Source organism: Mustela nivalis (assembly GCF_964662115.1).
Source record: "Mustela nivalis genome assembly, chromosome: 18".
NCBI lineage: Eukaryota > Metazoa > Chordata > Mammalia > Carnivora > Mustelidae > Mustela > Mustela nivalis.
The window spans coordinates 4,407,335-4,545,040 of record NC_139037.1 but is presented as its reverse complement, the minus strand read 5'-3'; the positions used below and the strand labels follow the sequence as shown (position 1 = coordinate 4,545,040).

The 137,706-nt window shown below is 57.9% G+C and overlaps 4 protein-coding genes across 14 annotated transcripts; 3 read left to right on the top strand and 1 right to left on the bottom strand.

Annotated features, from left to right (window-relative positions):
- The first annotated feature begins 30,613 nt into the window (after positions 1-30,613).
- MLYCD (malonyl-CoA decarboxylase) lies at positions 30,614-45,637 on the top strand. The gene is made up of 5 exons (XM_082712006.1): positions 30,614-31,196; positions 38,301-38,413; positions 39,325-39,481; positions 42,279-42,428; positions 44,532-45,637. The coding sequence occupies exons 1-5, from the start codon at positions 30,654-30,656 to the stop codon at positions 45,063-45,065; spliced, it is 1,497 nt and encodes a 498-aa protein (XP_082568132.1). The 5' UTR covers positions 30,614-30,653; the 3' UTR covers positions 45,066-45,637.
- An 8,189-nt stretch (positions 45,638-53,826) lies between these two features.
- OSGIN1 (oxidative stress induced growth inhibitor 1) lies at positions 53,827-84,550 on the top strand. Of its 4 annotated transcripts, XM_082712005.1 has the most exons (7): positions 53,827-53,960; positions 71,994-72,095; positions 77,983-78,087; positions 79,482-79,618; positions 80,342-80,533; positions 80,790-80,881; positions 83,270-84,550. In XM_082712005.1, the coding sequence occupies exons 3-7, from the start codon at positions 78,021-78,023 to the stop codon at positions 84,216-84,218; spliced, it is 1,437 nt and encodes a 478-aa protein (XP_082568131.1). In that variant the 5' UTR covers positions 53,827-53,960; positions 71,994-72,095; positions 77,983-78,020; the 3' UTR covers positions 84,219-84,550. The 4 variants fall into 4 exon arrangements, with proteins under 4 accessions (XP_082568131.1, XP_082568128.1, XP_082568129.1 ...); XM_082712002.1 differs by lacking the exons at positions 53,827-53,960; positions 71,994-72,095 and adding an exon at positions 74,303-74,431 and having other exon boundaries at positions 77,969-78,087; XM_082712003.1 differs by lacking the exons at positions 53,827-53,960; positions 71,994-72,095 and adding an exon at positions 74,309-74,436.
- A 1,135-nt stretch (positions 84,551-85,685) lies between these two features.
- Positions 85,686-113,870, top strand: NECAB2 (N-terminal EF-hand calcium binding protein 2; the record flags this gene model as incomplete). 3 transcript variants are annotated; one of them, XR_014305886.1, is made up of 14 exons in its annotated part: positions 85,686-85,919; positions 88,354-88,378; positions 92,261-92,369; positions 94,188-94,213; positions 94,360-94,457; positions 105,652-105,788; positions 108,151-108,275; positions 108,413-108,492; positions 111,055-111,108; positions 111,687-111,799; positions 112,162-112,382; positions 112,558-112,635; positions 113,170-113,261; positions 113,429-113,870. XR_014305886.1 is itself a non-coding variant. In XM_082712073.1 (14 exons), the coding sequence occupies 14 exons, from the start codon at positions 85,686-85,688 to the stop codon at positions 113,455-113,457; spliced, it is 1,224 nt and encodes a 407-aa protein (XP_082568199.1). In that variant the 3' UTR covers positions 113,458-113,870. The 3 variants fall into 3 exon arrangements, 2 of the variants coding, with proteins under 2 accessions (XP_082568199.1, XP_082568200.1); XM_082712073.1 differs by having other exon boundaries at positions 112,359-112,382; XM_082712074.1 differs by lacking the exon at positions 112,162-112,382.
- SLC38A8 (solute carrier family 38 member 8) lies at positions 112,301-137,437 on the bottom strand. 6 transcript variants are annotated; one of them, XM_082712068.1, is made up of 18 exons: positions 137,354-137,437; positions 136,895-137,085; positions 134,601-134,799; positions 131,434-131,575; positions 130,762-130,863; positions 128,495-128,552; positions 124,611-124,725; positions 122,998-123,145; positions 122,397-122,605; positions 121,182-121,233; positions 118,019-119,103; positions 117,654-117,802; positions 116,992-117,104; positions 114,501-116,403; positions 114,252-114,327; positions 114,001-114,145; positions 113,174-113,289; positions 112,301-112,693 (listed from the first exon to the last, which is right to left on the bottom strand). In XM_082712068.1, the coding sequence occupies exons 1-11, from the start codon at positions 137,391-137,393 to the stop codon at positions 119,010-119,012; spliced, it is 1,350 nt and encodes a 449-aa protein (XP_082568194.1). In that variant the 5' UTR covers positions 137,394-137,437; the 3' UTR covers positions 112,301-112,693; positions 113,174-113,289; positions 114,001-114,145; positions 114,252-114,327; positions 114,501-116,403; positions 116,992-117,104; positions 117,654-117,802; positions 118,019-119,009. The 6 variants fall into 6 exon arrangements, with proteins under 6 accessions (XP_082568194.1, XP_082568195.1, XP_082568197.1 ...); XM_082712069.1 differs by lacking the exon at positions 116,992-117,104 and having other exon boundaries at positions 114,501-115,291; positions 116,030-116,403; XM_082712071.1 differs by lacking the exon at positions 116,992-117,104 and having other exon boundaries at positions 114,501-115,291; positions 116,256-116,403.
- Positions 137,438-137,706: the final 269 nt, after the last annotated feature.

Sequence of the window (137,706 nt, the reverse complement as noted above, 5' to 3'; positions counted from 1 at the left end):
GGGGCTTTTGTAATACCTAATTGGGATTGGTAACAAGACCCTCACTTTTCACTGTGTGGAATGTTTGAAGCATTCATCAAACCTAGATGAAAAGGAAAGAAGTAAAATCACTCTCGGTCTTAGAAATTCTGTGGAAGGGGCCTCGGGGTGCCGGGAGGCCGCCTGGTGCTCCGTGGTGAGCATGTCTTGGAGTCCTCACACCCGGTCAGCCCCTCCTCACAGGGCGCGGAACGGGGCTCAGAGAGGCGCTCTGCCTTGACCAGTGTCACTAAGCTCAACAGTGGTGGGACTGAGATTCCAGAGGGCAGCCGAAGAGCAAAACCGCCCCCCCCTTTACCAGTCTGTATCCCAGGATCTCTGTAGGATCTGACATTGTCGTGGTGTCAGCAAGATTCCTCTAGAGTAGGAGGAGCCAGGAGAATGGGGAAGGTGGGGGGGACTCAGCCAACAGTATGATTTGCAAGTCAAGGGTAACTGTCCCTTTAGCAGGATTGTCCCCTCCCTGCCTGTGGACCTAATATCTTGTTTAATATAACCAATGGGTTGCATTCACTTTGCTGGTCTGGAGGTACCTAAACCTCCTAGGATCCTTCGTACACATTTCTCTTAAGCTGAGTCTCCTTTGTCCTGTATTCATGGGGATTGGGGAGGAGAGGGTAAAAACCTAATTCTTGGGCGCCTGGGTGGCTCAGTGGGTTAAGCCGCTGCCTTCGGCTCAGGTCATGATCTCAGGATCCTGGGATCGAGTCCCGCATCGGGCTCTCTGCTTAGCGGGGAGCCTGCTTCCTTCTCTCTCTCTCTGCCTGCCTCTCAGTGTACTTGTGATTTCTCTCTGTCAAATAAATAAATAAAATCTTTAAAAAAAAAAAAAAAAACAATTCTTAGCATTCACCCACATGTGATTTACTCTAGTGGTTCTCCAACCGTCCTTTCAACCTGTTGAGATTTTTTCAAATCTTAATTCTGTGATCCGGGCTAAGAGCCAGAGGTCTAAGAGCCTTCTCTTTTTGTTCTCACACCCAAATCTGATAAATACGCCTTCCGTGTTGTCTGGGATGAGCAGACAGAGGCATGCACACAGGAAAACGAAATGCCAGGAGCATCTTCTGGGCCACGCACCAGCCCTCCACCAAAAGGTGCAGAGACCTTCCCAAATTCTGTAACTCCTCACAGCACGTTCTTTCTGTCCTGTCAAGCCCTAGTGGGGCCAAGCTCCTAGGTTAGCGTTTTCGGAGGGGGCCAGTGCTGTCGGGCTTCTAGAGTTGTGGCTCTTGGATGGGGGAGCTGTCACTCCCTAGGGGCTGCTCCAGAAGCTGGTGGGATTCTGACTGTCCCAGTGCCTAGCCTGGCCTTCAGGGGGAGGCTCGATGTCCTGCAGTGCCTAGGACCGTCAGTCCAAAAGGGACCCTGTTTATTCCACCGTAAAACTTAGAACCCAGAGAAGCTTTGGGAGAAGGGAAGTCACCGGGACTCGGGGCTGCTTCAGAGTGGGGTTGTTGGTCATCAGGCAAGCTTTCAGATACGAGGTGAGTAAGTTCTGGGGGATCTAAGACAGAGCGTGGTGGCTATAGCTAATAATACAGAATTGTATACTTTAAATTCGCTAAGAGAATGGGTTTTAGGTGGTCTCACCACACAAGCACATGCAAAGGAAACTTGGGAGGCAATAGATGCTAATTAGCTTGATTGTGGCAATCATTTCACAATGTATGGGCAGATCAAGCCGTAACATTGTGCACCCTAAATATGTAGGATTTGTGTCTGTTATACCCTAATAAAACTGAAGAAAGAAAAGTCCCTGTTCTTTCAGACCTTCTGTTCTGTTGACATATAAGTCCAAGGCATCTTTTATAGTTTTCATATACATAGAATATGCTAGTTCACACTCTTATGTGAATGAGTATAAAGGGAAGTGACAAAGATGTCACTGGGGCTTCAAGGAGCTTTTGGTCTGGTTAAGAATTGAGTGTAAAATGACAAAATGAGAGGAACTCTGACCTCTCCTAGGGGAAGGAAGTGATGGCAGAGCAGGAGGATGAGGAGGAGTTAACCAGGTGAAGAGGGAGAGAGTGAGGGTGCCTGGGTGGCTCAGTGGGTTAAACCGCTGCCCTCGGCTCAGGTCATGATCTCAGCGTCCTGGGATTGAGTCCCGCATCGGGCTCTCGGCTCGGCAGGGAGCCTGTTTCCCTCTCTCTCTCTCTCTCTGCTTGCCTCTTCATCTACTTGTGATTTCTCTCTGTCAAATAAATAAATAAAATCTTTAAAAAAAAAAAAAAAGAGGGAGAGAGTGAACCAGGCAGAGTAAACAGCATATACAAAGGCCCGGTGGTAAGTAGGACAAGACAGTTAAAAGCTAGCACTGTGGGGGGTTTTTTCCCTCTGTCTTACATGGTTGCTAATTTCTTTTTTTTTTTTTTTAAGATTTAAATATTTATTTGACAGAGAGAGATCACAAGTAGGCAGAGAAGCAAGCAGGGGGGCGGGGGCAGGCTCCCTGCTGAGCAGAGAGCTCAGCTGCTGCATCCCTGAGATGCGGGGCTCCATCCCAGGACCCTGGGATCATGACCTGAGCTGAAAGCAGAGGCTTTAACCCTCTGAGCCACCCAGGCGCCCCACATGGTTGCTAATTTCATATCTACTTCTCATATTGTACTGAAAGCTTCCTGAAGGCCGAGGCCATTTCTTACCCATCACTGTCTCCTCCACATCCTTTGCCCAATCCACAACCCCCCAAAATGTTAAATTTCATTGATCTGGAGGCAGTAGATACTCTAAAGCCCCGTGCATATCTGGGGAAGGTTCCCAGGCCCCGTTCCACAAACTATTTCTCTGCTTCCATGAATCACTTCCTTTCTTTGGGTCTCAGTTTCCAAAAGGAAACCGAAGGGCTTTCTCCGACTCCAAAGAAACCACTAAGGAACAAGGGAGATGTTCTGGGGGTACTTTGTGCCACCTCCACAGACTTTCAGGCGTCGCCACGATAGACCTAATCATAAAGAGAAAGCTTTCTGGAGCTCTGCATTAATTACCATCATTGGAGAGACATTATCTATATTTACATAATAGCTTCCCAGGTTTTGCTGGTTCCAAGTCAAGCTAACAAATTTGTAGCTATTAAGGAACACAAATTGCTGTGGTATGCTTTAAATTCTGCAAATGGAAAACTTTGTCTGTTTAGAGAAGTGGCTAGAACCCAGAGCAATTAGTGTCTAATAATTCGTTAATGTTGCAGACGCACAAAGATACGGTGTAAAATGTCTGCCTTAATATCTTAAGTGAAAAAAAAAGGCGTTTGAAGAAACCATCATCAGGTTAGGCATATTAATACAATAGCACTTTTCTTTTTTCTTTCTTTTTTTTTTTTTTCTTCAAAATGTGAAAGCCTCCTTGTGATGTCTTTAAAGGGGACAGCCGATGCCCGCATCCTGGTTTTTACCACTTAATTGTGCCATCTTGGATGCTGATCACAGTCTGATTGTGGAGGGGAAGTAGGGAGACAGCTGCCTTGGAAAGCAGGGGTCGGGGTTTGCAAGACTGGCTGGGAACGGCTGACCCAGCGGGTGAACCTGTCCTGGTGCGGTTATTATCTTCCACGGGCTAAGTGAGCTCCTGCAAACTCTCGGTGGCATAGTTTGATCAAAACCCTGCTCCTTCTCTGGAAAAGAACAGCATCTCTTCCTCCAAGACGGTGCTTCTCACGGGCTCCACATGCCTTGGAATCTCCTGGAGGCTCTTACCACGTTCTGACATGCTGTGCCCCTGCGCCTCTGCCGCAGGCCGGCTGTGAGGCCCAGTGTGGGGGGCTGACCCCGGACAGCGCCCCGCGGATGGCTTCCCGCCGGGGGGGGACCAGGAGGCCGGAGCAACCCGGATTCCTGCCCCAAAGCCGGGAGGCCCGTCCTTTCCCAGGTTTGACACCATCAGCTAATGAGCCTAACTAGTTTGTGTTGGCATTCTGTCGTGCCTACCCCCAGAAAATTCGGGGTACCATTCAGGACGCACAGCTCAATTTGAATTTCAGATAATGAATGATTTTTTTAGGATAAATGGGTGCCAAATATGGCATGAGATACACTGACCCCCCCCCCCAAAATTATTCATCTGAAATTCAAATTAAGTTACATATCCTATGGTTTTGTTCACTAAATCTGGCAACCTGAGCTTGGGAACAAAGCAGGCCTGGGTCGGGCTCTCTGCCCCATCGCTGACCGTGGCATTGGCAATATCCACAGTCGGTTTCCAGGCTCCTGGGCAAGTGGTCTGGCAGTAGAGCCCCTGCCAGTGATGGGGGCAGGGCGGTGGTGGGGAGGGAGGAGCAGGTGTTTCTGGCCCCAGCTGGCCCTGGAAAACCTGTGTTCTCATATTTAGACCATAGATTAGTTGATTCCTCTAGGAATCCCCATAATGGAAGTCATGCACTGTGTGCTTTCAGCAAAATGTCAGTCACGTCCCCTAACGAACAACCATTTCTTCTTCGTGGTGAGGACGTCAGCAGCTTGCGAGTGTATAATCCGGGATCATGAACTGAAATCCCCCCACGGCCCGTGAGATCTCCAGAAGTTACTCATCTCGGCGCTCGAAGTTTCTCCTCTTGACCCGCATCTCCCCCGTTCCCACATTCCCTCGTAACTGCCTCGACGTGTTTCTGTGAGTTTGGCTTTTTTAGATCGCCCCTCGGAGAATCGGACAGTACTTGTCGTTCCTTCATGCATTCCACTTAGCACGGTGGCCTCGTGGCTTATCCGTGCTGTGGCACGCGCCAGGGTTTCCTTCTTCCTCGGAATACATACACCGCATCTTTATCCATTCACCTGCCGATGCGCCGTCGGGTTGCTTCTGTGTCCGGGCTGTCACGAATAACACTGCGGTGAACCAGGTGTGCGAGTGTCTCTTGAGGGTCCTGTCTAATGTCTCGGGCCATGCTGCCCTGAACGCGCCCAGTCTCATCCGGTCTCACAAGATCCTGCTGTCATTTCCCAGACCCAGAAGTGGAACAGCTGGCGCGCAGGGGCTATTTCCGTTTCTAACTTTCTGAGGACCCTCCATCCCGTTTCGCACGGTGGCTGCCCAGGCTTGCCTTCCCACCAGCAGAGCACGGTGGTTCCCTTTTTTTCAACAGGCTCACCAGCTATTGCTCTCACGTGTCCTTTGACGGTGGTTGTTCTTTTTTTTTTTTTTTAAGATTTTATTTATTTATTTGACAGAAATCACAAGCAGGCGGAGAGGCAGGCAGAGAGAGAGAGGAGGAAGCAGGCTCCCCGCTGAGCAGAGAGCCCGATGCGGGGCTCCATCCCAGAACTCTGGGATCATGACCTGAGCCGAAGGTAGAGGCTTTAACCCGCTGAGCCACCCAGGCGCCCCAATGGTGGTTGTTCTGACAGGTGTGAGGGCACATCTCCAGGTGTTCTGACCCCTGTTTCCCGGGTGAGCAGGGATACTGAGCATCTTTTCAGGTACAAGCTGGCCATTCACCTGTCTTTGGGAAAAATGTCTCCTTCATTGCTTTGCCCACTTCTTAATCAGCTTATTGGGTAGTAATCCATTCGTATTCATTGCTGAGTGGGGCTCCGTCGTCTGAATATGCCACTTCTTAAAAAAGAAACCCTCATTCTCCTGTTGCTGGTTGATGAAGTTGTTTCCGGTCTGGGACTGTCGTGCATAAAGCTGTGAAGAACATTTGTGTACACATCTTTGTGTAAACACGTTTTCATTTCTCATGAGTAAAAACACAGGGGCGGAATGGCATGGTTGCAGGGTGAGCAGCGTTAATTTCAAAACAAATGTACAGACTTTGTCTAAGGCGTTTGCGTGAAGCTCTACTGGGGCTTGAACTTCTGTTAGGACGACACAAGTCATCTGATCATAAGGCTGCGAATCAGAATCTCTGAGATCGTGGCAAGTCTGGGATTCTCTGCTTCCCTGGTAGGGCCAGTGTCACTGTTTTCTAATACAAAACTCTCTGGGTAATTAGCTGCACAGAAGGTTGCTGAGTGGGCAGACCCTCCCTTTTCCCAGAACATCTGCAAAGATCAGAAATCAGAGGCAAGTACTCTTTGCACGGCATTGTATATTTTATCAGCTTTATTGGAGTAAAACTGACAACTGGAAATTATGCATATTTGAGGCGTATGCCTTGGTGTTTGATACACGTATACATCGTGACCTGATTGCCACAATCAAGCTAGTTAATGCCTCCGTCACGTCCCTGATTAACATCGTCTTTGGGGGGCACACAACACAGGACGGCTGTCGAGGTATCTAACATGGCTCGAGAGGTGGGCGCGAAGCTGGTGGTCCCTGGTTGATGCCGTCAGCTCCAGATCAGACAGCGGAGATACAAAGGGCCTTTCCATTCAGCAGCGCCCCCCCCCGTGCCACCCCAGGGCTGCAGGTAACGCATACCCACAATAAGGTGTGTGTTAGTCACTCTGCCCTGTGCCTCCACTACAGACCTTTGTAGTTAAGAAACAGCCTCAAGGGGGCTCCTGGGTGGCTCAGTCTGCCTTCAGCTCAGGTCGTGATCCCAGAGTCTTGGGATCGAGCTCTGCATCAGCGGGGAACCTGTTTCTCCCTCTGCCTGCTGCTCCCCCTCCTGGTCCATGCTTGTGCTCCCTCTCTCTCTCTCTCTCTCTCTGACAAATAAATAAATAGAATCTTTTTTTTAAATGACATTTAAATTTGTTTAAGTTGTCCATAATGAGGGATGCCTGGGTGGCTCAGTCAGTTAAGTGTCTGCCTTTGGCTCAGGTCATGATCCCAGGGTCCTGGGATGGAGCCCTGCAGCGAGCGGTAGCCTGCTTCTCCCTCTGTATGCTGCTCCCCCTGCTTGTGCTCGCTCTCTCTCTCTCTCTCTCTCGGATAGATAGATAGATCACTTTTTTAAAAAAAGTTTTCCATAATGAGTAGTTCTGAGGAATATGTAACCTCACAAATAATTTCGAGACCAAGCCTCTCAGTCTGTCACATAAGGAGTCCATCCTTCACGCAGACAGAAAACAGCTTGCTCGTCTGAAGAGACTCCTGCTACAGAGAGAGCATTTGGAGGAAGGTTTTCATTATTACATCACTTCTCTCCCCAAAATAAACCACTTTGGAATTTTGAAAGGTATCCTCTGTGAAAGTGTTCACAGCACTGTCCCCAACAGCCAAGCTATGGAAAGAGCCCAGATGTCTGTCATCAGATGAATGGAGAAAGAAGACACACACACACACACACACACACACACACACACACACTACTCAGCCATCAACAAGAATGAAATCTTGCCATTTGCAATGACATGGATGGAACTAGAGGGTATTATGCCAAGGGAAGTAAGTCAATCATCAGAGAAAGACAATTGCTTTATAATAGGCCTGCATCGGTACCCTGCGAACTTTCTTATTGCGGGATATGTTCAGTCAAAATGCTTGGAGACTGTATCAGTTTCCTGTGGCTGCTGAAACAAAGTAACCCTGAGTGGCAAAAAACAACCCATGGTTGATGTTTTACTGGAAGTCCCGAGTCCAGGATGGGGCCCACCAGGCTAAAATCAGGGTATCAGCAGGACTGAGATCCTTACAGAGGCTGTAAGGGTGAATCACTTCCTTGCCTTTCTGGCTGCTACAGGTCACCTATGTTCCTAAGCTCCCATGTCATACCTCTGACATACCTCTGACTTTCTCTCCTGCCTCGCTTTTTTTTTTTTTTAAGATTTTATTTATTTATTTGACAGAGATCACAAGTAGGCAGAGAGGCAGGCAGAGAGAGAGGAGGAAGGGAAGCAGGCTCCCCGCTGAGCAGAGAGCCCGATGTGGGGCTCGATCCCAGGACCCTGGGATCATGACCCGAGCCGAAGGCAGAGGCTTTAACCCACTGAGCCACCCAGGCGCCCCCGCTTTTTTTTTTAAGTTTTATTTATTTACTTTAGAGACAGAGAGTACAAGTGGGGAAAGGGCAGAGGGAGAGTATCTCAAGCAGACTCCCAGCTGAGCGTGGAGCCCAGCGCAGGTTTGCTCTCAAGACCCTGAGATCATGACGGGAGCTGAAACTAGAATCAGGAAAGGTATCCTCTGTGAAAGTGTTCACAGCACTATCTGAACTTCGGACCCTTATGATGATGACAAGGACCCTTATGATGATGAGGGGCCCACCTAGATAGTCTCCCCATCTCCAGGTCCTCAATTCAACTACATCTGCAAAGCCCCATTTGCTGCACAAGCTCACTGTCAAGGCTGTGCTTTGAGGGGAGCTGGACCTCATCTTTAGCTAATGCAGATGGTATTTCTTTTGTCACATTTCTTCCCTTTTGGCTAAAAGTAATAAACCTCCTCCTGTTTGAGTAACAGGAAATTGAGATGCTCTTTGGCCGTCTATGGGTCAGCTAGACCAAGATTCAGAGCTTGACTCAGGCACTTCTCCCTATATGATCTGGACACATTTCCTACCCTTTAGTTAGAAAAGAGAAGCTAATCGAGATGTTGCAGGATGGCAGGGAGGACAAAAGGCCATGATGTATAAATCGCTTGCACAGGAGGTCTGCTAAGAAATGTCAGTGTCTCTCCCCGGGTGGATTCAGAATTTCTACCTGCGCAATTCTGCATCCATGGAGAAAACCTCACCAGGAAGGATGCAGAAACAGGAGAGCAAGTCTCCAGTCCAAGAATAAACACCACTTTGCACCAATTTCACGGTTTCGTTTAGGGATTAACAGACAGACTGCTTCATTCACAGCTTCCTGAAAACAGTGCCAAGCATGACATTGATAAATCAACCAACTTAGAACCAAATGCATCCTTGACCTGGCAAGGGGCACCGACATAATTTCCTTGAAAACAACGATCTCCCTAATTGAGCAGCCGCATGCTTTGACAATTTCCCAGATTCACAGAACGTAAACACAATCAGCCATATTTGTTCTGCAAAGTGCCTTGATTCTCGTTGGAGCTCTCGAAGAGTGTGCGTGTTGGAGAAACCCATTCACAGGTGGACATCCTCCAAAGGAAACATCTTCATTTTCCTGCTCTGGAAAGTGGGGCTTGTCAAATCTCATTTCCCTGCCAAGACTTTTTCTTCCATGCAGTAACATTCCCCTCTGCTGGAACTTCTAGGTCTTGCTACTGTATTTACTAAGAAGTGTTTTAAAAGAAAGAAGCAAGTCCTAAATGGGGTCATTCCCCCCCAATCACCACCACCACCCACACAAAGACTAGATTATGGTTTCAGTCTCTCCAGGAATATGACCCGTTAACAGCCCATCTGAAATTTCCTGATCAGCGTTGGAGAGGTAATCCACGTGATAAAAATCCTTCCAGTCCCTTCCTCCCAAAAAGAAGTCCTTTCTTTTTCTTTGGCTAATCGCTTCCTTGCCTGACCCGCTTACCCATAAAAACCTTACATTTTGTCAAACTCCTCCGAACATCTCTCTACTTGCTAAGAGGGATGCTTCCCGATTCATGAATTGCTTAATAAAGCCCATTAGCTCTTCCATTTACTCGGTTGAATTTTGCTTATTTTATCTTAATTCCGGTATAATCAACATACAATACTAAATTAGCTTCGGATGTATAATACAGTAATTCATCAATTCTATATATTACTCAGTGCTCTTTATAAGTGTCTTTTTTTTAATAAGTAATCTCTCTGCTCAACATGGGGCTCTAACTCATGACCGCAGAGATCAAGACTCATATTGTCCATCGAGCCAGCCAGGAGCCCCGTGACAAGTGAACTCTTTTTTTTTTATTTATCCATTTGACAGACAAAGATCACAAATAGGCGGAGAGGCAGGCAGAGAGAGAGGAGGAAGCAGGGTCCCTGCTGAGCAGAGAGCCCCACATGGGACTCGATCCCAGGACCCTGGGATCATGACCTGAGCCGAAGGCAGAGGCTTTAACCCACTGAGCCACCCAGGTGCCCCAACAAGTGAACTCTTAATCCCATCCCCCACCCATCTCCCCTCTGGTAACCATCAGTTTTCTATAGTTAAGAGTCTGGTTTTTGGTCTCTTTTTTTTTTTTTCTCTCTCTCCTTTGTTCATTTTTTTTTTTATAATTCCACATATGAGTGAAATCAGATGGTATTTGTCTTTCTCTAACGGACTGATTTCATTTAGCATCGCGCCGTCAGGCTCCGTCCACGTCATTGCAAATAGCAGGACCGTGCCCTGTCTGATGGCTGAGTAGTTGTCCCTTGTCTGTCTACACATCATCTTTATCCATTCACCAGTCTGATGGACACGCGGGCTGCTTCTGTATCTTGGCTGTCGCAGGTAATGCTGCAGTAAACACAGGGGAGCATATGTCCTTCCTAATTCATTTTTGTATTCTTTGCATAAATACCCAGTAGTAGGATCACTGAATCAAATGATACTTCCATTTTTCATTTTTTGAGGAACCTCCATGCTGTTTCCCAGAGGGGCTGCCCTAGGTTTGTGTTCCCACCCACAGTGCACGGGGATTCCCTTTCCTCCAGGTCCTTGCCAGCAACTGCCGACAGTTTGTGGTTTTTTTGTTTGTTTGTTTTTTAGATTTTGTTTATTCATTTGACAGACAGAGACCACAAGTAGGCAGAGGGGCAGAGAGAGGGGAGGAAGCAGGCTCCCTGCCAAGCAGAGAGCTTGATGCAGGGCTTGATCCCAGGACCCTGAGATCCTGACCTGAGCTGAAGGCGGAGGCTTAACCCACTGAGCCACCCAGGCGCCCCTCTCTTTGTGTTTTTGACTTCAGCTGCCCGGACAGGTGTGAGGTGATAGCTCATTATTATTTGGATTTGCATTTCCCTGATGATGAGTGGTTGGATTTGGGGTTTTTAATAGAACCAAAAAAATGTTTGAATAGGAAATGCATTTTTGCATTCAAGGCAGTGGTTCTTAAAGTTGTGTGTGGGAGTCTTCCAGGGTACTGGTTTAAAAAAAAAAAAAAAGTGACCTTTCTACTCCATGCCCATCTCCTAGGAATTAGAAAGAGGGAGCCTGCAGTGGGGGCTGGTTAGAGCCCTCGCAAACGCACACCCCACCCCTGCCTGTCCCAGTGAGTCTGACACACGGGGTCTTCCCAGGAGAATTAGGCTGAATTCTGAATGAAGGAGGCAGGTGCTGGGCAGGTGCAGGCGTGGACATCCAGGGTGGCCCTTTAGGATGATTTGGCAGGAAAAGGGAGATATTCAAGCTCAAGAAATCTATCTTCCTCTATTTTCAGCTTTACGGTGGAAATACTCTTCCATTCTGGAAGCATCACCACGATCAAGTTCATAGACGTAACCCTCATCTCCCAACAGTTCTTTGCATCCCGCTTGCTGGTTTTCCTTCATTGTTTTTCGTGTGATAAAAACCCTTAACATGAGATCGACCTCTGGAGACATTCAGAGCACAATGCAGAATTGTCGACTACAGGCCCCGTGTTGTACAGCAGATCCCCAGAACTTAGCAGCGTTGGGTAGCTGAAACTTTATACAGTGGGAAAGGCACTTCCATGTCCCCTTCCTCTCTAGCCCCGACTCCCGTGCGTCTGCGCTCTGCTTCTCTGAGTTAAATTATTTTACTTTATTTGTTTTTTTAAGATTTTATGTATTTACTTGACAGAGATACAGGGAGAGAGGGAACACAAGCAGGGGGAGCGGGAGAGGGAGACGCAGGCTTCCCACGGAGCAGGGAGCCAGATGGGGGGCTCGATCTCTGGACTCTGGGATCATGTCCTGAGCCACCCAGGCACCCCGAGTCTAATTATTTTAGATACAGTATATAGTGGAGTCGCGCAGTATTTGCCTTTATGCAGATCTAAGTTATAGCATAATGTGCTCCAGGCCTATCCCTGTGGTTGGAAATGGCAGGATTTCCTTTCTTTTTTAAGGCTGTTCTGTTGTATGCATATACCGCATTTTCCTTATTCATCCATCTGTCTATGGATACTTGGATACCAGACACTGGCGTGGTTCCTGGGCCCCGCAACCTCCACCGCCAGCCTATGTCGGGTTCTGGACTTTGGACCAAGAAAGAATTCAAGGATGAGTCAGAGTAGAACAGAGCAGAGGGAACTTTATTGCAAGAGAACACACTGGACGGGGGAGTGGGGGCCCAGTCTGGGGTCTAAGTCCCACAGGGAGAGATGCGGGGTTCTGCTTTGCAGTCATAATAAAGGAGCAGAATATTCCTGTAGGGTCTGGGAATAGGCGGGGACTTGCAGGAACTGTGCGTGCCATCGCGCACGCTCTATGCCAGTTCTCTGCTGCCGCGGTCTCCGTCTCATTTTTCTCCTGTGGATGCTCCGGCGAGAGTTGAGATCCAGTAGGGGTCCTCCGGCCCCCAGGGAGGGATCGTTCTGGGACATCTGCGGGCTAACTGGGACTTCGTGCTGATGCACAATAGCGGGACGTGTGTGGACAAGAGAAATCGCGAAGCGGTGGCAGGGTTTACCCAATTGTGGCAAACGCTCTGTCAGGTGTCGCGCTGCGTCCCTGTATTTAGTTCCTCCTTCAGTTGCGCAGCATTTCCCTATTATGGGCCTCGATTCGGCTTCCTCCCACGCCTTGGCTATTACGAACAGCACTGCAGTGAGTGTGGGAATGCAGGTGTCTCTTCCTGATCTCAGCTTAGTTTGGGGGTCAGGGGGCACACCCAGAAGAGATCGCTGGACCATACGGGAATTCTACTTCTAATTTTTGGAAGAAGCTCCGTACCATTTCCCATAGTGTCTGCGTTCCCACCAGAAGCACAGAGGGGTTCCGGTTTCTCCCCATCCTCACCAACACTTACTATGTCTTCGCTTTTTTTTTTTTTTTTTAAGATTTTATTTATTTATTTATTTGACAGACAGAGATCACGAGTAGGCAGAGAGAGGAGGAAGCAGGCCTCCTGCTGAGCAGAGAGCCCAATTTGGGGCTCGATCCCAGGACCCTGAGATCATGACCTGAGCCGAAGGCAGAGGCTTAACCCACTGAGCCACCTATCTCTCGGTTTTTTGGTAGCAGCCCTTCTCACAGGTGTGCAGTCCCCCCTCCTCCTGGTGTTGATTGGCATCTCCCTGTCCGTGATGATGCTGAGCCCCGTCTCGAGTAGCCGCTGGCCATTGGTACGTCAGCTTTGGAGAACTGTCTGTGCAAAACCTTGGACCATTTTTTTAATTCAAGCTTTTAGTTTTTTGCTATTGAGTTGTAGGAGTTTCTCATATATTGGGGTAGCATCACACACCGATTGGATATATGGTCTGCAAATACTTTCTCCCGTCCCAGAAGCTGACTTTCCACTCTTCTGATTGTTTCCTGTGCTGGGCAGGTACGTTGTAGTCTGACGTAGTCCCGTTTGTCTGTTTTTGCTTTTGGTGCCTGGGCCATTCGTGTCATATCCGTGAAGGCGTCACCAAGATCGACATCAAGAAGCTTTCTCTGGGGACGCCTGGGTGGCTCAGTTGGTTAAGCAGCTGCCTTCGGCTCAGGTCATGATCCCAGTGTCCTGGGATCGAGTCCCACATCGGGCTCTCTGCTCGGCAGGGAGCCTGCTTCTCCCTCTGCCTCTGCTGCCATTCTGTCTGCCTGTGCTCGCTCTCTCTCTCTCTCTCTCTCTCTCTGATAAATAAATAAAATCTTTAAAAAAAAAAAAAAAAAAAAAGAAGCTTTCTCTGTGTGTTCATGTTCTTCTCCAGGAATACCACGATTTCAGCTCTTCCCTCCCGGTCTTTAACCCATTTTGAGTTGGTTTCTGCGGATGGGTATCTTGTTGAAGGCAGACAGAAGAAAGGGAAAGAGGGGACAGGGGGCATGATGACAATATTTTGAAAGCAGTAATTAGAATCCTCATGTTCGTTTCCCGTGGCCACTGGAACAAGTTATGGCAAGCGTAGTGGTGAGCAGTTTAAAACAACAGAAATGGATTCTTTTACAGTCAGGGGTAGGGGGGGAGTGATGGGGAGTGATGGTGTCAGGGGGTAAGGAGAGGCCACATCATAAAGCGTTCTGGGAAGGGTGTCGACCGCCCTCCCCCGCTTTCTCCAAACCCCAGGTTGCAATTGCGATTATTTAACAGGGGTTAAATTTAATTATTTAGCGGGGTTTCCCGTTGGAACAGCCTCAGGAGGCGCTCTGGCTCTCCGCTTCTGTGCGATTCCACACACAAACTCCGCCTCCTCCTGCTCACCCCACCCCAGGGCAGTTTCTCCAAAGGCAAGTGAGAGCGATGTGACAATTAACACGTGAATAACGTCAAAGCCCTGGTTTTGATTGGGTACATCCTAAGGGTACAGTTGTAGGACTGTCCCATAAATACGTGTCTCTGTCATCCCCTCAGTTAGAAATGCCGAACTTAGGGTGCCTGGGAGGCTCCGTGAGTCACCTGTCTGTCTTTGGTTCGGGTCCTGATCCTGGGATGGATCCCAGTGTTAGTCTTTCGCTCAGTGGAGAGCCGGCTGCTCCCCCTGCCTGCGGCTCCCCTTGCTTGTGCTCTTGCCTTCTCAAATCAATTTTTAAAAATCCTTTAAAAAAAGAAAGAAATGCAGAACTTTTCCGACATCCCCAAATGCTCCCTTCCCGGGGAGTGAATACACGTCTCCCAGAAAGGTAACCACTCCTCCGCCTTTTGTCACCGGGGATCAGCCCCTGCACGTCTCGTATGAAAAAGACCTACAACTCTTAGAAATTTCCAATTTAAAAGATGCTTCAGTGATCTGCCAACAGCTATATTTTAACTTTTCACAGTAAGTATCAAGTTACTTGGGACCTAACTCGCAACGCCTGCGAACCCCAAATGCTGTGGCTTTGAACCGCGGCCGAAAATCTGTTCCGAGTGAACAAGGGTGTTGGCACGCTTGGAGCAGGAGCGTGTAAAGCAGTAGTCGACGATTTGAAAACAGTCCCTCTGGCGGCCGCTCCCCACCATTTGTGACCCGAACCGATGCCCTCGTTTGGGGCAGCCCTGTGCGTTGGCAGCTGAAAGCGTAGAGGGCGTCATCAAGAAAAGAGAATGCCCTCTGAGCTGGGGGCTCCTTTTCCTTTTCGCTTCTGCCATTTGGGTACATCCCGGGATTAAATTTGAGCTCAAAGAGCAGATCTGGGGGCGCCTGGGTCAGCCTCTGCCTTCGGCTCAGGTCATGACCCCAGGGTCTTGGGATCGAGCCCCGCATCAGGTTCTCTGCTCAGCGGGGAGCCTGCTTCCCCCTCTCTCTCTGCCTGCCTCTCTGCTCACTTGTGATCTCGCTCTCTGTCAAATAAGTAAATAAAATCTTCAAAAAAAAAAAAAAAAGCAGATCTGTTTCTCTCGGCCTTATACCTGTCAGAAATCCCCACTCAGCCGACCTCAGTCCCATCCTGGGGTGACAGCACCTCGCCTCCGTCTCTGTCCAATGCTGTAGAGACCACGGAGCAGAGAGGTCTTGTGCACATGATGTCAGCCACTGTGTTGCCTCCCAGGAAGAGAAGACACAGGGACAGTGTCAGTTTCACCGAAGAAACCTGACCCGAACGGGTAGGCAAGGAGCGGGACAGGCAATGGGACGTTCTAGAGGTGTCCCCGGAGCCCTTCCTACATCCGCACTCCCCGCCTTCCGAAGGCAGAGGGACCTGCGCTCCCCTGGCCTTTGCTGACTGGATCAGAGCTGCATGTCTGCTTCTGATTCTGGAAATGGAGTTGAGATCGGCGAGCATCTAGGCTACCTCTCTCTCACAGGGCATGTGAGCCGGGAGTTGCTAGAGGGCTTCCCGAAACACCTGGTCTGGGCCCGGCTCTGCCCAGACCCCGGCAGACCTCAGCAGCCCACTGAGAGCAGGACACGCGGGGACCCTGCTGCCAGGGAGTCTCCGTCTTCGTGGGGAGGAGAGACAAAAATCAACCGAAAATAATAAGCACCTATTTGTGAGAGTGGGAAAAGAGAAAAGTGGAAAGAGAAAGTGGAAAGAGCCCTGCACGCGAGAGGGGCTGAGGGATGCCCGCTGTGGCTGTGGCCTCGGAGCAAGGCAGGGGCGGCCGGGGACGAAATGATGGAGCCAGATGGGTCAGAACCCGAAGAGCTGTGGAGGACGTTCCTATGAATGCAGGAGCAAACCACCGCCTACCATTAAGCAAGGGAAGAATTACATGACCCGTGAAGACTTGGAGAACTGAGTTCAAGGTGCCTTGGGGGAGCAGAGGGTGGGGGTTGGTGATGACGGTCCCTTTCCTGCCATCCCACCGCCACCCACGACTCCTCATGTCTACTTCTTCCGTCCGTTATTTTAAGATTCTGACGCCTGATATAAATTCAGAGAAACTTCCGTGATGAGTTACCGAGATCAGTAAGTGAACACAGCCCTGTAACCCCCATCCAGATGAAGACACAGAACAGGGCGCCCCCCCCGCCCCGCAGCCCCCTCGTATCTCAGCCCCCACCGCCGAGGAACCACCACGCTGGCTTCTCCCAGCAGAGCTTGGTGTTGCCAGTTCTGAATTTCATGTGACGGGACCACACAGCCTGTTCCCGTTCGCGACGGTTCCTTTCACGTCGTACTGTGTTGGGAGAGTGGCCCGTGCTGCGGATGGGGTCGGGGCGGCTCCTTCTCGTTACCGGAGAGTAGTTCGTGGTGTGACAGTGCACACCTCCCTTACGCACTCTGCGGTTGCTGGGACGGACGGACTCTGAGGGGGTCCCATGATGCCCACCCTCCGGGTGTTCATGCCTCGGTGGGCTCCCACCCCCTCGGGAGTGGGCAGGGTGTGTGATGTGATTGTAGCCCACAGAATACAGCGAGGGTAATGGAATTCACTGCCGTGATTACAGAGTGCTGTGACCTCCACTTGGCCAAGAGACTCCCCCCTTTCCGGCTTTCATGAAGCAGTGGCATTTTGGGGAGGCCCCTGTGGCAAGCCTAGGTAGGACCTGTGGCCTAGGGCAGCCTCCAGGGACGAGGGTCAGCCTCCAGCTGACAGCCAACCAGAAACTAGGGCCCTGGGTTTGAATTTACAGTCGAAGATATGAATTCTGACCCCACAGGAGCTTGGACGTGAGTCCTTCCTGCCTGAGCTTTGAAATGAGAGCCCCGTCTAGCCGACGCCTGGGTTGGAGCTCTGCAGGATCCGGAAGCAAGGTCCGTCCCCAAATTCTTGGCTCCCAGAAACTGCGAGCTACAAAAGGTATGTCAGCTCAAGTCACTCGTTTTGTAGCAATTTGTTATGCAGCAGTAGAAAAACCAATATTGGGGGCGTTTGGGTAGCGCCCAGGTCTTGAAACTTGGGCAGCTGCGAACATGCCAGTGTGTGTCTTTCGGTGAACACGTGTGAGCCCTTCCGCGTGCTGGTCACCTGCAAGGGAACGGCTGGGTCAGATGCGACACGCATGTTCAACTCCAGACATTCTGCCAACAGCTTTGCCGACCAAGGTGTGTGCACGTCGGTAAAGCGGGGATTCACACCCAGGTAATGACGGCTCACAAGCTCCCCTCTTCCAGCTACCATATCTGCTTTCCACGCTGGAGGATAAGTGATCTGACACCAAGAAATGCCTCTTCCCAGTAATTTTCAATGAGCAAAGCTTCCAAGTGTAAAGTACTTTAATGCAAGAAGACTCGACTTGTGTATCTCATTATATCATTATATATCACCCGCTATCTCATATCTCATCGAACACCCCAGTCAGAGAGGCGCGAGTATTATTGTACATAGAAAGATGAGGACCCCGAGCCCAGCGCCGGCCTGAGGTCTCCTCGCTCCTGAGCATGCACTTGGCACGGGGCAGTGCCAAGGGCATGCTCAGAAGGGCGCTGAGCATGCACTCTGAGCAGGCGCTCATGGGGGTGCTGGGTGGCTCAGTTGCTTCGTGGTCTGCCTTCGGCTCAGGTCACGATCCTGGAGCCCCGGGATCAAACCCGCATTGGGCTCCCTGCTCCGCGGGGAGTCTGCTTCTCCCTCTTGTGTTCTCTCTCTCTCTCTTTCAGTCTCTCTCTCTCTCTCTCAAATAAATAAATAAAAATCTTTAATAAAAGAGAGAGAGAGAGATCATGACCTGTGTCCACATGGGGGCAGGCAGGGGCGAGGAGATGCCAGGACAGCTTTCTCTCTCAGCGTCGCTTGCATCCACGCCTCGGTGGGCGGACACTGGTCGGAAGCCAGGACCGCGTGAAAATCCTCTCTGCCTCTTCGACATTTGAGGCTTCATCATTCCGAGTTTCATGGTCTCACAAACCAAATCCCAGGTCGCAGACGCGCCTTCCGTTCCTCTAATCAACAAATATCTGCGGGGTGTCTTAGAATGGATCCTCACCACCATTTAATTAGACAGTGGTTTCGAAGGGGCGCCCCAGATGGCACAGTCCATTAACGTGACTCATGGTTTCGGCTCAGGTCATGATCTCGGGTCCTGAGATCGAGCCCCGCGTCAGGCTCTGCACCCAGCACCCCGTCTGCTTAAGATTCTCTCTCTGCACCCCTACCTGCCCCCCCCCTGCACTTTGTCTGTTTTCCTCTCTCTCTATCTCTCTCTCTCTCAAGTCTTTAAAAAAAAGGGAGGCAGGGAGGCAGGGAGGAAGGCAGGGGTTTAGATCGCTATACATTTCTTTCCAGGCCGCGGCCCCGGTGGCAGTAGGGAACACATAAGCCCACTCAGCCTCAAGGGGAGGGGACTTGGGCCCCGCCCTTGGTGGGGATCGGCTAGATGCTGGACCAACAGGAGTACCCTTAACGCTGTCTTGGGAACAGAGAGCCTGCAGCAGCCCGTGGCTCAGCATGGAGACGCATGACTTATGCCTTGCAGTCAGCTGGAATGGGTCCAAATCTTGGCACGTCCCCTGACCCTCTGTGTGGCCTCAGGCAAATTTACATAACCTTTGTGAGTCTCAGTTTTCTCATCTGTAAAATGGGATAACTAAGCCCCTCCATGAAGAAGTCATCCGAGAACTCAATGAAACCCAGCGAGTGAAAGGCTGAGCCCCTCCCCGGCCTGTAGTTGGTGATCCAGTGTGACTATTACACTGTGATGACGGAGGCCGCTTAGTCCTAGGGTAAGTGACCCCATGTGCTGCAGGAACCCCAGAAACATGCTAGCCATGCCATGCATAGAAATTTATCTTCAACGAAAGTATTTCACTGCAACTCAGGTCTTGGTGAGAACACTGAATTCTCAGGAAGAGATTGAATGATATTTAGTACAGTTATTAAGGCAGAAAACATGAGACATTTCTAAACACTTGAAGTGGTGGCCCGGCCACTAGGAGCTCTCTGGAAGCGGCAGCTTGCTGTATCGGTCCTTGTCACACCAGGGCCAAGAGCCTGGCACACAGGCGACGCTCTCCAAATGTTCATGGCATCAGATCGCATCTAATGGAGGATGAAACATCGCTTTCTCGAAGACGCACACATTAAGAGCTAGATAAATATAGGTTCTTCTTCCCCATCCAAAATGGAAATGGGGGAAGATACGGCTTTTTCTTATTATTAAAAGTCATGCGTGTTCACTGTCATATATTTTTTTCATTTCAGGCCAAAAAAATTCAGGCAACTGAAAACATATTTAAAAGACAGTTTAAAAAAAAAAAAAAAAAAGAAAAGTCATCCGCCAGAAATAACTACTATCAACATTTTGATGAACTTTTTTTCTTTTCAAATGCTTTTTAGGAAATAAAAATAGCAGCGTGGTATAGTAGCGTTTTGTAAGCTGACACTTGTCACTTGGCAGCGTGGTCCCCAGACCCGCCGTGTGCGCGGCCGGGAGTTAAAGCAGGGTAGGAGCGGAGGAGCCACAGGGCAACTGCTCTGTCTGTCTGTCTGTCTGTCCGTCTGTCTGTCCGTCTCTCCCCCTCCTCCCTTCTTCTGTTCAGCTTTGCATGACCGCAGCATAGGCTGGGGACTGTCCCTACAGGCTTAGCTGAAGCACCAGTTCTTGGCAATGCCTGGTTCTCAGGCTCCGTGCCCCCCCCCCGGCCCTCCCCAACCCTTCCCTCAGGGTCCCTGCCTCCCGCCCCCCGCCCCCGCCGCTCCTTCCTCCCTGTCCAGCAAGCAGAAGGACTAATACCCCCTGAGTTCTGGAGTCTCCAGAGCTTTGCCAAGAACATTACACACGATACCCGGTCTGTTTCCACTAGCGTTCTCTGAAGGACGCTGTCGCCACCACACCCATTTTACAGATGAGGAAACAGAGGCGAAGAAGGGAAAGGACCTTCCCTCTGGTGACAAGTGGCGGCTTAGGACTTGAACACAGGACCTAAGACTCCACGTCCTCTGTCTCCGCCCCTTAGCCACTCTCCTGCTCGGCAGCAGCGGGTCGAGGCAAGAAGTGGAAATGCACTCACTGAGGCTTTCTTGTACTTCTTTCCTCGTGTCCCTGAAATGTGCACCCTCTAAGGTAGAGTTGCGTTGTTTTCCAGCAAGGAAGCCAAAGCTCAGAGAAGTTAGGTGACCTGCCTGGAGTCTCCCAGCTCGTAAGACAGACCATCGCTTGAGCCCTCACCTGCCTAACGCAGAAGCTGGTTTGGGCTGCGGTAACACAAGCCTGCTCCTCTCCACACCGGAGCCCTGTGGCTGTCCCACCGCATCCCTAGAAGGGCAGCCGCTACCCCAAGAAACTGACCTTTGAGTAACCAGTCCCGAGCGGGGCAGTTCGTCACGTGGACGCTGGAGCCAGACTGCCCGGGTAACCGTGGGCAAGTTATTTGGCCTCCCTGTGCCTCAGTTTACCTCCTCAGTAAAAACGCAGCTGAAGATCGAGCCTACCTCTCAGAGCTTTGTGAGAGCTAAATGAATGAGTTTCCACGAGCGTGTAGGACAGCGTCCGGCACCCAGTGAGTTCAGTACCGAGCATTAGCGATTCTTCCTATTAATAGCGACTAGTGTTTGATATAAAATGTATTTTTCCCATCACATTTCCTTTTGAAGCAAACAAAGCAAACCTCCGATGGTGTCTGCGTTTCCTGTGGCTGCTGTAACGTCACTGCCAAGTTCCTGCTGAAAGCAGCACCGGTTCATCCTCTGAGAGTTCCGGAGGTCTGAGGTCCAACCCTATTCTCCCGGGACTAAAAAATCACAGTGTGGACAGGCAGGGCTGCCTCCCTTCTGGAGGTTCCCGGGGAGACTCTGATCTTCCCAGCTTCTGGAGGCACCCAGAGTCCTTGACCTGCGGCCCGTCCTCCGTGTTCCTCCATGGCACCTGCAGATCCCTCTGCAGCTCTGGCACTGCTGCCTCTCTCTTCCATCAGGAGAACTCAGGACAGTCTCCGAGTCTCGGGGTCGGCTCCTCAGCAACCTCAGTCCCACGTCCAGCCTTACTTCCCCTTTGCCCGCGTGACCTAACATGACCACAGGCTCTGGGGTTGAGGACTTGGACGTATTTAGAGGGGACCCCCGTTTGCTAAGCACGGAATGGTCGCGGGGTTCCTTCCCGCCCATCTCTGTTCACTTCTCTTGGCCCAGGCCTCCCCATCAGAGCTCTGACTCCTCTTCTAGCGCCCTGAGCCTCTGGTTCCTGGCGCCCCTTCAGCCAACAAGGAGGACCCTGTGGCTTTCTGCGCTTGCCCAGTCACCAGAAAGTAGCATCCAGAAAGCGTCAGAAGTGCTGATATTAGCCACATTTCGTAGCTCGACTCTGCGGAGCGTGCGCCCGACCCCATCCCCAGCCACCGTGATTCTGCGTCTTTGCTGTCGGCTCCAAGGCCAAGGTGGTTTTCACCAGCGACCAAGTCCCAGCCCTATTGCGGTCGTTCCACAGCAAATAACACGTGATGCACATTAAGCAGCTACCGTGTGCCGGGTGCTGGGTTAGGCCACAGGAATGGGAGAAGAAAGGAGACACAGATCCAGCCCTCACCGAGCCGTGTTGGACGCGCGGATCAGGGGAGGGAGGCAGATGTGCGTGAAAACGTGGTGGGAAGCAGTTGGCTTAGCGTAATGGGACCCTTGCAGGCCAGCAGTTCCCTCTCAGGCGCTGGCCCCAGTGGTTTCCAGTGGGGCTGCATGTCAGATTCCCCGAAGTCTCTGCTCTGAAAAATCCAGATGCCTGGACACGCCTCCAGCGCAATTAAATCAGAAACTCTGGGTGTACAGCCTGGGCGTCCGTATTTTTTAAAGACCCCAAGTGATTCCGGGCAATGTGAGAACACAGCGCCAGCAGCGTGCCCCCGGGCTCTGATGTAACTGGACCTGATGCAGTCTGGACCTGGATATTTTATTTAAAACTCCCCCAGGTGATTGTAAAGTGTAGCAGAATGTGAGCAGCACTCGTCCACAGCCGTGGTTCTCAGCAGTAGGAGGGCAATCGTGTCCCCCAGGGGAACGTGGCAGTATTTGGAGACATCCGGTGGTTGCAGTTGGGGGGGTGGCTGGCATCTAGTGGGTAGAGGCCGGAGATGCAGCTAAACATCCTACAGAGCAGAGGATACCCCCCGGCATCCAAAGAATGACCCTTCCCCCAATGTCTGTGGTGTCACGGCTATGGGTTGCCTAGACACACCCTTGTAGGTGCACTCCAGGACCGAGAAACAGGGCTGAAGATGTTCCTAGCACAGCGTAACAGCAAAAACCAACCCAAGGGGCGCCTGGGTGGCTCAGTGGGTTAAGCCTCTGCCTTCTGCTCAGGTCGTGATCTCAGGGTCCTGGGATTGAGCCCTGCATTGGGCTCTCTGCTCAGCGGGGAGCCTGCTTCCCCACCCCACCTCCTGCCTGCCTCTCTGTCTTCCTGTGGTATCTCTCTCTCTCTCTCTCCCCCTCTCTGTGTCAAATAAATAAATAAATAAAATCTTAAAAAAAAAAAAATACAGCCCAAATGCCGAGGCAAATCTACACTAGCATATTCATAGCACAGACAACTTCAGGGAAGCATCTGAGGGCTAGAGAGGCATTAACACAGCAGGCGGGAGGGAACAGGGGCTTTCCTGGGGGGGAATGACTGCGTTCCCAGCTAGCACCAGGGACTCGATGAGTCTCTTTTCTTCCTAGGCTTTTCGGCTAGTTTGCCATTTCCTGGGGAAATTTATCCTATTTGGTCTTTTTTAAGTTAATTTGGGCAACTTCAGTAAAAAACATCAGTATGCACGGAAGTATTTCCTGCAGTGTAATTGATATATACATAATAGGAAAAAATTAGAGACCGTGTAAATATCCAAAAATGGCAAAGTGATTAAGACATTATGGTACATCAACTCAATTGAATGTTATGCAGCCATTAAAAAGGATAATTATGAAGGTGATTTAGAAGCGAAGGATATGTTTGTGGTATGATGGAAAGTGAAAAAAAAAAAACAGGAAATAAACAGCACAAACACAGTGATTACAACTCTGAAAAATATGTTGGCCTGTGGACAAATAAGGATTTGCAGAAATACAGACTGTCGTAATTAAGATGCTCGAATTATGGGTGGTTTTTTTTTTTCCCTAAAATTCTCTTTAATGCTGGGGGGTTTTTTATATATACTTAAAATAAACATCTTTCAGGACAACTGCCCAGACCATACCCCTCTCTGCTGAACACTGGGCACCCCCCACCCCCACCAAAATGAGGATCCCCCCCAGTCTTGCTTGATCCCTGTGACCCTGTGTCGCGTCCTGGGTACCTGATCCTACCTGGAGCAATCAGATTCTCTCTGCCGATTGGCTAGCGAGATTCAAGACACTAATCCTGCTGGGACAGTCTTTTTTTTTTTTTTTTTTTTTTTGAGATAAAATTCATATAACATAAAATGTCCATTTTAAAGTATGTGATTCAGCAGTTTTTAGTATATTTACAGTGTTGTGCAGTCATGGCTACTATCTAATTAAAGAACATTTCATCGTCCAAAAAGAAACTCCATACCCATTAACGGTCACTCCCAGTCCTCCCTTCCCCCAGCCCTAGGCACCCATTACATTTACTTCCTGTCTCTACAGATTGGCCTGTTCTGGATATTTCCTATTTATGTGGGGCCATATAATACGCTGTTTTTGTATCTGGCATCTTTCACTTGGCATGTTTTCAAGGTCCACCCATGTTGTAACATGTATCAGTGCTTCTGGGTGCCTTGGTGGCTCAGTGGGTTAAAGCCTCTGCCTTCGGCTCAAGTCACGATCCCAGGGTCCGGGGATTGAGCCCCCCATGGGGCTCTCTGCTCAGCGGGGAGCCTGCCTCCCCCTCTCCCTCCACTGCTCCCCGTGCTTGTGCTTGCTTGCCATCTCTGTCAAGGAAATAAGATCTTTTTTAAAAAATGTATCCATGCTTCATTCCTCTTGATGGCTGAATACTAGTCCATTCTATATTCCTTCCCATATGTGGTATATTCCGTTCATCTGTTCACGGACATTTGGGTTGTTTCTGTCTTCTATTATGAATAATGCTGCTATGAACATTTATGTACAAGTTTTTGTGCAAATACATGTTTACAATTCTCTTGAGTATCTAGGAGCAGAATGGCTGGGCTTATTGGATAGTTCTTTGTTTAACTACTTGAGGTAGTCCCAAAATGATTTCCACAATGGCTATATCATTTTACATTCCCATCAATAGTGTATGAGAGTTCCAATTTCTCAACATCCTCACCAACACTTATTTCTCTTTTATTATTATTTTTTTAAGATTTATTTACTATTTATTTGAGAGAGAACACGAGTGGGAGCAACAGAGGGAGAGGGAGAGAGAGATTCTGAAACAGACAGCCCTGAGCCCGGAGCCTGATGTGGGGCTCAGTCCCACAACCCACAAGCCTTTTGACCAAGAGTCAGACACCCAACTCACTGCACCCCCCAAGTGCCCCTATTATTATTATTATTACCATCTTAGTGGACTTGCAGTGAGATCTCACTGTGGCTTTGATTTGCATTTCTCTACTGACTAATGATGTTGACTAATGATTTTGACATGTACTTTTTGATCATTGGTATATCTTCTTTGGTATTTATATATATTTGGTATTTTAATATATATAACATATAATATATATATTTTAATATATTTAATTATTTTAAAATTTAATTTAATTATTTTTAAATTATTTTAATTAATATATTTATATATATATATATATAAAATATATACCTATTTTCATTCAAATCCTTTGTCCATTTTTTAATTGGGTTATCTTTTTATTGTTGAGTTGTAATATATCTTTATATATTAAGGATACTAGATCCTTATCAGATATACAATTTGCAAATATTTTCTGCTAGCCTCTGGGTTGTCTTTTCACTTTCTTGTCAGTGTTCTTGGATGCATAACTGTTTTTAATTTTGATGAAGTCCAGTTTATTTCTCTTTTGTTCTTTGTGCTTTTGGTGTCATTTAAGAAATCACTGCCTAACCAAGGTCATAAAGATTTATACCTATTTGCCCGTCTAAGTGTTTTATAGTTACAGCTCTTGCTCTTAGGTCTCTGATCCATTTTGAGTTGAGTTTTTGGATATGGTGTGAGGTAGGGGTACAAACTCATTTTTTTCCACATGTGGCTACCTGTCGTTCTAGCACCCTTTATTGAAAAGTCTCTTCTTTGCCCAGTGAATAGTCTTGGAATCCTTGTTAAAAATCCATTGACCATAGATGTATGGGTTTGCTTCTGGTCTCTCAGTTTTATTGCATTGATTTCTGTATCTGCCTTTTTGCCAGTACCATGTTGCTTCGATTAGTGCAGCTTTGTAGCAAGCTTTGAAATCAGGAAATGTCAGTCCTCCAAGTTAGTTCTCCTTTTTAGGGGTTCTTTTGGCTCTTGGGGACCCCTCAGATTTCCATGTGAATTTTAGATTCAGCTCTTCCTTTTCTGCAAATTGTCATTTTGAAAGGAAATGTGTAGGCTCTGTAGATTAATTTGGCGAGTATTGCCATCTTGACAATATTAAACCTTCCAGTCCATTTGCAGAGAACGTCATTGCATTTACTGAGGAATTCTTTAATTTCTTTCAACAGGGCTCTGTACATTTTCCGCGTCCAGATCCCAAACTTCCTTGGTCAACATGATTCGTATTTTTTTTCCTTTTTGACACTGCAGTAAAGTGAACTGGTTCTCTTAATTTCGTTCTTGGATTAGGGAAGCCTTTTGAACCGAGGGCGTGAGCAGGGAGAAGTAGGAAGTGGCAGTGGACACCTCGAGAACAATGCGTCTGAACACAGATAAAAGCAGAAACCAGAAGTTAGGGGAAAAGGAAGGCAGGGGGAGAAGAGATTGAGAAACTGTACTTGAAGCCAGCGCTTAAGCAAACTACATTTGAAGACCAGGCTCCCACATAAGTAGGAGGATCCCAAGCTAGATGGAAGCGCGTGGGACGTGGCAGAGGCGACCATACACCAGAGAAGCCCATCCAAACCAGAGCCGGTCTTTAGCCGCTGGTGACGAGTTCACACCACTTCCTTCGTAAAGAGGAACTTGAAGGTGCTTTGTGTTTTTTTTGTGTCTGTGTTTTTTCAGAATGAACCAAAGGGAGTTTCCACATGCCCTTTGAGATCAGGCATGACCAGCAAAGGGTGGTCTCACAAAGAACGACCTCCCAGGAATTGTATACTGCCAAACTTGTTCCGGAAGCTTCCACCTATGAAATTCCAGCACCTCGAGAGAGTCAACCAGGTGCTCTGCTCCCCTATCCCTTGAGCAAAAGATACTGTATTTTCATCTGAAGGGAACAAAGTCCCATCCTAGGGCTGATACCTCCTGCAGTTTGGCTGTGTGGGGCACCTGCCTGGTGTGTGATACTCTCTTCCCTGAATGTAGCACATTTGGGCAGAGGAGGAGGAAGAAAGAACCAAACTCCCTAGAGGGCAAAACAACTCTCTCTTAATCACTGTAACTATTATCTTGCTGTCATCCCGGTGGTTGCTCAAGGTTATGGCTTTGGGTCAGTCAGCTCCCCACTCCCCACTCCACAGCTGCCTCACCCCTCACCTACTGTAGGATTCCAGAAAGAAGCTGCACAGGAATTACAGGTCTCAGGCATGAAGAAATATCCCTGCCCTGGGTCAACATGTTGCTTCATTTCCGACACATGCAAATAATTTTACACCCATCCCCAAAGAATTTCAGTTTTATTTACTTACAAAACTTTCCTTCCTTCCTTTATTTATTTCTAACAATTTAGCTAAAATGTTACTGTCTCTACTTGCCATGTGCTTGCCCTGAATTGTTTCACTGAACAAGTCTGTGAGACAGTTATTGCTGTCATCGACATATCACAGAGGTGGAAACAGCCTTTAAAAAGTGACAAAACCCGCCCACAGTCACTGAACTCGTGAGTGGCAGGTCCGGGATGCATGGCTATAGCCTTCTGCTGACTTGGAAGCCAGTGGATTTTGGTGGAAGGCTGTCTGCCTCCCTTGCTTGCCTCTGCAAAGGTGACTGCTCCAAGAAGCCCCCACAGCAAGCTTCGGTTGCTTATTGGCTAGAAGATTCTAGATTTTTGAAGCTGAGTCTCAGCCATGGTCAGAGTCAGTTCTTCTAGCCGCAGCTGCATTTCCTTGGGGGGAGGGGGACCCGATATTATCCTGGTCTCTGTGCTTATCTCTTGGTCCTGCTGATTGGGTGTCCCAAGTCTGATCCCACCTGTCATTAACCCATTCCGCAGATCAGGTGTTTATTAGTAAAAATTGCTGGGCCAATCGGCCATGTTGATAGATCTTGCAAAGGCACTTACAAAGGCACACAGGGCTGGTACCGAGACATACTTCCAGCAGCAAGGTCAGAGGGCACTTGTGTCCCCATAGCCTGTGAGCATGGGACCAGGTCTTATCAACTTTCTGATCATTACAATCCAGTAAATGAAAGCTGGTTGCTCATTGGAGTTTCAGTTTGCCTTTTTAAAATTATGAGTGAAGTTGAGCACTTTTCATATTTTAAAGAACCAATTCAGTTTCCTTTTCTAAGAACTCCCTTATATTCTCTCTCTCTCCACTTTTCTGTTGGGTTGACAGTCTTCCCACATTGCATTGTGGTTTTTTAGGTATTAGGGAAACTCACTGCGTGCAAATATTTTTCCAATGTAGTGTTTGTCTTTTGATCTTGTTTTTTTTTTATTTTTAAGATTTTATTTATGTATTTGAGAGAGAGAGAGAGAGAACATGAACCAAGCTGGGGAGAGAGGCAGAGGGAGAAGCAGACTCCCCCACTGAGCAGGGAGCCCGATGTGCAGCTCGATCCCAGGACACTGGGATCATGACCTGAACCAGAGGCAGATGCTTAACTAACTGAGCGACCCAGGTGCCCCTTGATCTTGTTTTAAACATAAAGAACTTGGGGGGGGGGTGTACTTAAATTTACCAATCTCTCTTTTATGGTTTGTGTCCTATTTTAAAAGGCTTTTCTTGCTCTGAAATTGCTCTGAAAGTCCTTAAGCCATCTGGAATTTATTTTGTACAGTCTGAAGTTAGACAGGGTTATTGTGAGGATTAAATGAGATAATGTGTTTAAGGCTAAGAATAGCAGATTACATTTAGTAGGTGCTCAATAAAGTGCCATTAGCGTGTAGGGGTAGGTAAAGGGCTTAACCGGTGCTTGCCTGCATCTCTCTCCTCAAAAGCATGTCCAGGACATCCAAGGGGGTTTAATGGGACATCAGTTACCACTGTGTGACTAAGGAAGAAGGTCTCTGGTACCCACAGATCATGAGATGCCCTGTATATCCCCAAACAAACAAGAAAGGCCCTTCCCCAGAGCCCACTGTCCACCCTTTGATCTCAGCAGGTTCCTTGATGCTGTCCTTCAGACTTTGTACCTAGATGAGGCTTCTTTTTTTCAAAGAACACAGCGAGATCTTGACTGGATTTTTTCTAGACTCCACTGAACTTGCCATCAGGCCCTGCAAACCCCCTCCAGTCTCCCAGCGGGAGGTCTCCCTCCTATAAGGAGAGACTGCCATAGGTTGTACTTGAAGGCTACGGGCTGGGTGTAATTCCACCACCCTCGACACCAACAACCCACTGACTTCCCCACTGCCTTTCCTGCCCCATCTTGTGTTGCTTCTCTTAGAGTTTTAAGAATGAGTTCCAAAAAAAAAAGGAATGAGTTCTGAAATCTAAAAGTCTAGTCCACCGGGCCACAGATTAATAGAAATTAGGTGGAAAGAGACAAAAGATGTGGCTAGAAGGGAGAGCAGGGGCTGTTGGTGTGGGGTCTGCCTTGCTACACTGTAGCATTTGGTTTTTCAACCAGTGAATGACATGGCTAGATGGATAATTCCGAAAGTTCACTGAACAGCTGATGCCAGGAATGGATTGGAGGTCTGAGCCTGGAAGCAAAGAGGTTACTGTTGTGGCCCAGTGAGAAGGAATGTGGTTTCGAGGCACCAAAGGGGAATGGGGGGCAGAGAGAAGGGAGGAATTCAGGAGCCCTTTTAAAATAGAAGTCAAGGGTACCCGGATGGCTCAGTTGGTTATGCAGTTGCCTTTGGCTCAGATCATGATTCCAGGGTCCTGGGATGAAGCCCTGCATCAAGCTCCCTGCTCCGCCTGCTTCTCCCTCTCCTGCTCCCACTGCTTGTGTTCTCTCTGTCAAATAAATAAAACCTTAAAGGAAAAAAAAAAGGGTAGAAATCACACTAAAACTTACATGTGGGATGAAGGGCAGGACAGAAGTTATAAAACTGTGCTTTTGAACTTGAAAGAATGAATAGGTCAGCTCCCCCCTGTCCTGCCTCCCCCTTCAAACCATAACTAGCTTCTGGTTTCAGCTTAAGTGTCACCGGCTCATCCCTGCTCACCCTGGTCACAGTGCAAAGCCCACCCAACCCTGCTGGGTCCTGTCACTCCACGCTGCCTATTTCCTCCTTAGCACCCATCGCAGTTTGATTATCCTCTCCATATATTAATCAGTTATCCTCTGCTTTGGACTGTAAACTCCTTGGGACACCATAGGTCTACTAGTTCATTGTTTTTTTATCTCCAGATCTCATACCAGACCTGGCACTTAACAGGTGGTTACTAAACACTGTTAAATGAATTTAGGAAGGAGGGAGAGGGGCACCTGGGTGTCTCAGTGGGCTGAGCATCCTACTTGGTGTCAGCTCAGGTCATGATCTCGGGGTTCTGCGATAGAACCCTGCCTTCTGCTGCATGGTGGGCGTGGGGGGCCTCTGTTTGAGATCCTCTCTCTCCTGCCCCTCCTCCTGTTCCTGGGCACACGCGCTCTCTCTCAAATAATTTTTTTTTTTTTTTTTTAAGTAAGAAAAGAAACAAGAAAAGGAGGGACGGGTTGGGGACTAAGGCGGTGGCAGGCCCCACTTGCGGCGTCCTTGAGAGGTTCTGCAGCAGGCAGGTGGAGACCCGGGTCCCGGGCTCCGCAGAGAGGAGGGCTGCCGCTCGGGGAGGCATCTCGTGTCATCCGACCCTGGCGACGATTTGAGAGCGCCTAGGCACGATGTGTGACAAAGGCCAGCCCGCCAGGGAACTGCCACCGGGGACACTGCACGTCGCCCTCAGACGCGAGGGACCGGCAGTCCGCAGGCGTGGCGCGCTCCCCCGGGCGGCTCGGGTGCACCTGGCGGTCGCAGAGCTCGGCTCTAGGGCGGGGGAGGCGCGTACGCGGGGGGTGGGGCAAGAGGACCGCGACTGAGCCGGTGACTTCGGGTGGCCGGGACACGGGGCGCGTCCGCCCCGCCGCCCCGCCCGCCTCTCCCGGGTGCTGGGACCTTTGCGCTCACTCGGCCCCGCGCCGCGCGCCGCCCCCGCCCTGCCCTCCGATTGGCCGCCGCTCCACCCGCCCCCCTCGGCCGCGACCAATGAAGCCGGCGCGCGCCGGAAGCCGGAAGCCCCCCGGCGCCGGCGTCCCCCAGGCAGCTGTCGCGCGGCGCCATGCGAGGCTTGGGGCCAGCCCTGACGGCGCGGCGCCTCTTCCCGCTGCGGCTCCCCCCGCGGCCGCCGCGGCCGCTCGGACCCCGGCTGTCGAGCGGGTCGGCGGCGGAGGCGGGCGCCCTGGAGCGGGCCATGGACGAGCTGCTGCGGCGCGCCGTGCCCGCCACGCCGGCCTACGAGCTGCGCGAGAAGACGCCGGCGCCGGCCGAGGGCCAGTGCGCGGACTTCGTGAGCTTCTACGGCGGCCTGGCCGAGGCGGCCGAGCGCGCCGAGCTGCTGAGCCGCCTGGCGCGCGGCTTCGGCGTGGACCACGGCCAGGTGGCCGAGCAGAGCGCCGGCGTGCTCCAGCTGCGCGAGCAGCCGCGGGAGGCGGCCGTGCTGCTGCAGGCCGAGGACCGGCTGCGCTACGCGCTGGTGCCGCGCTACCGCGGCCTGTTCCACCACATCAGCAAGCTGGACGGCGGCGTGCGCTTCCTGGTGCGGCTGCGCGCCGACCTGCTCGAGGCGCAGGCCCTCAAGCTGGTGGAGGGGCCGCACGTCCGGGTAAGGCCCCGCCCGGGCCCCCGCCTTGCAGCAGGTCCGCGAGCTCCTGGCGGCCCTCCCGGTACAGCCCCCACCTGTCCTCAAGCCCCAAACACTGCACCTGCCCCGGCCTGAAGCCGCGCACACTTTGCCAGCCCGCATCCCCAGTTACAGCCCCCTCCCCCCGGGGCCCTTCCCTCCCAGGCTTTCCGAATCCTCCCTTGGCCCCGGGTTTCCTGTGTCCCGCTTCCTAGACAGCCGGCACCGCCTACCTCTAGCGCGACTGTCGGCGCCGCCACGGTTAAGTGTGCTCCACGAAGCCCCTTTCTTGCTGTTGTAGCGGAGTGTCGTCGTGGGGTGCACGTGAACGCGCGTGCCGCCGAGCATCACGTAGCCTCCCAAAACGCGGGTGGTGTCAGCAGAACGTAGCCGCACACCCGCGGCGTGTCAGCGTGGTCTGAGCAGCCCTGCGGGATGCGCAGAGACGGGTCTCTGGTCTCTGTGTCGTGACCCGGCAGAACGTTGCACTTTCCTGAGTTCAGCCCCGAAATGTGATGATTCCCAGTTGAGCACTCGAGTCACCGGGCGCCAAGCAGAGGGAGCGCACGTGAGGTGCGGATAAACGCTGCCTGCAAAGTTCGCGGACCTTTGGGGTCGTCCCCTTCTGTTCTGGGTATTACATTTGAAGGGACCACTGGTCTGCCCTTTTCGTGAGCAGAAAGTGCTGTAAAAGTTTCAGGAAGCTTCCAACATTCGGAACTTCTTGCCGCGTAGTTGGCTTTGAAAAATTGAGCAGTTGAACGATTATGTCCAAATTCATTTAAGAACCCTAACACTGGCCTGGTAGTTTTCACGTTCTTGTCCTCATTCTTAGGTGGGTTAAGGAAACCTACTGAGGTCAGGAGACTGGACCAAGGAGTCAAAGCAAATAGGTATGTCACCTCCCCAGACCTCAGCCTGGGGTGCTTTGCACCCTGTTTCATAACCACGTCCTGAGGGGTGAGCTACGGTGCCTCTGAAAGACTTCATCTTTCTCAGCCATTTGGTCTCAGATGCGCCAACACTGGGGATAGTTAAGAATGGGGTTAACCTCAGTGATGACCAGTGCTGTGATTGATTACTCATGAGGGCTGGTTGATCTATAGTGCTAAATGTGCATTGAGGGCCACGATTTGAATTGATCCCATTTCTGACTCAAGCCCAGGCTGCATGGCTGAGACGTTATATTCTGCACACTCGATGTATTCCCATCTGCTTGGAGAAAGTCTCCCATCCAAGCACAGGTTTGTTTGTTCATTCATTTTTCTTGAACTAGGACCATGGAGGCCCTTCTGAAGCTTGGTTTTTACTACGTGGAAGACTGGAGAATTCGGTAGAATGTCACCTGTCCCAGAATGAAATCCACCCTTCTCTCCATCCTTCCACACAACGCGTGGCCACTGGGTGTCTGTCGTACACCAGGCGTGCTCCTGGTGTAAGTGTTCAGGTCACTTGGTCAGGAGTTTCCACTCTAGCCTAGTATGGGAAGAGTTAATAGCAGGCATGGTGGCTGGCAGGTGCTTTTCGCCCGCTGGCTCATCTCGTTCGCAAGCCGTAAGGACCGGTTGTACAGATGGAGAGATTAAAGCTGGTCACGGTCAAGTGCATTGCCCAGCGTCCTGAGCCGGGATTCAAGCCCAGTCCTGACCAGAATTGTGTACTTTGTTGTGAACTGTTGATTCTCAGAGCTGTTGACTTTATTGATCTAAAAGGGATTTGGTTTTCTTAGAGTTTCCCTTTTTCTGCTAAATCAAGGACAAGATAAAACAACTCAGTGAATTACTGGCTCTGTTTTACTTGGTTTTTTACCAAATGGGGAGTTTAATGTGCTCTAGTTGTGAGCGTAGTTATTTTTCCCTAGAGTGAGCATGCGAGCTTCCATCTTACTGGTAACGCCAGTGCTTACCTTTCTCTGGGACCAGTAGTCATTGCTCCCTGTTGGAAAGTCATCAGTCCTGCCATGGCCAGAAGGGTCAGCATGTGATTCCTTTCCTTTGGCATTCTTGGTACACCCCAAACCGCCTTGGACGCTGCTGGCTCCACCATCCGTCACTCGCTCCTCTCCACAGACCCCCTCTGCAGCCGAGCCGGCCCTGATGGAAAGTTCCCGACCTCACCTCACTGCCTGATTCTTGTTGGGAAGCCCGCTAGCGTAGGAGCTGCTCAGCACTCAGTTTTTCCACCACCAGTTCAAGGTGACCTCAGCCGGGTTTGAGCTTCAGGTCGTGCATTATCTTTGCGTGTATTATTAAATTATTTGCTTGGATTTTACGCCTTAACATCTGAATCGAGCATTTGAAATGTATTATTCCACCAACTGCCCTCCCCCCCCCCCCCCCCCGTCACCAACTCCAACTTGATGATCAACCCCTGGAAAACTGGGAGCCTTGTTTTAAATGTCTGGCATAGCAGAATGCTGAATGACACATGAGAGGAGTCCGGGGTGCCCGCCACAAGACGGAGTCGGCACACTCACTCCTCCCGTCTGTCCTGATGTCACACTGCAGCACTTCAAGTTCTGAGCCCGCAGGGAAGCCCAGAGGGCTTGGAAGGTTTCTGCTTGGTAGATGTTTGGACAGCCCTTGGCAGATTTCAGTGTTTCGGCCCCAGTGATGACTACGGTCCCATCCAGTTCTAAAGCCTCTGGTTCTGTGACACGTTACCGAATGTATCCAGCCCCTTGCTCTTCCCCACACAAGAAAACTCAGCTTATCATTCTCGCGGGAAGGAGTGTGGGAGCCGAAAGCTGTGACATTGAGACTAGATTGGGGGATGGGCAGGGCAAGGGGCTCCCTCTGGGGAGATCCTGAGCCAGGTCCTCCGCTGTCAGGGTGGTCCACACACGAAGAAAGATTGTGTATCAACAGGCAGAAATAGCAAGAAAGGTATTTCTTAAACAGAGGATGAAGGACAATAGCCTGACGTTTGCCTCTGCGTGTGGTCTAAACAAAGGCAAGAAGCCTTTTCTAGACCTGCAGTCACACCTCTTGGCGTTTCTCTACCTGGAGATCGTGTCCTATCCACTGCGTGTAACCATTAGAACTCAATCCATTGAATCTCTTCTCCTTTGCTCTACATAGTCACATAGCACTTTATAAATCCCTATCATTCCAGCCCTTCAGAGAATAGTTCGTTTTTTTTTTTAATCCATAGACACCGCCCCTGGGATCCAGTTCTGTAACCTGTCCCTGGGATCACATGATGTGCACGATCCACTTTGATTCCGTTTCTTCTGCATCATTCTGGATTTTGCATCCAAGCTAAAGAGGCAACAGCTAGAACCTCTTGCTCAGAGAATTCAGTGTTAGAAAGCACCGGAAGTTCGGCATATGAATCATTGGAGCAGGAGTCCCAAATGCCCAGGGACCCGTGGTGCCCTGGGATGCTGGCGGAGCAGGGAGCGCGCTCTGCCTTCGCCTCCGATCCGAGCGTCCCTCCCTGTGTGCCCACGGCACCGTGTCCTAGCTGTGCCATCTCCCGCACCTGCTCATCTCCGGACTTGCAGGGCGAAGCACAGGGACACGCACGGGTTTGCACGAGGGGTGCTGTGGGTTTAGGCTGCAGTGGCATTTTTAGACTAATGGGCAAGTAGGAAGCCAAAAAGGAAGTTGATGGGGTGTTTCCCAGGGCGGCAGGTGAAGCAGGTCCTGTGTGGAGAGGGAAAGGGCTGGCTCTCAGGACTGTCCTTGACCTCTGCGGCTGAGAGGCATGATTTTAGCCAAGTCCTTTAGCCCCCGGGCCCATCAGCTGTGCACTGAGGTGAGAGATTCTGCCAGCGGTTGGTGTGCTCAAGGTCAGCCTGGTTCCCTTCTAAGAAGTGCTCTGCGGGTTACTGTGCAGCTTGCCCCAAAATCAGGTTCACAGACAAGGGCACAGTTCGTGAGGGTCCTGGGTTGTGATTACTGGTAGTGAGGGTTGGCGCGTACTGTGTGTGTGTGGTGTGGAGGCCTTCGGTTTTTCTTCTGAGGCCGACAGGGGTCAAGCAGTTACATTGCTTAGAGACAAAAATTGCCTGTGGAGGTGACTCGAGTTCCCATTCTAGGAGGTCCGAGCTCTGTTCAGTGACTTGTGGGTACCAGAGGGAAGTTGGCCTTTAGAAAATGGAAGAGTTTCTTGATGGCAATTTGAACATAGAAATTCCAGGGAGATGAGAGGTGTGCGAGTCTTGACAGAAGCACGGGGGCCAGCAGAGAAGGGGCTAAACTCGCAGCAGACTGGCCGGTGTCCCCACTGTCTCGAGGTCCAGCCACACTGATGCTTTGTCATATGACCTCTTTCGGTGACTTGTCCTGCTTTGCAGTAAACACAGTGGTCCTTGTTGGTTCTGTTAACTCTGTGCCCAGCTAGACCGAAAAGGACCTTATCTGCAGTCTGGCAGGGATGCCCCAGTCCCCTGGGGGACAGCAGCCGCCACCGATGGGAATCGTCCTAGAATGTCTGAGCTGTGCTGCCGGGACCCTGTCCAGTGCCTCCAGCTCCCTGTCCCAGCTCAGGGCTTCTGAGCAATGAAAACTAATTTGCTCCACATTCCAAACGTGGGGAGATGTTGATAGCCAACAACTTCAGGAGATGGGGTGGGAGACCGCTTTTTCTCTGCCAAAAGGGGAGTTTGATTGGCCTTCTGCACAGTATCCTCCAAGATAACCCCAGTCAGCAGGTCCGGAAAGCCGAGCCCAGGCCTCCTGGCCTCCCCGGCAGTCGTGGGTGAGAGTCTGGGATTGATGGCGGAACTGATGCGCGTAAAGCGAAGGCAGAGGCCGTGTCTCCTCCTGTCGCCTGCGGTCTGGCCCAGACAGCTATGCGGCGTTAGCACCGAGCGTGGGGACTTGTGCCCTTTCACCTAGATTTCCAGATCTCATGTGACAGGGTCACATTTCACAGCCGTCAGTAGCCCAAAATAGAACCAAGAGACCTTGGAGGGGGAGCTCTCATGGCCAAGCCATTTCTTTGCGCATTAATCCCGAATTGATCCTGAAACTAGGTACTCCCGCACGCTCCTGACTCATGTGTTTGCGTTTTTCTGGGGAACGGGTCCCTTGTTTTTAGCTTGTACTCAGGAGTGCGTGAGGAACCCAGGAAGATTGAGAGCTGGTGTGGTCTGAGGCAGTATTTTATCAGCAGTGGTTCTGTGCTGCCTGGTTGACGGCCTCTCCTCTTCCACCCTGCCACTGCCTCCACTGAACCGCCAACCCCCTGAATTCTTTGAGCACCAGAAGTTCAAACCACCTCTGCCCTCACTGCGAGGTTACAGCTGAGTGAAGACCAGGTTATGGAAGTGAGAATAAAAAGGAATTATAAAGGGCATCTGGTCCAGCCCGTAAATCCTTCAAACAGCTCCACCAAATCCTTAATCGACCGTGCACTTGGTCCCCACCTATGGTGATGTTCTCTCTCTCCCAAGACAGCATCTGTAGTCACCCTAGCTATTCAGGGCTTCTCCTTTGTGTTAAATTCAGTCCAAGTCTGACTTGGTCCATGCTTTCCCGCGTTGGTCCGCGGTTTACCTCCCTCCTCACCCCCACAGGGTCACACAGAACAAATTTGGGGCTGGCTCTGTGCCCCAGGCCTGAAATATCTACAGATGGCCCTCACTTCGTTCTGAAGCCTTTCGTGACCCACCAGCCCTGTACTCACTCACAGCTTGTCCTCAAGTGACAGTGTCGTGAGTCCTCTCACCTTTTACCAGGGAATAAAATGTGAAGTAGTCCTATAACATTTTTACAACTTTTGCAATTACAACTCTTTTTTAGTTCTGTACCAGATGTCCTGAGATGCTTATTATTATTCAGTCATAATATTCAGTGTATCTGTTAATACGTAGTTCATCCATGAGTAACAGAGACCCAAAATAATAGTGATTTGACTAAGAGAGAAGTTTGTCATGTCAGAGTCTGGAGGTAGACACCCGGGGATGATTCTGTTCTGTGATTCCCTCACTTGACCCAGACTTCGGTTTGGTTCTGCCTTAAAAGCCTTCATCCCCCAGAGTTACCTCATGGCCCAAGATGGCTGCTCCAGTTCTAGCCATCACATCACTGCCCAGCCTGCGGGGGAGCAACAAAGAAAAGATGGGCAGAAGGTATACTCTGGCCATTCTTTAAGGTTCCCATAAACTGCTCCAGGACACTTTTATTAACATCTGGCCAGAAGTCAGTCATGTGACCACCCCTAGCTACAGTGTGTTCTTAAATCTGGACAGCCATGCTCTTACCTAAAGCATAAGCTTCTGTGCGTTTGAAAGAAAGGGAGGCAATTGCTGAGGAGCAAGCTGTGTCTGCAGGCCCGGGCGTCCTCTGGCTCCGGCTGTCAGGTGGCCTACTGCTGTGCATGTTTAGCGTGTCACGGGCGGCTACCAGGTCTGCCCCTGTGTCCTCTCCTTTCCCTACTCATCTGGTACCATTCTTGCTTGAAAGGTGAAGTTGACTCCCATCACTTCTGGACGTGGGTCGGCCACAAATAAGTGAAGAGAGATTAGAATAATTTCATCAAATATAAGCGTGCTGATGGCCGGACACACTATTAGGTCCCACTAGAGTAGGAGAAACCGCTCCCCCTGCAGCCCTGACCCGCCGTCACGTGAAATCTACATCCTGACGTCAGAGATGTTCAGATCTGAAATGGTGAGTTGACGGCTGGGGCCCCGGACCCCGCACTTGTTTCTCTTGGGAAACAAGGGGTGATGTCTCGGCCCATCCCAGAGTGCTCCCAAGAGTGTAGGACTCGAGCCCCGTGCCACCTGGGTTAGCCGTGCCCCGCATGGCAGCCCATGCGTCACTCTGTCAACCTCACGGTTTCGGTCGTGTTCATGGCAGTGAACACACCCGAACATACCATTTGATTAGGGCAGCTTAGCTCGCCTTGAATGCTCCCTCAAAGGCCTCTTTCCGACTGGGGTCAGAGTGGCCAAGTAGAGAGCTGGGTACCACGCACGCCTGGTCGGGACTGTCCGCAGAGAAGCTGTTCGGAGAGGCACCCTGCAGGTGGCTTTTGTGTCCCACTCTGGCCATTGTCCCAGCTGGCAACGAGGCAGAGGCGCGCATACTGTTTGGGGCCCGGCAGCCAAAGCTCTCGTGTTCTCCCTTCCAGGAGATGAACGGCGTGCTGAAGGGTATGCTGTCGGAATGGTTCTCCTCCGGCTTCCTGAACCTAGAACGGGTCACCTGGCACTCGCCCTGTGAGGTGCTGCAGAAAATCAGCGAGTAAGTATCAAGGTTTTCACTCTTCCGAAATGTTAGCTGAGGGCCAGTCTTCGTCTGCACGTGCGTTTGGGGCCAAGCATGGGCTTCATAAATGGTGTCCCATCCTAGCTGGTGATGTCATGATCACAGCTGGCCACCGGCCGTTGTGCCCGCAGGCCCCCACACGGGGTGCCCTTGACATTCTCGTGTTTCCCGTGGGCCCCAGCGTCAGAGCCGCAGCATTTGCCCGGGACCGAGTATGTGCGTTAGGGTCTCGCCTGGTTGGGCAAACTTCTCCCTTGGGCAGATCTCTGAGTGGGCTGTATGGTGCATGATGGCCGTGTGCCTGGGACCTGGGGAAGCCCAGGCTGGCGTGTCGCTACGTCCTCGCTCTTCACATCTCAAGCTTCGTGCTGCCTTAAGGAAGCTAAGGCTTGTGGAAGTTTGCACTTTGCACCGCGACCAGTTCCAAGGGCTGTCATTTCACTTGCCAAAAACCAGGTAGTGGCTGGAGCAGGTCGCTAGGGAAATGGAACCAGGTCATGATCTCAGGGTCACAAAATCGAGCCCTGAGCTGGGCTCTGCACTCAGGGAGGAGTCTGCTTCAGATTCTTTCTCTCTTTCTCTCTCTCAAAGAAACAATCTTTTTAGAAAATAAATAAATAAAATTGCTGCACAACTGTTTCCCGAGGGCCCCACGAACTAGTCTGAACACCAGGTATTAAGAATTCGGGGACCATTTTGTGTGTAAAATTCATCGGAATTCCTCTCAGTCAGCACTGTTTCGTATTAAAACGATTTTCTTTGAATTCTCCTGAAGTTCTATTTGAAGGATTTATTTGACTCTGTTGAGTAATAGGACCAGGAATCAGCAGTGGTTCTCTGACTTCTAAATCGTCCAGCAGCCTTGCTGCTCTCTAACCTCTCCTCAGGTCCGAGGCCGTGCATCCTGTGAAAAACTGGATGGACATGAAGCGACGCGTCGGGCCTTATAGGCGATGTTACTTCTTTTCTCACTGCGCGACCCCGGAGGAGCCCCTGGTCGTGCTCCACGTGGCCTTGACCGGCGAGATCTCCAGCAACATCCAGGTACCAGCCCGGTCGTGGCAGAACCATGCGGGCGTCCCACAGAGCCCCGTCCGTTTTTCTAAAACCTGCTCCCCCTCCCCCCCACCATGTAGTGTGTTGCTTGAGGCATTCACGTTTAGAACTGGCGAGAGAAGAAACGTCCAGATCTGTAGCCACGGGGCGGAGGCACGTCCTATATAGACAGTTACCCAACGAGGCCGGCGCTCCTCTGCGGGAACTGACTTTGAGCGGACCCGGGGCCGAGGAAGGGGGGCACTCGCTTCCGCGTGTGAATGCTCGTTCAGGGTCTGTGGGCAGGTGTGAAAGATTGTGACTAAAAACATGAAAACCAGACCGTGCCCTGCGTGCCTGCTGTGGGCCCAGCGCTCTGCCCGGGGAGCCGAGGGGACAGGCCGGTGTGACAGGCCCTGCCTGCTAGGAGGTTGCTGAGAAAGTCCAGATGTTTCCTGCAGATACCGGGCAGGGGATGGAGGTGGGGCTGCTGCAGAAGAACCAGAGCGGGGCCGGGGGATGAGGGCAGACCCCGAGGAAGGGAAAAGGTGACAGGAGCCTAGACGCCTGGGTCCGTTCGGGCTTTGGGTCTGGAATGGCGGTTAGGAAGCCACAGAGACGAGGACAGGCCCCGGGCTGGGCTCAGGGGCTGCGCTTCCTGGTGTCCGAAGGCCCAGAAGTCAAGGGGAGCAAAGGGGCGGGCGTTCTTGAGCACTAGGGGGACATTGCCTGTGGGGTTCCTATGTCCGAGGGGGCTGGGCCCGCTGGCGGTCCCCAGGGCAGGGTGGCGCTGTCTGTGAAAACAGAACGGGCGCTCTTTTCCACGATTCCCCGATTCCGCCCACGATTCCCACTCAGAGAGGTTTACCCCGGGAGATGCTCAGACCAAAGAGCGCAGCCAGTGGCCCATCCGGGCAGCGTGTACAGTTTCAAGAGGCTGGACCTAAGGGCCCAGCCACCCGCCGGAGAGGAGCAGGAGAGAGACGAGGACGTGTAGATCGGGTTCGCCCTCCGACCCGGGATCCCCGTGCATGTACCTAAATGTGGATTCCCTGCTAGGGTTTTGACACAGAAAGCCGGCCTTGACTTTTGAGTCGGATCCAGGCCCCGGGCTGGCACGTGTGGCGCGCTCTTACGTACGTGTGTGTTGGTGGAGCGTTTGCTCGTGCCAGTCGGCCCCGGAAGCCTGTTCCCTGCGTCGCTGCTCAGCGCCCTGTGCGTGAGGCGTCACTCCCGCTAATAGCGTCCTTCGGTGGGTGTGAGAAGACCGAGGCTGCCGCGAAACTTCAGTGATGCGCCCACGATCCCAGAGCCAGTAGGGATGAGAAGGGATTCCAGCCCGGCCCAGCCCCGTCCTCAGGGCAGTGCCTCCCCGGCTGGAAACTGGGGCATATGGGAACGCGATGGGGGAGGGGGTCATGCCCAGGGAGGGTGTGCGTGTGTGTATTTAAGTACGCATTCTGAGCCGATGGAAGGCGTTCTCCCCAGGGTTAACAGCAGGACTTGGCATTAGGTTTTGGAGTAACTCGTGATTTCTTCCTTATGCAATTACTTCTTGCCTCTTTGGACATCGTGCATATCTCATTTGTCTAACCAAAGAGAGATCCGTCTGTATTTTAAACACTTTAAAAAAAGGTTTGTTGGAACTTTTTGAATAAGAAACACAAGATAACCTACAGAATTCTGGAAAGACCGGGGAGGCTGACCCCACAAGGTAAAGACCAAGCACCCTGACTCTGGCCACCAGGAGCCCTCCCTCAGAGTCCGGCCACAGGAGACAGGGCTTGGCACCGCCCTGGGGGTGTCCCTCCCTCTGTGTCCCCAGCCACCCCAGTTTCCTGTGGCAGCAGTCCTTAAGTTTTCAGGAGTCTCAGGAAAGACCCTTTGAGCATCCAAAGGGTATGAAAGCTGGAGGTCATTTCCCCCCAGGGGACGTGCGCACGCGCACCTTCCATACTGAGTTTCAGAAAGCTTGGGGATTCCCAGGCCTCATCAGGGCTCAGGGCCGAACCCCGCTACCGCAGGAGTCTGATGCAGCTGGTGGAAGTCAGAGTAGCTTAAATAGGTTCTGCAGCAGCAGGCTGTGTGCCTGCATTGACGCGAACTCAGGGTAGCCCCCTGCTCTTGCCCGTGGTCAGGCAACCTTCAAACAGCGAGGTTCAGAGCACGCTGCCTTCAGAACTCGGAGCTCATAGATCAGCCCTTGCCTGCAGAGTCTTTTCGGGGTGTGTGTGTGTGTGTGTGTGTGTGTGTGTTTTCCCAGAGGAAAAACAAGGATGTAGCACAAAATCAAAAAGGTACACAGAAAAGTACATTTCCTAAAAGGAAAACTGTATAGGGCCATGTATGTCGTACTGAGAAATCTAGAAACCTAGAGCTTGGAGAGCAGGAATGAAAATAAGTCGCAACCAGCAGGCCTGCACGGGACAGCCCGGGGACGGGGAGGTGAGGCAGAGTGGGTTTGGTCTGGGTGTCACAGGCGGGCCGGGAGGAGGGTTGTCACTCGCTCCCACAGCACAGAGGCCTGGAAGAGAAAAGACGAAGCAGACACACTTTGTTTTTTGCCAAGTTCGACGCAATCAACGTGGCGTAGGTGTGGCAAACAGCCCGGGGAGCTGCGCAGTCACCACCTCCAGAGAGATCTCTGATCAGAGCAGGCCTTTGGTCTCCAGAGTCACGTCCGTGAACAGGGGCTAGGGCCTCCGGGCTCTCACCCTCCCCAGCTTCTCCCCACGCGCCCCCAGGAGGTCGGGCAGGCATGCATGGGAAGCGAGGGGCCCAGGCCCACCATTGTCGTGTCTTCCAGGCCATAGTGAAGGAGTGCCCCCCATCAGAGACGGAGGAGAGGAGTGAGATCTCCGCGGCCATCTTCTACTCCATCAGCCTGACGCAGCCCGGCCTGCAGGGGGTCGAGCTGGGCACCGTCCTCGTCAAGCGAGTCCTCAAGGAGCTGCAGGTGGGTGTGGCACAGGGCCTCTGGGATGAGGGACGAAAGAGGACCTGGCCTGGGGGGGAGAGGAAGAACCAGATGGCCCCTGGCCTGTCCCGGGTGCCCCAAGAGACTCGGGAGAAGGAGGCAGTGCCGAGAAAGGGGCATCTGGAAACTGGCTTCTCCGATGTTTTCTAAGGACATCAGCCTCTCCAGGGAACCTCCCGTCTGGCAGCTGGGCCTTTGCTGGCTTGCATGTGCTGTCCTGGCTCCGTAACCACCCGCCCCTTCACTCTCCTCTCCCAGTTTGGACAGCACACTTTGTGGCCCTGCCTGACCGGCCCCCACACCCTCTGAGCTCTGGCCCCGACACCCCCTCAGCGTGGGCTTTCTCATCGGCCATGAGGGAGTGTCACGGTTAGACCAGGCAGCTCGAAGGTAAACACTCTGGCTTTTTTTTTTTAATAACTTCCCTCTGTTGCTCTGGGAAAAACACTTCACCATCCGACAAGTGAAATGTTCCCGTTCACTCCAGGTCGAGCTTTCCGAAACGATCTCATAAGGGGCTTGAGTGAACTGCACTGAGCAGAATGTAATTATTAGGTAAAATAATTAGATTGCTAATAATTGGCTCTGAGAGCGGCACTCTCTGCTTTGGGTGGTTCCACAAGGCACCAACAGCAGAAGCTCTTCTGTGGAGAATGACAGAGTGGAATTAAAACACTGACGTGCTTTCTATTAAATTCATAATCAATCTTAAATCTCAGAACTCAGGATTCAGCAGGATATCAGCTTCATTAGAATCACTCTCTTGCCACCTTTACCCCAGAGGCGATGGGAGCCATTTCTAATTAATAGAAGTTTCTTCTTCTTTCCTTGTTTTTTGCTGACGGTGTTGATGAATGGAGCAGGGAGAGGGAGTAGGGGGCATGTCAGAGCGAGAAAGGCCTTCAGAAGAAGGGCAGAAGCTGGGCTTCTGGGTAACTCACCCACCGACTCTACTTCCGGATGGGTCAGAGTTGGCCCCTCAGCCCAGTAACCATCCTCGGGAGGAGAAAGCGGGGATACCTGGTCCCACACTTGGCTGTGAGCCTGACAGTCACCAGGGAGAACCCCGAGAAAAGGCCCTCTCGCTGTCCTGCACGGGGGTGTGCGTCGCGGTTTATGAAGGCAGACTCTTGAGAGCCGCCTAAAGTGTCCAGTGAAAAGACCATGGTTAGGAAAATCATGGTATAGTCTCGTCTTTTAATATTATTCTGTTGTTAAAGTCACGTTTTTGAATTTTGAATGAGAAACGAGAAAAGGCTCATGATTCCTGAGCGCATAAGCAGGGCCTTGAGCTACATGTCTCCCTTGGGGAAGACCAGAGGAGTTGTGCTTTAGCAGCCCTGCAGAGCGGCTGTCTCAGAGTCCTGGAGTGTGATAGGTTTGTTGGTCTGTTTCTGCAGCCATCCTAAGTTAAAAAAAATTCTTCTGTAGTGAGCACTCAGTATACTTTTATTCAGAAAGTGCTAGAGTTTTACGGGACGGTCTTGGAGATTTATAGGACCATGCACCGTACCGTCTGGTAGCCCGAACTGTCTGAGAGGGGCGTCAGCCGCGGCCTTTCCTGCTAGCCCATCCTCGCACGCGCTGTGGAGTCGTGGGACAAGTTACTCGCTCACGACACAGCCATTGGGTCCTTGCGTGCCAAGTGCCAAACCAGCTCTGTGGCCACTGAGAAGTCCTTGGGAGGGGTGCGGTGTGCCACACAGACAGGAGCTGTGGTCAGAAGACTACGCATCAAGCCCCGTGGCCCCGCAGCCCCCGCTTCTCATTTCGGGCCCGGCCCGACTTGCCACTGTGACCCACGGTGCAGACAGAGAAGCCACCACACAGGCCCCCCTCGGGGACTCAGGATGCCTCCGGGGCCTAGTGTGTGTCAGATTCATAATAAATGTGCCTTGAAAGGAGAGAGTGAACGCACATCAGATACCATGGTGTGAACTAGACAGCGGCATGCAGGGCTTAAGGAGGCCTAAGTGGTGAATGGAGGGGTGTTTCCGCTTCCGTGACCAGCCTGCTGACCTGTGTGTGTGTGTGTGTGTGTGTTTTCTCCACCTGCCTTTCCCAACCAACCGCGCCTTACAGAAAGAGTTTCCTCATCTTGGGACATTCTCAAGTCTGTCTCCTATACCTGGATTCACCAAGTGGCTTCTGGGACTCCTGAGCTCACAGGCGAAGGAACACGGGAGGAATGAACTCTTTACGGATTCGGAGTGTCAAGAAATCTCTGAGATCACAGGTGGTCCCATGAACGAGACCCTCAAGGCCTTTCTCAGCAGCAGTGAATGGGTCAAGTCGGAGAAGCTGGTCCAGGCGCTCCAGGCCCCCTTGATGCGGCTCTGCGCCTGGTACTTGTATGGAGAGAAGCACCGGGGCTTCGCCCTGAACCCCGTGGCAAACTTCCACCTGCAGAACGGGGCCGTGATGTGGCGCATCAACTGGATGGCCGATGCGAGCCTCAAGGGCATCGCCAGCTCCTGCGGCCTGATGGCCAACTACCGGTACTACCCCGGGGAGACGGCCACCAACAGCACCAGCTACCTCTGCTCCAAGAACATCAAAGCTTCCGAGCAGGTCCTCAGCCTCGTGGCCCAGTTTCAGAAGAACAGCAAACTTTAAGCCTGTCCCGAAGCAGATGTCCCTGACCCTGAGAAGGATGATTTTTGGGATGGGTCAGGGAGGCTTATGCATCAAAAGGAGCTTTTGTTTTTTTAAGTCGAACAGGGTTAGAGCGTGTTTTCTCTGACCCACAGCAAGGTCAGAAGGGGAGGCTGTGGCCTGACTTCCACTGTGGGAGCGCAGGGGCTGTGCCTGACGCCAGAGAGTAGGGGGCTGGACGGGGTCGGGGTGGGGATGCTGTTCCCGCACCTTCCAATCCAGGTCGGGGGTCCCTGCCAGAGGCAGTGCTTTGGTGCCTCCATCTTCAGAAAGCTCTAGAACCTCTGCTGGGTGTCATCCCTGGGTGGACCAGCCAGCCTCACCCGGCCCTGGGCAGGTGGCCCAGGTGAGAGCACTTTCCTCCGAGCTTAGAACGTAGTCAGCCGAGGTCGTCTTAGCCGTTTCTCCCCACTCACCACAGGGACAGAGGGCTCTGTGTGCTACATGGCACCCGTGTTTTGGAGTCCCCGGGCGTAGGGAAATGTTCATGACCGCCCAGAGTTGACTAAATTAAATCTTTGAGCATCACACAAGGCAGTGTCCCTTGGGGCTTGAATTGGACGGTGGGCGTTAACGATTGCAGAGACGCAGGTTCCTGATGAACCTAACGGGCCTGCACGAGCTGGTCAGGTGAAGCCGTGAACCGCTGGGGGCGGCGCAGTGGCGGTGGCCTCGGGGCGACGAGGCTCGTGGTCGATGATGTGCTGTGATATACCAGGTCTGCCGAGAACAGCAAGGCAGGCAGAGGCCTCGCCTGTGGCTGCAGGAGGCCCCCTGGGGTGTCTGTGGCCTGGTCTCGCTGTTGTCACTCCCACAGACGGGTCCCCTGGCCTTCCACATTCTTTGTCTTCCAGACCGAACCCCTGCTCCTTCTGCGTCCCCTGTTGCATGGGGCTTGTTGCCTGGCGACCCGTGTTAGGGTGGTGGCCCCCCCGGAAGTGTCTCTGGCTCTGAGTCCCGGTGAAGTGGTCCACAGCTGCTCAGCAGGGCTCTGGGCTCCTGATGACCAGGCTTACGCTTGGAGCTCCACGGGGGCCCCGGGGAGGCACTGCCGTCAAGGGACCAGGAAAGAGGTCACGCCTGAGCTGCTTAGTGGCAGGCGTGCCCTGAGACCACCACCCTGGACACCCCCCCCCCCACCGTGCACGAGCACACACACAGGCACACACACTTCACGCGCCATCTCAAACCAAAGATACAGAAGCGGACAGATAGTCAGACGAGCCTGTGTGCCCGTCAGCCGGCTCCCACCACGCTCAGCGAGCTTGCTTTCCTGCCCGGCCTCACCTCGTGGCTTCTCACGGGTTAGCAGGTGCCCTGTAAGGTGGCACGGCTGGCCGGGATGCGGAGGGGGCGCCTGTGGTCTGAAAGCTGCGTTCCACCCCCTGAAATTCATACCTTGGAGCCCTGTCCCCCAAAGGTGATGACATGAGGACTTAGGGGGTGATTAGGGCATGAGAGTGGGGTCCTCGTGAGTGGGCTGAGTGCCCTCAACAAGCGGCCCCACAGAGCCCGCAGCCCCTTCCACCCTGGGAGGCTACAAAGCACCTGTGCCCCGAGAAGCGCCCTCAGCCGCCTGCGCTGACGCCCTGAGCTTGGATTTCCAGCCTGCAGAGCTGCAAACAAATTTCTGCGGTTTATAGGTCACCCGTCAGTAGCCAGAGAGGGTAACTGTCTCCTTGGGTCAGTGTAGGTCGCCGGAGGGAGGGAGCTGGGCTGCCTCGCGCTGCACTGAGCGACACTCCCCTTACACCACTTCGTTACACAAAATGCTGTTGTCGGAGCACTTGCCACACTCAGGCGCGCTCCGGGCAGGGCAGGGGCAGCTGACGCGGCCTGGCTCCCCACTTCCTCTGAGTGATGGTCACACTGCCCAGGTGTACACCCAGCATCCTTTACAGAAGGACCATGGCAAGAGCGAGTCTGGGAGGCAGCTGCGGGTCACTGGATCCTGGCATCGTTGAGCTGACAGCCCACTGGAGGGCACCCACTGCCCAGGGGACATCACTGCAAGGGGGACACCGTGGCTGCAGGTGTAGGTGCTTCTCCCGGACCTGGGCTCCGTCCCACGTGCTCTCGGGGGCCCCAGGGAACCACTTGGACCACAGTGTCTTCCTCTGTAAAGTGCCCACAGTGGAGCAGCTCACAGTAGGTGCTCGACAGATTGTCATCCTTCATTTCCGTGGGGTGCCAAGTTCAGGGCTAAAGGCTGAAGGCTGTGCTCCGTGTCCCCCAACCACAGAGCCTGTCCTTGACCCTGTCCCCCGACCCACCCTTCAGACCCCATCTCAGGAGAGGGTCTGCTCTGGTCCCCCTCCAACCGCTGGTCTAAACTCCCCTCCCGTGGCCTCCCCACTTTGGGGTCCGTGATTCAGACACACCCCGCATCTCAATCCTGTCTACAAGGGCTTCCCCACTCCCTCAGGCCTGGGCTCTGCTGGAAATGGGATTAAGGTTCCCGCATGCTAATGGACTCGGGACAGACCTGCTCTGCCTCGCTCTGTTCTGAAAGGCAGCACAGGGCCCCACAGTTGGAGCCACCTACTGTCACTTTGCCTCAGTCTCCCCGCCTGTAAATGGGGGAACAACAGCACACAGGCATGTCGGGGCTGCTGAGAAGCCCAAAGGCATGGCCACCATCATGCTCACCTGCATAGAGTAGGTTCTCCATCTTCTCCTCCCCGTGTTCAGCTTCTGGCTTCTGTTCACAGTTTCTAAAGGTGACTAAGTGAGGTAGTTTGTTCCCAGGGGAGAAAGGGCAGGAACTTGCCCTCTGCGTTGCACAGGCCGGAGATCCTGATACCTGCCTGCGGGCTCTCGGCCCCACCCCTGCTCCACCATCCCTCCCTCTCCCTCGAGTCTCTCCAGTTCTCCCCGCCTCCCCACCCTCAGGCCTTCTCACAGAGGGCTGGACCTTCAGGGCCCTCTGGACTGGGAACCGCTAAGGGCTGCACAGCCCTGTCCTCCCGTGGGTATCAAGGGACCCCAGGGGACCCTAACGCTCCGACCAGAGAGACTAGTTTCTGCGTACTCTGTGGCTTAAAAGGTGGGGAGAGGAGAAATTGTCTAGCATTTTTGCAAAGATCAGCTTTTCCTGGGTTTTGTTTGAAATTAATCATAAGGTACATTTAAAATTTAAATGGAGGGAACATCTCTCTGATTTTTAATTGGATTCTAAAGCGCTCATTGGAAGAGGAAGTCCTTTTTGATCTATTCTTAGAACAGACAGCTGCCCGCTGGTTTCTGCATTCTTCGCAACTTAGCGAAATTGACAGAGGGGACCCTGTGGCGCTTTCTGGCCTTTGTACTTTGTGTTTTTCCAAGTGGTGTTTGCATTTTTCACCGAGCCCATTTCCGGTCATCCAGAGGGGGAGGGAGAAAGAGCATCGATCTCTGCTGGGGCTGGGCTTCTCCTTACCTCCCCACCCGAGGGTGTTTCTGATTTACAGACAAGGAAACTGAGCTCCCGGAAGGAGCTGGGCCGGCCCGGGTCGGGTCGGAGACTCTGCTACGCCCTCCTCCCCCTGTGCTGACAGCCCAAGCAGAGGCTCAGGGAGGAGGCGCCCAGCCACCTGGCCAGAGTGAATGGGGACAAAGTCAGAAGGGCAGCCAGGCGGGCGAGGCCACGAAGGACAGAGCACGTAGGGACACAGAGGCTCTACCAAGGGGCCTGGTCCAGAGCAGGACTCTGCCGAGGCGGAAAGCGAGCGTCTTGTTAGCCATCTATCCCAGCTTCTAACCAACGGGCCAGGCCTGGTGCTGCCGCAGCGCCGGCTGCTCTAGCCCCGGGGATCCCGGGGGCCTGGGCGAATCGGAAGCAGAGCCCTGGGCTGGGTTTGTCCACACTGTTGCCGAACAAGCTCGCAAGAGAGGCCACTAACTCCAGATGTTTATCTCGAGCGCCAGCAGCAGCTGGCGGGCTCAGGCCTCCACCCGTAAGACGGGCACCCAGGGTTTCATAGAGAGGTTTGGAGAGGTGGGGCACGTGCAGAAGAGGCAGGGAGCCCGAGGTCATGGGCCGGGGCAGTGTGTGTTCAGCATGATCAGGGGCCGGAAAGGGGACACATGGGGTGTGGTCTTCTAGGATTCTGTTGATAATCAGGGCTCTCTTGGCCTGGCGATTGGAATGGTCTAGTCATGTAAAACCTCTCCGTGCCTCAAGAAAGTGCTGTAAGAAATCAGAACAGTGGGGTTTTGGTTAAAGCATGAGTTAAGCAGTCGTATCTATTTCTGGCTTTAACTGTTGGGGTCTACAGTTGAACTAGAGGGCTTGGTGACATTTCCTAAAATCTGAGCAGGCGGTGTCTGTGCGTCAGGGCTCGATGCCCAGCACCAGCCAGTTCTGGACAAACCGGGAGCACGGGCTCCAAAACTCCCAGCGGAGACAGGGCAGCCCTGCGCACGGCAGAGCCCGTGTGGACCAGCCAGACGTGGAGGAGCCCCGCCCGCAGCGCTGGGCCCCCTCCCAGCTCCGGCTCTGACTGGTCCTGGAGGCCCATCTCTGAGGGCTTCTTCGCCACCACCTCCCTGGATTACTGATCACCCCACACTGCGCTGTGGCCAGGGCAGGACAATGACAGGCAGCTTGGAGTCGGGGCACGGGCCCTCTGGCGGGTTCCGCTGGAGGCCGGCTGGCTCCCTGGTACAACCTGGCCACCCCTCCTCGTGTCAGTGAGACACCAGAGGAGCTCCCAGAGGAGGAGCCGGGGACAAGCCTAGTACGCGTCCGTGACAGAGGCAGGAGCGCCAGCTCGTCCGTCGTTTTGCAGGGCCTGACGTGGCAGGGCTTGGTACAGACCGGCATCTGTCAGAGACGCACACAGACCTCGTAGCCTACAGGGGATTCAGCCCTTCCTGGTCACTCTGGTGGGGAGGAAGGTGACTGGACGACTGCCTTCAGGAGCCTCACACGCTGCCGGTGTGGAAGGAGGGTCAGACCGTTCCGAGAGGTGCAGCTGGCTCTGGCCCGCGTCCTGCATGCCCCCCGGGATCCTGAGTCCAGCAGATGCCTTGTGGGCACTGGTCCAGACTGGCCTGGGCTGCACGTCCCACTCGGCTCCCAGGGCGTCCTCCAGTCCCGGCACCTGCAGAGGGACGCCTGGCCTTGACCATACGCATCACTGTGCCGCGCTCCTGGCCCAGAGCATCACATCTCCATACAGGCAGGGTCTTTCCGGCTGGACTGGGCCCTCGGCCCTGGCTATCCCCACAGAGTCCTGCCCCAAGGCGCTGTGTGACACTGGGGCACAGCCCTCCTTCCCACTGGAACCCAGGAGAGCCCACTTCCTCCAAAGCCAGTTCCTGCCCAGGGACCATAATCCCAGCCGCCCTTGCTGAGTGCCCTTCCCTGCCAGGAGGGACGGGGGCCTTGGCTTGCGGTGAGGAATGGAGAGCCTGGGGCAGCCCGTGAAGGAGCACCACTGTCCCCATCTGAGAGCTGAAGATGCCGAGGAGGACAGAGGGCGAGGGGCCCGCTCGGAAGCTCCTGCTCTTCCGGGGCCGCTGTGCTCCCTGAGACCTCTCTTGAACACAGGGAAATTAAAGACACTTCTCTTCCATAGTCCCACCTCTCCCGGGCCAGACGGAGTCCCCAGATCCGGCCACCTGGCTCTCAAGGCACAACCGCACTCTGCACTGATGCCTCATGGGTCCTCCTGGGGCTGCCCGAGAGGCTGGACAAAAGGAGCCCGTCTGGAGCCCAGCACAGGGCCTGCCGCACAGCCAGCTCCGCAGAGATGTGGTGGCCCCTGGGATGGTGACAGGCCACGTCTGGAGAGGACAGGAGCTGCACATCCCTATTCCGCCTTGAGCCACTGTCCCTCGATCAGAGACCCCTTCGGGTGCTAAAAATGCTTCCGTGCAGGGATCAACTAGGCCTGAATCCGTGGGTCTTGGGTGCTGTCCACTCTGTTTGACACTAGATGGCAGTGCTGCCTCTTCCCTTCCAGCACTTGGGCGCTCCCATCTCTACTCTTAACTGGTGACCGGGGCGTAGACCTGCACCCAGATCCCACACAGTGAGCCCCGCTCTCTCCTACAGGGCCTGAGCAGCAACACTCAGGTCCACTGCATGCCCCGGGGCCGTCCAAGCCCGCTGCTCTCTCGGTTTTCCCAAGGCGGTCCCATCGCAAACTCCTTGGGTGCCAAGGCAGAACCGAGATGATTGACCGTGGAGGAGGAGTGGGGCCATTTGTCCCAGAGGACCCTCTCTCCAGTCCCTTAGGGGAGTCTCCACTTGGGCTAACTGAGGACGTGACTTTCTGGGTTAGGCACGGAGCCCAGATCACAAATCCTGCTAAATATAGGAGCTGCGGCCCCAAACCATGGTCATTTGGGGACCATCGTGACTTTTTATATCATTGCCATAAATAAAAATGCAGTATTTCTTGTCCACAAGTAGAAGGCAGAGCACAAATAAAAGGATAAAAACAAAGCAGTATCCTTACATCCGAGATCGACCCAGCTACCTCCCTCTCCCTCCTGCCCAAGGAAGAGGCGAGCGAGTAAGTCCAGCCGGGCTGGCACCAAGCAGACTCACAAAGCCCCCAAAAGACTTTTGAAGGAAGAAGACCTGGGGAAGGATTCAGTGAGGTCCTTGCTCTGTCCAGGAGCCAGCTGAGGAGCCCTCATCTCACCCTTTGAGAAATGCTTCGGGGGATCACGTCTCCACACACACAAAATCAACTTCTCCTTCGGGTTTGTCGAAGGAAGGTTCTCCCCACGTGTCCTTAAATACGAGGACCTGAAGGAGAGCCAGGGGCAGGAAGGTCTCCAAACCAGGCATCCCGGCCAGAGGAAGTGCCCTCGGTGGACAGGAGGTGGGCAGCTCCCCGGTGCGACCGGTGACCCCCTGGGCGTGGTGATGTTGAGGGGACTGTCCAGGCTCGCTGCACCCTCCGAGTGCCCCAAATTCTTGATTAAGTTGTTGGGTTTGGGCCACCAACCTGTTCCACCTGTTGGACGAGGGACTCAGCCCTGCTAAGCCCCCGAGCAGACCCAAGCTGGCCCTAGCTCTGCTCAGCTAAACCGCACCGGGAGAACGGTCTGCTCTGCAGCCTTTTCTCTGCATGAGTCAGCTCTCCCGCGGGTACTGTGCAGCCACAGAAATGCGCCGGCTTGTTGAAACAGGCCTCGGATCCCACTATCTGTGATCCTCACAGCAGCGTCGTCACTCAAAGTGAAGAGTTTAGCCCGAGACCTCGGGATCATGTAGCCAGTCCCCTCCAGCGAAGCAGCTGGTGGCTGACCTTCTGCAGGGGGGATGTGAAGAACCGGGAACAGCCCCGGGCAGGGGGAGCACCTCGGAGGGCCTCCCGGACCCCCGGCACACAAGAGACATTGATCAGCCAACACGCCGCGCCTCTGCCCCTTCCAGACGCAGCCCCACTCCTGCACCGGCACCAGCCAGGACCAGAGAAACGGTCTGGATCTTTGGCTTCAAGTCCCTGCACCAGAAAGCCCCTTAAGGGCCGGGGTGCGGCAGGAGGGGCGGCCTCTGCTGCTGGAGAGCAGAGGGAGGGCTGGGTGCAGGCAGAGATTAGGTGAGGGCGACACAGTCTCTCCATCATCAAGTCCTTCCCTTCCGGCCACGGAAATGTGGGAGATTCTCCCAGGACCAAGTATAGCTTCCCGCAGGGCTGGTGGAATTTATGGGTGACAGAGATCCAGGCGTCGTGCCTGGGCCTCCCCCCCCCAGAAGTGACTGTGTTCAGGCATCGTTGTTCCACCTGTGACCTTCACACACAAGCAAACCAGAGCTTTACACGGGTGTCCTCTTCCACTTCTGTCCTGCTGAGGACCGCTGGTGACCACAGAGGCTGGGACATGCTTCATCTGAACCCAGGTACAGGTTCCCAATCCGGACGTCATCCCTTGGGAGCCGAGTGGACGCAGCGGGAACGCATCCGTTTTAATTTATAAAACAGATGGAAGCTAGCAAGCGAGTTCTTTCATTCTGGAACTTTCCATGTTGGCCCTCCACATGAGATTTTTCTTGTGTCTGTTTCAAAAGCCTCTGTGGCTGCAGGGAGAAAACGTTTCGAAATGTCGGACGCGATGATTCGTGGGTCCTTGGGGAAGGCCATGGCGAGCCCGGACTCTGGGCAGCGTCCTCCCTCCGCTACTCCTGTGCCGGCGCCTCCGGGTTCTGCCTCCGGGTTCTGCCCGCTCCAGCGCCTCCTTTTCAGAGCTGTGGTTCGCTTCTCTTTCTGCAGCTCCGTCCAGAAGATTCCGGTATGTAGAGAAGGATATCTGCCCCGTCCTGGGCCCCAGTGGAGGAGGGGGGGTGTCAGCTATCAGAGATGCCCCAGATGCCCACGGCCTGATGCACTAGGTCCGCTCCCACGCCACAGATGGGGACACTTAGTCTTCCGGAGGCTCAGACCTTGGCTGCAAGCCACACCTGCAGCAGGTTCTCCGGTCGGTGTGCTGGGCTTACAGCAATGGCCCCTGTCTCCAGTGCCCAGACCAGAGCTCGGAAGCAAACCCGTGCCTGTCACCCAGCTCCCTCCTGCCCAGGACTCACCTTGGCAAGATGCGCCCATTTTCTTGGTGTTCCCCCAAGGCTGCCGGTGCCCCAGTAGAGTCTCTGCAGACGGGGGGAACTGAGCCAGGCCAGGGCCCCCGGGGCAGCACTGCTCTGAGACTCCCTCCCCCAACCCCCCAGCCAGCACAGGGAAGGACTTTGTGATGCGACAAACAGGACAGCGTGGACTCTTGTGCCCCTACTGTCCTGTTGCTACATTCAAGTCGGGGCAGGGGTGTCCCCTGAAGGAGGACCAGCCACACTGTGCCCGCTCCTCCCCAGCCAGCCCTGGTCACCTGTCACCCTGCAGCACCCAGCCTGTGTGTCACCAGGTAAGGAGGGGGCTTCGGCAGGGAGGGGCAGAGTGTCTCTGGGGAAGCTGGGGATCTGGTATGGGGGCCTCGCCTGGCCAGAGAGGAGGATGAGGCTCCCGAGAGGGGGCAGCAGGGCCCTCTGGCCCTCCAGCCCCGGAGCAAGCACGCGTGCATGAGCCCCCGCCTAGCACCTGCTGCTGTACCATCAGGAAAGCGCCGTGACCCCCGAGCCTCAGTCCCCCCAGCAGTAAAACGGGCTAACTCCGGCCCCACCCGCACAGAGCTCGTCCATGGGTGGCCCCGGCGCATAATGGCACACACGGGCCCAGGACGTTGACCTTGGTCAGCTGGACGAGGGCTCTCCTCAGGGCACTCACCCCTCCCAACTCCCAGCACCACGCCCTTCTCCACCGGCCACGCCGGGGCCCCACAGAGGCGAACAGGGGCAGGTCAGCCCTCGGGCCTCCATCTGTCTGGATCTTGGGCCTCTCACCTCGGCTCCGGTTTCCTGACTCAGAGTCTCTGAAATCAGGCCGAGCCTCACATGTGGTGAGCAAGTTCCCCGGGGGGCCCCGCGCTCCACTGCCTGAACCTCAAGTCCGCTGGAGGGACCACAGATCCGGCAAGGTCACCCCATCCCACCTCCGCACCCTCCCCACAGCCAGCAACGCTGTGGCCTCCCGGGCTCCTGACTGTTCTCAGAAGGTTCTTGCTTGACTTTCACTTGCGCTTTTCCCCTGGCCGGGGTTTCTCTGTCCAGCTAAACCCGTCGGAGACTCGGCCCGGGCACTGGCCCCCCTTTCCTGCGTGGAGATGCGGGCTGCGATCTGACCCCCGCCCCCCGTCCTTCCTCTGCGAGTCCTGGCCGCCCGCAAGAATCAGCTCGGAGATCACTAACTCCAGGCACAAACCCACGTCCCAGGCCAGGGTCCTGCCCCTCCACGGCCTCCGGTTCCGCCCCAGAGAACACACAGCTGGGCTGGGCAGCGTCCAGACCTCGGTTAGCCCTGGGCTCTGCCGGCGGCCCCAGCCCTGCTCTGCCCGAGTTCTCGGCCTCTGCTTTCCCAGGCCCTCGCCTCGGTCAGGGGCCCCTCATTTATGCCTTTCAGCTGCTCCGCCGAGATTGGGCTCTTCTGGTTTCTGACCCGGCCTTGCCGTTTACTGAAGGGGGCGTGACCGTGGGAAAGTCATGTGCCTCAGTTTCCTTGTCTGTAAAATCCTGTAATCACAGCTCCTAGGAGGGGAAGCCGCGGCTTCTTGTGCTGTAATGCAAGGGATGCGCTAAGCCTCCTGGTGGGGTGAGCAGAGCATAAACGGCGCCGCCCTTCCCAACCCTGGCCTTGGGTGTTCTGGGGATCAGCATGGCTCTGCATCAGTGCATTCACACGGGTGCGGGGGGCCCTCGCCTGCGATTGGGAGAACGTGGCCTCCTGTGCAATCCCTTTTCCCGTTTGAAGCAGCCTCCAAGGTTGACAGCCTAGCGTGGGGGCTCGGAGGCTGCCGCCCCGGGCCGATGAGGCCGAGCACAGCCAGGCCACACCTTGTACCTGCTCCCCTTGTCCCCGACTTCTGACAACTCCGTCTTGGGCAGACAGGAAGCTGGGAAGGTGTTCCCGGGGGCGGGGGTGGGGGCCGAGGCCCCACCTACCATGTCCCCCGGAACCACCTTCCCTGCCTCCCCAGCTCCCCAGACTGAGAGCAGGTGTACGGCTGGGCGGGAGCCTGACGCTCTGGAGGAAAAGTGGTCCTGGACAAAATCCCCTTGAGGCCAGACGTTCGCGTGCCTGCGGTCCCTTCTGTGCGAGTGGCCGGGGCGGTGATACCGTGTAGACACAAGCAGGAGGCTTAGAGCAGCAGAAACCTATCTTCTCCCTGGTCTGGAGGCCAGAACCTAAGATCACAGTATGGGCAGGACCAGACCCCACAGTATGGGGGAGGCCCCTCCTGTCTCTCCCAGCTCTGGGGGCCCCGGGCTTCCCTGGCCTATGGCCGCGTCCTCCAAGCTCTGCCTCCGTGGACCCATGGCTTCCCTGTGTCTGTCAAGTTGCCTTCTCTTTCTCTTTTTTTTTTTTGTCAGAGAGAGCGAGCACAGGCAGACAGAGTGGCAGGCAGAGGCAGAGGGAGAAGCAGGCTTCCTGCTGAGCAAGGAGCCCGATGTGGGACTCGATCCCAGGATGCTGGGATCATGACCCGAGCCGAAGGCAGCCGCTTAACCAACTGAGCCACCCCAGCGTCCTTTTTATTTTTTTCTCTTTCTCTTTTTTTTTGTTTTTAAGATTTTATTTATTTGACAGACAGAGACAGCAGAGAGAAGGAACACAAGCGGGGGGGCAGCAGGCAGAGGCAGAGGGAGAAGCAGACCCCCGCTGAGCAGGGAGCCCGATGCGGGGCCCGGTCCTGGGACCCTGGGACCATGAGACCATGACCTGAGCCGAAGGCAGCTGCTTAATGACTGAGCCTCCCAGGCGCCCCACGCCTTCTCTCTTAAAAGAACACCAGTCTTTGGACAGGGCCTGTGGTAAATCCGCGAGGGTCTCATCTCTAGATCCTTAATGGATTTTATCTGCAAAGATCCTTTTTCCAAATACCGGTCACACATACAGGTTCCTGGGGTTAGGACTTGGGGGAGCTACCCTTCGGCCCGCCTCCTGTGTCCTCTCTGCCCGCGATGTGATGGGGTCTCAGCACCGCCCAGGAGAGAGTGTGGCGTCTGCATTTAACAGTGCGGTGGACTAGCTCGTGCTCCCCACTAGCCATGCCTGCTGCCCCTCCTGCCGCGCCCCAAGCCACTTGCCGGGAGATGGCGGGAGCAGGGCTAGCCTAGCAGACATCTGGGCATCTGTGACAGAAAGCCCCGCAGAGGGCACCCGGACCGACGCTTTACCGATGAGCACCCTGACACCCTGGCTTTGCCTGGAAGCTTCTCTGCTCCCGCCCTTCACCCCCGCACCCCGCCACTTCCGGGACCCTCGCTGACCATCCCAACAGCCTCTAGTCTTGGTCCTTTGGGCCGTCTCTGTTCTGCAATCCCCACAGGGGCCATCCGTGCCCCAGGAGCCCTCTGCCACTTTCCCGAGACCCCATCTCTGCCCTGTGCACCCCAAGCCCCGCTGGCTTCTGCCTTTCCCACCTCCACCCCTGCAGGCAATCTCCCTCTTGCCCAGCGTCCTCGGGCTGATGCCTTCAGCCTTTCTTCCCTGCCCTTGCCAAAAACCTCCCGTGACAGGGGATCGAGGTGTCTGTGCCCGCCCCCACCCCCACACCCACCATCAGTTTCACTTTTGGTCTTTGCTGGCTCACCGTCCCCTCCTCTGATCTCCGAGCCCCACCAGGAACAGGCAGCATGGTCTGTCCCCCGTGCTCCTGGCCCTTGCCCACACAGAGCACCAGCCCCACACTGGCTGAATGAATGGAATGTGACCTACCCCAATTCCATGGTCAGAAAGCGGCTCCCACGCTGGTGTTCTTAGCCTCCACTGGCAGGAAAGCCATGTGACCGCTCCCAGAGTGCCAGGGGCCTTAACGCTCCATGTAGGGGCTGACTTCTCTGATGCTGTGCCTCCAGTGACAGAAAGGTCAGTCCCAAAGGAAGGAGCCCAGGAGAGAGCTGTCCTGGTGATCTCTTGCATAAAGATCACCCATGGGCTCAACTTATATAATGATATTTATTGAGCACCTCCTATGTGCCAAGCCCACAGAACAGAAAACACCCTGGCTTCAGGGAAAATTGCATCCCAGTGTGGGGGTCCAGACAAACAAATGAATAAGTAAGCATGAAGTACGTGAAGTGGTGGTGAGGGCATATAGAGAAACACAGCTGGATAAAGAGGGTGGGAGTTACCCTTTTATACAGGGTGTTCTGGTCTCACTGGGAAGACATTTGAGCAGAGACTTGAATAAACTAAGGGAACAAGTCCCGTGGATGTCTGAGAGAAGGGCGTTCTCGGTCCAGGGAACAGCAGGTGTAAAGGGCCTGTGGCAGGGTTGTGCCAAAAGCAGCCGGAAGCCCAGAAGGGCAGGGCGGTGGGAGAGGTCAGAGGCAGACAGGTGGGGAGGGCAGGTCAGAGAAGACTGGTTTGGACCCCTGGCGAGAGGGAGGTCATCAGAGGGCTAGGGACACCATCTGGCTTTGGGTGGTGTGGTCATCCCAGCAGCTGGGTGGAGGATGGGCTGTGGTCTGAGCAAGACCCGGTGCCACGTGCTCCGTTCAGTCGGGAGGCCATGTGGCAGAGACGTGGTGGCTGCAGACGTTCAAGGTGGTCAAACTCCGGATGGTTTTGCAAGTAGGGGGGTTTGCCGATGACTCGGGTATAAATGGAGGAGTCGGCCTTGACTCTGAGCAGCTGGAGGGCAGGAAGGGCACTTCCGGGGAGCCGTCCCGGACCCCACAGGGAACTAAGGACGAGGAGGTCTGGCCTCTGAGCCTCCCTTCCCCCTCTGGCTGTAGCTTCCCTCCACCAGTCGCTGCCTGCCCCTTCCTGTCCCCGCCAGAGCCCGAGGGTCACGCTGAGGGACACGCCAGCTCCTTCCCACCTGGCAGGAGGCAGCAGGCCTGCCAGGGCACACACAGCCCGCGGGGCCGGGGTTGGGGGGCGCGTGCAGGCTCGCCAAATCCTCTTTCCAGGGATGTGGTCACAGTGGTAGAGACGCAGAAACTCCCAATTAGGGGCCTGGAGAGGATCCAAAAACCCTGGGCTTCTGCCAGCTGCAGACTCTTCCAGATCAGGGTGTGTACACAGGAGAGGAGGGAGGGGGCAGTCAGAGTGGAAAGGACCCAGAGCCCCAAGCCTGTTGACCTGGGTTCTAGGCCCAGCTCTGTCTCCTGGGCTCCTCCATGGAGAAGGAGGGGGAGGAGGAGGGGGGAGGGCGAGGGAGGGGGACACTTCTGCGAGCTTACCGCATGCCAGGCTTTGTCCTCCATACGCTCTGCCCTTCCCCGTCCTGGGCAATAGTCGCTATTTTTGTCCCCATTTTACCAGTGAGGAAACTGAGGCCCAGAGCCTTAGGTTGCTTCCCCAGGTCACCCCGTTGGGAACCCGCCCCTGAAGCGTGCTGCTCACCACACGGCCTCTCAAAGCCACGCGTGGCCGGCCGCCACCCACCTCACTGTCATGCCCCGTTCCCCAGCCCCAGGCCCACTGCGGTTCTCACACCGAACCTGCCAGCCCCAGGGCCTTTGCCTGTGCTGTTCTCTGCCTTGAGTGCTCTTCCTGTGGCTGACTCTCTGCCCACGACCTGTGGGGATCAGTGGAAATGTCACTTCCTCAGAGACATTCCCTGACCACCCACCTTCCCCCACATCCAGGCATCGTCTTGCTCCCCCGTGCAGCTCGGAATACAACGGTGAGCTCCGAGACCAAGGTCCTCCCTGCGCCCTTGCCTGGGGGACCCAGCCCTGCCACCAGCTTCCGCCCACAGGATTGTCCTGACCCCTCACCTCTCTCCCACCTCTTGAACACGCATGATCTCCTTGAACTGTGCCTCAAGCTAGCTGGTCTCGCCCCCACCGGCACCCCAGGAGTCACTGGTCTGGTTGAAAGACTTGGGCCTCTCTCAGCATCTTCAGCCCATCCTCAGGAAGCCTTTCCTGGAGTGACCATCCCGCAGGGCACTTGTGAAACCAGAATGGCTTCAATGACGAGCCCTAAATTGACAGAGCTGAGGGCAGCTGTGACGCGTGGAGCCACTCTCCAAGGAGCACCTGCCACCTCTGTCTATAGCAGGAATTCTCCAGGAAGAGCAGGCCTAGTGTGAGCCCCTGAAGACCCAATCTGGAACCTTCTGGCCATATGGGTTCCTCTTTTCCAGACATTTTCCAATTTTCTGTTAAGATGTAGGCTCAGAACCAAATGTCATTGATCAGTGCCCAAACAGGACCTTCACCTCCACCTTCTATGGGTGATGCCCCTAGTAATGTGACCCCAGATTGCAACACAAAGTTCCCCCTCTTGCCCCTCCCACCAATCCCAGATCTACAAAAACAGTTCTCAACTCTGGCTGCCCATGGGGAGCACTGGGGGAGTTTTTCAAACTCCCAGCGCCTGGGCCACACCCCACACCAATTCAATCAGCCTGTGTCTCTGGAGTAGGAGACCAGGCTGGTATCCCAGGCCTTGCAGTCCTCCAAGCCCCAAACACTGTATTTGACTCACTAAATCCCTGGTCTCTCCAGGCCTCAAGGGTGACAGTCATTACTTAGGTAAATGTCTAGCCAAGGGTTCCCAAAGTGTGTCCCAGGAAACACTGGTTCTGCAAAAAGAAAGGGTGTGTGGGCAGTGAGTTTGAGAAATGCTGCTCTAAAGCCACCCCCTGCACGAGGTCATCCGATGAGTCACAGGGGAAGGCAAAACACCTGAAATCAAGCTTCCTGTAGAACCAACCAGAAGGTCTGTTCCAGGAGAGCGTGTGGGCCCTTGTCCAGCAGTCAATCCACAGATACGGCCAGCACGCCCTGAGCCAGGCCTGGACCACGGGGCATGTGAGCCCTCGGCGCGGCTGGGCTCGCCACTCCATACCCCAGCTCCCAGCTCACTCTTTCGCTCAGGTAGGCGTTGAGCTGAGCTTGGGCCGGCGGTGGGGTGCCTCCACCCTGGTCAGCCGGCAGGAGGGGCCAGGCCCTAGCTCGAGTTCTGGGGACCCAAGTGGTGGGGAGGCCTCCGTGAAACTCCATAAGCATTTGCTTTTATATGTTTGGATTTTACCTACGTGCTGACCAGGCGTGCTCCATGGAAACAGTTCGGTCCTCAAAGTGCAAGTGGGTGTGGAGAGAGCAGTGTGCCCCCAGGCAGCCAGCTTGCCCCCTGGAAGAGAGCCTCCCGCCCTGCCCCTCGCATCCTGCCTCCCCCCTCCCCCCACCCCGCCTTCCTTTTCTCCCTCCTGCCTCTGCCCTGCGTTCTTCCCTTCCCCTGTCTTGCACACACGGGGGCAGACCTGTTTTCCCTCACAATCACAGGGCACCTCTCATGTCGTTCCAGAAAGCACGGCCGCAAATTGCTCCATTGTAAGAATGTGCCAGAGCCTATTTAACGAGTCTCTTGACGACTGCCATTTGGCCCCGTCCCGTTGTCGGCTCAACAGTGCTGCAACGAATCAGTCTAGACAGACATCACTTCGGATGGGTGCAAATCCGTGTCTAAGACAAACCCCTCACAAGCGATGGTCGGGTCCACGGCCACGGGCACCGTTATCCCGACAGACGCTCATGGTCATTCCAGCTGGGGCGCAGTCCCTTCTATAAGGAAGAAACTCCCCATGCCCCCAGGGGTTTCTGGCTTCTGGTGTCGGAATCATTTCTTCCAATGACATCTTGTGCAGAAGGCTGAGGAGTAAAAGAAAGAGGAGGCAGGTCGGCGGCGGGGGTGTGAGCAGGGGTGCCAGCAGGGGTGCGAGCAGGGGTAGGAATCTCCTCCCTTGTCTGCCACTCCCAGGATGCCCTTTCGGGGAGCCAGGAAGGGAACAAGAAGCACTGGGGCACCCTGGGGATAGCAGAGCAGGAAGGGACAGGGGAGAGGATGTCACTGGAGTACAGGGAGAGCCGGGCAGAGGAATCAGAGCCTGGCGCCGGCCGCAGTGTCTTCTCCGGGTGGCTACGACCGACGACCTGTCACCCGGCCGACACTGCACCCAGACCCGCTCATGCCCACTCACTTGCCAGAGCTGACTGTGACCTTTTCAGGAGTTTTGGGAGCCGGTTATGGAACACCCCCATGTTTAAAAATTATACGAATCGTATTCCGAACAAAGATAATCCATCATTTGAACTCCTCACTTCCTGATGATTTTGCCACAAGCTGTGATCATGATGTCACCTAGACCCACGGCAGTCCTCCTGCACGCCTGTCCCGGCCTTGGCGCGCAGAGCCGCTGCAACTCGACGCCGTAGCTTGAAACTGACGCTGGTGGCAACATGTACACCACAGAGAGTGACCAGCGCTGCAAATTAGGGCTTTCCACCATGCCCCGAGGCTGGCTGTTCAAGGTGGCCGGCTCTCCACCAAGCCCTCTTCTCCCCCCTCCGCCTTCTGCCCTTTGCCGTCCTGCTCCAGTCTTTCCTTGATGGAACCCAAGCAGAAGCTGGCCCGTCAGGGCACCAGGTTCCCTGGGCTCAGAGCAGGACAGAGAAGCTAGAGCACCGATGCGTGAGAAGCCAGTGGAAAAGAGTTGGCATGCCGGGCCCCTACCGACAGGGTGACTACAGACACCTTGGGACCCCCCTGCTCCCTCCGTGTGGGTCAGACGTTTGGGCGCCGTCTCTACACCCCATCAGCGCTGAGCCAGGCAGGCAGCTGGGAACTGGCCGGTCTGCCGGGGAGGCTCGAGCCGGTGCTCTGATTACGGATCAGACCTCAGGCCTGTGTAGCAGAACCTTCCACGTTCTTTAGAATGACAATAGCGTCGTCTTACTCATAGAAAGCCGTGTTCCCATTGAGTCTGATTCATCGCCAGCGCACTTACGCGCCGGGATTCAGGGCTCCTCACACTCGAGCTGCACCAGAACCCCTGGAGAGTTCGTGGAAGCAGAGTCTGCCAGGCCAACCAACCAGGCCCCCCCAACCAACGACGTTCTGCCCTAGCTAATGGGGCATTGCCATGGAAGGAATGCATAGTTTGGTCTTTCTCCTGGCTCCTGGCCAGAGCTCCTCCAACCTTTGTAGCTTTCTGACCGATAAAGAATCCTGGAGCATCTTTTATGGTGATAATTGATCTTTGACCCCAGTTCTGACACAGACATCCTCCTGCAATCTTTCTTGGGTGGGGGAGTGCCTTTTGTCCCACTGAGGTGACCCAGAGTGCCTCTGGCACAGCAGCCTCACCCCCCATCCTCCCGGGAGGGGCGGTGGGGGCAGGACACCGAGCTCATGGTCCATCCTGCCTTTGTGACGAAGCTTCCCTTATAGTCCCTAAGGTGTAGGGTTTGGAGGGCTTCCAGGCTATGAGCACATCCACGTGCCAGGGGGTGGACACACCTGGGCTCCACAGGGACAGGAGCTCCTGTGCTCAGGACCCTCCGGGACCTCACCCTGCATCCAGGACCACCGCCATTGTAATGAACCAGTAATCGTCAGTTGCACCGTTCTCTGGTGTTCTGGGAGCCACGCTAGCAAACTAATGAGCCCGACGAGGGGGTCGTGGGAACCTGTGGTTGTCGCCAAGTCAGAGTGTGGGTCAGGGCATCTGTGGGGCTGAGCCCCTCCCCCGCGGGGTCTGGGCCAGCTCCAGCTGCTGTCAGAACGGGTTGAGCTGTAGCAGAGGAGAGTTGGTCGGTGCAGGAAACACCCCCACATCTGGTGCCAGAAGCAGCAGGGGTTTGAAGTAAAGGAAAGAAGCAGGTTTCCTAGACAGTGCGTCTGGGATGGGGTCCGAGACCTTCCTGAGCTCCCAGGTGCTGATGCATGAAAACACACTGCCCTGAGGGGGCCCACCTCTCAGGCTCCCCCCGACAAACAGGAAGTGGCTCGCCGAGTTATCACACCAAGCCCAGACGTGTGGCCTGGTGGACCAGGGGAACATTCGTGGGCCAGGGTTTGCCTTGATCAAAAGGCCAGGTGGCTGCTGAGAGGGGACTCAGCAAGGCCCAGGAGACAGAGAGGAGGAGTCTGGAACAAGCCAGGGAAGGCAGAGACCAGAGGGAACAGCCTGTGTGATTCCTTTTCCAGCAAGTCCAAGAACAGGCAGCACTAACCTGTGGGGAGGAAAGTCGGAGGCGGAGCTGGGTGTGTCGCATACCTCGGTCTCAGTGGCGGCCCCGCAGGCGTCCGTGTCTACCAAACACCGTGGAGCTGCACGCGTGAGCCGTGTGCGTGCTTCACCAGCCGGGGGTCACAGCTGCCTGTGTGTCCACCCAGCCTCGGCCTCGCTGATGCAGTAATTTCGTGGTGACAGCGGCCTCCTGCCCCCGAGACCCCGGCTGGGAGCAGCAGCCACTGTCCCCACCCCAAGGCAAACTTGGGGTGTCAGGAGAGCCTGAGCCAAGGTGGCTTACAGGAGGCGGGAGAACGTGGGGCCAGAGATGCTGGCACGCCAGCGGGTCACCAAGATGCTCTAGGGAGATTTGAGAGGCCCAGGAGGCTGTCCCCAGGACGGCAGTGGAGGGACATGGGCTCCAGGCAGAAAGGACAGTTCGTCTGGGAGGACAGAAGTGACGCGTGTCGGGGAACTGTGAGCCTCTGGGCTGGTGGCAGTGTGAGGCCTGAGGTGGGAGCGAGCCCGAGACTCGGCTGGGGAGACAGCAGGGCTGCTGGGGCAGGGCCTTTCTCCCCATAGGGCAGAGGCCACCTGCCAAGCACTGACGGGCCGCTGGGGGTTGGGGCTGGTGGGGTCCAGCGTGGGGGCGGCACCAGTCCCCCAGGACAGGTGGGCACAGCCTCTGGAAAGCCATGTGTGGTTTCTCATCAGCTTGCACACTCGCCCTCCCTATGACCCGGCCGACTTCACCCCAAGTAAACGAAAGCAGATGTCCCCACCGAGGCTTGCCTGGGAACCGTCACAGGAAAAAGCTGGGCGTGGATAAGCCCGCTGTGGTGTTTGCGGACAGTGGAACTGGGCTCCGTAATAAAAAAGAGGGAACCGCTGGCCCGCACGTCCATGCGAGTGAACCCCAAGGCCACAGAGTGGAGAGAAAGATCCAGACACACGCAAGGACATTTTGTGAGATTCCGCTGACGTCAGGACCGAGAGCAGACAGCACTGATGCGCAGGGACAAAAGTCAGGAAAGGGGTTGACGGAGAGGACCCCACGGAGGTTTTTGGGGTGCTGGGCATGGCTCCTGTCTGACCCGGCTGGTGGTCACGTAGAAAGCATGTCTGCAGTCCTTGGTGTGTGGGACACTGTGTGCAGGTTACAACCTGTGTGTGTCCATGTTTACATACGTGGAAAATACTGATGCTGCGGGGGCAGAGGGCATGATGGGTTCTGCACCCCCATTCGTCTGGACCTTTGGGAAGGAGGAAAGGCCATACCCATGTCCCCTCTGACCTTTCTCACCACAGCAAGCCCCGCCTGCTGGCACGTGGGCCTCTCTGCCCCTCCCATCCCCACAACACACACACACTCACACGTGTGTACACACACACACACACACCATCCTGGAATCTGGCGGGTCCCCTGTGGGGACAGGAAGTGGCGAGAACCTTGATGCTTTCCTGGGACCGCTGCCGTAGCCCCGGCCCCGGGCTTGCCCTCAGCCTGCCCACCGCCTTTTCACACCGCAGGCCTGATCCTGTCACCCTTCTCGGGGGTCTTCTTTTGCTCTCAGGGTGGGGGCGGGGACCAAACTCCTTCCATGGCCACCAGCCCTACAGGATCTGGCTTTTGTGAGCCCCGGCTGTCCTCACTCAGACACCTCAGTTTCTCAAAAATCTCCTTGCAACCTCAGGGCCTTTGCACCTGCTGCTGCCCTCACCCACAAGGCTTCTCCCCTGGTCAATCCTTACCCACCACTCCATTCCCGGCCTGGCTGTCTTGTCCTGGGGCAGCTTTTCCTGATACCCCCAGAGAGGTCAGTTCGTGAGAGCACACCTAAGCACTTACCTCCCCCCGCCCCCGGCAATCATCTCCTTGAGAACAGGAAGATCGGGGTCTTTCTCCCTCGTTGTGTGCCCACTTCTCAGCACAGCGCCCGGTGATAAATGCCTGCTGGGGGCATCACTGGAGGGCGGGGGTGTCCGGGCTCTTTCCCGGGGGCCACAGGCATCCGGAGGCGGAGACAGCACTAGGCAGATCTCCAAGGCTGTTCCCGCTGGGTGAGCCTGGAGGGACCACTTCCCCTCACTACCCCGAGCTTGTCCACCTGGAGAGGGGGGCGCTGGGCTCGTGGGACAGCACCCTCTGAGCCCAGACGTCCTCGCTCCCAGGATTCTGTGCCTGACCGTGCAGGTGAAGGAACCGTCTAGGCCCTCAGAGGGCCACAGATCTCAGAGTGAGGAGGGCACGGGCAGACACAGATCTGTCCCTGCCTCCCGACTGCTGAAATGGAAGGTGGAGGCCGGCGGGGGGCGCGGGGGTGGTTCCAGAGGAAAGGCCGCGGGGGCCTGGACTCAGGTCCACAGTCCTTGACAGCCGGAGGTAGACAGGCCTGTCCTTGCACGGACTTGTGAGGGGAGTGGAGCCAGGCCCGGCCCAACGGCAATTTTCGCCTCCATGCCTCCCGTTCCACGGTTGGAGCAGCACCGCATCGGCTGGATGCAGGATCTCGAGGTGAGGCTGCCTGCCGTCCCCTCGTCCCCACCACACCCGCTTGTGCAGTCGACATCTGGGCAAACCTCCCGAAGCCCGAACAGCCAGGCCTCTCCTCCACCTCCAGCCACGCAGCAAACATGCAGAGCCTCCAGCGCCTGCCCGGACCTGACTGTGCCCTTTGGCAGCAGCCCAGCGCCACAGAGGACAGGCGGCGGGGCGGTCCGGTGGCGGGCTGCCCGGCATGGCGGGGAGAAATCGGTCCAAGGGGCCTGGGGCCTGTCGGGCCCTGCGGTACACAGCCCCGGAGCAAGGTGGGGCTCCTGTCTCCGCAGGGAAGCACCTAGGTCCCAGCCCCATCCTCCCCCAGCACTGGTCCCAGTGCCCGCGTCCCACTGTTGGACCCCCCCCACTCCAATGTGCAGATAGGAAGCAATCTTATCTTTGTGGTGCCCACCCCACCCCCCCCAACCCCCGTCCAGGCTGCAGCTGCGGCTCTGCGGGGCGTGATCGCGACCGCGGTGGTGACGAGTGTGTTGGTAATGGTGATGGTGAAGAGCGTGGCGGGGACGAGGACCCCCAGCCGGAAGCCGCTGTGGTTCCGTTGGGTCTCAGCTCTGGGTGGGTCCTTAGAAACCGCAGCCCACTCACCGAGAAGGGACTGGGCGCCGGGGACACCGGCCGCCAGGCTCAGCCCCTCGCTGCCCCTCAGTCTCCCCGTCTGGGACTGTGGCTGATGAGAGCGGCCGCCCGGAGCCCCGGCCGGGGTTCAGCTAGGAGGGACTGGGCGGTGGCTCTTCTCATCCTCACATGGGTCTCGGCCTTCTGTCTCCGGGCAGTCCCAGCCCCCTCGGCCCCCCCTCCCTCTCTTTGCACCTCCCTCCCCATCACCATCACCTCAGCCCAGAGCCAGGCAGGCCTCTAAGCCTCTAAGCTGCTTTGCAAGATCCTCATGGGATCTGCCTGAGGTCCGGGGGCTCCAGCGTCACAACCAATGCGGGGATGTCACCGGCCCCGTGAAGATGCGTCCTCTGGCACCTCTGGCCCGACAGCATCCCCCCGAGGTGGTGGGGGTGCGTGTACCTGAGCAGGCCATGGGGACGGGGCCCTCTCTGGCCTGGCCGCCTTTCTCTCCCCAGGAGCTCCTCTGACCCCCAGACTGTGGCGTCTTCTCTTTGCCAACAGCACCCACACTCACACCCCAGCCCAGACGCCTTGGCCCCCCCCCACGTTCCAGCCCTCTGTGCCCAGCTGGACGGGTCCCCGAGTGCCTCGGGTGGTAGGACAGAGCTGGACCACCCCCTCCCTCCCTGTCTCCCTCCCGGGCTTCTCCGCGCAGCCAGTGCCGCAGCCAGTGCCCGCCGCGAGGAAACGTTCTTGGCGCCTCTGCGTCCTTGCTCACCGCCACGGGGCGCCGCGGGCACGTTGGCAGCCACCACACAGTAGGGCTGGGGAAATGCAAGCACCAGTCCCCCCACCTTGGTCTGAGCTCCAGAAATGGAGACAGATCTAGAGAGGTTTGCCCAGAACCAGAGGAAGGCAAAGCAGGGCATGATGGGCAGAGCAGGGAGCACGCTCCCTCGGGGCCTGGGAGGAGGCCTTTCCAGGCCAGCTGCTGCAGGGGCCTGCCTGTGCTGAAGCCTAGGTGGGCCTGGGGACCACGGGGAGCCCTGGAGGTGGTCCAGCAGGGGAGTGCAGGCTCCCGTTTGCCATTCGTAAGCTTGGAAGAGACCCTCCAGCCATGTGGGGCCTCCGTGGGCGAGGAGAGGGCTCTGGAATCCTGCCTCCATGTTGACCCTGGAGCCCCGAAGCCCACTTCTTAGGACTTCCATGCTGGGCGCAGCACTGTTCGCTGTTCAGGGAAGAATCGTGCAGAACGTTCTCAGGGCTCTTCTTCCCTCCTGTCCCGTCACTGGGAAAGATCCAGGCACCTGACCCTAGGTTAGATCGCCCGGGCCCTGACCCCACCTGCCCGAGAAGGCAAGGCCCCGAGGGCTGGTAAAACCGATAACAGTGGCAAACATGACATTTTTCAGCAGCGTGCGAGCCAAAAGCAACAAACACAGTGAGGTCCCCGCTCCACAGGACCAAGGGGCAGCAGCCGCAGAGGCCAGAGGGAGAACAGATGGCTGGGTGCCTCGGATGCTTCTGGCTCCAGGGTCCAGGACAGCACACAGTCGGACCCAGCGCTGTGTGCCCGGCACTAGATGCCCACAGTCCATCAGAACAAAACCCAGAAAGTCCCATTGGCCTCACTTCCTCTCTCTGCCTGATCCCCTGCCTGGTTGGGTTCCGGCCTCCAGGTCCCACGAGGCAAGGGGGCACCCCCCAGTTTCCGGGCCGCTGCTTCTGCTTCTGGCATTCCCAAAGCTTCCACATCGGCTCTGGCTGCAGAGTCTTTCCATCTGGGCCTTCACCACCCCTTGCTGACGCGCGGTCAGCAGCGGCCCCGGAGGTCGCTCACAGCCACTGCTGGTTATATCAGAGCCGTTGGGGGTAGTGGGGAGGGGGTCTCCCAGTCGAGCAGAGCTGTGCCCACGTGGGGGTCGCACTGGGACTGGACTATCTCTTGGTACGGCTCAAGGCCAAGGGCAAATGTGAAGTCCTCCCGAGTTCCAAAGTCAGCGGCATAGAATCAAGTGGGGGAAACTGAGTCACGGTAAATGAGCAAGGTGACATGGAGGTTCGTCAGCGGTTGAGTCAGTGGTGCTTTACGGCTCCGGTGAGACCCCCCCCCCCCACCGGGGTCACCAGCTAGCCCCTGCTGTCCTGGTGTTTTGGCTCCTCGGAAGATGTATTTCCCCTTTTCAGACCTCATGATTCTTCCCACAACCACACAAGGAGTGTGGCTCACAGAGGTCAGGCCGCAGGCTGGGAGGGGCGCTCACATGGGGGGGTCCCTCCACGGGCCAGAGGGGTTCAGGCTGTGTGGATTCTGCTCATCCGCCAGCCGCACCAAGGACAGAGGAAGCCAGCCACTCCCCACGGGCAAGCTGTGGGTGAGACTCCCCGGGGCCAGCCGCACCCAGGCCCAGCCGGGCCGGAATCTCCGGGCCAGTGGCCTGTGTGTCCGGGGGGCTTGAAACTCTCCCCAGGCGATTCCCGTGAGCACCAGGGATGAGAAGGCTGCTCGGCTGTCTGTGTCTCTGCACAAGGCAAGGGAAGCTCAGAGGGGTTAAGACACTTGCCCCAAGTCACACAGCTGGAGGTGAGGGAGTCAGAGTCCCTGTGGGTCTGACCCCTGGGCCGGAGCCCCAGCCACCCTGACCACGGGGCAGGCGCTCTCCTGCCAGAACTTTCCCCCAGTTTTGAAGGAGGGGACGGGTGAATCCGAAAGCAGAGAATGCGGCTGCAGCATGCGGCTGAGCCCCCACCAGACTCGCCCCCAGTCCCAGTGCAGAGCTCCTCTGGGGCCCACCCCGCCCCCCCGCCCCGCCTCCGCCTGTGGCTTCTGACCTCCTGGTCTCTCTGTTGAGGGGGGTGGGGGGCTCCTCCAGTTCTGACCTGATTTCCCCAGGGATCTGCAGCAACTCCCGGGGTCATGAACCCAGTCTGGGCCAGGCCCCAGCAGCTCACACCCGTCCCAGCACAGTCTTAAGCCCAAGTTCCCTCTGCCACTTCATGGGGAAGAGTGGCCTTGGGCAAGTGCCCACACCCCCACACCCCCACACCCCCCCATTTCTTCATCTGTCAACTCCACTTGTTACTGAAAATATGTGCCCCCCCCTGCCTGGGGGGCGTTGATGAGATAAGGTGGCGACAAGGCTTTGTAAATGGCAAAGGCAAATATTAGCTCTGGCGTCACGTGCCGGAAGGGCCTGGTCTCGTCCAGCCAGGGCTCTGGGCGCGGTCCCACTGTACCGCTGGCTGTGACTTGGGGCCACGCTCAACAGGGCCCCAGCTTCCTCACCTGTAGAATGGGAGCACAGCAGCCCCGGGCAGCCTGTCCTCCCCGCACTAGCGCACAGATCAAATGCACCAGTCCCCAAAATGCATCCAGACCAGAGGACGACCGTGGTGGTAGGCGGGCCCTTCTGGAGAGTTCTGCAGGCTGTGCATGCCTCTGTGCTCCAGGCGGGAAGGAGGCTTTGTTCCTTTGCTCGTTCACTGTCTCCCTTTTCGCTGGAAGTGTCCAGTTCAAGCCCCAGTTCTGTCGCTCGAGCTGTGTGACCCCAGGCTCCAGACTGGCCTTTCTGAGCCTCAGCGGTGTGTCAAGAACATTCTGTCTACAGCCTGGAGGTGTCTGGCAAGTGGCAGTGCTATGGGAGCTGCCACAAGGGAGGAGGGAGGAGGCATGGGCCGGAAGCAGCCCCGGGAATGATCCTAGGATTTCATAGGGGGAGAGAAATGGTGGTTTTGGTATGGGGGCACGAGGGATCCTTTAATCTCTGGGACCCCAGGGAAGCACCCTGACGCTCCTCTATTCTCCCTCCTCTGGTTCTCCAGCACCCAAACACGTGCAGGGAGTTTGGGGGAGGCCTGGGAGGTAGGGTAGGGGCTGCTGTGTCTGAGCCCCTCCTTAGGGCTGGGCCCCTGCCACAGCTGTCACCACCTTGCAAGTCCAGTGCCCTGATGGGGACACTGAGGCCCAAAAGGGAAGCACCTCTCCCAGGGCACACTGTCCAGCTTCTTGCAATGAATGGTCCAGATGCCCAACCGGTGTGGTTTTCCCAGGGACCGAAAGTGTTCCTGGAACACGGCGGGGCTTTCGCTGTCAAATCCAGGAACATCACTGTTGGCAGAAGCAGCAGGTGCCCACGTCCCGCAGAAGCCTAACAACAACCACATGTGTAAATTTTCCAGTCGCCACATTAAAGGCGTAAAAAAGAAACAGGTGAAATTAATGTTAATAATAGACCTTATTTAACCCCAGATGTCCACAATATTTTCACTTGGACACGTAATCCACTTAAACATTATTAATGAGATGTTTTACCTTTGTTTTTTTATCCTAACTCTCCAAACCTATGGTATTTTACTTTTACAGTTTACAGGCTGCCCACATAACTGAATTTCAGATAAACCATGAAAAAAAATTTTTTTTTAGTGTAAGTATATCCTAAATATTGCATGGGACACATTTAGGCTCTTCTTTCTTATTTGAATTTCAGTGGCCTGTGTGCCTGCAATTTTATTTGTTTATTTTAAAGATTTTATGTATGTATTTGACAGAGAGAGACCATGAGAGAGGGAACAGAAGCAGGGGAAGTGGGAGAGGGAAAAGCAAGCTTTCTGCCCAGCAGGTAGCCCAGTGTGGGGCTTGACCCCAGGACCCCAGGACCACGGCCTGCGCCACCCAGGCACCTCAGTGTGCCTGTAATTTTTATATGCTACATCTTCCAACCCGAGTTTCAGAACTTCTGGATCCAGAGGCGTCCCGGCCACCCAACCTCGTGGGGGAGAAGCGGACAGGCAGGTGTGGAAGGATCGGGGTGCCCAGCAGAGTCCGAGAAAGCCAGTCACCCCAAGTCTACCTGCCTTGCTTTTTCCTTCTCCATGGCCCCCCTAACCATCATCCCTGTGTCCCCCGTGACATTATCGGTCTTCGTCTTGGTCGAGCTTTTTGGAAGCCCCTCAACACTTTCTATTTCCCACAATCTCCTGGCAGAAAAAACAGGCAACAGGGAAGAAAGTCCACATCTCGCCCACAATTCTCTGTATCAGCAAATTTTCCAAATCCAGAAAAGGGGTCAGGGCCAGCGGGGGTGGTGGCGCAGGTCGGGAGGGAGGATGGGCCAGAGCCAGAGATGGGGAACCTGGGGGCCTGCCTCCTTCCCAGGCCTTCCTCTCGGACTCTGAGCCTCAGCCTTGCCCCACAGGGGCTGAGACACTGCAGGTGGGAGTCTCTGACTTGGGGTTGTCTCTCTCTGCCTCAGTTTACACATCCAAACACACTGGGAAGTTGCAGTCCAGAGCCTGGGATGGGGAAGTGGATACAGCCAGGTGGCCGCCGGGGAAAGATACAGCCCGGACGAGAGGTAGGTCAGAGGGAAGCTGCCCTCCCCGTGCTGGGGCTGTCCTGGGCTCCTGGCGTGGGCGGGGGACAGGGGTCATGGGGGGTACCCATCCCAAGTGTCCAGGAATGTTGGAACAGAAGCCCAGAGAGGTAGGCCACAGCTGAGGTCACACCGCGTACCTACAAGGGGCTAGAAGCCAGCTGGGGGCTGTACTCTGGGCTTCCGGCTGCCCCTGCCACATGCCACGGACCGTGTCACGTGACCCCACACGGCGCCGCTGCCCGGGACCCCAGGAGAAAAGGATGGGGAAGGCCACTTTCCCCTGGGCAGTGCCTTACCAGAACTAGCCCCGCGCAGAGCCCCTCTCACCCAGCTCTCCACAGGCAGGGTGCCCCCCATCACGTGATTTGTGGGCCCCCGTGCAACGGGAAAACAAGGGACCTCCTCATTCAACAATTAATAAGGATTTTAGAGTGGGAACAGCAGAGCAGGACACCCAGCACAGGGCCCTTCTGAGAGTGGGGTCGTGGGCACAGGGCGGACACCCATGAGCCCCCCCAGCCGGAGGAGAGCGGAGGCAGGAGGGGCGCGCTCCCCTCACATCTGGCCTGCTGCAGCCCCCTTCCCAGGCTCGTCCCCTCATCTCCCTAAGCCCAGGGTCTCCGGTCTGGGCCCTGCTCTTTCTGCGGGCCCCGCCCCATCTCTAGGTTCCCTCCAGCACCTCCCTGCGCCAGCCCGCTCCCCTCTGTCTCTGTCTGTCTGTCCAAGCAGGACTCTGCCTCCTCAGAGGTATCTTTCATTGGTGGGACGTCAGACCCTGTCCCCAAAAGAGCCCCGCGGTCCGATCTGGTCCCAGCCCTCCCCATGCCCCCCCCCTCCGTCCCTCCCTGTGCATAGTCTACAGTGTGCGCATTCTAACCCCATCCCTGTGGCCACCAGCCCCAGGAGGGGGACCACACAAACCAGAAGGGGCACCGAAGCGTTCCATAATCGATTGAGACTCACAGTGTTGCGTTCCCATGATATTTTTAAAAATCGAGAGTAGTGCCAAAAATGCAGGATGAAGAAAATAGCAAAGTTTCGAGTAAAGACAGTATCAGTATTTTGATTTTTCCTTTAGCGTCAGGCTCCAGGATGGTTCAGCACGGCACCGCTCCGGGGCCCGCTGAGTCCTGAAATTTTAATAATCGGTTCATCCTCCACTTCTTGCACTACTGTTGACTTTTTTAGAAGTTTGTTTGTTTATTACGTGATCTCTACACCCAACATGGGGCTCAAACTCACAACCCACGATCAAGAGTCACACGCTCCGACTGATCCAGGCAGGCGCCCCTAATTTTGATTTTCAAAAAAAACGTTGCGCAAAAACACCGTCTTCTTCATCACTGAGTGTTTTGGGTGCCCCCTTCAACCTTTGCGTGCAAGGTGAGCGCCTCCCTGGCCTCCCACAGGCCCCCCAACTACGGGGAAGTCCCCAGACAGGAAAGGACGGCCTGGTTCCCAGCCACATCAGTGAGGAAAATCGCGGCTGATGTGAACTGAGGTCTACAGGCCAGACGCGGCTCCAACTCTACCCCTCCTCCCCCCCTCCTCCCGGAGCACCACTCCAGACTCCGGATGAAGCGGACACAGAACCCACAACCTGGTCTGGGGAGAGACAATGAAACAATAAGGAAGGATCAGCAAGTGTGCAGAGAAAATAACTGGGGGACCGACTCGGGGGCCGGCTTCAGGGTTTAGGCGTGGGAGCCAAGAATGGCATCCGCTAACTGCCACACCCCCCAGGAAGGACAGCCTCTTCCCTGGCCCCATTTTTCAGATGAGAAAACTGAGGCAGCTTGCCCAGGAAGTTCAGAGCCAGACTCTCTGGGCAGGCTGATGCCCGAGGGCTTTATACGGGGTGGGGAGAGTCCCAGTGGAGAAGGGGGGGGCACCAGTGCCCCGAGGGTGTCCTTCTGCACTTCAAGGGCCACCTGCCTAGGAGAAAAGGCCATGTTGGCCCCATCGGGGGCCTCTGGGTCCTCTATTTACTGACTGAGCCCCCGCGCCCGGGGAGGGGGGGCGCCTGACACCCCCACCCCCCGCGGCGGGGCCCCTTTAAGGCCGCCCGTGGGTCTGGTGCAAGTTCATTCATCCAGGGGCCCCTGCTGACTCACGCTTATGAAAGTGGTTTTCCTGGCCCCGCCCCCGCCCGCCTCCTCCGAGGCCGTGAAATACCCCGGCCTCCCCGCCTCGCACAGCCTCCTCGGTCCCCTCGGGGAGACGGCCACTTGCTCCGCGGTGGCCCCGAGGGCCCTCCCGGCGCGCGCCAGGCCAGGCTCGCCTCGCCCCCCGCGCCCCCCGCGCGCCCCGAGCGGGTCAGGTGAGTGGCCTGAGCAGGGCGGGCGCGGTGGGGGAGGAGCGGGGGGCGGGGGAGCCCCCGCGGGCCGGGCCGGACGCTCTTCCGCCGCCGCCGTGCCCAGGTGCCCGGCCCCCTCGGCCGCCGCCGCCCCCGCCCACGTGACGCCGCTCGCCGCAGGGAAGGGAGGTGTGGACCCCCGGCACGCTGCCCGCCGCTGGCCCCTGGGTCCTGCAGCCGGGCCGGGAGCGCCTCTCGTCCCCGCACCCTGCGTCCCGGGCACTTGGCGCCTGGCAGGCTTGGGGTGCAGAGCACGGGGCGGGGGCTGCTCCAGGTGGGGGAGGCTCCGGAGGGAGGGGCGCACCCCGCGGGGCCCCGGGGCTGCGGGCAGGTAGCGCTCGCGTCCACGGACCCTCCTCACCCTCGCCCTGTTTCAGCCTCACGTCCCTTTCTTGGTGGCACTGTTCCCACGGTCTTTTCCTCCGGGGGACCTCGCGCACCTTCCGAGGGTCGGCGGCTGGCAGGACTTGTTGGCAGTGTCTGGGACGTTCCTGGGCAAGAAGCCGCCTCCGTCCTGACCCTGGTCTCTCCCTCCCGCCCCAGGGTTAAGAACGCCCTCTGGGTGGGCTGGGCGTGGGGGAGATCCACAGTCAAGTGAGCAAAGGGCCACCAGCAGTGCCCAGTAAACGCCGCCGTGCAGGTGTCCGGGAGGCTCAGAGCAGTTTTAGCCCCAGGAACACTAGAAACGCTGGTGCTGCGGACTTCAAGGAAACAGCCGTCCTTGAAGGGGCCGATGTTCCCATTTTTTCTTTGCTTGTTTGCTTCTGTGAATGACAGACTCTCCCGGGAGCTGTTTGCAGTTGGCACGGGCTGTCTTCAGGAGGGACACAAAAAAAGTTCACAAAAAGTGAACATTGAAAGTTGGCCGTTCCAGCACCACAAAACTAAAACGCATTAGTTTCAGATCGTCTGCTGTCCCTTGGCAGCCTGTGCGGTCTTCCAAGGTAATGAGAGTTCTCAGCTGCTCAGGGACACTGCACAGGAAGTGACCTCGGGGTGGTGACCTCATGTATGTGGCATCTGGAGGCTTCTGGAAGGGAGCACTGAACTTGGAGCCCAAAAGCTCTGATGGGAAATGGGTCCCTCCACCTTCCGGGAAGCGGGATAAGAGGCGAACCAAGGGCTCCTAGGAGTGCCTCTTGCCCCTGAGGATGGGGGAGGGGAAGGTCAAAGGGACAAGAGGGTGAAGGGCATGGCCCAGCATGGGCGTGCTCATTCTGGGGGGCCATGGGGAGTCCACAAACCCGGGGGTCAAACTCGAGATCTGTCACCCACTGGCTCTATGACCTCGTGGGCATGGCTTCACCACCTTGAGCCTCAGTCTTCACATCGGTGAAGTGGGTTGCCATGAGAATTAAAAGCTGTAAGGCATACGGAGCTCTCAGCAAGGGCATCGCATGGGTCCCCATTACTGTTATTCCTGGAGACAGGAGAGATGGGGGTGGGGACCTGGGGCTGTTTGGAGGTTCTAGGAGAGTGTGCTGGGCAACTGCCGTCCTGCTCCCCACGGCCTCTGGCAGAAGCTGTCCCCCTGTCACTCTGCACTCTGGAGCCCGGCTCCATGACCTCAGCCGCTCTGTCTGTAATACAGGAGTGAGTGGAAGGGCGCACAGTTAAGGATGAAATGAGTTAACATGTATAAAGTGGTTAGAACATGCTTGGCACCTAGCCAGCTCGTCACAGACGTGCACAAACGTCAGCCATGTGTGTTGGAGGTGGTGGTAATGGTGGGGGGCGCCCCCGCAGACCCTCTCCCCGGGCAGACAGCTCGGCGCCTGCAGGGAACCCCGAGTGGAGAAGGCCGCGCAGTCCCTGATGCCGTCTTTCATCCCCTGGGGCCCCGGGGACCAGCGGCAGGGGGACTGTTCCCAGGACGAGGCGTCCTTGACATGCCACGTGACGCGACACTTCCTGCCGTGGGTCCTTCGCCGCTGAGCCCCCCTTTCCTCAGCCGCCGGCGAGGTGACACGGCCCCCTCTCAGGGTCATCAGACCCAGTGCCATCACTTAGGTGCAAGCCATTCACTAAAGTGCGGGAAAAGGTCTGTTGTCATCCCCGGGGGGAGCGGCACCGGGTCTCCTCACTGGCCCGTTGCTGGGGAGGGGCTCCTCCTTTCCATCTGCTCCGGGTGGATGCTGGTGTTCCTGCCCCTCCGCACGTGTGGAGGTCGTATTCTGGCCTCCGTCACGTTTGGTCACCAGTCAAGATTTTTTCTTCCAAGTGTGAATTGGCTGCCCTCTTTTCCAAATCTGAGAATGCACATCAAAATCCAGATTTCTGCCTTGTCCCGAAGACTTCTGCAGGCAGTGACCCTGGACCCCCATCCCTGGCTGATCAGGGGTGGGGGGGCGCGCGCCAGCCCACTCACTCTTGTACGGGCGCATGTGAGCCCCGGGCCTCACTGGGGCAGGCCAGTGGCATGCATGGTGCACACACAGGGAAAGCCTCGGCACCGGTTTCAAAGCTAACTTTGTGACACTGAGCGACTGTGCGCCCTCTCTGGGCTCCGGGTGACACATCTGTGACCTGGGGTCGTAACCAATGGCTTCTTGAGTGCGGCTGCGTGGGGAGTAGCTAGGCTCATGCTAAAGGCCACACACTCCTCAACGCTCCGTTGTCTTGTGGCCTCCAGGACAGCAGCGTGTGGCAGCGGGGGAGGTCAGAGACCCCCTTAGCTGGGTCTGGGGGAGGTGGAGCAGGTGGGTCTGGACCTTCCCTCCCCCTGGTACCTGCCCCCCCAGGAACTGGGTTTAGGTAACTACGGGTGATGCGCTTCAGGCCTGTGGCCAGCAGGAGGCGTAGGTGTTCCAGAAACCGGCAAGTTTACAGGCATCTTTCCACAACCCAAGTGACTCCGGCTTGCCAAGCTTCAACGCCACCTGTTCCACCTGAGCCGCTGGAGCTGGCAGTGGGCTCCGGTCCTTGCCCAGTGGCATATTCGCTCCAGCCAATGCTTCACGGCAATCACCTCCCTGTGTCCCCTCAACAACCCAGCAGCGTAGAAACTATTATTATTCCCATTTTCTAAGATGAGGAATCAGACCCAGAGAGGTCCAGGAATGGGTCTGTGGTCACCAGCTAGGAAGCGTCCTGCTGGACAATGGCTCCAAAGGCCACTGGCTGCACCGGAGACCTGGATTGTGGGGTGGGGATTGTAGGGGGCACAGAAGTGCTGGGCAGGGCTTGCCGCGGGGCAGGGAGGGCTTACAGAAGATGGCCCGTACGCTGGGGGTGTGTTACTGTCTGCTGGTGAAATGGGGCGGGGGGAGGCTCAGACCTGGAGGTCACTGGGCCGGAGGAGGGGACCCTGCCCGCCCGGTGGGTTGGGAGGGGAGGTGGTTTGTTCGGACTGGGACCGGTGTGGGAAGGAGAGAAGGAACAGGGGAGTGGCATCCCGATAGGACTCAGGGAGGACCTTGGACTTGACCCTGAGGGCCACAGGACAACACCCCGTAGCCGGGAAGGGAGGGCATGACACCCCAGGCTCACGGAGTAGCCTTTCCTCCCTAGGTCAGCCGCCAGCTGCAAGCCCCCCACCAGCCACAGCCATGAGCAGCTGGAGAAACGACCCCCTCGGCAGCGGCGGCTCCGAGCCCCTCACGGTCGTCATCATCGGTGAGTGCATCCGGGAGCACGGGCTGCGCTGAACCCCTGGGGTGAGGGTCGGGAACCGGGCAGGCCCAGGGCAGGCATCTCTTTACAAAAGTTGTCTTTAAATTTGGCCGTTGAGCATTCAGGACGTGCCTGGTGCTAAGCCTAGCAATTTACAACATGTCATTCCCCGTGACCCCTCCAAGAACCCCGAAGCCGGAGCAAAACTGTCCACTGAGGCTGGCCAGCAAGGGCGAGGGGGCCCGGCCCTAAGCCTGCAAGGGCTACTGTGTTTCCCTTGTACGCTGCACGGTGCTCGGGGCCACGTGAGGCAGACGCGGCCGAAGCACGCGGTTCCTGTCCTGCAGCCTGCAAAATGGGGACAGACGGCCCTTCCCCGATTCAAAGGCCATTTCTGTAAATCAGAAACAGCTGGACATCGGTGTCCTAAGGGCACGGCGCCTATGGGTGATATAGTCTGCACAGCACAAGATAAGGGGGGGGCAGGTAAAGAGAGAAGCAGTGTCACAAGGGTAAATGCCCAAGAAGCGCCCCACAGGAGCCGCGGGACTCATCCAGGCTTGGGGACTAGAAGCCCTGGAGGGGGCGCTGTATCCCTCCTTAGGCTCCCTGCCCAGCCCGCCCCACCCACCCCGCCCAGAGCACAGGAATCTATCCTGTCTGACCAGCCACACAGCTTTGGGAGGACAGGACGAGTTCTTAGTGATCTTAGAATCTGTCGTGTTGCTGTGTGACCACAAGCAAGTTACTTAAACTCTCTGAGCCCCAGCTTCCTCCAGGGTGACAGGGGAAAAAGGATAGCCAGCACCTTGCTAATGTTACTGGGGGACACGCGGGGCTGTCGCACATCAGGGCTTCGCGCTGGTCCGGCAGCAGCATCTGTCACGCCTTACTGTTTCATTCTTAAGATCCCTCGACACCTAGTAGGCACTCTGTAAACGTCCGTGGTTGTCACCTGCACCAGCTGCATCGCCCTGTTGTTAAAGGAGCACCCAGGAGGCCCTCGGCAATGGTCCCTTACTTTGTGACTGTTCGTACGCACAGCGCCTGGCCCATGCTAAGGACTCACTGGTTTTTTTTTAAAGATTTTATTTGTTTATTTGACAGACAGAGACTACAAGTAGGCAGAGAGGCAGGCAGAGAGAGAGGAGGAAGCAGGCTCTGCGAGGAGCAGAGAGCCCGATGCGGGGTTCCATCCCAGGACCCTGAGATCATGACCCGAGCTGAAGGCAGAGGCTTTAACCTACTGAGCCACCCAGGTGCCCCAGGACTCACTGTATTATGTTTATGAATCAAGAGCAAATCCATGAACCAGAGAGGTCAAGAGCAAAGCCCTCCAAGCCAGTGGTCTGCTGCCCTTAAAAGCCCTGCCCTCTGCCCCCACCCTCCCTCCTCAGGCAATGGTCCCTCGGGCATCTGTCTGTCCTACCTGCTGTCGGGCTACACCCCCTACGTGAAACCGGACGCCGAGCACCCACACCCACTCCTGCAGAGGAAGCTCGCCGAGGCCCCGGGGGTCTCCATCCTGGACCAGGTGGGTCAGAGCTCTGGGGGATACCCCCCCACCCCCCTCCCAGCGAACTGGGGCAAAAATAGAAAGATGCGTGTGTTAGTCACATGAGGGGCCGCAGTCAGTCATGACATCAGTTGTCACAACTGAAGCAATGGCACTCCTGGCTCCCAGGGTCGCGGCCAGGGAGGCCATTTAACTCCCTACAGTACACAGGACAGCGGCCCCCCCCTGCCCCCACCAAAGCACAAGCTGCCCCAAACATCAGCAGTACCGAAGTTGAGAAATCCTGCCTGAATCATTTGGCTCACTGGCCCCTGCCCAAGAGGGCACACCAGACCTTCACCCATGCCCCTCGCCTTCCGGAAGGCCGCTCATTGCCCGCCCTCCCCCCACTTCCGACATCAGCCATCCTCCCGGCTCCCTCCCCCTCCAAAGCTGGCTGATGAGGAAGTAACTGGGTCTAGATCAGCATTTCTCAGAATGCCTTCTACAGGACATTAGTTCCTCAGAGAAAATATTCCTACTCCAGGAAGTCTGAGAGATACTGGGTTTGGCAAAACTAAACAGGTAAATGCTGCAGTAAAAGCTGCAGGACTTGTCAGAGCCTTTACCGCGTTGATGTGCATTATCTCCTCCTGTGACGCAGCATTTTCCAAGCCTGTGTGACTTCCGTGATACGAGGGTGGGAATGCAGGACTGGGCAGCCTTTCTCCAGTGCTGCTCTGACCTATGCACCCCCTCCAGGACCTGGATTACCTGTCTGAAGGCCTCGAAGGCCGGAGCCAAAGCCCTGTGGCCCTGCTCTTTGATGCCCTCCTGCGCCCAGACACAGACTTTGGGGGAAACATGGAGTCCGTTCTCACCTGGAAGCACCAGAAGGAGCGAGCCATCCCCCATGTGGTCCTCGGCCGGAACCTGCCCGGGGGAGCCTGGCATGTGAGTGGGAGCTGGGAGAGGGGAGAAGGGCTTTGGGCCGAATCTGCCCGAGGTCTTGGAGAGACTCCCTCCCGAAAGTTAGGGCTCTCCCCTTCCCGGCTTCTCCCTCCCTCACGTTCCTGCTCTCCGGGCCCTCCTCGGCCTCCTCCCCACCTGCCTTCCTGCGCCCACCCCAGCAAAGGCCTCCCATGCCCTCCCTCCCTACCGGCTTGGGGGCTCGGAGAGGCCTGGGCCAAAGAACTCCTTTCGCACACAGTCCATTGAAGGCTCCATGGTGACGCTTAGCCAAGGCCAGTGGATGGGGCTCCCGGACCTGCCGGTGAAGGAGTGGATGCGTAGGAGGCGAAGGTGAGGCGGCTCGGGAGATCCCGGGGAGGGCGGGTGACGGGGCCTCCACCGGCCGTCGAGCCCAGGAGCCAGAGGTATAAGGGCTCTGTGTTTCCACTAGCCTGACCCTCCCTCCTCTTACTTCAGGACGGGAAACTGAGGTTTGGATGGGGAAAGACTTGCCCAGGACCACAGGGGGCTGGGCTCACCCCAAGACCCCCTGCCAGTGCTCCCACTACCTGATAGACAAACCGCCCCCGCCCCAACATGGCCCCTGGGAGCATCTCAGCCTCTAAGAGATACTGACATGACAGCTGGCCCTTCCCACCACTCAAGCCTGGTCTGCAGTAATTTCTTTACTTCAAGGTCAGCGAGTAGGATGCACTTCTTTTTTGAAATGCTCTTGTAAGAGAAACCTGACCACACACAGGCAAGGAAGACAGCTCAGCCCAACCCGACGCCTCTCCACTGCTCTTCCATTCGGGGGTGCTTCCCCCGTCCTGTTTCCGGCTCCATCATGACCCCACAACTCCCACCCGTTGGACCGTCCTGGGGGAACAGCTCAGTCCCTGAGCAGATGAATTCCAGGCCTGCTCATCCCGGGAATCGAGGCACCACATGCCCAGTGCTCCGGGGGGTGGGGGTTGGCAAACAGGGGATCGCCACTCGGGTGCTGGCCGACCTTGTGTGACGCCCTGTTCCCTCCGACCCCCAAGGGCCATGACAGGGGCCTGTTGTCCCCACGCTGCAACTCAGTTTCAGAAAGAGTCTATGTTCCTGCCGATCTGGTACAAAGATCTCCAGAGAGACAGGACTTCAACTTTAACTCTAGACATACCCTTTTACATTCTGCTTTTAAGGACAGGATATGGCATAGGATGTCAGGTGGTGAAGGCTGTGTTTGCTGTCCTCCTTTTACGCAACTGCTTAATATTGCCCTTGCAGCGATCTCGCCTGGCTCTTCCTAGGGGCAGGGCCACGCCCACAAGGGCCACGCCCCCTGCCCCCCTCTCAAGCCCCGCCCAGTGCTGGGGCTTTCCTCCTTTCTGACCTGCCCTTCTTAGAAAGAACAGCCTGTAGCATCTTAGGACCCCTCTCCGGAACAGTTTTTACTCAGAGAATGGGAAGTGACAGACCCACAGACACAGACCCCAGAGTTCCAGCGTCAGAAGCAGACGGGCGAGCAGCAGAGCTCAGGGCCGTGGGGGATGCCGTGTGAGCTGGCCCTGGCACGGGACCTGGTGGGTGTCACCTAGGATCCTCCATTATTTTGCTTTGGGTCAGGGGGGAGGGGAGAGGAGCAGAGGCAGAGGGACAAGCAGACTCCGCGCAGAGTGCAGAGTCCGACATGAGGCTCGATCTCACCATCTAGAGCAGGACCTGAGCCAAAACCAAGAGTCAGACCCTCAACCAGCTGCGCCCCCCAGGCGCCCCTCGTAGGACTGTCCTTCAGCGAGCTCCTCCTGAGCAACGTGTCCGCAGCTGGAGAACGTAACCCACCTGCCGACACACAGGCAGACGTCGGCACTGGGATGGCGCCCAAGCCTTTAGCTCCGGCGACACTGGCCGGGGCAGGGGAGGCACTGAGAGCAAAAGCAAGAGGAACAACACTGGCTATAAAACAGCCTCTGCCCTTGCGGGGCGTTGGGGGGACTCTGCCAAGGGCTTTGCAGGGGCTGCTTTTAAATGAATGTGTTGGGTGAAGTCCAGGAAGCGTGCCCCACTCCAGCAGGCGGGGAGAATGTCTGCAGGAGCTCGCACCTGCACGGCAGCTGCCCAGAACCAAGAGCCAGACGCCCCCAGCCCCAGGAGCCCCCCCCTCGCCCCCTCCCCCAGCACAGCCCCCTTCCTCCCGCCTGCGGCCGCCACTCCATCACCTCTAACTCCCCGCGCCCGCTCCCGCTTCCTGGACTCGACAGGAACAGGATCCTCGCAGCTTTCCGTAGCTCAGTGTTCAGCCCTGGGAGCAGCGGGGACTGTCCCCTGCCGCTCACCTCCGGGCAGGTTCTGTCCTGAGGTCCCCGTTCACCACACCGTCCGACCCTCTCCGACGCCCCAGGAAGTAGTTCCATCGCCGCCGTCATCCCCGCTGCACAAATGAGGAAACTGAGGCTGGATCGTGTCAGGCACACAGCTCACCGGCAGCCGAGTCGGGATTTGAACCCAGGCCACCCAGTTCTGGAGGCCATACTCCCCCCCACCCCACCTTGATGAGGTACCCAAACGAGCTCCGTTTTACACACGAGGAGCTGGAGACTCCGAGGGGGTAAACCGAGTCCCACGGCAGGGGAGGCAGAGCCACCGTCCAGCTCCGGGGCCCATCACCGGCCTGGTCGCCCTGTCGTACCTGACGGCTCCCACACCCCCGTCAGCTCTCTGACACCCTCCCTCCCGCATCCTCCCTTCCAGAGGTCTTCGCAACAGCCGGGCCACGGCCGGGGACATCGCTCACTATTACAGGGACTACGTAACCAAGAAGAGTCTGGGCCACAACTTCGTGTCCGGTGCCGTAGTCACAGCCGTGGAGTGGGGGACACCGGGATCCAGCGGCTCCGGGCTCCGGGAGCCCGGCCCCCTCTTCCAGGTGAGCGGCTTCCTGACCACCGAGGACCAGAGCCGGCAGCCTTTCTCCCTGTGCGCCCGCAACGTGGTGCTGGCCACAGGCTCGTCGGACAGCCCAGCCCGGCTGGGCATCCCTGGGGAGAACCTGCCCTTTGTCCACTACGAGCTCTCGGCCCTGGAAGCAGCCACGCGGGCGGGCACAGTGAGCCCAGGCTCAGACCCGGTCCTCATCGTGGGCGCAGGGCTGTCGGCCGCGGACGCCGTCCTGTATGCCCGCCACTACAACATCCCCGTGATCCACGCCTTCCGCCGGGCCGTGGACGACCCCGGCCTGGTCTTCAACCAGCTGCCCAAGATGCTGTACCCTGAGTACCACAAGGTGTACCAGATGCTGCGGGAGCGGTCCGTCCTGTCGCCCGGCCCCTACGAGGGCTACCGCAGCCTCCCGGAGCACCGGCTTGTGCTCCTCAAGGACGACCGCCAGGCCGTGCTGCAGGCCCCGGGGGGGCTCCGGAAGGTCTTCGGAGTCGCCCTGGTGCTGGTGCTCATCGGCTCCCACCCTGACCTCTCCTTCCTCCCCGCGGCGGGCGCGAACCTGGCCGTGGACCCTGAGCAGCCCCTGAGCGCCAAAAGGAACCCCATCGATGTGGACCCTTTCACGTACCAGAGCGCCCACCAGGAGGGCCTGTATGCTGTGGGGCCGCTGGCAGGGGACAATTTTGTGCGTTTCGTGCAGGGTGGGGCCCTGGCCGTGGCCAATTCTCTGCTGAGGAAGGAGGCCAGGAAACCACCCTAGCGCCTGGCCTGGCCTCGTTGTACCCAGACCCTAACGAGGAAGGGAGGCTCCCACGGCCCCGCCGGACGCCCCAGCGAGGGACGGGGTCTCTCCTGGCAGGAGACGGGAGGGGCCCTGAGCCCAGGCAGCAGCCTCTCGGATGAAGACGAGCAGGGAACCCAGGCTGCCTGGACTGGGACTAGTGCCCAGAGTGGGAACAGAGGCCGCAGGCCAGGGTAGGCTGTGATTTGGGGAGAAAGCTGCTGGTAGGGCAGCTGAGCACTGAGCCAAGAGGACTCCAGGCCCCACTCCTTCCAGAACCGGGTCCCAATTAAACCCAGTACCTGCCTCCACTGCTGTGTCTGCGGATTCTGTGCATGGGGAGGGGGCTGGGTGCCCCCTGGGTGGAGGGGGGGAGCACAGGGCCATGTGGGAGAGCCTTGGGCTGGGGAGCTGTGTGGCAAGGGATGGTGCCCTAAGTCAGGGCACAGCTGCGTTAGGAACTGAGGGGACGGTGGGGGGGGGTAGTGTTTCCACGGCCCCTGCCCACCCTCCAGCCTAGCCCCTGCCCCTCCTTCCACTCTCTCAACTTAAGGACCACTTAGTGCAGGTCTCCTCTGCCAGGAGCCCCTCCATTCCCCCCAGGGCAACCCCCTGTTCGGGACCCAAGGTTCATGGCATTAATGGCTCGTGTATCTGTGCCATCTCTCCAGTATCCTCCTCTGCCCGCTTGGATCTAGGTGCCAGGAGGCCAAGGACTCCCCCACCCCCACCCCAGTCCCATTAGTGCAGCCCATGGCCTAGCACGGGCCTTAACGCGTCCTTCGGACAGATGGACGATGGGTGGATAGGGCGCGAGGGGAAGAGTGTTCTGGGCCACCAATCTGGGCGCTGGTGGGGGAGGTTTGAGGGGGCCCGCGGCCCGCAGTTGTGGTGGGGGAGGCCCAGCGCGTGGGCACGGGTCCCCGGAGCTGCAGCCAGCAGAGGGCGCTCCGGGCTCGCCGGACACCTGCGCTCCGGCCCTTGCGTCGGCGCCACGGGTGGGGTGGGGGGGACCTTCGGGAGGGGGGCAGCGGGAGACTTTCGGGGGGCGGCCCCCAGGGAGCCCCCGGCTGCGCGGCCGGACGCCCACCGACCCCACGCCTCCTGGGCAGCCCCTGCGGTGGCCAGGCTGGGGTCCAGCCCCCAGCACCGCGCCCCCGCGGTTCGCCCCCCGCCGCCGCGCCCGGCTGCCGGGGGCGGGGTGGGGGGGGGAGCGGTGGACACGAGGCACGTGGCTCGGGGTCCAGGCGGAGCGCCCCCCCCTTCCCCGGTCCCCCCGCGCCGGCCCGTCCCCGCGGTGGCCGCGGCCGCGGGGCAGAGGGAGGGAGGGCGGGGCGGCGCGGGCGGCGGCGGCGGCGGCAGCGGGGAGGGGTCGCGCGGGGGCGGGCCGCGGGCCGGGCGGGGGTCGGCGGGCTTCCGGGCGGCGGCGGCGGCGGGCGCGGCGCGATGTGCGAGCGGGCGGCGCGCCTGTGCAGGGCCGGCGCGCACAGGCTGCTCCGGGAGCCGCCGCCGCAGGGCCGGGCGCTAGGCGGGCTGCTGCGCTGGGTGGGCGCCAGGATGGGCGAGCCCCGGGCGCCGCTGGTCCCCGACGCCCCCGACGCCCCCGACGCCCCCGCTGCGGACCCCGGCCCCGGCCCGGGGCCCTGCTCGCCGCGCGGGGGCACCGCCGTCATCCTGGACGTGAGTACGCGCCGGCCGGGACCCCAGCCCCCTCCTCCCCCCACCCCCGGGCGCTCCCGACGCCGCCCTCCTGCGCCCCCGCCGGGACCCGCGAGGCCCCCTCCTCCCCGGGCGGGGGACCCCCGGCCCTTTTCCCCTCGGCGGCCCGGAGCGGGACCCGCACCCGGCCCCTCCGCGTCCCAGAGCGCGACCCCAGCCCCTCCGAGTTCCGGACGGTCTCCATCGCAGTCTAGCCTCCTCCCCGGACCACGACGGTCCTGCTCTTCCCACGCCCTCCGTCCATTTATCGGGATCCCCACCTTCTCGGAGCCGGAGCCGGGACCCTGGAGTCCTTGGACCCGGCCACCGCCCCCCTACTTTTGTGCTGGCTAAATCCTTACCCTTTCCCCAGCCCTGTACCTCAGCCTGTACCCTCATCCCTGTCGGGTCGCGAGCCCCTGCCGCCTCCGGCCCCCTCCTCTCCATCCCGATGCCTGCCTGAATCCGTACTTTTCGGACCCCCCCCCCCCCCGCCCCTTCCAGGCTCCGGTGCCCCTTCTCTCATCCCGGTCGTAGACCAGGAGCCCGGGTTTTCTCATCCCCAAAGCCCCTTTGCATCCCAGGCACTGGCGCTCTGAGACAGTGAAGCCCCCTCCCCACCTGTGTCTTCTCTCCTTCAGGAGAGCTGGGGCCACCCCCATCTGCTCTGAGCCCGGACCCCTCTGGGCTCCCCCCAGCCCCCACCTCCCCTAGGAGCTCCCTCTCTCCATTCCTTCCATACCCTCGACTCAAACCTCCCCCCATCCCCTCCCTGATCCACAGCACCCTCCTCTGGGAAGCCCCCCTCCCCCTCCCACCCGCTCCCCAGGAGTGGGAGGAAGATTCTGCAGGAGGGACTGCTGGGGGGCGGCGTGGGAGACCTGCTCTGTGGAGCCAGGGAGAGGCGCAGGGGGCTTGGTTCGCGGCACCGCCCCCACCTCCTAACAGCCCAGCGGCAGGTTGTGCCTGTGCCCCTGAGGGCCCTGTACCCGGTGGGTCTGGGGGGAGAGTTGTGTCTGTGTGTGGGATCCTTGGGGGGCGCGGAGCTCCTCTCCCCTTCCCTTCTTCTCTCCTGGAGCCCACAGTTGGCTCTGTGCAGAGGGGGCTGGGCAGGGCAGGGGGAGCTGTCCTGTGGGTGCTTGTGGTTGCCTGCGGACACGCGCATGCTTGCACAAGCACACACACACACACACACACACTTGCGTAGCCACCCTTTCTCCAGACCCCAGCGTAGTTCAGGGGAAAGCCCTGTCCAGATTCTTCCCGTTCCTAAGTGTACAGGCAGCGGCTCCGGGGTCCTCGTCATGCTGGTGTGTGTGGGCTCTGAGCCTCCATTTCTTCATCTGGGAGACGGAGTGGTGCGTGGGGGTGGGGAGCGGAGTCCTGGAGCCCCATCACGTGGTCTGCTTCTGTTGCTTGGTTGTCGTGGCCATCCTGGGCCGCTGGGGGTGGGACCTTGGCCTCGGGGCAACTTTGCTGTTCTGAGTAGGGGCAGGGCTCTGGTCCTTGTCTCCCCCCCCCCCCCCGCTCCCGCCCCAGGCATGGGGGCTCCTGCCCAGGTACCCCAGAGCAGGGTTTCAGCTGAGGGAAAGGGGTGATGTCTGAGAAGCCTTCCTGAGCTGCGGCTTCAGTGTGTCACAGTCTCAGGTGCTTGGGGGGGGGGGTGACATCTGTCCTTGGCCCCAGGGCCAGAACCAGAGGTCGGATGGATGGTCAGAGGCGGTGATGCCTCCCCCTGCTCCTTCTTACCAGCACGGCTCACCTCGTCCTGCAAATACCAGGTCTCGGCTCACGCTTAGAGGGGTGGGTGGCTGTCAGCTCCCCCCGCCCCTCCCCCTGCAGCCACAACCTCGCATTTGCAGCTGGGGTGCCGAGCTCTGGGTGGCCCTGCTTCCGCCCACTCCCCCACCTGGAAAACAATCCAGTGCCAGCCCCCAGCTGGTCCTCGAGGTTTCCTTAGCGGACATCTCTCTTGGGACCTAACTGACGGGGTTCCGGGAGGGGTGCAGCGGCTGAGTCCCCAGGACCACGGATGCCGAGTGTGGGACTGCGCAGCGTAGCTCGGTGGGTGCGGCCGCATGGACCGCCCTCTCCGGAGGCACACCCGCAAGCGTGTGGCTGGGTGTGAGCCTGTGTGTCCACGTGTGCGCGCATGGCTGCCAGTGTGGCCGTGGGCAGGCTGGCGGCCCAGAAGGAGAGTGGGCGCTGCTTCCTCGCGGGCGGCTGGGAGGGCTCTGCCTCGAGCGTCCCTCCCGCCCTGATCCCAGCTGGGTCTTCTCCTGGGGGAGGGGCTGCTCTGCTTCCCAGCACCCGCCCCCCCACTCGCCGGGGAGTGGGATCCCGGGATGAGTCAGAAGCCACTGGAGGGCGTCTGCCCCTCTGGGGCCCCGGCTGACTGTACTTCTCTTCCCTGCAGATTTTCCGCCGGGCGGACAAAAACGGTGAGTTTCCCTCCCAGACTGTCCCCTGAATGAGGCCCTGGCTCTTTCTGTCCTGATGCTTCAGGGAAAGGGACCACGGGTGCCGTCCTAAAGGTTCAAAGTACAGGATGCTGAAGTCAGAAGGCCGCAACCCAGTTCTGCCCGGGCCTCAGTTCTCTGTCTGTACAGTGGGATTCCCGTGGTTCGTACTTAGTAGGGGTGCCACAGGGATTCGGGGAGTTGGCATCTGTGGTGCCCGGGTGTTCTGCGTATTGTAGGTGCTTGGGGGAACCTCAGCCCTCAGACCGCTGGGAGGGACCAGAGCAGCCCAGGGAGGGGGTGCCCAGCGACCACCCTTTAAGGGGGCCCCCAGCCTCACTCCAGGCCCTGGCCCATGTCTTCCTCGCCGCCCAGAGAAGTTAGTGACTTGCTCAGGGTCACCCAGCCGCATGAAGACAGGCCAGCTTGTGCTGCGACCCCAGGACTTTTCCCCATGTCAGGTGTCCTCCCCAGCGATGTGAGGGGCACGCTGCCGGGGCCCGTGGATGTGACATTGCACTCCTCCTCGCTTCTTAGAAGGTCTTTCCAGTATAGGAGGGAGGTGGAGGCCTCAAAAAGGACCAGGTTTCCCAAGGGACCGGAGCCTCACAGCTGCAACCAGGAGCAGCACAACTTCGCATAAACACCTGCGTCCTTATTCCCAGGGCCAGCGCCACGCTCTGTGGCTTTAGGGAACCCATCGTCCCTCCACAGACCTCAGCTTCCCCATCTCCAAAGTGGGCTCATCGGTTACTCTTAACTTGCCTGCAGCCTTGGCTGTTGGGAAGGCGCAGGGGGAGATGTGTGAAGGGCGGGGAGCAGGGGGTCCTCGGGCCCCAGCGCCTGGCCCGCGGGGGCTGGAGTTGCAGGTGGCCGCTCTGGCCCGGGGCCCCGCACCTCCTCCCTCCCTGACCCATCCCCTCCACGGTGTTGGGGTGGATTGAGAGGCCTTGGGGGAGGGCCTTGCACAGGCCCAGATAGAAGCCAGGGCCCAGGGGTCTCCATCCCCTGCCCCTTGGCGTGATGATGATCCCTCCCAGGCCTCTTGGGACACGGGACTCCCGCGGTTCCATTTGGAGCAGGGGGGATGGATAGGGCTGCGGGGGCCCTGCCGTGACCTCCAGAAGCGCTTGCGGCACCTGGGCGCAGACGGCCTTCGAGGTTCAGCGGGGGTCGAGGGGCTTGATCCCAGACCCGGATGCAGGTGTCTCTCTGGCGTCTTCATTGTGCCGTGGCCTGGGGCCACGTGGTCACCTTCGCCCATTATGAGTCCCTGGCTAGTAGGAATGTGGGCTTGTCCCTGCCGTGGGCACACAGTCCGTCTTTGCAAAGGTCTGTAGGCTTTGAGGTCACGGGTCTGTTTCCTGCCGAGTGCGGCTCTGCACAGCTGTGGGGCACAGCAGGAGTCTGGCTGCCGGTCTCCCTGCGGGCGGGCGTGGCTCTGCGTGGCCTTCCCTGCTTCTTTGATGACCACTGGACACATCCAAGTGTGTGCGGACCCATGTGTGTGTGTGCACCTGCCTGGTGGGGGTTCGGCACGCCAGCCTCCCTACGGGCCCACGTGGGGTCTCCTCCTAGTCTCCTGTTGCCCCGTGGGAGACCGTGTTTCCGCCCCGTGAGCACAGCAGTGGGGTCCCTCGACATCACTCCGTGGCCCCCATGGAGGCCGAGCCCATCCCCCTCCGGGGGCCTCAGGTCTTCCTGGTCTCCGTACTGAGGGGTCGTCACCGGCTTGATGTCGGTCCCAGAGGAGCTTCGGGGCCTGTGAGGAGGTGGAGTCCCTTCTCCGTCACAGTCTTGGCTCTTGTGACCTCAGGCTGGTCACCAAATGCTTGGGGCCTCAGTTTCCCCATCTGTAAGTGGGCCTGATGACACCGGGACTGCCCTCAGAGGGCCCTGGTGGGACTGTTGCCGGGTCTGGGTGCCCAGGCCATGGGGAACTGTGATTCCAACGCCACCCGTGGGCGTGGACGCTGTGGTTTGCCAACAGGTGTTTGGTTCCTACCCACGCTACCCCGAGAGCTCACGGCCCGGGGGGCTTCCGGCAGCCACCCAGCACCCCCTGTTCCTCGACCTCATCGGGGCTTCAGTGCACTTCTGCTGGGATGAGAAGCATCACCCTCTTTTTAGCGATGCCCAAAGCACGGCCCAGAGCATGCAGGGGCGGGACTGCCGATCCCGGGCTGGGTCGCAGCGAGGGCAGCGGGGACTGAGAGCACGTCCGGGGAGGGGGGGCGGGATGAACCCGCAGGGGCGGCCAGAGCCGCAGACGGACGCACAGGTGGGTGCTGGCCCGGCCCCGGGCACCCGCAGGAGCGATGCCCAGAGGTGCAGGGTGGGGTATGGTCTCGCGGGAGAAGCGTCCAGAACCCCAGGGCCAGGGGCTCGGGGCCAGCCGTGCTGGTGGCCCGCGGAGGGACGCTTCTTTGTTGAGACAGAGCGATCGTGGCTCCTGCGCGGAGGCTGAGGGTCAGGGGTCTGCCCGCAGCCCGGGCACGAAGCCTGGGAGGGTGGCGCCTGACTGCGTTCCTCCCCAGGGACGTGGACACAGCCAGAGGCCTGGCATTTGGAAGGTCACGGTGACGAGGCTGAGCTCATGCTCGTTAGCGAAGACACCTGCCCGCGGCCGGCGCAGCGTCCTTGCTGGGAGGGGGGTGCCAGGCCCTCTCCTCTGCTGGTACAGAGGCCCCGGGGAGGGAGCCAGGAGCTGTTCCTTCCCTCATTAGTGGAGCTGGGCTCATTAGGGCTATGGCAGCACATTCAAGGTAAATGTCAGCCGAGGGGTCTGTGCCCAGGAGGCCGGGCGGGGGCCTCCCTGCCTGCCCGCCCGAGTGCAGCGGGCACGGAGGAGCCTGGACAGGCGGAAGGAGGGGAGGCAGGGAGGCGCCCCCCACACCCCCGAGCTGCACCCGCGCAGCCTTGAGTGGTCAATCCCCGCACGCTTCCCCTCCCCCGCAGTGCAGACCTGGCCTTGCCCTTGGGGGGCGGGGGCTCTCACCAGGAGACTCTGCCCCTGGCCTGGGGGGCGGCATGGACTTGGGGGCCAGTTGGCTGAGGCTCTAGCTCCAGCTGTGGATCCCTTAGCGGCTCTGGGTCTCGGTTTACCGCTCTGGAAAATGGGAGTCTCGTGAAGACCAAGTGGCCCGCGTGTTGGCCGCAGTTCTGCACGGGGCCTCCTTGTTTGTATCAGCCCTGGCGCCTCAGGCAACTTGGAAAGTCTCTTTTTCACAGACTGGAAAGAGCCTCCGTGGGCCGTGCGTCGTTTACAGCTGGTAGCGTGAAGGCCTTTTTATGGTTGCGTGCGTGTGTGTGTGTGTGTGTGTGTGTGTGTGTAGGGGGGTGGGGCGGGGCTTGTCTGCTTTGTTTCGGGGGGAGCTCTTGTTTTTGAAAGCTACAAAGTCATTTCCTTCTGTCACGCGGAGGGAAGCGGGGCGTCGCCCTTGGCCGGGCCCGGCCTCCCGCACAGGCACTCGCTGCCTCCTCGCAGGCCAGAGGGCAGGCAGGCGGAGGGAAGCCGAGGCGAGGTGCGAGGGTCTCCCTGTGCCGAGCTGGTTTCTGGGCCCTACTTTGAGCCCCTGCAGAGTTTGTGGGAGCAAAGAGAGATCGTCCTGGGGCCTTTACAATACAGGAATGGGAGCATGGGTGGTTCTGTCGGTTAAGCGTCTGGTGACTCTTGATTTTAGCTCGGGTCATGATCTCGGGGTCCCGGAGTTGCCTAGTTCATCCGGCTGTTCGCTGGGCAGCGGAGGTTCTCCGGCGGCAGCTGATCTGGAGATTGGGGGATTGTCAGCCTCGGGCTGTCTTATCCCTCAGACACCAGTGCCCGCCCCCTCCCCCCTCCCCCGTCTCCCCCCTCCCCCGCAGACGACGGGAAGCTGTCGCTGGAGGAGTTCCAGCTCTTCTTTGCGGATGGCGTCCTCGACGAGAAGGAGCTGGAAGGCCTCTTCCACACGATTGACTCTGACAACACCAAGTGAGCCAGGCCTCCCGCTGCGGGGCTGGGGCGGCCTCCCGTGGGTCTGGGGGGGCCCGTCTTCCTTCCTGGCGAGGCAGTCAGTCTCTGTGTTCCACTCCCCTGGAGGGGCAGGAGACCCGAAACATCCCCGCACCTGCCGACCCACAGGTCAGGTCTGGTGGCCCCCGCTGGCTGGGGTGACCGGGGTGTGGGCACAGGGACGTCACATTGGTCGGTTTGTCTGTCCTGGGCACCCGTGGCTGAGAAGGAACAGACCCTCGACGCTACAGCGTGCCCACACGGTAACGAAAAGGGGACATTGGCAGTGACCTCCACCTCCTGCTAACTCAGCCCGGTTCTGACCCAGGGACCTCGTGCTCGTCCCCAGTCCCAAGGGGACCTCTGTGACCTTGATCTTCACTGGTCCTGTCTTAAACCAAACTGACCAGGTACCAGTCGTAGTTCTGACTTGAGCTCCTCTCCACCTCGTAAACCCCGTCATAACCCCCCGAACTTGCATCTCAGAACCAGCCAAAACCTCTGGCCTGACCCATCCCTAAGTCAAGTGCAAAGTGTACATTCTGCTCATACCTGACCTCACCAACTCACTCTTTCCCTGGGAAAGAGCAGGTTTGCTGAGCCGGGGTCCCCTGGGACAGGCTGGAGGTATCCCACACAAGGAGCAGCCACCAGGCGTGCCTGCAGGGGACCTGGCACCGTGGTGACCTGGACCAGAGGTTGGGGCTGCGAGTGTCCTGGGAGGCACAGGCCGGGGACCAGGGTGGGCAGGTGTCCTTATCTGGGAAAGGCCACTGGAAACAGCTTCCTGCTGCAGCCCTCGTGAAGGGCTTGGTTTCTGCAAACAGATGGCGGTTTCTGAGCACTTCCTGCAGTCCCCCAGGGAGCTTTGAAAGGGGTCTGTAGGTGGCTTCTGGTTTACTCATTGTCGTGGGGCCTTTTGTGTTGGGCCGGCTGGATGGGGGAAGGAGGCTTAGGCTGAAATCTTCAGCTGAGTACAGTTAAAGAGGCTTCCTCTCTGCAGGACTTGTCAGAACATTTAATATGGGATGTGAATTGGAGGAATCTCCAAGACAGGGCTTCCAGAGCCTTGAAGCTAGATTTCTTTGGCCGTAGGAGCCTTCTCCCAGATGCATCTTACGGAACTGGGATGCTAGGAGCTCTCCAGCCAGGGCAGTTCCTCCTCTCTCAGTGAGGGAACCGGGACCTGGAAAGGGTCCGTTGGCCTGTGCCCCCAGCACGGCCCACCACCGCGTCTCCGTTCGGAGGCTGCTGCCTGCACCTTCCCCAGCGCGGGTGGCATTCTGGGGCTTAGTCTCCTCCGAGGAAGGACATAGCCCTCTCCGCGCTGTAGGCATGGGGATGCGGGACCCCAGGGCGAGGGTGGGGACACGGAGGGCTGTCCCAGGACTCCTGAGAGCCCCAGGACCCGGCAGGCAGGCATGCCCTGAGGGAGGCCCATACTAGTTATGGGCCCCCTGTCTCTGTCCCATTCCCTCCCTTCTCCCAGCCCCTGGCCGAGGCCCATTGCGGTCTGTGTCCCATATGCTCCTGACATGGGCAGCAGAGTGGGGGAGGAGAAGCGAGCGGGGGTGGGGTCAGAAGAGTTGCGGGGGGGCGGAGGGGGGGTAGAGTTCCCTGCTCTGTCCTTGGGAGGGAAGCGTCCTTGACCTCATGCGTGAAGCAGGGCTCGCGGGGCCTGCGTGGGCGATGACGGACGAGGCACCGCAGGCAGCCGGGGGCCATGCACGCTGCGGAGGGGGAGGGCGGATGGGACGGGGACGGGCCTGACCTGAGTCTCCCTCCTTCTCTCTGCAGCCACGTGGACACCAAGGAGCTATGTGGTAGGTGCCCAGCTCTGCAGGGACCAGGACTGGGCTGGCGGGGTGGGACTCGGGGGAGCCCTGAGGGCACAGGTGGGAGGCGTGGGGAGGCCCGCGAGGTGGGGTCCTCCTCCTCTGCCCCTGACCTCAGCTTTGCCTTCCCTCAGATTACTTTGTGGACCACATGGGCGATTATGAGGACGTCTTGGCCTCCTTGGAGACCTTGAACCACTCTGTCCTGAAGGCGATGGGCTACACCAAGAAGGTCATGGGGTGTGGGTGGCTCCTGGGGCTCCGGGTCTGAGATTTCCTCCAGAGCATCCTCAGCCAAGGGGCCTGGACTTGGGATGCTGAGCGCTGGGTGGGTCTGGCTCTGGGGTGGGCTTTCCTGGGGGCTCCCGAGGGCGCTGGTGGAGGCGGGTGGAGCGCGTGGTGCACGGCCCCATGCTGCGGTGTCTGGTGTGGAGCGTGAGGCTGTTTCCTGGAGTTGCGCGTGGTCTGGGCACGCGGTGCTAGAAAGGGAGCTGTGGCCTCCCCGAGCCCTCTAGCGCCCTCGGACGGGAGAGGGACCCGAAAGTCTCGTGCCCTCCTGCAGCGGGGTTATGGGACGGCAGGGGAGGGAAAGGCACAGGTGCCTGTGTCTGCGCTTGGCTGAGGACTTGCACAGTATCCGGTGTGAGCACCCTGTCTGGGCGGCAGGACCGCTCAGAGTGTTGGGAGCAAGCCCGGTGCAGGGACCCCTGCATGTCCCGGAGAGTGGTCTCTCCAGCAGCTCTGCCCCCAGTGCTGTCACCTGCTCGAGTGCCCTGAAGGAGGACAGGAGGCAGGGAGCGGGGACCGGGTTGGGGGCTGGGCGTCGTGCCATCTCTGTTGAAGCTCAGGGGCAGAAGCAGCCCGTCCCCCAGCCTCGGGGTCTGCACCCCACTGGGCCGGGGGCTGCTGGAAGGGCAGGCATCAGAGAAGGGGTGCCCTGGGCTTGCCGAGGACCCGTACTGGCCAGCCCTGGGGTGGCCACGGTCACACGGTCACCAGTCCCATCTCGTAGCTCTGCAAACGGGCTCTGAAGAGGGAACCCTGCAGAGTCCGCCAGATGGCCGTCGCTGCGGGCTCAGTGCGGGGGCTGCTGAGGCAGGGACCCGGCGGGAGGTACGGAGCACGGCCCTGGACTCCGGGCCCCCCGGGGGGTGACAGGAGGGCCAGTTGTTCCCGAGGGGGTGCAGCGCACTGAGCGAGGCGTGCAGGGAGGGAGTGCGGAGTGGAACGTGGTGAGGGACACGTAGACCGGACTGAAGGACGCCCGGGGCCGGTCCCTTCCCCCCGTGAGCCTCAGTTTCTCCATCTGTGGAATGCAGTGTTCACCTTCAGCCTTCAGGGGATTGAATGAAGTAAGGTCTCCCAGCCGCTTAGCACGGGGCCTGGCACAGAGCAGAGGTGACTGTCCTAGCGTGAAGGCTCCTGTCGCCTGCCCGGACAGAAGCAAGACGAATTCTGTACGTTTTTCCCCAGTGGTTCTCGGTTACTGCGCCGCGTCTCTGGGAGAATCCCTTCCTTCCGCTCTCAGAAAAGCCGGGCCTGGTCCTGAGCCTCCGCGTACCCACGGCGCGCGCCTTTCCCCCCGTCCGCTGTCTGAGTCTGGGTCTCAGAGCCTGTCGTAAAGACCGTGTAGGAGCCACTGCCTGTCGTCGCCTGGATTTGGGGTGGACGTTCTGAACGTCGTGGGTGGGCAGTGGGTTTGCAGGGGAGCGTGGAGAGAGCGCAGACCCTGGGACCCCGGCCCGGACCCGGGGTAGCTTCCCAGCTCCGCGCCTGATGGGCCGGGAGACGCGCCCCACGCGCCCCCCTGGGACCCCTCGGGGATGGAGCCGCCCCCCCGGCGAGGCCGTCTCAGGTGTCACCCGAGGGCTCGCTTCCTTCTGGGTCTGCCCATCTCTCTGCCGGGGGGGCCTCAGTCTCCGTCAGGGAGAGGACTCGAGCATCTACCAGTAGGACTTGGACCGGTTCTCGAGAGTCTGGTCTGGGAAGCCGGGCGCACGGGATGCTCGGGGCGGCCTTCTGGGCGTTTCCAGCAGGACCCCTGACGGCTGGTGTTGGCAGGAGCAGCGGCATTTCTGTTCCCGGCTGGTTTTCGAACCCATTTTTGCTGATCGCCATGCAGCTCGCGGTCCTCTGGGACGCTTCCCCTGCGTCCGTGTCGATCCGTGTGGACCACTGGCTTCCGGGGCTGCGGGGTCCCGGTCACGCCGGGACCCGGTGCACTTGGCTTCGCGGTTCCTGGGGCGCGCGGCCCTCTGATTTCTGGGGTGCGTCCTGCTGCCTTTCCTTCCCGCCGATTCAGCCGCCGCGTCAGGCTTCCTCTGTGGCTCGTGATTTTCAAGTCTGTTTCTCCAGTATTTCTCCACTAATGACAATATTAACACCAGCTCTATTTTTAGAAACCTCTTCAGTCTGTTAAAATATATATATATATATATATTTTTTGCCTTCCCTTCATTACATTTCGTCTTAGGAGGTCGTAGTGAGTCTTTTAAATTTCCTTTGGATGGCGTGAGTCTCCTTCAGCTCTTGGCGGGGTGGATTCTATTCTTGGAGTGTCTTCTGCGGAACATTCCTTCACTCCCTGGGAGAAACCCCGGCGGGCACCCGGACCCTCTGGCGCAGCGCTGAGCTCTCGCTTGGTCTCCCTTGGAAATAGCGGCTGGACATTGATTTGGGGATGAATTGTGGGTTTGGAAGATCTTGCTGTGTGTGAATCCGCTTCTCCACCACGGAATCCTTTTTTTATTCAAAAATAGAAGGAACTTATCCAGGAAGCTGGGGTCAAGGTCCACCTCGGGGGAGAGGAGGGGGGAGTATATTCATAGATCTTTGAGGTCATCCTGGTTCCAGTGAAACATTTGACTTTTTGTGTCCCTTTTAGTGCCGTTTCAAATAAAACTGTCATGGACACATTCAGCTTCGCGATCAGCCATGCATAGTATGTTGATGGTTTTTTTTATTAACATACAATGTATTATTTGCTTCAGGGGTACAGGTCTGCGAATCATCAGTCTTACACAGTTCACAGCACTCACCATAGCACTCGCTGTCCCCAGTGTCCACCACCCAGTCACCCCATCCCTCACTCCCCAACCCCCAGCAACCCGCAGTTTGTTTCCTGAGATTAAGAGTCTCTTATGGTTTGTCTCCCTCCCAGTCCCATCTTGTTTCTTTTTTTCCCTCCCTATCCCTCAAACCCCCAACTCTGCCTCTCAAATTTCTCATATCAGGGAGATCATATGATAATTATCTTTCTCTGATGGACTTATTTCGCTCAGCAGAATACCCTCTAGTTCCATCCACGTTGTTGCAAATGGCAAGATTTCGTTTCTTTTGATGGCTGCATAGTATTCCATTTGTGTATATATACCACATCTTCTTGATCCATTCATCTGTTGATGGACATCTAGGTTCTTTCCATAGTTTGGCTGTTGTGGACATTGCTGCTGTAAACATTCGGGTGCACGTGCCCCTTCGGATCACTACGTTTGTATCTTTAGGGTAAATACCCAGTAGTGAGATTGCTAGGTCATAGGATAGCTCTATTTTCAACTTCTTGAGGAACCTCCATGCTGTTCTCTAGAGCGGCCAAACCAGCTTGCATTCCCACCAACAGTGTAGGAGGGTTCCCCTTTCTCCACATCCTTGCCAACTTCTATTTCCTGACTTGTTAATTTTAGCCATTCTGACTCGTGTGAGGTAGTATCTCACTGTGGTTTTGATTTGCATTTCCCTGATGCTGAGTGATGTGGAGCACTTTTCATGTCTGTTGGCCATCTGGATGTCTTCTTTGCAGAAATGTCTGTTCATGTCCTCTGCCCATTTCTTGATTATTTGTTCTTTGGGTGTTGAGTCTGAGAAGTTCTTTTTTTTTTTAAACTCTTTTTTTTTTTTTTAAGATTTTATTTACTTACTTGACAGACAGAGATCACAAGTAGGCAGAGAGGCAGGCAGAGAGAGAGAGGGAAGCAGGCTCCCCGCTGAGCAGAGAGCCCGATGGGGGTCTCAATCCCAGGACCCTGAGATCATGACCTGAGCCAAAGGCAGAGGCTTTAACCCACTGAGCCACCCAGGCGCCCCAGAGTTTGAGAAGTTCTTTAGAGATTTTGGATATTAGCCCTTTATCTGATATGTCATTTGCAAATATCTTCTCCCAGTCTGTCAGTTATCTTTTGATTTTGTTAACTGCTTCCTTTGCTGTGCAGAAGCTTTTAATCTCGATGAAGTCCCTATAGTTCTTTTCCCCCTTGCTTCCCTTGCCTTTGGCGATGTTTCTAGGAAGAAGTTGCTGCAGCTGAGGTCGAAGAGGTTGCTGCCTGTGTTCTCCTCAAGGATTTTGATGGATTCCTGTCTCACATTAAGGTCATTCATCCATTTTGAGTCTATTTTTATGTGTGGTGTAAGGAAATGGTCCAGTTCCGTTCTTCTGCATGTGGCTGTCCAATTTTCCCAACACCATTTGTTGAAGAGACTTTTTTCCATTGGACATTCTTTCCTGCCTTGTCGAAGATTAGTTGACCATAGAGTTGAGGGTCTATTTCTGGGCTCTCTATTCTGTTCCTTTGATCTGTGTGTCTATTTTTGTGCCAGTACCATACTGTCTTGATGATGACAGCTTTGTAATAGAGCTTGATGTCTGGAATTGTGATGCCACCAACTTTGGCTTTCTTTTTCAACATTCCTCTGGCTATTTGGGTCTTTTCTGGTTCTATATAAATTTTAGGATTATTGGTTCCATTTCTTTGAAAAAAATTGATGATATTTTGATAGGAATGGCATTAAATGTGTAGATTGCTTTAGATAGCAGAGACATTTTCAAAATATTTGTTCCTCCAATCCGTGAGCATGGAACATGTTTCCATTTCTTTGTGTCTTCCTCAGTTTCTTTCATGAGTACTTTATAGTTTTTTGAGTACAGGTTCTTTGCATCTTTGATTAGGTTTATTCCTAAGTATCTTATGGTTTTGGGTGCAATTGTAAATGGGATCAATTGCTTAATTTCTCTTTCTTCTGTCTTGGTGTACAGAAATGCAATTGATTCTGTGTATTGATTTTATATCCTGACACTTTACTGAATTCCTATATGAGTTCTAGCAGATTTGAGGGGAGTCTTTTGGGTTTTCCACATAAAGTATCATATCATGTTGATGATTTAAAAACAAAAAATCTAAAATCTTCTTTGACCCCAAACAGGAACTTGATGGAGATTGAATTCAACAATACCTATTCTTCTGTAGCTCTAGTCTTATTCTAATGTTTGTCCTGTTGGGCTATGTTTTAAAAACTTCTGTTTGCCAGTTTTACCTGTTTGCTTTTTTTAAACATTTTATTAGTTATTTTAGAAAGAGAGCATGTGAGCAACCAGTGGGGGAGGGGCAGAGGGAGAAGGAAAGAGAAACTCCAGCAAACCCCCCACGGAGCACAGAGCCTGACTTGGGGCTCCTTCCCGATCCCACACCCCTGAGATCACGACCTGAGCCAAAATCAAGAGCCAGACTCTCAACTCTCTGGGCCACCCCGGCGCCCCCAGCTTTGCTCCAGATGCCCAGCCCCTCGACACATGTCTTTCCATTTCCCGCTACGGTTCCTGCTGTAGCTACGGTTTCCAGGCTTCTCTGGTCCGCCCTGCGTCCGCAGGCTGGTGGTCACTGCTCTTTTCCACGTGGGAAGAGCAGGGCTTCCGTTCTTCTGACAATCCGCTGGACGTCTTAAGCCTTGACCTTGGGTGTTTTCCCTGCAGCTGGGATTCTCGGGATTCGGGATTCTCTCGTGGGGCGGCACCTCCTCGCTGACTCTCCCCGGACCTCTGCCGCATCCCTGCTCATCCCGGGCTCCCCCGTGCGGTCACCGTGCGGGGAGGGAAGTGAGCAGCCCCGGTTTCCCCGCCGCGCTCACACCCTGTGATTTCCAGGTGATACGGTGCTTGAGCTGTTTTGATAATGACCTTGTGGGTGCTCAAGTGGAAGACGGGGTCATCCTTTCCAGAACGGGAAATCGGAAAATGGCTGTGCCTTCTGTGTTAGGACATGTGTATTCCTAAGACTCGTTGCAAAGAGGGGAACCGTGTCTCTCGTACAAATGAAAAATGCATATGCAGTCCCTCGTTTTGGCCAACCCCAAGATTTTTATTTATATTAGAGGTGCTAATAACATCACCGCGCTACTCCTTTTTTTTTTTTTTAAAGATTTTATTTATTTATTTGACAGAGATCACAAGTAGGCAGAGAGGCAGGCAGAGAGAGAGAGGAGGAAGCAGGCTCCTCGCTGAGCAGAGAGCCCCATGCGGGGCTTGATCCCAGGACCCCACGACCATGATCTGAGCCGGAGGCAGAGGCTTAACCCACTGAGCCACCCAGGCGCCCCTCCTTTTTTTTTTTTTTTTTTTAATATTATTTATTTATTTGAGAGTGACAGAGACTGAATGAGCAGGGAGAAAGGGAGAGGGCTCTCCGCTGAGCAAGGAGCCGGGCTCTGGACTCGATCCCAGGATCCGGGGCACATGACCTGAGCTAAGGGCAGACGCTTAACCGCTGAGCCACCCAGGCCTCCCCTCACCAGTGATTCCTTAAGCTTTGGTTTCAAAGTTGAGAAAATCACTTAAAGCCATAAGGCTTATTATTATTATTATTATTATTATTATTATTATTTTTGTCTCCAGATAGGAATTTTCTTCAATAAATTTTTTTTTTAAAGATTTATTTATTGGACAGAGAGATCACAAGTAGACAGAGAGGCAGGCAGAGAGAGAGAGAGAGAGAGAGGGAAGCAGACTCCCTGCTGAGCAGAGAGCCGGACGCGGGACTCGATCCCAGGACCCCGAGATCATAACCTGAGCCGAAGGCAGCGGCTTAACCCACTGAGCCACCCAGGCGCCCCTTCTTCAATAATTTTAATCTCAGAAATACAGAATTCACATCTCTCATTTACAATTACTTGGGTCGCATGTACAGTTTTCATACCAAATCTTTATATTATTTACCGTATTGTCTCTATTTAATTAAAAAGTACTCATGATTTAATTTTGGACTACTTCAAAGTAGGGACTGTGAATAATCAAAATTAAGAATTATTTTTGTTACTCGTCTTAGCTTCCTACTTTCTGTATCATTAGTATGAATATTGAAAGGACTCAGGCATTAAGGTGAGAACCTGTAAGAGGTCACAGCTAGCTCAAAGGAAAAGTCAGAGAACACACACCATGTAGAGAAACGACCAGGAATTCTGGAATGACTTTGTGAATAAATGCAGAGTTGGCCCCTGTCCCCAGTGACAGTGACAGTCCCTTGCACTCTGCCAGACAGAATTCATGTGTGCTTCTGTAGATGAGAATTCTATTCTACGTTCTACAGTTTTAAGAGTCACTCTAAAACAAAGGAAGACTTAGCACAGAGGTACGAGACAGGAGACCCAGTAAGAAGCTTTCTTGTCCAATGTGAACTTTCACACTTTCCTGACAATACTCTTTTCATTCCTGTTTCTTTTTCTTTTTCTTTTTTTTTAAGATTTTATTTATTTGATAGATCACAAGTAGGCAGAGAAGCAGGCAGAGAGTGCGGGGGAAGCAGGCTCCCCGCTGAGCAGAGAGCCCTATATGGGGCTCGATCCGAGGATCCTGAGATCATGACCTGAGCCAAAGGCAGAGGCTTAACCCACTGAGCCCCCCAGGTACCCCTCCATTCCTGGTTCTTATTGTCCAATTTATCTGTCCTCTGAGACCGTGATGAGCTAATTTGTCCCGCTGAATGATTTAATCTCTGTATTTTTAATGTGTTCCCTTACTATATTTTTAGCTGTGTTGTTTGATGCATATAGACTTCTGTTATGCTTTTATTATATAAATGGTACAGGTTTAATGTCCAAAATTTAGGAAATAGAGAAAAGTATGAAGAATAATTTCAAATCGTTTCTGACTCACACCATCCTCACCACTGTTAATCACGTTAGCTTATTACCTCTGAGCTTCTTTTGTTCCCCTGTGACTCTTCAATATACTTAATATCGTTCTGTGCACAAAAACTTATTTTTTGCCTTTTTTCCACCTAATATTTTAGCAAATACTTTTCCCACATTATTAAAACTGTCCAGAAGCATCTTTTAAAATATTCATATTTAAATGTACTTACTGTTCTGCTCTTTGGGGCATATTAGAATATTACCAGGTTTTTCTATTACAAATAATACTGTAACCTTGGGACATAAAAATTTACGCACATTTTGCAGGATTTCTTCAGGATGGGTGATCAAAAGTGAAATGACTGGGTCAAAGGGTATAAAGCAGAATTGCTTTAGGAAGTGGCTGCGTCCCTCTGAGACCCCATTGCCATGTTTATCTATCTATTTATTTATTTATTTTTGAGATTTTATTTATTTGTGAGAGAGAGAAAGCACGCACAAGCAGGGGGAGCAGCACGCAGAGGGAGGAGCAGGGTCCCTGCTGAGCAGGGAGCACGATGCGGGACTCCATCCCAGGACCCTGGGATCGTGACCCTAAGCAGAAGACAGATGCTCAACCGACTGAGCCCCCCAGAGCCCCTCCACGGCCATGCTAATAGCCACTTTCTCACCCTTTGCATGAAGGTTCAGTAGAGCCCTGCCCTTGCTCTGCTAGATTTTGCCGTTTTATCCTGACCCTTCTAACCTGTGGAATACCGTGTCCTCTAAATCCCATCCTCGAGTGACACCACGACTTGTCCTGTTCATCTGATCAGATTTGGTGGCAGGATTTTTTTGCACAGGCTTGATGTCGTTCATCTTCTGCTGCTGTTTTGGTTCAGAAATGCTTCCATGTGGCTCTCATTTCAAGTCTGGGACTGTGTGCTTATACGAGGGAACTCAGGGTGCTTTCTTCCTTTCTTTCTTTCTTTTTAAATTTTTTAAAAAAGACTTTATTTATTTGACAGACAGAGATCACAAGCAGGCAGAAAGGCAGGCAGAGATAGAGGGGGAAGCAGGCTCCCTGCCAAGCAGAGAGCCCAATGTGGGGCTCGATCCCAGGACCCTGGGATCATGACCTGAGCTGAAGGCAGAGGCTCAACCCACTGAGCCACCCAGGCGCCCCAGGCTGCTTTTTACTTGCTTTTATTGTTACACTCTGTCAGCTCTGCCTGCTGTTGGACTCTTAGGCTTCCCAGGTTCTTCCTCTTTCCTGGGGCAGTTTCCAGGTCCGCTCTCTTAAGAGCTGTTGACTGGGATTTGGAAGGGAAACATTGTAGCTTTCATTGTTCACTGGCCATGTAGCAAGCAGGCGCTGGGTGGGTGCCCTTGGTGGCTTTTATACCTACCTAATAAAAGACATTTCCTGTACCTCTTGGTGGAATTAAAGGACGTTCTAGGTTTTCAGATTATTTTTTACTGTACTTGCACCCTCTTTATTGACATAATCCAGGGGGATCAAAATGAAGTGATGATGAATCTTTTTATTTCCTGGCCTCTCTAACCTTAAATTTAATTGGACCATCACTTGCTGCCACTTCTCACGACTTCCCGGATCACGAGTTCTTTCTCTGATTCGACCCTGGGTATTTCGAGGGGAAATTCCGAGGCTGGAACGGCGCTCACTTCCGAGATATGCCGGTTTCTGTGTCATGTGTCCGCCTGGTACAGAATTCCCAGATCTGATCCTTTCCTTCTGGAATCTGTGGGTTTGGTGTCTTGGCTGAGGCGTTGGTGATGGAGGAGAGATCTGTAAAGGCGGCATTTTCACCCCTTGGGAAGATAACTGGTCTTTCTGGAGTTCAGCTAGCCACTTCCACTCCTGGGTCTTTGCAACCTCAGCCACAGGTCTAGGTGCTTCTCACTCACTTGCTGCAGCTCATTTTTCTGCCTGATGGTTTCTAGCGGGTTTTCTGTCTTTGCACGTAAGTTCTTACCCCATTATATCTTCTTGGCTGTTCATTCATCCGGGGCCCCGCTGATCCCTGGATTGAGAGCGCTTTCGGCCAATGCAGGGGAGGGTAATCAGTCACCGAAACGCTTTAGGGGACCAGAGCCTTATCTACCTTCTGCCGCAGAGTCATTCTCTGTCAGGGCTCGTCGCCGTCGCCGGTGTTGGCACAGGCCAGCCCCCTCCACACACCTCCCTGCGTGTGCCCGCCCACTTCCCACCCACGCCTGCCTCCATTTCCCTCTCTGTCTCTAGCCATGCTTCCCTTGTGCACTCATTGCTAATTAATTTGCAGTCAGAGTGACAGATGGCTTAATTTGCTGTCCTTGAGAGCCCTGTCGTCCCTGGCCTTGCGGGGACTGGGCAGAATTCCACGGTGCGGGCAGCTGGCTGCGGAGGGTGGGTCTTGGCTGAGGCGGCGGGAGAGGCCACAGCATCGGCCGTTCTGGGGACCCGCGTCCCCAACCCGGTGCCCTTTGATCCCTTATCATCCTTGAGCGACCCGGCTGAGCCAGAACCTTCTCAGTCCCACCGTCAGGCCTCTGAAGCCACGGGGCTCTCCTCTGGATCCCGGAGCCTTGAGAAATGTCTTTGCGGCCGGCTCTTGACAGAAGGGGCGATTGCGTCTCCCGCCACAGAGCAAAGTCTGTGGAAACCCTCCTCCTCCTCTCCTCACTGTGCTCCCCTCGTGGCCTCGGAGTCTCCGTCTCCTCCGGCTCCCCCCCCCCGCCCCGCACCCCCTGCTGCCCGCTCCTGCTGGGATGGCGTCTCCCACCTTTCCTTGAGGGGGGCCTGTTGAACCTCTCTGGTCGCTCTGGAGTCGTCTTCCGTGTCTCTGAGGAGCACATGGGGGCCCCGGAGCCCGAGGAATCGTCCTCGGAGGAGGGAGGGGGAGGGGGTGTGTGTTCTCCGGGCATTATTCTTCCCTGTCGCAAGGGCATCGGGAACGCCACCGCCAGGGAGCACACTCGTCCCTGCCAGCCCTCACCAGCGTCACCTTCACGATGCTGTCCTCGTGCTCTTATCACCACACTGTCACCACCACCACCGTCCCCATCACCGTCATTGTCACTGCCATCTTCGTCACCGTCGCCGCCACCAACACCCGTCTTCACCGTCGCCACCCGCATTGTCCCCGCCATCATCCGTGTTACCAGCGTCAGCTTCGTCCTGATCACAGCAGCTGCTGGTCACTGAGCACTTGCTTTGGGACAGGCACGACCCTGAGCATTTGATATCCATGTCGCCGTTCAGTCCTCCAGATGACCTTGGGAGATAGATGCTAGGGTGACGCCTGTCACCGTCCCAGAGGGGAGGAGCCAGTCCACGGTGCAGCCAGGGCTCCGACCTCGTCTCCAGATCCATAGCCTGTGTCCTGACGCAGGAGCTCTGCTGTCCCCCAGACGCGGGTGGCCCTGGGGTCCCCCTTTCCTCCTGCGAGGCAGACGCCAACCCCAGGTGCCCCCCCAGCTCTGTGCCAGACCCTACCCCTAAGTTCCCTCCCCAACCCCTCTCGCATCTGTGCCCCTTCCCTCCACAGGTGTACGAGGGCGGGAGCAACGTGGACCAGTTTGTGACGCGCTTCCTTCTGAAGGAGACGGCCAATCAGATCCAGTCGCTGCTCAGCTCTGTGGAGAGCGCCGTGGAGGCCATCGAGGAGCAGACCAGCCAGATCCGGTGTGTCCCGGGCCCCCCTGGGTCCCCGGGGGCTGCGTCGCCCACGGCATCTGCTGCTTGCTGGGGCCACGTGTGTGCTTGGGGGCTGGGGGGCCTTGGGCGAGGGGCTGCACCTCTCTGTGCTCCTATTTCCCCATCTGGAAAGTGGGGGCGATTCGATCCTTGCCTCATCAGCGACATGAGCGTGGAATGAGGCGCTGTCCGCGCAGAGCACGGGGTTTGCGTGCGGGACCCGTGCGCGTTGGGACGCACATGCGCGCGGAGTTAAGACCGTTTCCGAGAGCCTGACCGGTGCGCCACGTCCCTGTACCTCTCACTTAGGTTGTTCCCTAGGACTGTTCTATGATTTGCCTCGTTTTTGAAACCTGGAAGCTACGTGGTTGCCATCACTGGAGAAGCTTCCGTGAGCCGTCAGTGACGTAGCTAGAAAACCAGGCCCCTGTGATGCAGGGAAGCCTCAGGCCTGCCCTCCCCTCCGTCTGGGGGTCTCAGAGGCCTTAAAAAAAGAGTAGCAGCCCCAAACCCCGGAAGGGAAGAGAAGTGCAGTGATTTCAGGCTGCGTTTGCACGTCAAAGTCAAGGAGAGAGTCTGTGTGGGGAAGGGGGCCCGGCGCCCAGAGACGAGTCACTCTCCTTCCCCTGGGGGCCAGGAGCCCTCACATTTGCCGTCCCAAGTTGAGACACACCCCCCTTTCCAGAACAGCCGATGCATCTGGTGTGGAGGAGACATACAGACAAACAGTGGACAGGAACCACAGTGGCTCGCCGGGGCCAGGGTGTCGGTGGCTGTCCTGTGGGGGGTTTGAGCACGTGATGTGTGGCTGGTGAGGGCTGGTCCCAGCCGGACAGGATTGCAAGAGTTGCTCAGGGACGCTGTTCCCCAAATGTGCGTGCTCTGGGCACCCGTGGGCACAGCACCTGGAAAATATCAAGTGCCGGTGCCCGGCCCCCGCTCGTGGCCCCCACCCATGGCCCCCACCCATGGCCCCCACCCATGGCCCCCACCCGTGCCTGCTGGATCGGAGTCCGGGGTTGCTGAGCCCAGCACTCTGCCTCCGTCCGTGCTCAGCCCTGTGACTAGAGGGCTGGTCCCCAGAGCTCTGGAGACTGACATGGAGCTTCCTTTCATTTTTGGGTCAGCATCTGGATTCAAAGCTGTGTGTTGTCTTTTGCGGTAGGACAGGTGTTGGTGGGTGCTGTCGGGGGCTGATTCCCTGCTCTGTGCATGTCCCGTCTTGTGTCACCAGCCCCATGCTGGGACCTTCCTTTGGGACTTTGGTGGCAGAGGGATCTGTTTGCGACGGGGAGGCACATCTCCACGTGGACTCCCCTGCCTTGAACTGCCCCGAATCTCCGCTAATTTGCCCCCAGGCAGCAGGTCTCCTTCGGCTCCCCTGTGCAGGTGCCAGCTACCGGTTCCAAGCCCAGGGCCCCTATGGGACTCCCCTGGTGCCCATTTGTGGTGTGACAGCCACGTTGGATTTGCTGCTGGTTTGTGGAGCATTAGGATGGACACCTCAAAGACTCCGCCCACCTTTCCCCTCCCGGAAGACTTGGGGTGGCCCTGCGTTATGGGGGGCGCGGCTTGCGGAACTCTCGGGATCAGGGATCACGGGAGACAAAGTCTGGAATGTCCCAAGGCAGGAGGAGGCCCGGGACAGGGCACGTTGGCCGTGTGGCGGGGTGTGTGTGTGGATCTCGGTGTATTTGCGGGTGTGGGGGAGTGTCCCGGCATCTCTTTGCACTTGGGTGTTTGGCCACTTCTGAGCCCTCACTCCCCGGCCAGACACTGTTGATGAGCTGGTGACACTGATGATGAGCTGCGTGTGCCCATCAGGGCGTGCCAGGGCTCTATCCTGTGTGCACCATTGTGCATGGGGCGGTGGACAGGGACAGGACATGGGGCCTGGCTGAGGGCAGGAGCACTGATTTTTCTGTGCTGGTCTGTGCCCTCTCCAGACTCTCTCTTAGGGCTCCCGTTTTCAGAGAGGGGGCCTGTCGAGCTGGTATAGACCCAGGTTCCCTCCGCCCGACCCCAGTGAAGCCGGGAGAAGAAGCTGTCACTTCTGCTGTGGGGTGGAAGCCTGGCTCAGCGTCAGCCCTGGAATGGACCCCGACTCCCCTGGGCACAGACCCAGGGCTGGGTCATCCTAGAATGCCTGCCAGCTGTGTGGTCTTGCAGAAGGCACCTGTCCGTGGGCCTCCTTTACTGCTCAGGAAACCAAGGCCATTATGGCAGCCCCACGGGAATGGGACCCCATCGGGTCACCTGTGCGCATTTCTGCTCACAACGGGTGCTTAGTGTTTGTCCAAGTGGCCAGGGTCCTGCGGCCTCCGTCATCGGTGTGTTTCCTCCACTCCAGCTGCAGACAGAACCACAGCAAAGCCAGCCACGGCGTGGTGGAGACCTGGTCCGGAAGCGCCGCGCCCCCCCACGCCCCCAGCGCCAAGCTGGGGGCTGCAGAACAAGGGAAGAGTCTCCCATCTGGTGAGAGAGTGGCGCCCTGGGAGGGTGGGGGTGACACCGGCGGTGGCCCGGATACAGCCTGGGCCTCCAGATGGGACTGGGAGGGCTGAGAGCGCCTCACACTTCCCACAATCAGCATCTCTGTTTCGTTTCCTTAGTCTCTGCAGACCCCAAGGAGGAGGGCCTGGAAGCCCAGATTAGCCGCTTGGCAGAGCTGATAGGACGGCTGGAGAGTAAGGTAAGCCCACCCTGCCGTCACCCTCGCCCCTGCACCCAGTGAGTGTAGGGTCAGGCCTAGAGTCTGACGGGAGCCCCGGACCTTGGGCCAAGGGGGAATGGGGGAACAGAGAACAAGACTAGGGGAAATGTGTCCCGTGTACCTGCCCGAGGAGAGGTGCCAGGGGGGAGGGGGAGCTGTCACAGGGCTGGGGGCAGCTGGGAGGGGCATCTCAGGGAGCAGGAAGGAGTCAGCAGTGGCCCGGATGGCCAGGCAACAAGGTTTCTTGTGGCTTTGCTGGAAGGTGGGCCTGGCCTGGGCAGGTGATGGCAAAAGGCAGTAGGTGTGGAACAGCAACGTCCCAGAGGCGATTAGAAGCATTCCAATGACCCGATGCATTCATGGCCTCTTTCAAATATGGTTCAGTACGTCCACGGGTAATTAAAAAAAACGGCGGAGTCTCTACAGAATCCTGTCTTCCGAGAACATTTCACCACTCAGTAGGTCCTCACAGCACAACCCACAGGGGCCGTCCCCAGTACCGCAGGCAGGGCTTGGAGCCTGCAAGTCTGATGTGAGGCTGTGGGCGGGGCTGATGTCCCCTGCGGCCACTTAGCAGCTGTGTGACCCTGGGCCAGTGACATACGCTCTCTGAGCCCCAGACTCAGAAGCATTCAGAGTAGTCCACCCCCAGCCTTGTTGTGAGGATGAAAGAAAATGAGGTCTTAACGCCTCCCCCGGAGCCTGCCGCGGTGAGCATCTACTCAGCGGTTGCTGGCCGTCGTTACTGGATGTTCTGACACCAAAACCCAGACGCATGTGTTTGCTTGGGGGACCCCGGGCAGCCGCTCCCCGCGAGCTCAGTAGTTACAGCCATCGTACGTGTCTCCGAAGTCTCTGGATTTTTCACATCTTTGGCAAAAGGGCAAAAAAGTACTTTCCTGGGTTTGGGGGAGAGGAGGGCTCCGCGGGGGCGGGGCTCCCCGCGCAGAGGGAGGCCGAGGCCAGACCCGCCGCAGGGGAGCCTGGGGGCGGAGGCGGCCGTCCACCTGCCGGGGGCCGAGGTGGGATCCCCCTCCCCGGAAAGCCTGCCGAGTGGGCGCGGTGGGAACGGCTCGGCAGGACCCCGAGGCCCGGTTGCCATAGCAACTCGGCGGCGCCTCCGGAGGGAGGTGGTTTGAAGCTTATTTTTAGCGCCCGGTCGCCTTAACAACCAGCTGGCTGGAGACCTCGGAGCACCTGGGTGTCCTGGAGATGGGGCGGGGCCCCTCCTGCCGGCCCCTGATTGGTCCAGGCCGCCCGCGGGAGCCAATCCGGGGTCGCCAGGGGGCCCCGCCCTCTGCGTGCCCGCCTAAGCCTGGCTGCTCTGCCTGGGTGGGACTGATGGGTGCTGGAGGGGTTGGGGCAGGCGTGGTGCCCCCGCACCCCCCGCCCCCAGGAGCCCGCCTCGGTGTTAAGGTGAGGGGCCAGGCACACCTCGGGCACCTGCAAAGCTCCTTGCAGCCCCGCGTTTCTGAGAAGTCCGCACCTTCTGCAGGACCCGCTGCAGAAATGAGGCCATTTGGGGCACAGGCGTTAGGGGACCTCCTGGAGAATGTCAGAGGTGGTGACCGCGTGGATCACAGGCCCGACCACCACTGGCTGTTCTCCTGAGTAGCAGATATGTCTCACAGTGGTGTGTCCTCCACACGAGAGGAAGGACCCCGTGTCCGTGACTGTGCGGGAGACACGGGCCGTCCCCGTGGAGGATGGTCGGGAGCAGGCGCAGAGGTGGCCTTCGTGGGGTGCACAAGTTGGAGAAGAACCAGGAATCTGTGGGTGGGGAGGTGAGAGACCCTGGCTTCGAACCCAGTCTCCTCCAGCCACGCAGGTTTCGTGGCCTTCGGAGCCAGGGTTCTCAGCTCAGAAACAGCCTGAGCATCCGTCGGGTTGTGTTCTAGACCCCAGCACAGGGTCGTGAGCACAGGGTCGTGAGCTGTGTGCACGCGGTTCCTGCTCTCTTGGGGCTCGTGGGGGCGGGGGCAGTGTCTTCCTCAGTCTGGACGGTTCAGCAAGATGTGTTTGTAAAGCATTGAGTTCAAGGCCTGGGGGAGGCCAGGGTAATAGACCAGCCTATGGAGAGCATTGGATTCACGAGGCACCGGGGGTTAGGACTCGGGGTGATTGGTATGTTGATGGGGAACCTCAGGGCTTTGCCAGCAGCTGTGGCAAAAACCCAGCATCCCGGATTCAAGTCTCAAGCCCCCATGGCTGCATGTCCCCAGAGGACCCTCCCCTGCTGGCAGAATGCCCCCTGGGTAGATCTGGTCGCCCTCTGTGCCTCCCAGTGCTCCCACATGCCAAGGCCAAAAGGGCTCTCGGCCGCTCTGCAGTCCGTCGCCCAGCCTGGCTTCCCAGCTCCCCTCAGAGCCAGCGCTGTGTATGGACCGAGCTCCATCTAGCCACCTGGGGACTCCAGAGTCCCTGGACCCATGGGGTGGGGAGGCTGGAGCTCTTTGATGGCTTTCATTGTGGTAGTCCTGGAGGCCTCCTTAGGGGAGGTGGCCTTTGTCTCCAACACATCTTTGTATGTTTTGGTTTCAGACCGTTTGGTTTGATCTTCAGCAGCGCCTCTCGGATGAAGAAGGCACCAACATGGTGAGGCCCGGTCCCTTCCTGCCCCTCTCCTGCGGCCCCGTCCCTGCGGGAGCCCGGCCTCGATGCCGGCAGCTCCGTGTTTGACACCCCCGCCCCGGCACCACCACCAGGGGAGATGCAGCCCCAGCTGCTGGTCCCCCAGCCCTCCCAGGGGTGTTTTTTCGTTCAGAAACAGTTTGGCTCAGAGCAAAGTGATCATCGCAGTGACGCCAGGACAGTTGTGCTGCGCCTGGGGATGTGGCCTCTGGGACCAGAGCGCCTTGCAGGCGGCTCCCAGCGTCCCTAGAGCCTCTGGGAACACCCTTCTCGGGCGTGCTGCATTGGCGGGGCTGCTGTCAGCTTAGGGCTCTCCAGTCCTCGCTCCCATTAGCCCGTGTAAGCGCGAAGGGCGCGTGTGTACCTGTGAGGTTTCTCTGGTTTTATGTTGGCCGAGTTGTCAGAGCTCTCTGCGGGAGGGTCTGGGGAGGCCAGGTCTTGGGCTGTGCCCTGGGGGCAGGAGGGGTCCCAGGAGGACAGAGGGGCCGAGGGACACAGCCGGCCCACGGGCGCCCACCCTCACCCCTCTCCATGGCCCCCAGCACCTGCAGCTGGTCCGGCAGGAGATGGCCGTGTGCCCCGAACAACTGAGTGACTTCGTGGACTCCCTGCGCCAGTACCTCCGCGGCACTGCCGGGGCCGGGAGCTGCTTCCAGTGAGTGGGGCTGGGGCTGGAGGGCCGGGCTCCCCCGAGGTCAGACGGTGCCCCAGGGAGGTCCCTGGGGTTCCGGCTTTGCCCCACCTCGTACAGTGGCCGTGACCCCGGCTCCCGGGCTTCCGCTCCGTCGTGGTCCCTGGGGTTGCTACAGGGGATGGTGGAGGGGTGCGCGGGGCTTACTGGGCGATGCTTGGGGTTCTGTTCTGCGGAGCGGGGAGAAAGCGGCGGGCCAGAGCGCAGCTGAGAAGGGAGCCAGGTCAGGATGGGGCTGGAGAGGGCGGAATCTGCGCACCTCGCCCCCTCCCCGCCGGGCCAGCCACACTGGGGGAGGCAACCCCTGTCTCCACCCCCGGCCCCAGGTACAGTCTGCCCTACTGAAGGGGAGGAAGGGGGCCTGGCGGGCCCGGACCCCGCGCAGGCCTTCCCCCAGCCACCGCTGGGCCTATTCCAACTCACAAGAGTGTTTTAAGGAGTAAGTGAAACCAGAGGAGAGCGTGGCCAGAGGAAGATGCTTTTATTTTTAAAGATTTTTAAATTAATAAAACCCCTTTTAAAGCATCATCGCTTTGTCATTCATTTGGTGAGTATCCTTGGCCTCTGAAAGGCGGGGCCCTGTGGTGGGGGCGGAGGGACCCCCTGAACCGAACAGTCAGGAGAGCAGCTGCTGGGGGCCTCCCCACTCCTGCCAGTCTCGGGGCGGGGCCCTGCTTTGAGGGGGACGGTCGGACAGCCCCTAACTGGTGCTTCTCTTTCAGCATCGCGGCCGTGAGGCTGGCTGACGGCTTCACCTTCGTGGTCTACGAGTTCTGGGAGACGGAGGAGGAGTGGAGGCGGTAAGCGGGCCGCGGGCCCAGGCCGACCCTCACCCTCCGCGCCCCTTCCCGGAGCGCCCTGGAGAGAGAGCACGGAGGGCAGGGGCGTGATGAGCACCGTCCGTGGGGCATCGGCCACAGGGTGCTGGCTTTACTGGGCCGACTGGGGCCCTAACGGCCCTAACCAGCTGGGCTCTGAACCCCGGTCCCTGGCCAGCCTGGAAGCCGAGATGAAGTCTGTTGCCATCTGAGAACTGAGGCTCCAGGGACTCAAACCCCAGCAAGTTCTCTGGTTAAGAACGCCCGGTGGGCACCTGGGTGGCTCAGCCGGTTCAGAAGGCTCCTCGGGAGGCGGGAGCCCAGCCTGCCCCTCCCTGCTCCAAGGCCACAGCATTCAGCGGCCCTGAGGCTGGGCCTTCGTTTCTTTAAGCGCCTAGTGTGGCTGAGGAGGAGGAAAGTCCCCGAACCCCGCAGAACCAGGATTAGAGACCTGCGGCCCCACTCCTGGGCTGGAGGCCCCCCAGCACCCACAGCACCCCTGTCCCCGTCCCGCAGGCACCTGCAGAGCCCCGTGTGCAAGGCGTTCCGGCACGTCAAGGTGGACACGCTGAGTCAGCCTGAGGTCCTCTCCAGGATCCTGGTGCCAGGTAGACGGAAGTGGGTGTGCAGGGGGTCCTAGAAGCGGGAGCCCAAGGGTGGGAGAGTTGGTCCAGCCCCTGCAGGCGGGAGGTGCTTCCCCGCCTCCCTCCGGGACAGGGCAAAGGGGCTGCCCTTCTCAACCCCCTGCTCCCTCTTGTCTTGTCCCGCCTCACAGCTGCTTGGTGTACTGTGGGCCGCGACTGACCACGTCCCTGAGGCCTTTGGATCCGCCTGCCCCTCTGCCCACTCTTTTCTAGCAACTTTGGTACATCCGCTGTCTTTTCACTGTACTTCAGATAAGAATGTATCCTCCCTGTTTGCCGTGAAGGAGCAGCCCCTTCCCCAATCCCCCGCCCTCCCTTAGCGGCTGCCGCCACTGGGAAACAGCAGGCACAGGGAGGTGTCCTGGGACCAGCACCTCCCCCAGCCCGGCCCAGTGGCCACGCATGACCCCTCCCCCCCGCCCCCGGCCTCATGGGCCTGGGGGACACCCTGCCCAGGTAGGAGCTGCGCCCCTGTAGTGCCCCACTCGGCCTGGGCCCCGCCGCGCCGGACTGGAGCGCCCCCGTAGCCAGTGCCCTCTTGGCAGTCCGGCACCAATAAACACTGGTTGGGAACGGTGGTGTGCTGGCTTTCTTTCGAATTTTCTAGCGGACGGCCGCTAGATGCACAAAGCAGTCCTGGTGCGTGGGGCCCCTTACGAGCCGCGAAACCTTGACCCCATCACCCCAAAGTCTGTTTCCTTACCTGGAACACGGAGCCGATCAATTTGAGGTGCGTGTCTGACAGACAAGGCCGTGCCCGCTCTGAAGTCCTGGGAGGCCCCAGGCGCTCCCCTCGGGCCCAGCGGTTCACGACAAGGACTCACAGAACTCAGCGGAGCCAGTTCACTCTGCTGCTGATTCCGGCACGACACAAGGGGACAGACAGACTGAAGTCAGCAGCAGGAGGACCGGGCCCAGAGCTCACAAGCCTCCCTGCCCGCTGTCTCCCTGCACTGACCTGTCCAGAGCGGGCGATGGGGGCCCAGCCCTGCCCGGTGTTGACTTAGCCTCCAGCCCTCCTGCAGTCAAGCTGAAACCTCCAGGTCGGAGGCCCCCAGTAAACAAAGGTTTGAGATCAGGACATTCCAAGGTCCTAGAGCTCCCCTCCCAGCAGCCGAAGTCCGAGGGCACGGGGCTCCGGGCGCCCTGGACCCTTCACTGCACACCTGTAAGGGAGCTATTCCAACAAGACTCGAGACTTACACATTATTTCAAGTCCCGTTCTGGAACCTCTTTAACGCCCCCACTCTGTTTCCCTGGCCTGGAAGCAGACGGCAGATACAGGCATCCCAAGGGACCAGGAAGGAGTGAGGTCCTCAGCCAGGGCAACAGTGCGTCGGTGGGGCCTGGTGGGAGTTCTGGGGCCACGGAGGCACCCGGAGCGGCCGGCCTGGGACATGGGGACGAGAGGACAGCTGTCACTGCCGTAAGGCCCCCGCTCCCTCCCCCTTGGGTCCTGCCGCCTCCTGGTGCGGTGGATGCGGGTCCTTCAGACACACCCAGTGACCCACAAGGTGGGCTTGCGGGAAGCGTAAAAAGCAAGTCCCGAACCAGCTACGCACCTCCCAGCAGCGCGTCCCTGCCGCAGCCTCTCCGCTCTTGAGAGTGGCATGTCCCAGGGTCCTGCCCGCAGCATCCACAAGCACCCCCAAAGCCAGTGCTGCTCCCATCAGCGCCGCAGTTTTACAAAGATTCTCGGGGCTGAGGCTCCTTGGGGTATAGCTGAGGAACCCCACGAGCTGGGCGTGTTACACGTCTGCCACACGTCCTGCACGCCGGCCCGCGCACTGCACCCGGACTGTAGCATCTCTGCTGACAGCAGCTGGAGCTCGCGGAGCCTCCGTGGATTCTGAGTGGGTGGGAAGAGGCTCCGGGGAGAACAGATTCCAGCCCCAAAAGGTGCCAGAGCGCCCGCTGAATGTACACTTCACAACCAGGCACGCAGACACCATCTCCCTTGGTGCTGCAGGTGCCGCGCCGGGATAGGCAGGTTCCTGGCAGGGGTCGGGGGTATGTAAACAGAGAGGGCAAGCGACTCACCAGAGGTCACACAGCAAGCTAAGGGCACCACTTACATCCCAACCCAGAGCCACCCGTCCCCAGCCCGGTGCCCAAGCCCCTGTGCCACTCAGCACAGACACGTGAGAACAGCTCTAGGCTGGGTCATTAAGACATCGATCAGGTTCTTCAAAGACGGGTACTCTAGGAGCTGGCCAGCCCATTCCTAGGTCTACCCCACGCCCCCAGACGACTAAGGAGACACATGTGAGCAAGGACTTGGGTCCAAGCTCCGAAGGCCGTCAGCGGGGGGACAGGCCACGTGGGCTCCGGCCACACCAGGGAGTCCCGTTCAGCCACAGAAAGAAACGCAGTACGGACCCCTGCACATCACGAATAACCCGGGAAAACACAAAGCCACATGCACGAGACCAGCCACGGAGGGATCTAGCATGTGATCCCATTCACGCGGAACGTCTAGAATAGTCTCGTCTCTAGGCACGGAGAGAAGACGAGGGCTTTCCGGGCTGGGGTCCGAGGGAGGAGGGAGTGACGGGGTTTCCTGCTGGGGTGACAGGAGTGTTTGGGAACCAGGCGGAGGTGTCCACCCAACACTGCGGTAACTGAATCGTACACCTCCGACGGCTCCTTCGGCGTGACATCAAGCTGACCTCAACCGCCGCCCCTCCCCAAACCCCCATCAGCTCACGTGTCCACATCAGAAAGGTCCCCACCTGCGTTCAGCGGCCAATGCACATTCTCACCGTGTGCCGTTCCAGACCCGAACCTGCCATGGGGGGTGTGTGGGGGCCGGCCTGTGTCGGAGGAGCGGAGCTGCGCAGGGGCCTGGCAGCGCCTGGGGCTGGCGTCCCTGCCCAGCCGTGGGGGGCACCGGAGCCAGGGGAAAGACCCTCCCCAGAGCCCCCGGCCGCCCCCGCCACTCAGAGCAGAACTTGTCACCTGTGACACAAAACCTCCCTCGGCCACGTCTGCAGGATGGTTTGAGACGAGTGTCTACCCTCACGCACGGCGGACACCGTGGCCCGTGACAGGCCAGCCTCTGCGCCGACGGCGTTGCGGGGAGTCTCAGCTCACACTCCCCGCCAACCTGGAGTGGGAGAGGGGCCGTCCTTAGCTTGGTTTTAGAGGACAGCAAGGACACAGACTGCGACCACAAGGGAGAAGGGAGGCGGTGGCTGCTGACCTACCGAGAAAGGACGAGAAAGGACGCCGCAGGACGCCGCGGCTGACGACAGCACAGCGGGTGTTTGCCTGGGATAGCGACCTGAGGCCCCGGGCTAGCCAAGGCTGCCACCGCTGCTCAGCGGCAGGCAGGACAGGCTCAGGTCTTTCCGACCCAGAGCCCACCCAGAGCCCTACGTGACGCCACCATGACCTCGAGGACACGGCTTCTGCCCTTCCTGCTGGCGGCTGGCAAAACCTGGGGGGGCCTCAGGTGGAGAAGGACCACCCCGAGTCAGCTCGCACCTCCACCGGGGCAGACATCAGAGGGGAACACCCGGCCAGCAGTTCTCTGCCGTGCACCCCAGAACGATGACGGCTGTCCTACGAGATCACATCCTATTCCTGCCCGAGACCAGGCTGAAAATGACTGTCCCCTGCGGGGGGGGGGGGGGGGGCGTCACCCTTCAAGGGTCCCACTCTCTCCCCCCTCCTCTCCCCCAGCATGGCGTACCAGTCCGCTGCCCCCTGACGTGCCGTCGGCTTTGGGGTGGGCCCCAGCACCCTACTTCCCTTTCTTCCCGGCTACAGGAAGCTCTGTGTTCACCTCCTCTCAACCTCGGTTTTCTGGAAATAAAGCGACCGCGGCTCAGGCCCCTACCGCTGCTGTAGACACACCATCACCTCTGAATCTCACGGGGAGCCCGCCGGGCTGCGCAGCGTGGCCGCTGGGGAATCAGACTCCCACAGACGGTTCATAAACCCCCCAGATCTGAGTGAGCAAACGGCAGGAGCCAGCGGTCAAAAGCAACATTCCGAGCCCAAAGCCAGGCCTCACGGCGCCTCCTTCGATGGCTCTGTCCTTTCCCTACCACACTCCGTGCTTCCTGGGGACTCCACGACCCCGGCCGCAACATTGCTAGAAGCACGTGGGACAGAGGATCAAGGACCCCACTGGCTGGTGCCTGCGGGGGGCAGCTCTGCCGCAGCCCATGGCCTGGCTCGGAGGCCCTCATCTGGGGTGGGGGCGGGGAGGCCGCTGCGGCCACCAGCAGAGGGTATGGCAGGGTGTGGCGCTGGCCCCCCTCACTGGGTCAGAGTCTACACCCGCGGCCAGGGCAGAGGAGGGCAGAGGGCAGAGGGGAGCCGGGACTCTGCCGAGCCTCAGTGCCTCACCTGTAAAACGGACGAATGTGAAAACACGCTGAGGTCAAAGGAGCCGGACGCGAAGGCCGCTCCCGGGGGTCCGGAAGCAGCGGGTCCGTGCAGACAGCAGCCTCATGCTCCCCGGGGCCAGGCAGGGACTGCTGGTGGCACAGCTTTCTCTGGGGGGGATGAGACACACCGGAATTCGATGCTGGCGACAGCAGTACGACCCCAGGCACCAGCTTCCACTGAACAGTCCACTCCACGAGGCTGAACCTTACGGTGTGTGAGTTCTCCCGCAAAAAAGTGAATGCGAGTGGGTGGTACGGAAAACAGAAAACAAAAAAATCCAGTTGTATCCCCACTAGCCACACGGGCAGGAACCCATGACTCACCACCACCGTCTCCTGACTCCAGCCCCGCTGCTTCCGGCCGACGTCCCAAGGCAGAGGAAGAGTGGCCCGGATCCAGTGACGGCCCGGACACCCCAGGTCCCATGCAGGGTCAGTGCCAACGAGCACAGCGACAGGAGCAGCCGGGCCCCTGGCTGCCTCCCTCCCCACCCTCTCCCCTACTCTGGGCCCGGGGCCGACCCCCGGGGCCCCCTGTCCCCACCCAGCTGCAGGTGTGACCCTGACCCCGGGACTGGCTGGGGTCGGGAAGGAAGGGCGGAGCCAACTGTCCACTGGGCTCCCAGGCTCTTCAGGTCCAGCCGGAAGGGAAAGGGGGCTCTCCTCGGGGTCCTCCCATCAGAGTGGGGGCCAAAGCTGAGGTCCCTGGGCCTCGGTCCCAACTTCTGGTCTGAACTGTGTCCCCTGGAGATGGTAAGCGGAAGTCCCGACTCTGGGGACCTGTGACTGTGACATCTTTGCAGCCTCTAAGTTAAGGGGAGGTCACCCTGCACTAGGGTGGTTCAGAGCCAGTGACTGGCGTCCTCGTCGGAGGAGGGAACTCTGGACAGACACGCAGGGCAGACGCCATGTCGGGGGCAGGGAGCCGAGGCGAGCGGGGTGTACCTACAGGCCAAGCCATGCCCAGGATGGCCAGTAACACCAGTGGCCGGAGGAGGCTGAAGGCGGGAGGGCTCGCCGAGAGCCCTCCGAGGGAGCACGGCCTTGCCCAAGCCTCGATCGCAGACCCCAGCCCCCGGGACTGCGGGGACCAACTGCGGCTGTCTGAGGCCCCCAGCACGTGGCCTTCTGGTAGGGGCGTCCCAGGACATCAATACACCCTCCTCGGCACCACACCCGAAACCCTCCGAACCCACAGAAGCCCAAATGAGCCCCCTCAGGAGACAGGACGCATCCGTTTCTGCAGCATCTTTATGATCCAAGGACACGGGTGCCGCACCAGCGCCGCGTGGAGGCCGGGCCGACCCCCTCCCGCTCAGAAGAGCTCCAAGGCCGCGGCCACCGTGCTCTGCCCGAAGATGAAGGTGCCCACGAGCACGGAGACCGCTCCCCACACCTCCAAGCAGCACCTGCCGGGTCAGTACACACACGTCAACGCGCTCTTCCCCGGACCTCCGCGCAGACAGGCCGAGCACTCGGCGGGAAGCTCCTCACAGGAAGCCGGCCGTCGGCCAGTCACCAGTGCGGGGTGGGGGCGGGCGGACTCCCCAGTATCCTCTCTCACCTGCAGGAGTGGGTTTCCAAGGCAACGGGGGATAACGGCCCCAGGCAATTAAAACCTCACACTGCAACTGTTAACTGATGACTCCATTCCTCCCTAGCGTTTTATCAAAGCCAAAGAAACAGGGGCGGGGGATCCCTTTCCACGCCTTTCCCTTTGGGGGCAAGGGAAGGGGGGATGAAGCCCCCTCGGAAATGAGGAAGGAGAAGCCACCCCAAAGTCATCCGCGATGGGGACAGTGGGTAGGGCACAAGGGCGCAGGAGGCAGGGGTGGTTGGCCCCAGTGGCCACTGAGGACACGTCGGCGAGCTTCATCATGTACTAGCCAACACCGCATCGACAAGGAGCCAGGATTCCCAGGAACGGCAAGGCTGCCAGAGACGTTTCCGGCCCCATCAACAAAGGCCCCAGGAGCCGCTGGCACAGAAAGACCGTCCAGCGGAGCAGCCACGAACGCCCCCGCGTCGGAAGCGGAGAGCGTGGCCAACGCACCTGGAGCCGGGGGCTCATCAAGCAACTCGGAGGGATCAGAAGGCCCTACAGGACCGCCAGGATTCAAAGTAGCTTCAAAGCGCCACAGTCAAAGAGGCTGTGAGCCGGGACCAAGGCACAAAACAGAAGCAGCACGACCTCAAAGACCACGGAGGGGCCCCAGACAACCAGGGCCAGCTGCCAGCCCAAGTCAGGCTCAGAGACATCCAGAAAAGCTCTTCTCCACCTGGACTGGGATGAAGCCAACCGGCTGTGGGGGGGAATCAAGCCTGGGCTGGGGGGGGCGGAGGTGAGGGGAGACAGAGATGCCAGCCGGCAGGTGGGACAGGGCTGAAGTGTGGTCCCCAGAATTCATGTCCACCCCAAACCTGGAAATGGGGTCTTTGCAGATGTGATGAAGTTAAAAATCTGGAGAGGAGATCCCTTGGCACGGGGCTGGGCCCTCAACCCAGTGACAGGCGTCCGTATGAGGGAGACAAGAGATCTGAGGCAGAGACACACGGAGAGGCCGTGTGATGCTGGAGGCCGAGACTGGGGTGATGCAGCCACAAGCCAGGGACACCTGGAGCCACCGGGTGACAGCAGATGTCGAGGGACAGAACAGGCTTCTAGAACCTTCAGAGGGAGCCTGGTCCTACTTGCAGCATGACTGAGGACTTTGGGCCTCCCGAGCAGGGCGAGAACAGGTTTCTACTGCGGTGTGTGCCCCAGCAAACCTAACACAGCGTCTCTCGGCAAGCCTTGGCCCGTCTCCCTGCCCATGGGTTGGGACTAAGAGCCACACGGGCTCTGGCTAAGCTATGCTCCATCAGCGGCATGCGGCCTCTTTCTCAGTGGGGACAGCCTGGGCCCCTCAGAGGCAAGGACACGGTTCCAGTCCTATCACAGGCCACGCAGGAGCAGGGAGGAGGCACGTGTGAGACCTGGACCAGGTGAGCCCGGCTGCAGTCTCAGCTCTGACCTGACGGACCCTGCACCCTTGTCTGTAGGATGGACGACCCAGTACTCAAAGGAGCTGGGCGAGGGCCTGGCACCGAAGAGGTGTCCAGACACGGCTGCTGTCTTGCTGAGGGAACGTGTACCCTCCTGCCCACACGGCCTCCGGAAGGCAGGGCTCCAGGCAGCAGGACCTGCCCGGGCCCCGCGCTGCTGGGGGTCTGCGTGCAGGAGCAGGACACATGCTCAGCTAGGGAGCCCCTCCGCCCACCTACAGCTCCCAGTGTGCACGATGCCCCTGAGCGGGAGGGAGGGCTGTGCCCAGACTGCTGGTGTGGGGGCCGAGGGCCGGCTCCTGGCGCGGACACCCCCTCACTGTGCGGTGAAGTCGAGTCCCGGGGCCGGCGGTTGGCCCGTATGCAGGGCAATGGGCCCTCCGCAGTCCCTGCCATGTTCCCTCAAGTGCCCACACTGCCACCCTTGTTTGGGGACACTTACTTGACGCGCGGAGTCACGGGCTCGACGCCGACAGCACAAATGAGGCACAGGCCTGCCAAGGAGACACGGGCCGCTGCAGCTCCACACGCCCAGGCCCAGGGCAGCCTGGAGCTCGGCCGGCACCCAGCCATCCTCTGGGACCCGGGACGCCAGCGAGGGCCTGTGCCCAGCGTGGCCCCCCAGGCTCCCTCTGTTCCTGGCACAGCGAGCTGGCAGAGGGCCTGGTCCTGGGGGCCCGGCTCAGCGTCCCCCTCACACTTTGGCCACTCTGAGCCTCCCTTTCAGACAGAAAGGACAGCCTGGCCTCTGTGCCAGCCTCTCTGGGATGACGTGTCAGGGCCAGACTCCAGGCCGGACGCTGGGAAGCTTTCACCAGCAGGCAGCTGCCCGGCAGATTTTTGTTTCTAAGAATTCTCCTGGGATCTGAAGCCAGAGAGTTCTGCCTAAAGCTCCATTGGCATCTCCCCCACTGAACCCGTCCTGGCTGGTCGTTCCCAGAAAGTGGGAAACAGCTGGAGCGAAAAGCACCCCCAGGACCAGGGCGCCGCGCCCAACACACCAGATGTCTCAGACCCCCGGTAAGCACGGGGAGGCCAGCAGACCTGCAGCGGCCCGCGGCGCCGGCCACATGCCCACAGCCCTCGCATCTGAAAGCCCTTCCCAGAGCCAGAGTTGCGGGGATCTGGGGTTCCTGCCTGAGGGTCAGCAGGTGCCCGGCACGTCGGCTTCTCCGGGAGGGCCCTCCCCAGGCTTCCCAGGCTGTCATCAGCCTCCGGCCACCTTGACTGGACCTTCACACACTCACACTGGGAAGGTTTTGTATGACACTGTTCGTCTCCCAGGTCAGGGACAAGGTGAGAAGATGCTCGCAGGATACCTTAGAACCAGTGGACGTCATGTAACTGCAAACATTTTTAAAATTTAAGAGGAAACCCCACAGTGGGCGGCAGCAAGGGGACAGTGGGCATTGCCGAGGGTGACGCAGACTGTGCCTCCCAGGCGGCCTCCAGGCCTCGGTCTTCCGGCCAGCAGGACGGGAGGACAGCAGCGCTGCCGGCAGGTGCGCCCATCGTCAGCCACGGAGATGTTCCACTCAAGGTGTCCACAGTCCCCAGCCCGTGTCAGGCTCAGTGACCTGAACTGGGTGCCTTCCTCCCTCTAGGGCACCCCCGCCCGGCCCCCGAGCTCCAGAGCAGAGCAGAGCAGGTGGCCCACCTGGGAAGATGAAGATGAAGAAGGAACTGACGCCCCCGATGATGCCGATGATCTCGCTGAGGTCGGGCAGGAACAGGGCCATGGCCAGCGTCACGGCCACCCACAGCACGGTCAGCAGCCCCCGGACCCACGGCCCTGAGGGCTCCGCCAGGGCCCCGGGCCCACCTGCCCGGCAGCAGCTCCTCCTCCAGAAGTCCTGCATCACCGACCTGGAAGCCACAGCAGCGCAGGGGCTCCGGCCCCGTCCCCCGTGGGGTCCCCTGGACCCCCTCCCGACTGCCCTTCACACCCAGCAGGCTCCCTGCTCCTCGCCAGCCACCGTTCTCCAAAGACTGTGCCAACCCTCACACAGCTCGGTCCACGGCAGGCCGCCACCACAGAAGGACCAGGCGGGGGACAGTCTTGGGGGGCGGGGGCGCCAGACTCCAGTTGTGACCCTCAGTGGCTGGGCCACTCCGGGCAAACCACCCCAGCTCCCTGCCTCCGTGGTCTCTACAGAAGTTCCCCCAACGCCCAAGCCCGCGTGGTGCCGGGCATGACCTGAACCCTGATACAGGTGAGCGCCCTGCCCCGAGCGGAGCCCCCGCGGGCCGGGCCTCACCTCCCCAGGAAGAGCACGATGGGGTAGACAGTCACAATGGAGACCCCGAAGAGAGCCCGGGCCACCATGATGGCGACGTCGTCGCCAGGGTAGGACATCAAGATGTCGGCAGAAACGTCCGTCCCGAAGGTCAGGAAGCCATAAACCCCTGGGGGGCCGAGAGGGTGGAAGCCCAGAGAGCTGAGTGGGGAGACGCCGTGCCGGAGGCAGAGACCGGACGGAAGGCACGGCACGGGGCCCGCGGTCCGCGGCGCTGCACCGGCACGGCCCAGGCAAGGCCGGCAGCCGCACTTGCCGCGAGCGCGGCCTCACACAGGAGCCCAACCACCACGCTGCACGCCGGACACCAACAAACCTCGTGTGTCCACGCGACACCGAAAATATTCTTCCCGTCACATCCCCACCCTCTCCACTCAGACACACGGACAGCGTCCAGCTCCTACCACCCTGAAGGAGCTCCCTGGGAGCGGACAGAAGGTTCTAGAAGGGTTCTGCGATTTCTCAAGGCTTTCCTATCCTCGGCCAACACAGTAACTCTGCGCTCCTCAATCAAAACTCCTGCTGCCCGACGCTGCTTCTCCTTTGCCCAGCGCCCAGAGCCGGTGAGGGCCGCTCACGGAGGCAGCCGGCACTCAGAACCCTAACGACGCCTCATGCGCGGTCCGTCCCCCTCCTGCCCGTGCACCCGTCCTGACCCAGGGTGTCAACCGCTGCCGGAATCACACAGTTCCATGCCCCTCCCCCATCCTCACCCCTTGGCATCCTGGTCACCTGCCCTGTCCCGAGTCTGTCCCTCCTGGCTGAGCTGTGCCTGTGCTGGCTTCTCTCTGGGCCCTTTCCAGAAGGTCCCACAAATTTGCTGGCCTAGAGGTAGCTCTCCATACCCAGGTCATGGGCCCCTGACCCAGGGGACACAGACTAACAGTGACCACCCCCACCTACCCCCCGCTGGGGAGGGGTCATCCAGCGAGTTTCTCAGGTGACCATGAGGCTCCAAGGAGCCCGAGACATCTGCGGCAGCCCACGGGCTTCCCGAGTCAGGGGTGCCAACGCCAGAGGCAAGAAAGGGCCCCAGTGCTGGAGGAATGCGGCTGGTCGGAAGTCAGCCTGGGCCTGAGACCTGGGGTGTGCCGCGTGACCTTGGGCGTGTCACAGGCCTCCCTGAGCCACACTCTGTCACCTTTGGAGACCCTTCTGCCTGCAGCCCAGGTCTGTGAGCACCCAAATCACACAAGAGGGTTTTGTACACTGCTCTCCGTGGCTGTGATGCAAGGATGACCCGCGTCACGGTCCCGTCCGCCAGCAGGGGATGGGGGGTGGGCAGTGTGTAAGAGCAAGGCCTCTGGGGACAGCTGGGCCCGGGTCTGGCTCTTAGCTCTGCACATCTAGTCGGGGGACCGTGAACAAGCCACGGGAGCCCTCTGAGCCTCTGCTCCCTCGTCTAGGAAACGGGGACTTCCCTAAGGGCTCCGCGTTAAATGGGCCGAGGCTCCCACACAGCAGGGCCCGCTCCCGGCACACCACACTGAGTGCGCGGGAAGAACTCCAGAAGCAGATGCCGTTCGGGGTCTCCGGCCCCCTACCCAGCTCCGCGGTGCCCCGGCGGGCCTTACCTGTGAGCGAGTAGATGAGGCAGCAGGCCAGCAGGGACAGCACGGAGACCAGGGCCCAGTGGGGAAGGCTCTGGCGGCGCATGCTGCAGTAGATGGACACCGCGGCCTCGTGACACTGGAAGGCAGGGGCGGGGCTCAGGGGGACGGGGCCAGCGGGACACAGAGCCACCCAAACACCCCCGACAGTCGAAGGGCTGAGGTCATTAGCAGTCACATGTGGAATATTACACAGCACCAAAGGAAGAACATAACCGTGTGCCCGCGCACAGGAGAGCCTCACAGCCTTAACGCTGCGCGAGATGCGGAAACATGTTTCCACGGACGTGAAGTTACAAGCTAAGCCAGGGCAAGGGGTCTCGATGGCAGCTCCGCTGACATCTGAAGACGGTTCTGTGCACTGCAGGGTGCTGGGCGGAGTCTTTGGCCTCGAGCCCCCTGGATGCCAGGAACACCCCAGTCCTGACAATCAGGTCTCTGGACGTTGCCAAATGGGCTCTGGGGAACAGAACTGCTCTAGCTGGAAACCACCACTTTCGGTGACAAAGGGCAGAGGAGAGAGTGGAGGGTGCTAGTGAGTGGGGAAGGTCATGGGGGAGCTCTCGGGGGGCGGGCAATGCTCTAGATCCTGCCTGGGCTGAGGCTCACATGGGAGTGCACGTACCCATGACCGATAAACTTCACAGGGACTCTATGACATCACGACAAGACTTAAGCACAAACCACCTGTAGCCAACATCAAGGACTTGGTTTACTTGGGGCAGGTCGTGGGCAGTGGCATTTCACGAGCTGCCCAGGAACCGCGGACTTGCATTCAGGTTGAGAGGCAACGGCTCTATCTCCACGCCCCCCGGGGCCTCCAGGACTGTCACAGGCTCCTAGGACAGGGTTCCTACCACACGTCAGCCTCTTTACTCACTTGTGATCAAAATCAAACCTGCCGATCCTCTCCTCCTGCCGCTCTCCAGGCTCCGAGGAGCCGTGCTTCCCTCACCCACTGGGCTCAGTTCACCTCCGTTCCTCCTCACTGCCTCAGGGCCTTTGCTTGCGCTGGGTCCTCTACCTGGGATTCTCTCTTGGTCCAGCCAGCTCTCACCCACCCTTCCAGAAAGCACTCCCCAGCAGGACCGAGATCTTCCCTGTGTCCCCGCCCTCCACGTGAGGACGTTTGGGATTGCATGTTCAGCATCTTTGGCTACATGATAACAAGGACCACATCTGCCTCACTTACGCCTCTGAGCTCAGGCCAAACACGGGGCCTGGTACAAAGCTCAGGAACACTCCACGGGTGACTCATTTACCCACCCCGTAAGCCTCCCCAGCACTCCGATGTGGAACAGTCCCCCTCGTGCCAGTCTGGGAAACCACAGAGACCAGCTGGACGCAATCCCCTCCCCAATGGAGCCCACACTGGCGGAGGGGGGTGGCGTTCAGAGGAGATACACTGGGTCCTCCAGACTCCAGCTGCCGTAACAGCCCCCAGCCCAGGGTGAGCTCATGCACAACTTCCCCCCAGACCGGCCTCAGGGCACGTAATCTTGGGCTTTTTGCCCCAGGCCTCCCTGACCTTGCAGGAGCGTGCTGGCCGCAAGCTGGCTCAGCTGGGCAGTGGGGGGCTTAGCCCTCGCAGGGCACCCACCAGGGGAACCCAGAGAACCTACGCTCCCACCTCCCGCACTCCTAGGGCATTTCTGAGGGACATCCCACACGCTGTCCAGGACGGCCCAGTACCCGGGATGGGGGCCTCCCCAACATGCCTTCCGTCTCCCTGTCCCTGCTCCCAAGCCCACGGCAGCTGCAACCCCGCAGGCTCTGCGGGACTGCACAGGACACCACACCGGGGGTGGGGAGGGTCTCAGAGGCTCTGCGTCTAGAGGAGACGCAGAGCACAGCGGTCAGGACAAGATACCTGGCGGCGGCAGGATGCCACCCAGCCCTCCTTCCAGTTGGTCCCCGACTCCCAGGCCCTGTTCCTCCTGGTCTCACAGGGATGCCACCCAGCCCTCCTTCCAGTTGGTCCCCGACTCCCAGGCCCTGTTCCTCCTGGTCTCATGCAGGGAACTGAAGCATGTCCCATGAGGGCAGGGCTGCGAAGCCAGGCCAGTGGCCGGGACAGTGTGTAGGATGGGGCTGGGCCAGGGCTGGCTCTCTGCTCTCCTGGTGACAGAAGGCCAGGCAGAGGAGCACAGACACCGAGAAGCGGAAAGCGGCCACACGTCCACCCCCGAGGAACGGATTCACCAGCTGTGCTCGATCCGTCCAGCGGAGCGCTCCTAGGGGGCTGGGGGCAGAGGCTGCAGCCCGACTCTGCCCCTGCGCGGCCCTCGGACTCGGTGCAGGCTGGACGCAGAGCCCCACTGCTCAGTGTGGGGGGAGGATTGCTGTCCGACCAAGCCAGAGCTCCCTTCCCACCGCGCACCCCCGCCTGGCTGCCCCCTCAGCCCAGCCTCCACCATCCCCACCTCCAGCTGCTCTCCCCGACCCCCCAGGTCCCCGGAAGCTCCAAGCCCAGATGCTGTGAGCCCTGCCTGGGCCGGAGCCCCACCCGCACCCCGACCCTGCAACGCACACCTTCTCCCAGCCCCCCATCGCTGCATCCCGTGTCCCTGGAAACCGCAGCCCGGGCCCCGGTTGCTAGGAGAACCGGTTGAAGAGCCGAGGCAAAGGTGAGGGGGGCACCCCGCGCAAGCATCCGGAAGGCCGCCCCCGCAGCACGAGCCTGCCACAGCGTGGTGTCCGGGCACGGGCGGGAGGCATGCGAGCCACAGCCAGACAGGCCGCTGACAGCTAAATCATCGCTTCCATCTTTCAAAATATTGGATGCGCAAGAAGAAAAGTGAGAAATTCCTGCGAGCGGCTTGCTAAGCCCCAGAAGCGATCTATCGACGGATTTATAAGGAAGATGAATGGAAATGTTCCAGGACTTTTTTTTTTTTTTCCCCAAACGTGGTTCTCAAAGAAAAGGCAAGACGGAGGAGGGAAGCAGGAGCCGGGTGAGAGAGAAGCGGCCCAGACCCCCAGCCCTGGCGAGCAGGACTCTGCTCTGGGGTGGCTCTGGTAGCGCCGGTGTGCTGGGGAGGGAGGGGCCGTTTTTAGGAGGGAGGCACGTCTTTCCTAAAATAAACACTGAACGAACAAGGCACGGAGTCCGCTGCCGCCCGCCGAGAGACTGGAAGACCCGAGAAGGACCAGAAGGCGGGGAGCGGGGCCGCGCCCTCCACCGCACCCCTCCAGCACCCGTGGGGCACCTGGCTCGCCCCCTGTCGCTCTCCCACCTCGCCTGAGACCCTCTGCCCCTCCCGGGCTCACGGGCCGACCTCTCCAGCTGCCCTCCCCTTCCCCTGGCCGCCTCCCACCCCTGCTTCAAGGTCACTTTCAGGCATCGGTGCCTGGAAAGGCTGTCTCTGAACCTGCCCCACGCAGGGCTACCTCTGAAGGCCTCCGCCGGCTTCCGCACACACAAGCCATCCTCCCTCCGTGACACCCGGTCCGAGATTCTGCCTATGCCCCGTGCACCCCAGCATGCGGCCACCGGGGCAGGCCTTCCGGGGCAGGATCGCCCTGCATGACGTGTGCTCCAGAAGCAGGCGGCTCTAGGTCTCCAGTCACGGCGCGAGTCCTGCGAGAACTCTACAGAGGCTGGAACGAATTCCGGATCCCCACCCCACCCCACACCCGACAAATGTGCTGCCAGCGCTGGCGGGCCAGGTTCCCGAGCTCAACGACCACGCATACTGAGCCCAGATGCCCACCGACACGCACGGTCTCCCAGACAGACAGCCCGTCTCGTCCCCCGGCGAGGCCTTAACCTTTCCTGACAGAGGCCCACACTCTCCGGGGGGAGCAGGGCGTCGCCGGCAATGCCTGCACACGCCCGCGGACGTTACCTGGAATCCGAAGCAGATGGTCGGGAAGACGCTGAACACGGAGGTCCAGGAGGAGGGCCTGCAGAGGGACGCGGACAGGTGTTTACCACAAAAAGCACAACTCGAAACAGGCTCACTCAACTTGAGGAGGAGTTTTCAACAATCGCAGGAAATCGTACCTAAAGCCTAGGAGGCAGATTCTTACCCACCAGGAAAACGAGGCGTGTCCAATGCTACACTGTCTAGGTCTACCTGCACTGACGTCTGCTCGCTGGCCGTTCTCTGCGCACGCAGAACTCGCGCAGGACGGGGCTCGAAGGAATTCCCAGCTTCTGCTGAGGCCTCCTGCTCCCACCAGGGTGAGGGGGGGCGCAGGCAGCACCCCCGGATGCAGCGGTACAAGGACGGCTGGACCGCCGCCCACGCTGCCCACGAGAGTGGAGGTGTGCACAAGGCAGGACCTCCAGGCCCAGCCCTGTCAGGGGCCCCCAGACAGGCGCCCCCCAGCTTCCTTTGAGAAGAAGCTCTGGCTGCCAGCCTCTGGCACCTTGGACGACACAGAGGCACAAGCAACAGCTGCCGGCCCTGGTCCCCCAGCAGCTCCTGCCCACCCCTCTCCTCCCCTCCTGAGAAGAACGTTCTTCCCTGCCTCTCTCCCCCTCCCCTGGAGCCAAGCCCCCGGGGCCCTCACCCCCTTCTCCCGCCCTGACGGAGCTCGTCCCATCGCCAGCAGGCCCCCACGGCTAACTCCAACGGCAGGGCTCGGTCCCACGTGACCCAGCAGCAGGATCCGGAGGCAATCACCCTGGCCTTCTTGAAATTCTGGTCACTGACTGCGGAGGTGCACCTTCCAGCCTCCTCTACCCTGGGTTGAATAGCATCTCCCCGGATTTACATCCCCTGGGAACCTCGCAACAAAGACTCACTTGGAGTTGGGTTTTGTCCATGTAACTGGCTAAGCTTAGACGAGGCCCCACCGGAGCAGGGGGGCTCATCCACCGACGGGTGTCCTTACCGGAAGGGGAAACCGACAAGGGGAGAAGGTCCTGCGAGGACAGGGCCGGAGAGGGGAGGGAGGCGCCCACGGGCCAAGGGAGGCCAAGGATGGCTGGGGCCACCGGAAGCTGCAAGGGGCAGGAAGGAGCCCCCAGAGGTGCTGGAGGGAGCAGGCCCGCCGCACCTGGCCTCTGGGCTTGCGGACTCCGAGAGGCATTCCTGCTCGGCCCAGCACCCCAGGAGTTGAACCCGTCCTCCTGCTTCGACTTCTCACTCCCCTTCCACAGGCTCTGCCCTCTGACCTCCTGGTCCCAGACTGAGCGCCACCGGCTCAGGGGCACGTCGCACCCAGCCCGGCGGCCTCGAATGCCACCTCTGGGCCAACACTAACCACGTTTCCCTCTCCAGTCTAGATCCCTCTCTCCGACCTCCACACACGTGGGTCCGACGGGCCACCTGATGCCTTCATTAGCGGTCTCAGAGCTGCCTCCAAGGTAACATGTCCCTACGTGACCTCCTCCCCCAGCCACCTGCTCCTGTCTTCTCCAGCCCAGGAAACAGCACCCTTCTCCGAGCCCAAGCTGAAAGCTCAGAGTCGTCCGGCCCTCTTCTCCTCCTGATGTGCCACTTCAAATCCAGGGGCCAGGAGGGGCCCCGTAATTCGTGAAGCCTGGTGCAAACTGCACATGCTAGCCTCTTGTCGATCTGAGGCTTTCAGGGCGGCAAGAGCAGAACTTATGAAACCAAGTGCAGGGACCTTCTGGGCACAGGGCCCTGGTGACTGTCCTGGTCACATCCCCACAGCACAGGACCAGCCACAAGACCTGACTTCAAGCCCTGCTGTGCTCAAACTCCTGCAGGGGTTTCCCGGCCCAAACCCAAGTCCTCACCACAGCGTGGCAGCCCCAAAGGACACCCCTCCGCCGAGTCCTGGCCTTCCTAAGGGCAGTCCGGCCACACCAGCCTGCACATACTCCTGTTCCCTCTGCCAGGAACCCAAGCCTTGCCTGCCAGCTCCGCTGCCTCCGTGCCGTGGGGGATGTCTGTCTGCAACAGCCCCGGGGCCCCAGGTGGGTGGGGCATTCAGTGTGTGTGTGTGTCCTTCCACCTGTCCCTGGCCCTTACTCACCAGAGTCTATCCTGAAGGAGGACAAGGGACTTGGCAGGGCTCTGCTGCATCAGAGACATGACGGATTCCACAGGGAGGTGCGGGGACTCTGGGTCCCTCTTCCAAGGATCCCGGTACAGCACCCCTGGGAGCCGTGCAGCTACACCCCACCTCCCAAACTCACCTCGCTGCAGGGCGGGGCTCACGGACGAGGCCTGGGGTCCCAAGGTAGTACTGCACCATGATGACCAGGGCCAGGTAGCAGGCGGCCAGGGAGCCTAGGATGCTGACAGAGGGGCGTGGCGTCAGGGGCCTCCGTGCTGGGCCCACCAGCCACGCCAGCTGGAGCCTGGGCTCCCGCACAGAGTGGGGGCCGAGTGCCAGCTCTGCCCACGCTAGGAAGGTGCTGGGCCAAGTCCTTGCTGCGATCAGCTTCGCTTTCCTCTCTGTGCCGTGGGGACGGGGGAAGACGGCTGCTTCTCCGTTCTAGGTCCAAAGTGAAATGTCTACCGTCACGCACAGTGGGCAAGTGCAGACTGTGCACTCAGACGAACTCTTCTGCCGGACTCTATCTTCTCGAGCGTGTATATGAACCCTCAGAGCGTCAGATGGAAACAGAAGTGTGTCTGGGGTCTCTCCGTTCTTAACCAAAGAACAAGAGGTCCGCTGCAGGTCACGTCCGCGCCGGCAGCGGTCTTGTTCATCTGTTGTCCACCACGCGTACACGCTACTCGTGCACTTCTCCAGCCCTTTTCTCTTGTCCAAATGGCGGGACTGAGCTGCCAGCTCCCCTAACCCCAGGCAGAAAGAAGACCCCCCAGGCCCCTCCCTCCAGGAAACATCTGCAGGCCCGTACCTCGTGTATTTCTGGAACCCGATCTCCCGCGGGGCGGACAGCGGCAGGATGACCAGTGCGGACAGCAGGGGCAGGGTGAAGCGCTGCTCGGCGTACCAGGGCTGCAGGGCCGGCGGGGCGCTGGGCAGCAGGAAGTCGCACACTGGCGGGCATGGGGACAGGGCCCGCTAGGAGCGCTGCACGCCCTCTGCCCGCAGCCGCGGCTTCGGCCATGAGGCTCCCTGCTCCACGTCTGGGCGGGCTTGGCCACGGACACTAAGTCAGCCTGTGAGCCTAAAGGGAGGGCATGGGGACCCCATCCCGTGCCCCCATGCGGGAAGGAAGCCAGCCAGACACTGCCCTAAGTGATGGGGTCCAGCAACAAATCAAAGACAAAATGGCCGGGCCTCAAGTTCTTGTGAACATGTTTTGGTTTGCGAAGGAGCCCAGTGGGTGTGTGGGGTGGGGGCCTGGAATGGCCTTCTGGACCCAGAACTGGCAGACTGAGCCAAGCAGCCCAGAGTGACCACTTTCTTGCACACCAGGGACCGGAGGAGAATTAGGGCAGCACTGAGCTGCCCCGATCGGCTCCGTGTGGGTCAGCGGAGGGCTGGGCTAGAGGCCCCCTGCTGGGGACACCCGGGCTCCACCGGGCCTCCCTGCAACCTCAGGGTCTCTCCACAGGAACCCTCCAGGGGTCTAGACTGGGGCAGCCAGGGGCTCCCTGAGACCCAGTGGAAACGGCCCGTCCTCAAACGCTAGGCCTGGAACTGGCCACATCCCACTGGCCACACTCTGCTGCGCCGAGGTGTCTGGGAGCCCACTCCGAGTTAAGAGCGAGGGGCAGACTCCCTCCACCCTACCCCACCCCCAGCGCCCACCAACCACAGGTGGCCCGTGGCCCACTTGGGGCTGCCTTCTCTGCTGGACTGTCACCCTTTTCTGTGCGTCACCAAATGCTCAGTAAAGCCCGCCATGCAGAGAAATGAAGGGCTCCTCAGAACAGCTTGATTCTACCGAACCACGGCAAGGGCAGAGTCCTGCCCTGAGGTCGCTCCACACCGGCTCCAGGCAGGACAGCTCTGACATCTGGGTTCCTGAGCCTTCAATCTCTAGAACATTCCTCGAGGACTTTCAGCACCTCTCACTTACGTCATTTGTACCCAATGCACGCAAAGCCACACCCAAGCACCCCCAAACTCTAGTCAGCCCTCCTCCCAAGAAGCCTGGGCTTGCCCACAGAGAGACCCAGCCCAGGCACCTCACAGCCAGCACACTAGCAATGCCCTCGCGACCCCAGCCAATCCACCAGGGGCCGCGGTGGCCTGTATCCTGACCCGTGTGCTAACCCCTCCGGCTGCCCCGCTCCCAGGCCCGAGTGCAGCCTCCAAATCCTTCTCAGCGCAGCTCCACACCAGACGACCAGAGGTGAGACCGCGTGGGCCTCTATCTGCTAGCGACAGGAAGGGCGTTTTTGTGCTCATCTACCCACCAGGAGGCTCTGATTTACCAGCCGACGTGCGTTCTAGGCTGAGTACCTCCTGAGACATGGAGGTATCCCACGCATTTCCATAACCCAGCACCAGGGGCCTTCTCCTCTTCGGCTCCAGCAGCAGAACCAACAAAACGGCAAAGCGGGAGCCCAAAATCCAACTGTACTAATGGTTACGGTCCACTAACAAAACCTCAGCACTAATCCAGTTGAAGTCGGCCACCATCAAGAAGAGAAAAAAGCCAGACTCAACCACGTGGTGTCTGCAGGAAATGCATCCGGCCTCCCCAGGCCCAGGAAGGCTCCCCGGGAACCGGCTGGGAGGGAGAGAGGCCGGCCGGCACTCATCGTAAGGAGCCCAGTGCGGCTACAGTCGGAGAAGGTCGCTGTGACGGCAGAGTACTACCAGACACAAAAAAAGGGTATTTCACTGGGGCGCCTGGGTGGCTCAGAGGATTAAGCCTCTGCCTTTGGCTCAGGTCATGATCTCAGGGTCCTGGGATCGAGCCTCGCATCGGGCCCTCTGCTCAGCAGGGAGCCTGCTTCCCCCTCTCTCTCTGCCTACTTGTGAGCTCTACCTGTCAAATAAATAAATTAAATCTTTTTTTTAAAAAGGGGGGGTATTTCATGGTAACAGAGGGATGGCTCACGGGTGTGAGCCTGGTAACGGAGCTTCCAACACCAGGAGGCAAGAATGGACAGAATTAAAAAGGCAAATGGGGTGCATGGGTGGCCCTGTCCAGTACGTGTCCGACTCCCGATTTCGGCTCAGGTCACGTCTCAGGGTTGTGAGATGGAGCCGGCCACGCAGGCTTGAGAGTCTCTCTCTCCTCTCCCTGCCTCTCCCCCAGCTCACGCTCTCTCTAAATAAATAAGTCTTTAAAAGAGCAAACAGACAAGTCTACAATCACAGCGGACTTTAAGTGCCCTCTTCCAGAACTGACAGAATGACGTGATTTGGAAAACAAACAGCGAGTCTATGGAGGACCTGACCGAAGCCGTGGGCCACCTCGACCCGCGTGTCCCCGAACACAGCGCCCAACAGCAGAAGGCACGGCCCTCGGGAGCGCGTGGGGTGCCCACCGAGATGGACGCGGGGTGCCCAGCGCAATCCTCCAACACCCAAGACAAAAGCCACACGCAGTGTGTTCTCCGACAGGCACACGAAGGCAGAAACCAAGAGGGCGTCCAGGAGACTCCCAAAGAACTGGACACTGAACCACAGGAGTCCAAGCCTCCCACGGGTCAAGGGAAAAACCACAGCGGACGTTAGCAAGTGTGCCAAGAGGAAGGACAACGAAGAGAACCCAGCGATGCTTCAGGGGGCGGAGGCCAGCGACTGCAGTGTTCGTGGGGAAAGGCCGTGGGGGACGAGACGCCAGAGGGGTCTGGGCTCAGTCTTGGAGGCCACCAAATTCAGGGTGACACCGGACTCTCTCTTCAAAGGGCTTCTCTGCAGCTGGCTCAGCTCCCCGCACCATGCATGGGCTGTCCCGCCAGTCCAGCACAGCCCCTCTCGCTCCGTGACCCTCCGTGTGCCCATAACTACTACTCCGGGTCTCCCTCTGTCACAATGGGAGGAGCCTAGGGGTGGCCTTGGTCTCCGCTGCCCCCTCAGGGCCCTGCCCAGCACCTACAACCCACTCATCAACTGGAAGCCCTGGGAAACCCCCCCAACTCCAATGCCAGTACTTACGCTTCTCCAGCTGGTCCCCAATCACCCTGAGGAAGGCCACGGAGATCATGAGCAGGTTGACAAGGAAGCAGGCCTCACACAGCTTCCCAATGGTGGGGCCGCACAGGTCTCCGACCACACCCTGGTAGGTTGCCTGGCCGCTGACGGAAGCAGCGTAGCCCAGGATGACCAGCCCGCTGATGAGGAAGACCAGGGAGACCTGCGGGGCGGAACCAGGGGGCCAGGGTGCATCCCCAGCTTCCCGCCCAAGCCTGCTGTCTCTTGAACTCGGACACCCCTCTCCACAGGGCTGTTACCCACAGAGGCCACCTGCCACCCAGAGACCTCTCCCCGACGGGCCACCAGGCCCTCCTCTGCCCCAAGACCAGAGCTACAGAGCGGGAACAGCCGTGTCCGCTCTGGCAATATAGAAGTCTGGGCACCTGCACTCATGCTTTCTAGTCCCAGTTGAGCAGAAGAGGCGTCGGAAACCCCGAGAGTCTAAATCCCTCTCCTAAAATTCCATGGGTTGCAGGTCACAAGTACGTACCATTGGCCAAGGTCCAACAAATGCACGTGTGCCACCCATGCCCACCCCGACAGATCATGCTACCACAGCCGGGAGCTTTCTCCTGCCCCTTCCCATACTGTTCTGCCCTGTCCCGTCCCAAGAAACCTGCTTGCATGTGGGACAGGGCACCCCGCAAGAGTGACCCTGAGCCTCCACGCGGAGGGACAGCAGAGCCCTTACCCTGCGCCCAGGCCCGCCTCCCTGAGGCCCCAGAGAGGGTCCAGGTTGGTTACATTTCATGAAAGCTCCAGGGCTGACCCGTATCTAGAGACCTAGAACCTCGCGCCAGTTGGCTCTCAGCAGTGGGGTGTCCAAACGCTGAGGGGAGACGGCAGCTCCCTGGCAGGAGTGGGGGAGGCTGCTGCCTGGAGGCGGGCGTGGGGGACCTCCAGCCTCGGTCCTTCCTTGTTGGGAGTGTGCGCTGACTCGCGCTCGGCGTCCCCTCCGCGCAGGGCCGCTCAGGCATCTTCCGACCATCCCGCCCCAAGTGCCAGTCACACCAGCAGGAGCCCTGGCCCCGGGAGCGCCTCCGAAACGCACACCCTCCGGCCCCCCCAGACCTGCCCAATTGACACCTCCAGCTCAGCGAGGCGCCCGGCAGACGTCACAGAGCACGATGAGGGGGACCCCACGGCCCTGCTCACAGCGCACTGGCCACAACCGTCCTGACCCCCCGCTTCACTGTTCCTCTACGGCTGGACGTCAGGCCTCTTCATCATTCTGAAGGCTGGTCTTTCGCCGCCACACGTCCAAACACAGCAGGCTTCCCCTCGCGGGCACCTGGACGTGCTCTTCCGTTTCTGCTGGGGCTCCGCCTAACACCACCTCCGCCGGGAGGCCTTCTCTGACCACTGTGTGCCGCCTTCTGCCACACCCTCTGTCACACGACCCTTCGAGCAAGACCACCGCCCCACACAGTATTACTTGCCTTCCTGTATCGATCTGGGTCCCCTGCTAGAACGAGCTTCCAGGGGACAGAGCCTGCACAGCTGCAGGGTGCCCACGGCAGGACAGGCCCTCGGCCGGCGCCAGGGATGGCACAGGTTACCCTACACGGGGCAGGACCCAGCACTTTCCAGAAGGACTTCAGAGGCCCCGTGGCTGTTATCAGCTGGTTGCCATAAAGAAGCACGTGGACTAAGGTCTGTGGGAGGGCTTACCATGAGACTCGGCGCTCACTATCAGCTCGGGGCGGCTGGGGCGGGGGGCGGGGGGCGGGGGGCGTTGTCCTTGCGAATAGAATGAGGCCGTGCTATTAGCAGCCCTTCTCCATGATAGACGTTCAGCCCCCGACTTTGTGGGTTAGGAATTCGGGCTGGATCTCCGCGACATGGCAGAGGCCCGGGCCTGGCGGCCTGCGAGTGTGAGGGGCTCACAGCATCCTACATGGGGACCTGACTGCACGTGGGCTCCCACTTCCAATACCGAGCTGCGCCCAGCAGGTGAGGGCCACCGATGCGCCAGGTGAGGCCACAGCCGTGGCGCCTTACAGCCGCCTGGTGGCTCCACTTGCTGCAGGTGCCAGAGAGCACCCGGCTTCCCACAGCCTCCACCTCCCCACCGGCAGCAGACTAGGGGCCTTCTCCCCCGGGGCCTGCGGCAGGATGACCCCGTCCCCAAGCAGCAGAGAGAGGGGCCAACCTCAAGAGTGTCAGATCCTAGGCCAGCGCTCCGGAAGCCATGCCAAGGATCCCGGCTGGCTCCCTCCCCAGGAGAACCCCCCAAATGCTCTGCAGGGGCTTACCAGCTCCACCAGGAAGGCAGGGGTCACCCCACCTGCCTTGTAGAAGGCCCAGGGGAAGTTGAGCAGGCCGGCCCCCAGCGCAGACTTCAGGAGGATGAAGACAGCGCCCAGCGAGGACAGAGTGGGGCTGGCGGCCGTGGGAACTGGCTTCTCCGGGAGGCCTGGGCGGCTGCCTGTGGCTCCCTCCATGGCTAGAAGCAGCAGCAGGGTGGGGAGAGAGACAGTCTCACACTGCCTTCCCGGCTGTGACACGTCTTGCTCCCCAAACCAGTCAGAGCAATGCATCTGCACCCATGTCCCCATGCCACGGTCTACCTCATGCTGCCCCGTTAAGTTACCTGTTCCCTGGCTGGCCCCATAGCCTTGGTCCTCACCCCTCCCGCCCTCAACCGCCCAGCCTTCATCATCACTCGGGCCCTCCACCAAAGCCCGAGAGCAGCCCCAGCCCCTCGCCCTTACCCCCAAACCCAGACTTCAAGGTCACATGGTCCTCAGCCATCACGGACAGAGCTCAGGCTTGCTCCAGCAGTACAGCTGCATTTCCTGGGCCCCGCGGGTGGAAAAAGGAAGATTCTAGCTCTGCCAAGGGATTGTAAACCAATCAGTAATTAAGGGAGCCTTAGAAAGCATGTGTTGGGGTCACGTCCCCACCCCTACGGGGACAAGGACGAGAGGTCAGAGCCGCCTGTCCCAAGAGCTTGCAGCTTCTGAGACTCCCAGCCTGAGGAGGGGTCTTAAGACTCCCTCCCTTCCCCCACTGGGGTGAAGGCCCCTCCCAGGAGGCGGGTCTTTTCTGGTGGCTTGAGGGTCAG

Bases quoted from the DNA above. Each gene is read 5' to 3' on its own strand.
- SLC38A8 (XM_082712068.1), bottom strand. From the start codon at position 137,393: ATGGCTGAGGACCATGTGACCTTGAAGTCTGGGTTTGGGG. The intron at 131,576-134,600 runs GTAAGTACTGGC...CATGCCCGCCAG, and splicing joins TGGGGACCAGCTGGAGAAGC to TGTGCGACTTCCTGCTGCCC. The intron at 123,146-124,610 runs GTAAGGCCCGCC...TCGGCCCCCCAG, and splicing joins CCTCATCTACTCGCTCACAG to GGGTTTATGGCTTCCTGACC.
- MLYCD (XM_082712006.1), top strand. From the start codon at position 30,654: ATGCGAGGCTTGGGGCCAGCCCTGACGGCGCGGCGCCTCTTCCCGCTG. The intron at 39,482-42,278 runs GTACCAGCCCGG...CGTGTCTTCCAG, and splicing joins AGATCTCCAGCAACATCCAG to GCCATAGTGAAGGAGTGCCC. The intron at 42,429-44,531 runs GTGGGTGTGGCA...CGCGCCTTACAG, and splicing joins GAGTCCTCAAGGAGCTGCAG to AAAGAGTTTCCTCATCTTGG.
- OSGIN1 (XM_082712005.1), top strand. From the start codon at position 78,021: ATGAGCAGCTGGAGAAACGACCCCCTCGGCAGCGGCGGCTCCGAGCCC. The intron at 79,619-80,341 runs GTGGGTCAGAGC...CACCCCCTCCAG, and splicing joins GGGTCTCCATCCTGGACCAG to GACCTGGATTACCTGTCTGA. The intron at 80,534-80,789 runs GTGAGTGGGAGC...TTTCGCACACAG, and splicing joins TGCCCGGGGGAGCCTGGCAT to TCCATTGAAGGCTCCATGGT.